This window comes from Panthera tigris, chromosome X (assembly GCF_018350195.1).
Source record: "Panthera tigris isolate Pti1 chromosome X, P.tigris_Pti1_mat1.1, whole genome shotgun sequence".
Classification (NCBI taxonomy): domain Eukaryota; kingdom Metazoa; phylum Chordata; class Mammalia; order Carnivora; family Felidae; genus Panthera; species Panthera tigris.
This window is the reverse complement of record NC_056677.1, coordinates 29,505,251-29,649,429: the sequence shown is the minus strand read 5'-3', so window position 1 is coordinate 29,649,429 and position 144,179 is coordinate 29,505,251. Positions and strand designations below refer to the sequence as shown.

The 144,179-nt window shown below is 36.5% G+C and overlaps 1 protein-coding gene across 2 annotated transcripts; it reads right to left on the bottom strand.

The window, feature by feature from the left end:
• Positions 1 to 32,669: 32,669 nt before the first annotated feature.
• On the bottom strand, positions 32,670 to 141,439 carry LOC102951119 (E3 ubiquitin-protein ligase RLIM-like). Of its 2 annotated transcripts, XM_042975204.1 has the most exons (4): positions 141,312 to 141,439; positions 129,268 to 129,367; positions 37,301 to 37,541; positions 32,670 to 35,770 (listed from the first exon to the last, which is right to left on the bottom strand). In XM_042975204.1, the coding sequence occupies exons 3-4, from the start codon at positions 37,539 to 37,541 to the stop codon at positions 34,119 to 34,121; spliced, it is 1,893 nt and encodes a 630-aa protein (XP_042831138.1). In that variant the 5' UTR covers positions 129,268 to 129,367; positions 141,312 to 141,439; the 3' UTR covers positions 32,670 to 34,118. The 2 variants fall into 2 exon arrangements, with proteins under 2 accessions (XP_042831138.1, XP_007090691.2); XM_007090629.2 differs by lacking the exons at positions 129,268 to 129,367; positions 141,312 to 141,439 and adding an exon at positions 37,642 to 37,693.
• Between the last annotated feature and the right edge of the window lie 2,740 nt (positions 141,440 to 144,179).

The window sequence follows — 144,179 nt, the reverse complement described above, 5'->3', positions numbered from 1 at the left end:
TATTTTTTTAATTTTTAATTTTTTTTATTGTAGACAGAGTGTGTGTAAGTGGGGGATAGGGACAGAGGGAGAAAAAGAGAATCTCAAGGAGGCTCCACATTCAGCATGGAGCCCAACATGGGGCTTGATCCCCTGACCCTGGGATTATGACCAGAGCCAAAACCAAGAGTCAAATGCTTAACTGACTGAGCCATCCAGGTGCCCCAAAATTGTTTTAGCTATGAAAAATGTTGCTGGTATTTTGATAAGGATTGCTTTAAATGTGTAGATTACTTTGGAGAGTATGGACATTTTAACAATATTTGTTTTTCCAATCCATGAGCATGGAATGTCTTTCCATTTCTTTGTGTCATCATCAGTTTCTTTCATCAGTGTTTGATAGTTTTCAAAGTACAGGTCTTTCACCTCTTTGGTTAGGTTTATTCCTAGGTATCTTACAATGTTTGGTGCAACTGTAAATTGAATTGTTTCCTTAATTTCTCTTTCTGCTGCTTCATTATTAGTGTGTAGAAATGCAACTGATTTCTATATATTGATTTTGTATCCTGCAACTTTACTGAATTTGTGTAACAGTTCTAGCAGATTTTTGGAGGAGCCTTTTGAGTTTTCTATAGAGTATCATGTCATCTGTAAATAGTGAAAGTTTTACTTCTTCCTAGTTGACTTGGATGCCTTTTATTTCTGTTTGTTGTCTGATTGCTGTGACTAGGACTTGCAGTACCCTGTTAAATAACAGTGGTGAGAGTGGATGTCCTTGTCTTGTTCCTAACCTTAAAGGAAAAGCTCTCAGTTTTTCCCTATTGAAGATGATATTACTTGTGGGTTTTTCATAGATGACCTTTATTATGTTAAGATATATTCCCTGTAAACCTACTTTGTTGAGGTATTTTATCATGAATGAATGTTATACTTTGTCAAGTGCTTTTTCTGTATCTATTGAGAGGATCATGTTTCTCATCCTTCCTTTTATAAATGTAGTGTATCATGTTGATTGATTTGTGAATAATGAACTACCCTTGCAACCCAGAAATAAATCCCACCTGATTGTGGTGACTGACTTTTTAAAAACAATTTTATTTATTTATATATATAGATCTATATATATAGATAGATATCTATAGATAGATATATAGATCTATATATGGATCTATATATAGATCCATATATAGATCTATATATCTATAGATATCTATAGATCTATAGATATCTAAAGATCTATAGATCTATAGATAGATATATAGATCTATAGATATCTTTCTCTGTCTCTCTCTCTCCATATATATATATATATATATATACATATATATATATATATATACACACACACACACACACACACACACACACACACATAAAATGAGCAGGGGAAGGGCAGAGAGAGACAGAGAGAGAGAATCCCAAGCAGGCTCCATACATTTAGTGCAGAGCCCAACAGGGGGCTTGATCTTATGAGCTGTGGGATCATGACCTCACTTGGTAAAGGTAAATGATCTTCTGTATATGTTGTTGGATTAGGTTTGCTAAAAAAAAAAAAATCTGTAAACACTGGTACATCACTGTTTATGAGGGCTCCTTGGTGACTGTTTTCCTTTACAGTCATTTGACTTTGTTATCAAGGTAATGCTGGCTTCATGGAATGATTTGGGAAGTATCTCATCCTTTCAATTCTCTGGAAGCATTTGTGTATGGATGGTGTTCTTACATGCTTTGTACAGGTCACCTAGACAGTGAAGCTGTCTAGGCTTGGAGTGTTCTTTTTGGGAAGGTTTTTCTAACTACAAATTCAATTTCTTTAATAGATACAGGTATATTCATATTCTCTATTCTTGAATGAACTTGGTTAGTGTCTTGGTTAGTGTTTTATGGAATATATCTATTTCATCTATATTGTCAACATTAAAGTCATAAATCTAAATATAGATTCCTTTTATGTAATCTGTAGCGATGACACCTTTTCTGCAGATTTTAGTAGTAATGTTTGTCTTCTCTCTTTTTGTTCTGATCACAGTGACTCGAGGTTAATACATTTTATTGGTCTTCTTAAAGAATCAGCTTGTATATTCACTGATTGATCTCTATTTTTTTCTGTTTTCTATTTGAGTTCTACCAACTTTGTTCTACTGGTGACATCCATTTTGCTTTTATATATGTTATAAATACTTTAAAAACTTATTTTTACTTAAATCCACATCACCATTGATTTAACATAAAATACGTATTTACCTATGTAGTTATCACATTTTACTATTTATTCCTTTAAAAAGATACTTCTTTCCATCTGGTGTAATTTTATTTCTGCCTGAAGGAAAATCCTTCAGCTGTTTTTTGTTTTTTGTTTTTTGGGTTTTTTGGTCCTTTTTATCTTCTGGTGATGAATTTGTTTATTTTTTGTCAGACTTAACACTGTATTTTCGGGTGCCTGGGTGGCTCAGTCAGTTAAGCATCCCACTCTTGATTTGGCTCAGGTCATGATCTCCTGGTTTGTGAGTTCAAATCCTGTGTTGGGCTCTGTGCTGACAGTACGGAGCCTGCTTGAGATTCTCTGTCTCCATCTCCCTCTACCCCTACCGTGTGCCTGCATGGTCTCTCTCTCAAAATAAATAAATAAGCTTAAGACAGTCTGTATTTTGTTTTGATTTAAGGAGGTGTTTTTGCTGTGCATCGAATTCTAGATTGTCCAATTTTTTTCTTTATGTACTTTAAGGAGGCTGCTCCATTGTTTCCTCAGTTGAATTATTCAGTTAAGAAGTCTGATTTTGCCCTGATTTTTGTTTCTTTATATGTAATATGTCTTTTTTCCCCTCTTGCCCATTTTAAGATTTCCTGTTTATCACTGGTTACAATAACTGATTATGATGTGACTTGTCATTTTTTATATTTATTTTGCTTAGTTGAAGTTTTTGGATCTGTGGACTTATGGTTTCCATCAAATTTGGAAAAAAAGTTGCCATTATTTCTTCAAACATGTTTTCTGTCTTTTTTAAACATGTTGCCTTCTCTCACCTCTTCTTTGGAGATGCGAGTTACATGAATATTAGGTTGCTTGAAGTTTTCTCACACACAGGTTACTGCTGCTATACTCATTTTTTTTTACAATTTCATTTCATTTTCTTTTTTGTTTGTGTTTTATTTTGGATAATACTTCTTGCTCAGTTTTGATATATACTAACCTATGACGTCTAGTATGTCACAGATGCTATTCAATATGTTTTCTTCATCTCCCACTTAAAGTTTTCATTTCTAGAAGGTTGGTTTAGGGTTTTAAAAATATCTTTTATGTTTCTGCTTAAATTTTTGAGCATTTTGAGTATAGTTATAAGAATTGTTTTATGTTCATTTCTGCTAATTCTCACATCTGTGTTGATTATGAGTTGGCTTTGATTGCTTCATTTGTTCATTACAGAGGAGATTACTATCTCTTTCCATCCCTGATAATCTATTACTGGATGCCATCCTTTGTAAATTTTAACTTTTTGTGTAGTGGATAATTTTGTAGCTTTACAATTTTTGTTTCCTTTTCCTGGGATACTGTTAACTTGCTTGGAAATGGTTTGATACTTTTTGGGTTCTTTTTAAGATTTGATAAAAAGGGATGAAGTAGTCTCCTGTTCTATTATATAGCTAGATACGGTTGTTATTAAGTTACATGGTTAAATATTCCCCACTACTGAGGCAATACTCTTCCATGTATATTATCTCTAGCCCTGAGAATCTTGAGGTTTTATAGTCTGGCTGACTATTTTAGGCCCTGTGTATCAGGGTCTGCTATCTGTAATCCATTTAAGTGTTTCCTTTCTTGGCTTCTAGTAATGTATTCCTGCACATATGCTGATCGATAGTAATCAGTTCAATAATTAGTGTAGGGTGCAAAATTCTAGAGTTTCCTCTCTGAGCATCATTTTCCTGTGTGGTTGTCTGTTGGGAGAACTCTACCCACCTTGTTTTGTAGAGTTTCTCAGCTCCATTCCCCAACCCGCGAGACGGCTGGTCTCTGTTTGCATTCTCCCTCCCTGAGCTGTGGCCTGGGAACTCAGGTAATGTGAAGCAATCATAGGCCTCACCTCATTTATTTCCTATCTATCAGGGATCAGTTTCTGATGCTTTATGTCTAGTGTCTTGGAAACTATTGTCTTATTTCTTTCAAAAAAAATTTTTTTTTACGTATTCCAGAGGGTAAATCTGATTCCTGTTATTCTATCTTGATTAGAACAGAAAATCTAATTTATTTTTTCTTGCTTTGTCTCCACTATTTTAAGAATCTGTCTTCTCATATGTCATCATAAGGGCACCTGGCTGGCTCAGTGAATTAAGCATCTAACTTTTGATTTTGGCTCAGGTCATGATCTCACGGTCATGGGATTCAGCCCTGCATTGAACTCCACACTGAGCATGGAGCCTGTTTGAGATTCTCTCTCCCCCTCTGTCTCTGCCCCTCCCTTGCTTGTATACATGCTCTCTCTCTAAATAAATAAATAAACAACAGAAAAAAATTTGAAGTCACCAAAGACTTCTAAACTACCAAGTACCTTGCTATATTCCTACTTATCTCCATCATTAGAAATTATATATCACACTCAACGTTATTGAAACAAAGTCCTCTCTTAAAATCCATATCGTTCTATTTTCTTTTTCTTCTAATACTCATGATATTCATCTAGCTTAAATCCTCAAAATAAATGCCATACTCCTTAGCATACAGAATTAGTTGTTTTATAATTTTGATGCAGCATAGCTTTTCTTTTGTCATAGCAAGAATACTCTCATGCACAAATTACAGATTAGGTGTAATTCTTCATCTATGGCTACAACTTGTATCTTTTTCTTAAAATCTGTTTTTTCATTCATTCATTCATTCATTCATTCATTCATTCATTTATTTAACACATGCTTGTTAAGTTCCCATTTTGTATCAGGCATTGTGCTAGATCCTCAAATTAGCATAGTTAAAAATACCAACACCATGGTTTCTTTATAGTAAAATCCCTATCAGTTCTTTGCCAGATGAATTTTTTTTTTTACTGAAATGATTTTTTTCATATGAGTTATTTAAAATCTTTTGTTCAAACTTAATCCTTGAAGTGCATTCTTTCTGTTTAAGTGTTGAGGGAGGCCCAAAAGGATTGCAAATCAATGAAGTAGAATTAAATGCATCAGTACAACTAAGATGACCAAAGATTAGTGTCAGAGGCTAAAGTATGAAGCAAAAGAATAAAAATCAGATGATCATCATTCAGTGATAACTTGGTCTAGATTAGCAATTATTGCTTGTAACTGTTTTTACTACTGTTATTATTATTCCCTACACTTGGAAGCAAGGCAGAGCATCTCCACTTAAGGTCTAGAACAAAGTGACATTTTCATATAAAGAAAAAATGATAAGCAAGTTGCCTAAAGTTAATGGCGAGTATAGGAAGACATCTGATATTCCAACATCTTTGAAGTTTCCCTATCTTCCCACTTGGTCATATGCCATATACTTTTTCCATAGGAGGAAAGATACACAAAAGAAATCACACAAATCCATTATTACAGTTATCAAGTGACATCTCATGAATAAGCATCATTTATTCCAAGTAATGGTTCCAGAGCTCACTTCACTCTTAAATGAAAGGGATTACATTAGTGTATGAAAATCAATATTTCTATATCTTGGCTATTATAAATAATGCTAAAGTAAACAGAGGGGTGCATATATCCTTGTGAAATAGTGTTTTTATTTTTTTCTGAATAAATACCCAGTGTTCAGTAATCAATGAATAGATAAAGAGGATGTGACACACACACACACACACACACACACACACACACACAATGCAATATTACTCAGCCATAAAAAAGAATGCAATCTTGCCACTCACAGCAGTTTGGATGGATCTAAAGGGTATTATGCTAAGTGAAATAAGCCAGGCAGGGACAGAAAAATACCATATGATTGCATTCATAGGTTGAATCTGACAAACAAAATAAATGAACAAACAACAATAAAGAGAGATGGATTCATAGAGAACAAACTGGTGATTGCCAGAGGGGAAAGGCTTGGAAGATGGGCAAAAAGGGAGGAAGGGGATTAAGAAGTACAAATTTCCAGTAAAATAAGTCATGAGGATAGAAAGTACAGCATAGAGAATATAGTCAACAATATTATAATATGCTTATTGTGGTTAGCATTTTGCAGTGTATGTGATTATTGAATCACTCTGTTGTACACCTGAAAGTAATTTAATATTGTATGTCAACTATACTTCAATAAAAGATAAAAAATTGAAAAACAAAGAAGAAAATCCAGATCTTCCAATTATCCATTCTACTCTGGCCATGAACGTCAGTGTTAGGAGATACGACTTTTGAAAAAGAGCTTACTAAGTTTAACGTCTCCCAAAGCCATTATTTCTGAAAAGAGATTATTGATGTACATTGCCCATCTCTCTGCTCAATTGTCTCATTTTTTGCTTCTTAAAGTAATAGGGAGCCTGATAATGTTGTATCTTAAAGGTAATTGTTACCATAACTTTGGTCCTTTATACGAACACACAATTACAAACGTTTTTGACATCTTGTAATCTAGCAAAAAATTTCAATATCAGATTATTCCACTAGCTTACGCTTTTAGTTTCTTTTCTGTTCTTTTTTTTAAAACCAACATCACATTGTTAATTTTTTGTATTTTTGGCTCCTATGTATCACTTCTCTCTCCTTTGACATCTATCAAATATTCATATATAATTATGCTTCTACTTAGGCATCTGCTTTTCCAGGTTTTCCAAATTTAGTCTCCCTTGTTTAATAATTCTTCATAAATCATTCCAGGCACGCGTCATCTTGTTCATCTTCTCTGAACTTCTATTTCATCTAATTTTGCCCTTAATTTTTACTCCGGAAACACTGCAAAGTTTTTTCTTGCTGAAATCTCAAGGAAGTTCATATCTTATTACTTGAATAATCAAATGAAAAGAACATGGAATTTTAGATTTAGTTTTGGACTTGCAAAAGGAAACACAACCAAAGTGCAGGAGAAAAGGATCAGCAGAATTACAAGCACAATTCAATAATCACCAAAACTTTGTGAATTTTAGAAATTAAATAAAGTTCAGCTTTCAACTATTATGACAGGCACAGATTCTTTTCTGTAATAAAACAATATTTTGCATCAGAGAAATACTGAAATACTAACTTTTCTGATTTCTCAAATGAGAAACATCTTTTGTCTTTTCAAAAATATGCTGTCTTATACGTGTTTACTTTACTTACATTTGCATATATTTTCATTGTGCCACATCAGGAAAATATATACTATTCTTCTGATAGCTTCTCTTCCTTCTAGCATGTCTTCTCCACTTTCTACTTTGATATAGAATGTACTTTTCTTTTTCTAAATAGCATCTTTATTTTGAAATAATTCACATACCATACGGCTAACTCGCTTAAAGTGAATAATTCAATGGCTTTTAGTATATTCACACAGTTGTACAACAATCACCACAATCAATTTGAGAACATTGTCATCATCTCCAGAAGAAACAGCATACTTATTAGTAGCTACTCCCTATTTCCCCAGCTCCCTTAGCCCTTGGCAACCAGAAATCTACTTTTTGTCTATAGATATGCCTATTCTAGACATTTCATATCAATGTAATTATAGAATATGTGGTCTTTTGTGACTGGTTTATTTCAGTTAGCAAAGTGTTTTCAAGGCTCATTCATGTTGTAGCATGTGCCAACCAATATTTCATTTCTTTTTTGCCAAATATTTTTCCATTGCATAGATATACAGTATTTTTTTATACTGTGAATAATACTACTGTAAATATTTACATGAAAATAATTTTTTGTGTGTGACATATATTTTCATTTCTCTTGGTTGTATACCTAGGAATGGAATTTCTGGATCATATGCTAAGTCTGTATTTAATATTTAGAGGAACTGTGAGACTGTTTCAAAGCAGCTGTACCATTTTATATTCTCAGTAGCAGTGAATGAGGGTTCTACTAATTTCTCCACATCCTCACCAGCACTTGCTGTTATCTTTTTGTTGATGGCTATTTCATTGTGTGTGAAGTGATTATCTCATTGTGGTTTCAGTTTGCATTTCCCTTATGGTTACTGACATTAAGCCTTTTCATGTACTTACAGGCCATTTGTATGTCTCCTTTGGACAAATGTTTATTTACACATATTTTGCCCACTTTTAATTGGGTTTTTTGTGTTTTATTGATCTGTAAGTGTTCTTTATATATTCTAGATACAAGCTATATATGATTTGCAAATATTTTTCCCATTGTGTGAGTTGTCTTTTCATTTCTTTGATGGTGTCCTTAAAGCACAGAAGACTTTTATTTGTTTTGAAGTCCAGCTTATCTATTTTTTTCTTTTGTTGCTTGTGCTTTGATTTTGGTGTCATATTTAAGAAACCATTGCCTGGTCCTTGGGGTGTCTAGGTGGTGCAGTCAGTTAGGCATCCGACTCTTGATCTCAGCTCGGGTCATGATCTCACAATTTGTGAGTTCAAGCCCCACACCAGGCTCTGGGCTGATGGCGTGGAGCCTGCTTGAGATTCTGTCTCTCCTCTCTCTCTGCCCCTCCCCAGTTTGTGCACTCTAAATAAACAAACAAACAAACAAACTTTAAAAAAGAAACAATTTCCTAGTCCAAATTCACAAAAATTTATCCCTATGTTTTCTTCTAAGAGTTTAATAGCTTTATTTCTTACATTTTCATTTTATGATGTGAGAGATCAGTCTAAACTTGATCTTTTTGAAAGTGGATATTTAGTCATCTTAGCTCCATTTGTTCAAAAGACTCTTCTTCCTCCATTCAATTGTCTTGGCAGCCCTGTTGAAAATCAATTAACTGTAAATGTGAAGGTTTATTTCTGGACTCTCCGTTATATTCCATTAATCTGTGTGTCTAGCCTTACACTAATACCAAACTCTGAATTATTGTAGCTTTGGGTTTTGAAGTATAGAAGTGTAGGTCTAAGTTTTATACTTCTTTCATTAAATTTATTCCTAAATATTTTATTCTTCTAGATGCTATTGAAAATACAGTTATTTAATAAATTTCATTTTAGAACAGCTTATTGCTAGTATATAAAAATATAATTGATGTTTCTATATTGTTCTTATACCATGCCACCTTAGTGGGCAGATTTATTAGTTCTAACCTTTTTTAGTGGATTCCAAAGGATTTTCAATATACAAGATTGTATCACCTGAACAGATTTAATTCTTTCCTAACTGGGATGTCTTTTATTTTATTATTTTTCTTAAGTAACCTGAAGAGAGCCTCTAGTATAATGTTTATTGGAAGTAGTAAAAGTGGCTGTCCTTGTCTTGCCATTCTCATCTTGGGGACAAAACATTCAGTCTTTCATAATTAAGTATAATGTGATACTTTCTTAGCTATTCTGGATTTCTGGTTTTTAGAATGTTTTTATCATGAAGGAGTATTGAATATCGTCAAATGCTTTCCCTGTATTTCTTGAAATGATCCTGTGGTTTTTGTCTTTTATTCTTTTGATAAAGGTGTATTATATTAGTTGTGTTTTGGATGTTAATCCAGCCTTGCATTCATAAGCTATATCTTCCATGGTCATGATGTATATTACTTTTTATATGTTGTAGAATGTGGTTTGCTAGTATTTTACTGACTTTCGTTTTGACAATTCGCAATTAATTTAGGAACCTTTGCAGGAAACCAACGGAATGGGAAAAGATATTTGCAAATGACATATCAGACAAAGGGCTAGTATCCAAAATCTTTAAAGAGCTCACCAAACTCCACACCTGAAAAACAAATAATCCAGTGAAGAAATGGGCAGAAGACATGAATAGACACTTCTCTAAAGAAGACATCCGGATGGCCAACAGGCACATGAAAAGATGCTCAACGTCGCTCCTCATCAGGGAAATACAAATCAAAACCACACTCAGATATCACCTCATGCCAGTCAGAGTGGCCAAAATGAACAAATCAGGAGACTATAGATGCTGGAGAGGATGTGGAGAAACGGGAACCCTCTCGCACTGTTGGTGGGAATGCAAATTGGTGCAGCCGCTCTGGAAAAACAGTGTGGAGGTTCCTCAAAAAATTAAAAATAGACCTACCCTATGACCCAGCAATAGCACTGCTAGGAATTTACCCAAGGGATACAGGAATACTGATGCATAGGGGCACTTGTACCCCAATGTTTATAGCGGCACTCTCAACAATAGCCAAATGATGGAAAGAGCCTAAATGTCCATCAACTGATGAATGGATAAAGAAATTGTGGTTTATATACACAATGGAGTACTACTTGGCAATGAGAAAGAATGAAATATGGCCCTTTGTAGCAAAAGGACGGAACTGGAGAGTGTTATGCTAAGTGAAATAAGCCATACAGAGAAAGACAGATACCATATGTTTTCACTCTTACGTGGATCCTGAGAAACTTAACAGAAACCCATGGGGGAGGGGAAGGAAAAAAAAAAGAGAGAGGTTAGAGTGGGAGAGAGCCAAAGCATAAGAGACTGTTAAAAACTGAGAACAAACTGAGGGCTGATGGGGGGTGGGAGGGAGGGGAGGGTGGGTGATGGGTATTGAAGAGGGCATCTTTTGGGATGAGCACTGGGTGTTGTATGGGAACCAATTTGACAATAAATTTCATATATTAAAAAAAAAAAAAAAGGAACCTTTGCAGGAGTGGTTTTTGAGGCCAGACCTTGAAGTTTGTTCTGACTTCAGGAGGGCTCTTCTTAATTGTCTTTTCCCCTGTTTTTCTCTAGTAAATTAGTTGGCATATGGCTTAACTTGAAGGTCTTATTTAGTTACCAGCTTCCTCTTATTTGTTTACCACCTAAATCTCCATTGTTGTCAAGGGCACTCATAGGCTTGAACTTTCTCAGTCTCAGTCAGTTCCTTTGGGGAGAGCTTTGAATCTCTCTATTTCTACAGACAGCCTCTTCCCACTGGGCAAAATCTCTGCACCACTGCTCTGGAGCTGGGGACTGGCATGATGGGCTTGATTTACAAGTAAGACCCTGGAAGGATCATTCATCTTTGAGCTTCCCTACTTGTTTCTCCTGGTGTGGAACTTCTACCCAATGATTAAACTGGGGCAAGGACCACTAGGACCCCAGACTTTTTAGCCTGCTCTTCTTAGGATAGAGCCCTCGCCTATGAGTAGGGGAGATCTATCTATCTTTCTATCTATCTATCTATCTATCTATCTATCTATCTATCTATATTTTACACAAACATATGTGATTTTCACCAGTCACGATTGCTTTGCTGGGGTAACAGGTTCACTTTTCATATCACCACACCATAAGTGCTAGTGTGAGAATAATTTTGAGTTTGAATCTGACTATCTCACTTTCTTGAATAATATTGCTTTCTTCTCACTCTATAAAAAAATTGTCATTTTCTAAATAGGGAGATATGCCATCTCCCTTCCAAGCCTTGTTTTCCATTTTGCCCCATGATAATCTGGCCACAGAGAATGACTACATTTTGAAAACACCTGTACCATTTAGTATTTATATCTTTGAAATGAATTATTCTACATTGCTCTGTCTGCCACCTCTGTCAAATAGTTGTCAGTCTTTCATGGATCCCTTAAATATCACCTTCTCCTTCATGGATCATTTTGTAATCTCAAGAGGTAAAAGAAGTGTTTCCATTAGTGCCTATATTAGCAATTAGAAAGTCTTCCATAGCTCTTATCCCATTAAACATTGCTTTAGAGTTATTTGATGTATACTTTGCTAATGTACTATTCCATGAGTTCTTTGTAGGCAAGATTTCTTTTTCAATGATAAATTTCCATAATACTTAGCACAATTTCTTGCATATAACAGGATCTTAAATTTTTGTTGAATCCAAGTGAATAAGTGTTCTGTCTCAAAGTACACATACTTTGAGTTTTTGTGTCCCTTAAAGAATTCTAAAACATAAAACATTCAAAACTGATCATGGGGCATTTTAATTTTTTTTCATTAATTCTTTTACTGGACTATTAAAACACTATATTTTATCTTCTAATTAGGGGTTCTAGCGAAATGAACAAAGCTGGCCTTTCAGTCTTCACTATGACTGTAGAAACATCATGTCTTACAGGGTAGCTTACATCAATTTACTGCTAAGTAAATGAAGACTGTGGACTAGGTTACAATATTGCTTCTATTTCTAACAGATTCACTGAGTTAAGGGGAAAATAAAATATTTTCCCCCCTAGGAGCTTTAAAAGATCATATTTACTTTTATTTTGGTTAAAATTAATACTTAAGAAAGAGTAAAATTTTCAAAGAATAGGTAGCATTATTAAGCACTGATTTGCATTGATTCAATAAGTTAGAGTATGAAATGTGGCCTAAGAAATGTTATGAGTATTCATGGGCATTTAGAGATTTTTGCCAGAACTATTTGGAAATGTGAAATTGAAAACTGATGAGATTTGGACCTTTTGGTAAACAGCCCTTAGATTTGCCATGAGACAGCATAGGATCTATTTTCTTCTTCAATACAGAAGATATGGGCAATTTGAGTATCATTTTTGCACAATATTATAGACCTGTTTTCTGATCTGTGCATCTTGTTTCTGGTGTAAGGCATGATTCATTTCAAATTGATATTCTGCTTTGTGATGGGTTTTAAAAAATTGTTTCATATTGTTTTGGTTTCTTTTGTTTTTTTTTTCCCCATCTACTAGGATATATTGGCATAGAGTTATGACATGGGACTATAAGCACATGCATACGCATAGGCAAACACCCACAGAAGCACAAATTGAACATAAAATAAGAAAAACCCTTAGGGTCTTTCTAATATTACTCTAGAGCCATTTTTCACATTTCAGCCTAAATCTGTGCTTGAACAAATTTGTCAAATACTACTTCTCTATGATGAGATCATATTTTTCTCTGATATACTGTCTTTTGACAAAAATATTGTACTTACATTCCCAAGATTACCTTTCCAGGTAAAATTGGTAATTTTTATTAGTTACATCTAATTGAGTTTTAAAAATGATGAAAATTGTGACTATAAATTGCTAACAACACATGCTATATATGTCATCCATAAATACAAGGCAGCAATAGAATTTTGGAGCTCGTGTAAAGCTCACATTCCTTTTAAAACAATAGTTTATCTTCTAAGAGAATTTATACATATCTTTAGCCTAACTGGCATAGTACTAATAAATTCTTTTGTTCATATTTGTATTCATATATTTATTTACTAATTTTTAACAAGAGAACTAGAAGTGATACAACACTGGTGGAGTTGTTCCTCTTTGAACCACCTAGCATATAATATGTGGGAAATTTTGTTTGTTGCCTGTTACCTCCTGATTTTCTATAGTTACTTGAGTGAACTTCCTGGCTAGATACTGCTGTTTTTTTTTTTTCTTTTTTACTGTCCCACTTGTGTTCTTCTTGAAGCTGAGATCTAATTAGAAGATCTAGCAACATGAACAAAGCTGGACTTTCAGTGTTCACACTTCAAATAATCATTCATTCAATTAAGATAAAATTATCATCTTAAAAGTCCTCATCACAAGAAGAGAAAAATTTGTGACTATGTATAGTGATGGATGTTAATTACACTTATGAGGTGATCGGTTTGTAATATATACAAATATCAAATTGTAACAAAACCCAAGTTCATCTGGCTGATGTATAGTAAAGACAATCACTGAGACATCAAGTATGCAGCAGAAAAAGGGTTTAGTGAAGAGGCAGCAAAATGAGGACATGGGAGGGTGAGCCTCAAATCTGACTCCTCAGAGGAGGTCAGAGAAATTTAAAGGCAAATGAAAAAGGCCCAGTTAAAAAGTTGCAGCTGTGCTTATTGGTCCCATTAACCCTTTGGTTACTAGTTTCAAAATCATTATGTTGTATACCTGAAACTAATATAAAGTTATATATTGATTATACCTCAATAAAAAAAAAGTATACAAAAAAGAAAAACCTGGACATCAGTACCCTGTGACACCAAGTAACTTTTTTAAAAATACTATTTAATTCCCTGGAGCTGCCTTTCAAAGTGGCTGATGTCCCTCACTCTGTATAGGTCTGGGAAACTGCTGGAGACACTCTGGGTTCTGGAAGGAAAAAAGTTGATGAAGTTCAAAATTGGTTAGACTGTGTCACAGTGGTCATGGAATATCCAACTAGCTAAAGAGATGTCAGAAGAAAACATTCCAAATAACCAACACTTTATCTTCTATAGCAAGTTTCCCTCCTTCCTCAATGCTGAAAGTGGATCTGGAGCAGTTGACCTACACTCAGAGGCCTGTTAATTAAGAAGTCAGTGTACACATTCGTGGATGAAAATATGAGTAGTAAGCACTTAAGGAAGAGTTTCAGCAATCCATCAATCTCTTTCTTGATATTTCACTTTGCAACAAATGGCATTGACAAACATTTCTGAGCATATGTGCGTGCACGCGCGCACACACAGAGTGAGAGCCAAATAGAGAGCAAGCATCTATTTTATTGCTTTTATGTCCTTATTCAGAAGACCATAAGAAGACCATGTTTTCTTCAGCCCTCAATCAGTCCAAAGTACCAGGCTTCAGGTTATCTGCTGAAGAACTTAGTACTTAATCACATTTAATCAGCCAATGAATTAATCATAGGTCTATTGAGTGCTCACTAAATGCAAGGGGATTTTGATACACCTTCTGGGCGGAATATTAAATTTTCATATTTAAGTTTTTTTCTTCTTTCTATTATCTTGCATTCATTATTCAAAATTTGATCCTCTTAGTATTACTTATACTTTGAGTTAGCCCTATTTCAAATTTTCTTCACTTTTCTTTCCCACATCTAACCTACTTGTTTGTAATTTTTCTCTTTGTCACTTTCTTTACATAAATCCATTTTGCAAAAGTTTTGTCAGGAAGCCAAGTGGAATTTAGAATTCTAGGGGTCTGTTTCAAAATTATTATAATTAATATATTGATATTTTTACTATAGTTTCTTGAGCTTGTGCCATGTGCCAGATACTAAAAAGTGCTTTCAATATATTAGCTCATATAATCTCCGTAAGAAAAATCTATCATCAAAGCAAGTGGGTGGCTCATTCAGTTAAGCATCTGACTCTTGGTTTCAGCTTAGGTCATGATCTCATAGGTTCATGGGATTGAGCACCAGGTTGGGTTCTATGCTTAAAGCATGGAGTCTGTTTGGGATTCTCTCTCTCCCTCTCTCTCCTCCCCTCCCCTGCTTGATCTCTCTTTTTTCTCTCTCACAAAATAAAAAAAAGCAGAGCTATTTTTATCTTACCATAAATATATTTCTCTGGATCTTTACTCATCAACTTAAATAGTCTGCATGTCATTTTGTGTAAAGCAATGTATAAGTTACTGTTGTTCAACAGTGACTAGCCTCATGATCTTTTTCTTAATAAGGACAACAAATAAGCAAAAAACCCCAATTATAATAGCAGGTAATAAGTACAATGGTAGAGATATGCTTGGCATCTCATACAATAAGGATAGGGATGTCAGGAGAATGTTTTAGAGAAAGTAATATGCATTCTTTCTTGAAAGAAGAATTAACCAGATAGACATGGTTGCTATGGATATGGCCATGGGGAGAGTATTCTAGGTGAATGGAAAAGAATGTTAAAGGTCTTGGAGACATAGAATATATGATAATTTTAGGAAATTCAGAGAAAGTCAAGGAAAGAACAGAAAACACCATATCTTGTGAGCTAGCTAACAGCAATTTCTTTTCCCCTCCTTCTCTAACTTTATTGAGGTATAATTGACAAAAACATTATGTAAATTTAAGGTGTACAATGTGATGATTTATATATATTTTGTGAAATGATCACCACAGTAAGTTAGTTAATGAGTTTCTGAAGTTGTACAGCCTTCGTACAAATCCAAGTTCTATCTATTGTTATCAGTTATTGAATCTTTTTGTGCCTCAAATTTATATCTATATAATTGAGGTGATTATAATACTTCCCTTATAAAGTTTTGTTAAGGATTGAATGAGTTAATAGCTGCAGAGTTTTTTTTGCAATAGCCTCTGTTATGTAGCAAATGCCATATGACTGTTGACTCCTATTATGCTCTACCAAAGAGACTGAAGGGATATGTTCAGATTTTTATTTTACAGGATCTCTGTGGAATAACCAAAAATAATAGACAGTGAGATTCATAACTGCCCTCAATGAGACCAGACCAGTATAGTAGTAGGTTAGGAATGTTGTACATACCAATGAAGATGGTAGATGTGTGTATGGGGAAGAGGGAATGGGTATAGTTTGGGCCTAAGGACACTTATTATATGGAGAAGGAAAATATGTGCTGAAAAACTGGCTGTATTTTGGTTCCTTTTATAGAAATAAGAAAAAAAGAGTAGGAAAATATTTTTCATTTGAACATTTTGATTTTATTTGCCCATGGTTCATAGTGAGAGAGCTATTTGGTAAGCAGTTGAAAATGTATGTCTGAAAATGTATTTGGTAAATGTTTTTTGAAGTATGGTTTACAGAAAAAAAATGGATGAATCATAAAGTGCAGCACAGCTTAATGAATTTTCACAAATGAACTACTCATCACTGTATTGTAATCTGCAGATAACTCAGTTTAATGGATGAAACATATTCTGAAACATTAAAGGTTAGAGAAACATTTATTAAGATGCCATTTTTCCCCTACAGCTTCTCAGCTTATTTTCTTCCAAACTCTTCAATAGAACTCCAACCCCCTTTACAATCCTCTTCTTTTTACTTTTTAAAAAATGTTTATTTATTTTTGAGAGAGAGAAACAGAGTGCAAGTGGGGAGAGGAACAGAGAGAGTGGGGGACACAAAATCTGAAGAAGTCTCCAGGCTTTGAGCTGTCAGCACAGAGTGAGCCCAACACAGGGCTTGAACCCAGGAACTGTGAGATCATGATCTGAGCCGAAGTCGGAGGCTCAACCTACTGAGCCACGCAGACATCCCATTTACAATCCTCTTTTAAAACTCTACCAAAATATCTTATTCTACTTCCTTTTTTTCCTAATTTAATGTCCCACAAAACTTAAAGAACTAGGCTGTGAGTATCCAAACTCTTTCAGAAAATGAATATCATCGAAAACACTAATAAAGAATAATCAGAACCTCTTTAATAGGAAGAGAGAAGAGAAAAGGATGGGATTGCTCACAGAACAGTATTTCTTTTTCAAATTTGCACATATTTAAAAAGCTTTGAGAAGGAATCTCTACAGCAGAAAAAAGATATTTAAGGGACATCTGGAGAGCAGTCACAGACTTCAAGGGAGAAAGAAATTTCAGGGAAATGGAGATGCCCCTCTTCATAGTAGGTTTCAGAGGTAATGTACGATGATCTTCAAAAAGTTTAAATTGGATTTGACAAGTTGGAAGTTTTTGGTGATTTGAGTGATCGCTTTTGTTAGTGGCATGATCATAGAAGAAGCTAAATTCCAGTGGGTTGGGCGATAAATGGGGCTTAAGAAGTAGAGGTATAGAATTTAGGTAACTTTTCAAAAGAAATTAAGGTATGAGGACCTTGAAAGAAATAGTAAGATTGCTGGTGTGGTGATGGTGGTTATGATGGGGGATATGCCGAATAAATAGGGAGTTGCTTTTGAAGATTTGAGTGGTTTAAATGAATATTTTCTTAAATGCTGAGGGGGAAAGAATCAACAGAGGGTGAGAAGATAATGATCTATAAATCATTGCTTGAAGAATTGAGAACATATGGAATCCAGAACACAGAAGGAACGACTGTCATAGTCATGAGAAAGAATACTTTCTTCACTGGGACAGGAAGGAGAAGTGGGTGTGACTGCAGACATATTAGGGAGACACACTAATGACACAGTAGTCATTACAGAGGTGAGCAATGCCTCTAGATGTTTCTTGCTGGAAAACCATCTGTTTGAAATCAAGTATATTGCTTCCATGAGAAATAATTCAAGGCCATTCACTAACCCTTTCCTAATTCCTTATACAACACCTCCAAAAGGAGGAGTACAATTTATGAATTGGTTAGAATGAATAAACCTTGCTTACTTTTAGAAGGTGATGATGGATTAAAATTGTAGTTTATCAGAGCAGTTCTTTCACATTTATTCAGATGGCGAGAACATTAAGCAAACCAATGACCTACTCTGTTACGTAAGGCCTATTTTTTTTCTGCCTTTTCTTGCTACTCAGCTAGAATGTAGAAAGTAAGGAGGCTTGAGTTTGGACATGTGCCATATCACCTACATTTCTGGTTACCTGTTCTCCCCTGGTTGCTTCCTCTTGTTAACTCCTATTGTCAGGACCAGGCAAAAAGAATGTCCCTTCTTCAAAGAGATTTTCTAACCTGGAAACTGAATCATGACTAGTGTTACATTTAGTTGTCTTAAAATAGGCCATTTTTAAATGTCAAATAATTATCAATATTTATGATTGCATGTTGTTAGTATTGTTATTGTTTCAGTGTTGCTTTCCCACAGGCTATAAATTTTGGAAAGATAGGTACAGAGTATATTTTATGTAAGAATACATGTTTAGCTTATAGCATATAATTGGTCACATTTTAAACTTTCAGTAAAATGTGTGGTGAATAAATTAGAGAAGGGTTAAAAAGAGTATGGTCTGCTTTGACATGAAGCTATTTAAGCCTACTTTAGGAAAAATGGAACATGTTTTCATGCGGTCCATTTTAGTTTACCAGACCTCACTGCACTGGTAAATGGGGCCAGGAATTCAAGTTGATAATAAGTTTTACTATAAGTTCCCATGGTTTGTTTTACATTTATCTCTTTAGAGCATGTGTTTCCTCTTGCCTCCCAAAAATATATATGGCTGTGGTCCCACAGCAGGAATAAGATGATTTTGATTCCTCTTTTTGTAATTCTACCAACAAGCACTGCAATATCACTGTACCTTATAAAACATTTGGGAGAAGGGGTAAGTGATCATTAATGATCTGGTTGGCATAAGGTAAAAAACACTCATTAAACTTTAGGAGGACGTTGGCAATGTGTGGGAAGTTTAAATGACTTTGATAAGTTCCTAGGTTTTACTCTGTTCAATTGGATACTCTCAGCATTTCCCAATGTCATTTGTTTTTGTACTCTAACTTGATTTACTGTTTCTTAGTTGAAAAGAATGTGTAAGGGGAACACACTTTATTCAGATGGCCAAAGTGTGTCTCTTTGGCATGTGGATTATTTTAGGATGATTACTTTTAAGAAACAAAAGACTCAAGAAGTTTTTCTTTTTTTGCCTCTCCCATAATTACCTAAAAGGTATTTACATAATTACCTAAAAGGATTTACATAAAGGATCTGCTCCAAGAAGGGAGCTATTACCATAAGTAACTATAGTATAATATAAACTAGCTGTAGTTAAACAGGGAGGAACAGAGCAAGGCCTGTTTGATCAAAGTCTCCTCTGTGTTCCTTGTTTCTGTATGGTCCAACAAACATTTGTTTACCAAAAATTTACTCTTTCCATTCTTCCTGTGAATTGTTTTCCTTCCTTTTGAAGCTCCAGACTTAGTCCAGAATGACCTTATGTACTCCAGAATGACCTTATGTACCTCATTTTTCCTTTATTTGAAATTTCTCGTGTTAATGTAGATTCCCTGTATGCATGTAATTAAATGTGATTTTCTGGGGTGCCTGAGTGGCTCATTTGGTTGAGCTCAGGTCACGATCTCTCCGTTTATGGTTTCAAGCCCCTGTAGGGCTCTGTGCTGACAAATCAGAGCCTGGAGCCTGCTTCAGATTCTGTGTCTCCCTCTCTCTCTCTCTGCCCCTTCCCCACTCATGCTCTGTTTCTCAAAAATAAATAAACATTAAAACAAACAAATAAATAAACTTAAAAAAATTAAATGTGATTTTCTCCTGTTAATCTGTTTCATGTCAGTTTAGTTCTTAAAATCAGCCAAAAGAACCTTGAAGGGTAGAGAAAAATTTTTCCTATGCAACAAATGCAAGCATCTGATTGCAGACCGCCTAGCCAGCTGAACACCAGACCAACAAGAAAAGAAATGAGAAACAGATTAAAATTAATTTTGGATGTCTAGAAACATCGTTAGTGAGTAGGCACAAAGGCAAATGATTTTTTTTTAATTAATTCAGGAGTGCTAGACTGAAGAAAAACACAGAAGACTTTTTTATTTGTTTCTTTTTGTATTCAAAACTTTCATAGCAGTGCAAGTTAACCTCAAAAATAAGTAACTTGGTTTAGAGGCATCAGCCCTGCTAGAGTTAAGTGTAAAGTTACTGCGAATCTTATAATAAAATTATACTGTGTGTGTGTTTTTAAGACCTTCCCCTTTTTGAATAAGGAGTAACTCAGAAGGCAAGGCAAGATTTATTTACATAAAAGAAAAATAATTTCAAGCATACAGTGATTATTTTAGATCTTTGAGTGTCTATACAACAGCAGCTTCTTAAATCCTAATTTACCTCACATGCTGCAAAACCATGGAGATCAGTAAGAAAATAAGATCATATAAAATTTACACCAACAGCATAACTAGAAGTTAAAGAATACTATAACTTGAGTTTACATCATATAGGAAAACCCCTGAAACCAACACAACTGGGCTTTGGAGCCCAGGCTGAAGAGGTGATTCAGATGAGACTACTTGAAAATCATGAGTATGCAGCAGGATAATACTGGTGACAGAACACAGATACATTTCTTTGGAAAATGAGGTCTTCACTGTGAATAGGAAAATACTAAAAATAGGTATTAAACCAAAAGGATCAGAATACTGGCTAATGAGAATCCAAAGGAAGGGACCTAGAAGTGCGGGACCTGCAGTGACAGTCATAGGAAGAAGGTACCGCTTCTGGGGACAAAGGAAGCAACTTGTAAAGGGGTAAGTATCCCCTGGAATTTTAAAAATGAAGGGAAATAATAAAGCAAATAGAGGGGATTAGAGGTCCTACAGGAGCAAAATAATAATGCAGAATCCAAATATGTGATCCTCCCTTAATTGTGTCAATCATTAAAGAAACTACCGTTCACCATAGCAGTTATATTCTACCTCTAGAAAATAATTAGAACAGAAGAGTTATAAATGATCATAGAGTTTTGACATGTTGATAAGCCAGTCTCAAAGAGCATAAATAACACTGAGATCTTGGTTTCTAGAAGTCATTTCTCGCTATATGGCTGATTATAGGAAAGGCCAGAGATAGTACAACTTGAACCAGAAAGGAAGGAAGTGTTCAAATGACCAATGAAACCCTCTGAAGAGTATTCAGGAGCTACCTTGAAGGTGGGTCCAATGGATAAATTTGGTACAATATGACCATTACAGAGAATAATGGCAGTAATGTATTATAATACATTCAATATAATAAATATTTATGAATAAGAGTAAAGAAATATTCATAATTATTTTGAAAAGAGAAGAGATAGAAAAAATAGAAAATGATCTCTTAAAAAGTAGAAAATTAGATTATACCAAATTATTGCAGCAAATTAATATAGAAAGAATTTCATAATTAGAAACTATTTTGTAACCCCTGATGTAGTAATATATTCAGATAGGGATCAATAGCTGAAACCATATGGTAAAAAACTGAAGAGAACAGGATATTCACCATCCCTAAGATTACTTATTAATTACAAATGGAAAATATGCCTTTACAACAAGATTGCTGGTCACATCATAAATCACTAATAGCATTATGACCTGACACTATGTGCCCATTGATGAGATGCAGAGGAAGTTATACATCACCTAAGTGGTATCATTGCCAGAAACATTTTATCTGAATCTAAACATGGCAATATATTCAGATGAATATTGAATGTGTAATATGTTGAAGAACAATTGGCTTTGACTCTGCAAAGGATTTAGTGCCATTAAAAGTAGAGCAGATCAACTCTTTTAGATCATAGTAAACTAAAGGACCATGATAGCAAAATATTTGGTTGAATTGGATTGAATTCTAGGGAAAAAACAACAGCTAAAAAGTGCTCTTAGGGGAAAATAAGGAATAATTTAGTATTGTAGGGGAGGAAAGATAGTTTTTCCTGTACCCTTCCAGGTTCTTGGCTGAGTCCCCCTACTGTGATGAAATACTAACAGGGGAAACACAAAGAGAAGTTTAACAGCATGTATATCTCCTCTATTAAGTGTGGTAATGGTGGTACAGGTTTCCATAATACAGTGAGAGGCATAATGAAGCATTTAGAGGTAAAATATGACATCCTTATGCTAATTTCAGGTTGTTTGATGAAAGAGGTTTGTGTGGGCATGTGTGTCTTTGGAGACAAAGTGATGCAACTGGCATGTGATACATTAATAATTAGTGTATTTATTCATTATACTGGCCTTCCAACTTTTATTTGGGTTTGAAACTTTTCCCAAAAAAATGTGAAAAATAAAATATAAAGACTTGGTTTAAATGCTTATAGACATTGTTGACTGTATGTATATTTACAAAGCATTATAGAGTTTAAAAATTGTATCTCTTTTCCATAAATAATTGTATACTGAAGATCCATGGAGCATCAATTTGAAGGTAACACTGTATTCATGAATTCCAAGAATGTTGTGTATAGTTAGGAATATAGGCTGTTCTCAAGGAAATTTCCATTGACTCAGAGGATATTCTGATATCAGCTGTCAGTTCTTCCCTTGTATCCACAAAATAAGTGTATGGAAATCATAGTTAACTATTTTTGAGGAGGAAAAATTTTCACTTCTTTTAGGTCCTTTGGCTGCTCTAATAATCAAATTAACATAAGACAGATTAACGAACAACAAATTTAATTACATATATATGGGGGCCTCCAGAAGAATATGAGGTCTAAGGACAAGCTGTACGGTTGAGGCTTATATGCCATCTTGAGCTAAGGAATGGGACAGAGGCCTGGGGCTTCAAAGGCAAGGAGAGTGATTCATAGGAAGGTAAGAAGATCAGATGTTTGGTACTTAGATGTTTGCCCTGCAAATAGATCATTCAGATAAAAAAGTTATCTTTTATCTTTTAGTAATAGCTCTCTTTTTTCACCAGGCCCCCTATCTGAGTTCTTTTAGGTAGCTTAGGGGAGAGGTAAATTTTTTTCTTGAGTCTGCTGAGTCTGCTGGGTCTTGAATGCCTTCAGCTCAAAATAGTCCATATGTAAAAGTGACACATTTTGGGGGAGACTTGTTCTGAAACCCTGTACTATGATAGAAAGTTTGGGGGCACCTGGGTGGCTCAGTTGGTTAAGCAACTGACTTTGGCTCAGGTCATGATCTCACGGTTTGTGAGTTTGAGCCCTGCATCAGGGCTCTGTGTGGGCAGCTCAAAACCTGGAGCCTACCTCAGATTGGATAATGTTAGATTTTATTCAATCTGACAGTAACAATGGCTTTAATATTCTGTGTTTATATCTGTGAAATATTGAGGTTTATAAATAAAATGTATTACTTTTAGAAATCACAACCAAATCAGATGTACACAAGAGAATGAAATGAGTATTAAATGATATGGTTAGAATGATTCTAGCAAAACCTAGTAACTGGAAAGAAAAAAAAATTCAATGAAAACTATTATGTTGTAATTTCAATTTCATTGCTAACACATGTATTTCCTGCTTTTCTGTGAAAAAGAAGTTAAAATGACCATTATTCTTTTTTGGCCTTGCACACTAGAAATCTATTTTTCTATCCCATTTAGTCACCTACTTTATAATAGTATCTCAAGTGCAATTCTAATAGAATTTATGCTGTCATAGCAAGTGTACATCTACTTTCATCTCTGTTATAAATTATACTCTTAGATTAATAGATTGCCTTTGCATGCTAGGAACTTACTAGTTTCCCACATAAGTTATATATAATTGTGCACCAGTAAATAGTTACTTTATTCATAAATGCTTTGCTCCTACCAGTGTTGTATGATGGCAGTTTCACTATAGAAGTGTTTATTTGCAAAAATATATCTACAGGATTCATGTATAGGGGAGGAAAAAAGAATTTTCATTCTAACCTTCTAGGTTCTTTGGCTGGTCTAACAATAAAATTGACAAGACACATTAACAGGAGAAAAGCAAACAAAAGTTTAATAACATGTATACCTTTTGTATACATGGGAGAGACCAGGAAAAATAAGTCCCCAAAATGACCAAAACTATAACCTTAAGTACCACCTTCAGCTATAGACAGATGATGTTTGTGGTGGCAAGATACTTGGGAGATTTATAGAAAAGGCACAGTAAACAAGAGTAAGTTTGTTAAGGAGGTTTAAGTCCTTGTATTCTTCATTGATAGGAGTTTCTAGAGATAGAGTCATCCCCTTCCTGGTACAGCAAAGGAGATACCCTTACAAATGGAAACTTCCCTTATATGTGTAAATGTCTCTTACAAGGGTAATTTGTACTCCATTTTTAGAGCTTCTTTTGTGTCTGTAGTTTCTTAAAAATAACAGTTTATAATAATCAATGTGTCAAAGAGGCATATCTTGGGGTGGCAAAATTTGATCCCCTCAAATTTGTGCATATTGTTTTTCCATCTTTTACTTTTGAGGTACTCTGTAGAATATTACAGTTTATAGTGGTTCACTTATTAGAAGGAAAATATGCATTTATGTGAAAAGTTTATAAAATAATGATAATTGCTTTAGGTTGCAAAATACATTCATGTGCATTATACATGTCAACAAATGTTTAATGTGCATTTAACTATGTTCCATATACAAGGTTATATACTAGAGAGAGATTAGAAGAAGGAGGAGGAAGAGAGGAGAAATCATGATCCAAGACTCAAGGAGTTAATAAAGGAGAGATCCATGACAATTTTTTTTTAACTTTTACTAATTACAAATTATTTCAATCTTACAAAAAACAGCAAGGAATCACTAGTCTGTCTGATACCCAGACTCAAGATGTGATTTGAAAACAATTTTTTTAATGTTTATTTATTTTTGAGAGAGAGAGAGAGAGAGAGAGAGAGAGAAAAAACACGAGTGGGGGAGGGGCAGAGAGCAAGGGAGACTGAATCCTAAACAGGCTGCAGGCTCTGAGCTGTCAGCACAGAGCCTGAGGCATGAACTCTGAGATCATTACCTGAGCCAAAGTCAAAGGCTTAACCAACTGAGCCACCCAGGCACCCCAAGATGTGATTTTTTAAAAATATTTGATTGTTATCTTTTTGTTTTAGAAATAAAATACTGGCAGTACACGGGAGAGCCCTAAAATTCCATGGCATTTCCCTTCCAGCTCAGAGTTACACACTGCTTAAAGTTCGACTATACTCTACATCGATATTTTTATGAATCTAGACATTTGTTTCCAGTTAGAAATAATATTCTAGTTTTGTGTATTTTGACTTTGCATAAAATGTGTATTTTTTTAATTTTAATTTTTCATTCAATGTTATATTTTCCCCCTCAAGAGATTTTAAGGTTATATACTCAAACTCTCGATTTTTAATAGTTTAACTTCTAACATTCTTACTTGAATGATCACAGTCTTACATTTAAGATCTTTACCCCTGGGACACCTGGGTGGCTCAGTCAGTTAAGCATCTGACTTCAGCTTGGGTCATGATCTCAGGGCTTGTGAGCTCGAGCCCCACATTAGGCTCTGCACTATCAGTACAGAATTCTTTGGATTCTCTGTCTCCCTCTCTTTCTGCCCCTCTCCCCCTATCTCTTTCTCTCTCTCTCTCAAAATAAATAAACATTAAAAAATAAATATCTCTACCCCTTCCAGAAGAAAATTCAGAAATTTCAAAGCATTTGCCCTGCTCATATATTATATTCCATGTAATGATTGTCTAGATTTTAATTGCACTTCATTTTTGACTCTGCCCCCAAAGTAGTCACATAATTACATGATGTTTAACAGTTAATTTTTCTTGGGTATATCTACATGTATATTAATTTCATTGCCTAGTATTATTCTTTAATCCCACTCCTTCATGTAGGGTTAATTTCCTTCAGTAAGAAAATCTATTCGTTAGAAGTTCTCCCAGTGAGGGTATGTAGGTAGAAATCTCTATCTCTGTCTGAAAATGCCATTTTTTAATTATTTGTTTATATGGTTGGTTGAGTATTGCATTCTAAGTTAAGAGTGATTTCCCCATTAGCACTTTAAGGGTAGTATTTTTCAGTTATCTTTTGGAGTCTATTGTTATGAATGGGAAGATTGCTACCAAAATAATTGTTCCTCTTACTTGGTATTCTTTCTTCCATATTGCTTTTTAGATTTTCCTCTTTGCCGTTAATACAGCTGTTTTTAGCCTTGCTTCCCCAGAAAGCAGAGCCTTAGGCCAGGGGTTTATGTGCTCTTATTTAATTAGAGAGTACAATGCAAGAGAACAGGATTGTAGGGCAAAGGCAGAGAGAGAGAGGGTGATGCAATATGAGAATGCATGATCAAGCTGTAACTTGACCCTTAGAAATGCTATAATCTAGTTATCAAAGTCATAGGGAGGGAAGTGTGAAGAAAGGAGAAAGAATTCATCCATGGGGTCAGTAGGTTGAGGCACTGAGCAGGTTTCTTTGACTGTATCCTCACCTGCTGGAATGAGGAGAGAAGTGTGAAGCAGATTTAGTGGAATCATGAATAGCAAGACTGTCAGGTTGTACATGTATGTGATCTGCCACAGTTGCACATTCTGCAGCTGTGTAAGTTGCAGGTGTAACTGTGTAAGGCTGAGGTGAGGTGTCTGATACAGATGTATAGTTGTATATTTGTTTTCATTTATTTTACTGATGGTTCCTGTACTTCTTCAACCTGAAGTTTTATTTCTAACTTCATCTCTGAAAAATATTCACCAAGTATTTTTTAAATAATTACTACATTTACTCTAGTCTCACCTTCTCTAAATATTATTCGATTTTTCCTATCACTAAAATCATATCAATGATTCATTGCTTAGAGGGTCTAGTTCAACTCTTCAGCAAGATTATAAAGGCCGTTGGTTAGCCCTTTGGCCTCATCTCTTCATATTTTGCTAATGTTTTAGTCTTCTTCCTTTTCTACCCCAGAGTATAGTGATTCAGCCACAGTGTCCTGCTTACTGATCCCTGAACTTTCAGTGCTCTGTTATTCATCTCTACTCTTGGATACAGTGTTTATTTTGCTTAGAATAAAATTAATAATTAACACAATTTAATAATTCATTTCATTGGTTAATTACTACTAGTCCTACCAGCTACAACTAAAATATCACTTAACTTTAGGGAGTTTTGACTTATTAATGTGGACTGCTCCTTCTAGATCATTCCATTATGTCCTGTATCTGAAAAAGATTAGAGCATCCATATAAGAGTACCTATTACACAGAGTGTTAGCATATGTTTATTTATGTGCCTTTTTAAAAATTCAGTGGATTTCTCTTTCTTTCTTTCTTTCTTTCTTTCTTTCTTTCTTTCTTTCTTTCTTCCTTTCTTTCTTTTGAGAGAGAGAAAGGGAGCACAAGCAGGAGAGGGACAGAGGGAGAAGGAGAGAGAGAATCTTAAGCAGGCTCCACACCCAGTGCAGATCCCAACTCAGGCCTCAGTGTCATGAATCATGAGATCATGACCTGAGCTGAAATCAAGAGTCAGATGCTTAACAGACTGAGCCACCCAGATGCCCTCAGTACATGTCTTAGTGATAAATGCTGTGCTTCTTGACTATAATCCAAGCATCCAACATCAGGCCTGGCACATCTGGATAAGTCTATATGTGTTGAATGCATGAAATAATGATTTGGAGAAGGTCTGTCAGATATTATAATTTAACAAGCAAGAAATGTACAAATAGGTTAACTAAGTGAAAGAGGTCTAGGCTGAAATATATCAAATCGAGGGTGCTGTGTAACAATATTAAAATAATTTTTCTCTGAAGAATAAAGGGAAAAAAATAAGTCTGGGATGCTGACATTAGCCAAAAAATCTGAAACTGAGCAACAATTTTCTTTGGTTGAATTGTTCATTTGGCATTCTTTCACTGAGTATATGCTGTATATACCCTCCCCCCCCCCCACACACACACGTACACATACATATTGTTATGGAACTTGGTCTGGATCACCCAGCGGAAGAACCATGTAGCACTCAGAGATCTTGGAAGGCAGGAGGTTTATTTCACACCAGCAAGCTCAGAGGAGATCACTTTCCAGAGGTCTGAGCCCCTAGCATTAAGCAGAGGGAGCAATTTATAGTCTGTTACTTACTCATTCTACATTAGTAGTAATTTGGCACACAAGCAAGCCGGGTAGGAGAAAGAACCTGGAAGGGGAGTCTTCAGCCTGGGACCAGAATTCCCCCATCAGTCCTGTTGGCAATCTTATAACAGATTTTTCCCTATTGATATTGAGTATATATATGTATATACATAGACTCATACCATAACTGTTCTAGTCTCTAGAAATGTAGCAATGTAATAAAGAGAAAGCTCTTGTAGTAATTCTATTTTGGAGTAGGAGTAGGGAAGAAAACAAGTATAAGATAAATAAAAATATATATATTTTAGAGCTAAGTGCAGTAACAACAACAAAAAATATGCTTCCAGTATAGATGACAAGGCCAGGGGTGATAGATAGCTGTGTTGTGATGAGTGATGTCAGAATGGATAACCTAGAACCCAGAGTTGGTTGATAATTAGTGTCCGTCCTATATAAATGGTAGATGAGAGAAAAGGAATTTCCTGAAAATGTTTTTCCAAGCACCCACATTTTTTCAGTGATGTTAAAGATGCTTGTTTAATGACAAAAAATTGAGAGTTTCAACCATCACACAAAGGGGGGTCTTTTATTATTTTACACAGTGAAATAGCCCAAGTAAGATGGGAAAGAATTTTCAAATCTTAAAGTTGCAAAAATTATAGTTCAGATTTTCATTCAAGATTCTCATACAGGAAAACTTCTCACAGACAGATTATACATTTGCCTCCCATATAATGAAAAGATATAAAATGTTTGGTTAAGTATTGCAAAGATACTGAAAATGAGGAGACTGAGATCTCAAAGCAAGTAGATTACAGGTAATATTATTCAACAGAAGCTACATTTCTTTGTGAAATTTTCAGTACATGCAATGTTTCGATGTTCTTATGTGCTCAAAGTTGTTTGAACTTATGGAGAAATTTTTAAGCTTAATTCTTAATGAAGCGTGAGAGCACAACTTATTTTTATGGTTAGCAAAAAAGAAAAAAAAGATATACTTGCTGTTGCTATCAAAGTCCTATCCATAGGCTATAACTGCTTTCAAAAATAATTTATTATTAGGATAAGGTTTACTTTTTTTAGGTAGGCCAGAATAAATAAATAAATATAAAACAATCTAGAAAGAAAATAATGGAAAAATTGTTAAGGAAATATTTATGCTCACACTCATAATTGATGCTATGGATTTAAACTGATAAATTATAATGTAAAAAACAGAGATCAGGTAGAGACTGGAAAATTCAGATGCAAATCTTTCCAACTTCTGATATTTGGCAGGGGAGATATAGAGGAATGTGGTTTGGGAGTGCAGTCTAATACTCAGCAATTGCTTTGAGACAAAAATAAGTGGCTTCATAATTTGAAAGTCAGGGCATTAAATTGGGCATATGATATAAGCAGCATACACTGGTAAAGTGGGATTGGTTGATATGAAGTTAAAGTGTTAAGATATTGATGGTTGTTCAAACAGGAAGGTTATTGTCTTCCTGAAGCTAAATAGCAAGAATTAGTTAGGGATTCCATTCTAGGGAAAAAATGGTGCCAAGAATTGTATTTTTTGCAGGACCAAGAATAAAGTTATAGTAGGCCTAGAAGTAAGACACTGAGCCATTTAAGACTCATAACATTTTTCTGGGCATAGGATGGATCCTAGAGGAGAAGTTTGTTAGTTTTCTGTTGCTGCATAAGAAATCGGCACAGATGTAGTGACTTAAAACATCCCTTTATTAGTTCACAGGTCTCCAAGTTGGAATACTGGCATGAGGTGACTGGGTTCTCTGTTAAAGGTCTTAAATGCCTGAAATCAGTATTAAAAACCTTGTCAGATGATTCAGACATCGAATTCATGTTAGGATTGACATCATTCATCATTTCTCATGCAAGCTGTCATGTATCTTGTTCTTGGTATGAAAGGTGATGTTTTGTCTGTTGAGCATTTTGGCTATTAGGATAATTTGGTTCCTGTTTAAAGTTTGTTTTTTTGTTTGTGTTGTTTAAATTTTAGCAGGTATTTTGTTTAGATTTGGCACACATTGCCTGTTCTACTTTTGTGGACTGTGGTTTCATGACAATCTAATTTTCAGAAACTTTGTGGTACTATTTTGGTCTATTTGATTTTTCTTGTGCAGGTAGGGTAGTACTGGTCTGTTCTTGTGCTGCTTAAGGGGCAGAAAAAGCTTCCCAGGCCAGGGCACTTGGTACTTCTAGATGGGGGAAGGGAATCTCTTGGTCCTCCTGGATGAAGAGTACTTCCCAGGCCAGGCACTTGTAATGTCAGGATCTCCCCTGACTATAAGGGATGGTGAGTATTTACCAAGTTGAGAGTTTTTTGTGGTGGGGTCCCTGTTGCTGGTAGGTACAGGAAAGTTACCTGGTATCTCTGGGTATGGGAGAGGAGTCTCAGTCCCAGCAAAGGAGTAGAGCATTTTCCAGATGGGAGCTTTATATGGTGGGATCACTTTTGCTGGAACCCTTGGTCACCAGTATGTCTGGGTGGGGAAAGGGTACCTCAGGCCCAGTGGAGAAAGGGAGCACTTTTCCAGGTCTCTTATTATCAGCAGGGCTTTTAGTTGTTCTTCCTTACAGCTTCTGCAGAGCTTACCTCGTGTTTTCAGTGGGACTCCTATTTTATCTGGTGGAGAAAGAGCCTGTTTGAGCTACTTTCTGTTACTAAGTTGGGAGTTAGGAAGTACTGAGCCTGAGTCACCTTTTTCTTTTGGGAGGGAGTCATAAGATGCACTGTCATGAAGTTGTTCATCCATTCGGAGGGTCCCTAGTCAATGCACTTTCTCCTTTAGAACTGTCAGAGTTCTCTCTTGGTTGTCACATGTTATTTCTAGGATATATAGTTGTACATATAGAGGGAGAGCAGGGAGAGTGATAGTATAAACCATCTTATGTGGACTGGAAGTCCTCTGACTTTAAGGGCTCATCTGATTAGGTCAGAATATCCCAATTAACTGTGCCATATGTCATAACCTACTAATGGGAATGATATTCTAGCACATTCAAAGGTCTCATATTCCATGGCTACTGTAAAAGTCATTGGGGGTAATTTTAGAATTCTACCACAGAAGGCATATATGAATGTACTAAAGCATTAAGTAGGCAGTTGTTATCCTCTGGAAGGTTGGCACATGTTAGGATATAAGAAGCCAAGCACTGTTATAATTATTCTGCTCACTTTAAATGAAATAGATCTAGTATCAGAAATACTCAGTAACAGGGACACCTGGGTGGCTCAGTCAGTTGAGCAGTTGAGCATTGGACGTCAGCTCAGGTCATGATCTCGAGGTTTGTGAGTTCGAGCCCCTCCCCACCCCCATAGGGCTCACTGCTGTCAGACTGTCAGTGCAGAGCCCGCTTCAGATCCTCTGTCCCAGCTCTGTGCCCCTCCCCAGCGCTCTCCCCAAAATAAATACATATTTTTTTTAAAAAATAGTAACAATCAGAATATTCAAACAACTTTCAGAATTTAATGTGAGTTTCAGAGGTTCATTCAAGACTTCATTTCTGGGGACCCCTGGGTGGCTCAGTCAGTTGAGTATCCGGCTTCAGCTCAAGTCATGATCTTACCATTTGTGAGTTTGAGGCCTGCATGGAGCTTGCTGCTGTCAGCACAGAGCCTGCTTTGGATCCACTGCCCCCCACCACCTCTCAAAAATAAAACATTAAAAAAAAGACTTTGTTTCTAGCCACACAAATATCTTCTGTGTGAAAAATATTCTAGCTCAAAGATATATCAAAAGACATCATCAACACTCCCCATTTATATTTCATGTTTCTGTGTAATTACTGTGGCTGCCAACAATTCACACAGAAAATAAAACTTAGTGATGATACCGACTTTAAATTTTTAGAACAAATTTATACTTAACATTGTCCATATTTACATCGGTTGCACATTCTACAATATTTATGACTATTGCTTTGGTTATAATACGATGTACTCTCACCTAAGCCAGGATTGAAAATTTTAAGCAAAATTTGCTGGTTTGGCCAATATACAAAACAACAACAACAACAACAACAACAACAACAACAACAGAACAACCACCCCAACCCCCCCAAAAAAATCTCCAGAGTTTCCAGGCTGAATTAAGAGAAAAAACCTTCACTATGTTTGGATTGGAAAGGAAGCATGACCTAAAACTGGATTTTAAAGTGTCATAGTTTTGGGATACTTTTATGGGGACAACTAGAATTGAATTAAGTAGGTGTGTTTTTTAACTTGGGTTTTACCTTTTTACCTTAAAGCTTTCAGACTGCAACTTGGGAGGCCGTAAGCAGTAATTGGATGCTTTGGGTCACTCACATAAACATTGAGATATAGAAACTGTAAGACACTTTATAAGAATTAAGGATATGTTTTTATTTTTTTTTATTTTTTTTTTATTTTTTTATTTTTTTATTTTTTTTTTAATTTTTTAATATATGAAATTTACTGTCAAATTGGTTTCCATACAACACCCAGTGCTCATCCCAAAAGGATATGTTTTTAAAATATATATATATGTGAACTAAACTTATAAATAAAAAGAAATTGAAACCTGAATATATTTATATAGCAAAACTTGAAGAAATACCTATACTGGCTTCTTTCCTTAGTAGTTTACAATCACAGCAAACCAAAGTGTGACGTGTTTAAAAGCAATGTAATTAACTTCTATGGGGTTGTCATCTCATCATCTCATCACTTCTAAAGATAAAATGTACTTGTTCTCTCCTTTATGGTGTCAGCTCTGAGTAGGTGAAAGGAAAATTAAAAAAGGATTGTTAAAGAGCGAAGTCAAAGAGCAAAATGGAGGGCAAGAGTTAGAGGCAAGAAAGCATGCAGAGTTTGAAGAGAACTGGGAATGCTGGTTGTGGTAGATGGTCTCTGATCTGCTCTTTGGATCCACTGGCCATCCTTCTCTGCCCTGTTTTGTGATTCCAGGAGGCTGACCTTTATCAGCTTCATCAAACAGTCTCTCTTACTGTTGTCTTCAGGTTGGGTTTCGCTAATGTAAACTACCAACAGTATATTATAAATCAGGAGCAAAGAAAGGGAAGGGTATTTGTATTTATTTCCATGACCCTTTACTCCAAGTTTTAGATTGGCACTGGCTGCCTTTTGTTCATCTAAGGTCACAGCTCTTGTTGGATGGCCTTTTTCTTCAACTACAGGACACTGTGTCTGGGTTGCAGGAACTACTACTTCTCTATGCCCCTTGAAGCCTAGTGGTGATAATACTGGCTTCTCACAGTTGCTAGCCTAGGGTACTTCAACATCTCTTGGTTTCCTTTCATTCTTTATACACTTTTAGTAAATAGTCTCTTCATTAAATGCTATTCCATCACCATTTTCAAGTATGCCATCAATTTTTGCCCAGGACCTTAACTGATACGTTGGTAGTAGAAAATGGGAGAAACTTTAAGGTAGTATTAGCGAGTGATATGAACTGCTAGGAAGAGAGATAGAAGACAAAGTTTTTAAAGCTTTTTACAGCATTCTTTGAATAACATTAATTTTTTATGTGATTCTAATAAATTCTTAACTTCTTAATTATTTTGGTTGCATTCCTGTTTCTTTGTATGCACATCTAAGATGAGACAGGGCTATGAGATGTCTGGGATTTACATGACTAGATAAGACTACTAGGATCCATCTGGGTTGATTATATCATATTAAGACATTTCTCTCATGGAATTGGGAACATTCCACCTGAGTGTACCTGTTAAGTTTCTTTTAAGATGAAGTGATCTAGTATGGTGTAAAATTTGTTTTTGCTGTCGGATAGGATAATATTGTTTGTTTTTTAAAAATATTTTATTCTGGAAGAAAAAGTGGACAAAGTCCAATCATTCCTTCAAGAACCTATAATTCAGTTCTGATTGTTACATTTGGATTAAATTTTAGATTAGTTTCATATTGCCGTATTTAAGCATCACTCCAGAAGTGGACATAAGCAGGTGACTACTGTTTGACCATCACTATAACACTTTATATAGCTGAGAATTCAGATCTCAATTAGAATTTTCTCTCTCAGCAGAACCTGCTACTTCCCTACGACAAATTGGACAAGTGGAGTTCTCTGACAGCCAGCGATCGATACAGTGGACATGAAATTCATGGGTGCAAGGTAGGATGCGAAGTTTGTTGCCTTCTGTGTACTCGGTGATGCAGATGGTACAGGCTTTTAATGCACCACCTTCACCAAAAGATCTTATAGCCAAATTGTCAATCTGTGCTTTGGTAAGTCCTGTATGTTGGTCATGATCATCTTCATTTAAGAGGAAAAAATGGTCCAGATTAAGGGAGGTCCAAGAGTCACTGTCATCAAATATTATTGGGCTCATAGATCTATTTTCTCGCCTGGTTTCTGATGACAAGCCTGGTGGTAAGCTTATGTCATTACTGCCTTCAAACATTACTGAGCTAATTTCTGAATATTCATCCCTGGAGCTGGAACTGGAAATAGGAGTAGAATTGGAACTAGACAGGTAATTGGAGCCTGAACTAGAAATCAATGTACAACTTGAATGGAAATCAGAACTAGGATTTGAATTGCAATCAGAATGAGTCCTACCATCAGAAGCATCTCTTTCATTTCGTGACTCTTCCCTTTCCATGTTTGGACTTAGGAGTGAGACACTGTGTACTAAATCAGTGTCACTGGCCCTGAGATTACCACTTAAGCCACTGGATCCTGTCACTGTCTGCCTTAATGTGCTCTGAATTGCAGGAGGTGGTATATCATTGAAACCAGTAGTTAAAATAATATGAAGAGAAGGAATTCTGGCGTTCCTGACATAAGCTCTTGCATCTGCCTGCTCAGAATGTGGAAACATATCCCTGCGTCCTCCTTGTTCACTTTCTAAAGTGAGAGCGTTGTTTGGCGTCTCAGACGTTAACTGAATTCTGGTAGCTGTGCTGTCTCTTTGAGAGTCCACCCTAGGATGAACTTGTCCTACTTCACAATCGAACTGTATGGTTGGATTTATCTGTCCCAGTCCCTGAGATTCATCATCATTGGTTGTGCCTGGAGAATTTTCTTCTTGAAGTGCACTGCTTGATCCAGAAGTTGCAAGACCCCTATTTTGCAGCTCAAGTCCAGTTATTTGCTGTCTTGATGTTTCTTGGTGCTGAATCCTAGAAAATCTCTCAGTCTCATTTACCAGAGGCTGCTCAAAAGTTGGAGATGTTATACTATAATGAAATCTTCGTAAAAGTTCACTCATTCTGTTTGGAGCCGGACTACTTTCAGTTCTTGCTCTGGTTCTCCGATGGTCAGGGCTACTGCTTCTTGCTCTTCGCCGACCTCTGGTAACTGGGACTTGTATTAATGCTTCAGTTGTACTTTGTTCTGATCCAGGTGATCTTATAAATGTTGATTCAGATTGTGTGTTTTCTGCTTGACTTTGGCTGTTTTCCATGTTGTATGTTCTGGGAGATCTTGTAGATGCTACATATTCATTCTCTGGATTTGGGCTCCCATTATTAGGGTTAGAATTTACTTCTAAACTGAATGTGGAGTCATTACTGTCTGAATTAATCTGGATTATTTCTTCCCAAGATTGGTTTTCTCTTTGCCCACTTGTCACATATTCAGTTTGTCCAAAAGCGTTCAGCCAGTCTAATAGATAATCACCACTATTATCGGAAGACTCTCCTCCACCTGTTAACAAAAAGAAGTGAGGGCATAAAGGAACTACCAAAAGTAGAACCATCATAGAATAGCACTCTGAAACTTTGTTGCAAAAACAAACAAAAAATTAGAACTTTAGTACTCAGATATTTTAAACAGATTTCACATATATAGAGTTAATACTTTGTAAACTACATTTTCTAGATTTACAAGAAGAGGCAGGAAAGTTTGAGTTCCTTCTGAAAAGAATTAATTGTAGATAAATTTACAGAATCTTTTTTATGTTTTCAAAGGGAATCAGGAGCAAGTCTATTTTCAATATTTCACCATATACACGGGCTTGTGTACTACTGTGGGAGGAAAGTCAAGAGACAATTTTTTACTCTATTGTCAAAACACGAATACAATTAAACAAGGTTAAGGTACAGTGCTAGTATTTTAGTCTGATTTACATTACTGCCTAATTCTCATGAGTCAAAATACTACTTTTTCTAGGCTGTTAAGTTGTTTTAAAATATAAGACGATTGTAGCCATTGCCCAAATTTAAATAAAGTCTATAGGTTTAAAAGTATTTGAATACTTCTTTTAAAAAGGGTGGGGGGAGGGCACCTCGGTGGCTCAGTCGGTTCAGACTTTGGCTCATGTCATGATCTCACAGTTAGTGAGTTCGAGCCCCACATTAGGCTCTGTGCTGACAGCTCAGAGCCTAGAGCCTGCTTCAGATTCTGTGTCTCCCTCTCTCTCTGCTCCTTCCCTGCACTCACACTGTCTCAGTCTCTCAAAAATAAATATATTTTAGAAAATTTAAAAAAATAAAAATATTTGAATACTTCTTAATGTGACAGCATTTTGAATTGACATGAAATTGAAGGTCAGATCAAATGAATAACCTGAATCTAGCATAGTACATTTGAGGCCATATTTAAGAACTAAACTGTTATATATCCTCTTCATTAGACAGTAAAATTCTTTACTTCACACTAGGAGAAAAGCACCAGACCTGGGGTTAGAGCAGGATTTCTCAACCTTGGCACTGTTGACATTTTGGTGCTGGGCAACTCTTTGTTTTGGGGAGCTATCTTATACATTGTAAGATCCTTGGCGTCTGCCCAATATTTGCCAATAACACCCACTCATCAGTTTTGACAACCAAAAATATCCCAAGACATTGTCAAACATTTCCTGGGGGATGGGGGCAAAATTACCACCAGTTGAATAACATATATAGTATTTTTTTGCTGGTGAAGAAGGCCATATAACAAAAATAACTCCGGAAGTGGGAGGAACTTTCAGTTGAGGTGGAAAACCAAGAAAATATCAATAGGCTATTTCACACTGTTTCCCAATTAAAGTAATCCAAATATGAACTGGGGAGGAAAAAAAAAAAAACACCTATCTTTACATTTTCACTGAAAATCAAGTAAATACCAGTTCTCTTTGATGAGAAATTACTTAGCACCAAATTAACATGTGCCACTTCTGATTCCTCTTTGGCTAACACAATTATGAAGTTCCTTACCCATCCCGTTCTAGTCTCCCTCCCTAAAAGTGAAATATACCTGTATTTTCCTCCGAGTTTTCCGGTGGGTTTTCTTTAATTTGTTGAAGTCTCTTCAGCAACTCTTCTAATGTACTTTCACCAGGGATGCCTAATAAATCGTTATCCCTCATAAGCTTGTAATCTTCTTCACTCAGGTTATTTACAAATTCATAGAAGTTTTCTTCCCGGACCAATCGGTCCATCTGACTTCTGCTCCGGGCCACGGATCCATCTTCTTCGTCAGAATCTGAATTTTCCATCTAGACGAACAAGTGGAAAAATATTTTTTATGACATGCTGTTGAAATACAATAACCAGATTTTAATTTATATTTGAATATAACATATAAAATAAAATAACTGGATTATCTTTCTCTTTCCGTTGGAACAGCTTTCTCGTCGGCGCTCCTCCCTCACCGTAGTCCACCGGTGTCTTAGGAGTCAGTAGCCAGCAACCACCAAATACCAGAATTTGCTAGGCCGCGTTGCCTAGGCAGCCATTATATTCGCCATTATTACCAACTAGGGACTGTAGCAACTTACTGTAGGGTAGGTTTCTTTTCATTTCGTTCAAACCCAGCACTATCCTACCTCCCTTTAGTCACACGAGCGTCTTCTCAGGCGTTCAGGAGGCTTTTCCAGGCTCTGATGTGCTCTAGTTATTTGTATGTTACATTAAAGAACCCAAATGTAACTAGTTATGTTACATATAACTGACTACTGCAAAATGTCGCGCACGCGCGCATGCGCGCGCAAGTCATTCCAGTTAAATGAAGCAAGTCTCATTTTAAGTTGCCCATGGAAGTCTTTTTTATCCTCATGAAATCCTCAAATCATAGACACTAAGAAAGCCTACAATTTTTGATAATTTACCAGGGCCATGCCTGAATTTCATTAGTTGGGTCTTTTCCTTTTCACTCTTTTTTTTTAAAGTTATGTTTATTATTTTATTTTTTATCATTTTTAATTATTTTTAAATATATTTTTTATCATATTTCACTCTTAATAGCCTCCTCTTGAATTATCCACTCCCTCAGGCTTTTGTCAAAACAAACAAAAAGGGGCATCTGGGTGGCTCAGTCTGTTAAGCCATCAACTCTTAATTTCAGTTCAGGTCATGATCTCACCATTCATGAGTTAGAGCCCTACATTGGGCTCTGAGCTGACAGCATGGAGCCTACTTGGGATTCTCTGTCTCCCTCTCTCTCTGCCCCTCCTGTGCTCCCCCCCCCCTCAAAAATAAATAAATGAACTTAAAAACAAACAAACAAGCAAAAACATTGACAGGTTTTCTGGTCAATTCCTTAAGGAATTCTCCACAAAAGCATAGTTTCATTTTTGTTCTCCTTTCTCATAATATTATAAATATTTACTTAAATCTATCCAGAGACAGCACAGGCACTTTTAAAACAGATCTAGAACAATTATTTGACCTACTGTAATTGTGTACTGATACCGCTGATTTTGTTCTCTATATGTTAGTGCAGTTAGGATGGCATGGTGAGAATAATGCTCATTTGCAATGCTATCTGAAGGAGACCTCCAAGAGTTTTTGGACTCATGAATACTATCAGCCCACTTAATTGTTTTGGAATCCTTCATTCAAGTTGTTCCTGTAAAGAAAAGATTTGGCTATGGAATTTTAAACATTATTCAGTTGGACTTATTTAACAATTAATCTGTCCAACATAAACTGAATCAGTTAATGTCCACTAGAGATATGTCAAATATTGCAAAATAAAGTACTCCTGAATAATTTATACTCCAGGTAGTGGAAAATCACATAGAAACTGTGAAAATACAGTATATTATATGCTATAAGAGATTTATATCTGCACTATTGTGTAAGTACAAGAAACTGTGTGTTGATTATTTAATCAGAGTTGGGAAATATTTCAGAGATACTACATTTAAATATGTATCTTTAGATATAATTATAAGTTTCTACTGGTAGAAAGTGGCAGTTGGGCATATATTGGTGAAGAATCTATGTCAGACTGAGGGAATAGACTTGAAAGACCTTGGCTTCTTTGGGGAACTGTGGCCACAATTTTGGAGTTGGGGGGGGAAATGATCTGAAATTAATCACCGAAGGAATAATTCACATAGACTATAAATTGAATTTTGATTTTTTCCTATCACAAATAGGGCACATGAGGTGCCTGGATGGCTCAGTCAGGTGAGTGACTAACTGTGGCACAGGTCATAATCTCATGGTTTGTGAGTTCACGTCCCACATCTGGACTCTCTGCTGTCAGCACAGAGCCCACTTGGGATCCTCTGTCCTGTTCTCTCTGCCCCTCCCCTGCTTGTGCACTATCTCTGTCTCAAATAAACATTTAAAAAAATGAAAGAGGGCACAGATTAAGATGTTCTTTTTTTTTTTTTTTTTTGGAGAACAGGTGATGGGTTTTGGTTTTGCCTGCTTAGTTTCCACTTAATGTACTTTTGATAATAGCACCTTGATTTTCTTGAGGGAAAAACCCATTCTTCAATCTTAGTCCAATTGGTGTAGGTTTAGCTGAAATCACTGCCATAGATAAAGGAAAAGACATGTGATGCAGCCATGTCTAATCAGCATATCTCAAATTGCTGGTTATTGGTACCTGGTTTAAGCATGGGCATGTGACCAAAAGTGTATTTAAAAGTAAAATCTGTGGGGTGCCTGGGTGGCTCAGTCGGTTAAGCATCTGACTTCAGTTCAGGTCATGATCTCACAGTTTGTGAGTTTGAGCCCAGCGTCGGGCCCTGTGCTGACAACTCAGCCTGGAGCCTGCTTTGGATTCTGTGTCTCCCTCTTTCTCTGCCCCTCCCCTGCTCATGCTCTGTTTCTCTCTCAAAAATAAATAAACATTAAAAAAAATTAAATAAAAGTAAAATCTGAGATGTTACCTGTAACTATTGAAAATGAAAAAATATTTTCTGCTGTGGTTGCTAAGCTGGTAGGATATAAACCTAAAGATGCTTGTGCTATTTTGTGTACCTGAGAATGAGGAAAATCACCATAAAGAGACAGAGGAAAACACAGATGGAAAAGGGGCTAGATACTTAAGAAAAAATTTGAGAAATTTGAGAAATAAGAAAAATTTGAGAAGCTAGGATTTTTAGATCTGTAAACCAATGTATTTCTTCTTCTTTTTTTAATGTAAAGCTTGCATAGAATTTTTGTCACAATTGGAAGGTTCCTAATAGTTATAGCAAGAGAGCAATACGATCAGTGATCTAATCAGATGTCTAAAAGTAATTTTTAATAAATTTGCCACATAAAACTTATTTGCTATTGTCTAGTTTATAAAGTTAATATGTTTATATAGGTTTAATTGGGTTTAGTCTTTTATGAAAAAATAATACAGATTTTTTCTGTCATTTATTTAGTAAGTATTTATTGGGTTATGAAATTGTATATAATTAAGTTGAAATAAATGAGCATTCATTTTCATTTGATTATGATTTAAATCTGATTAGGCATATATGTTAATTGTGTTAAATTTCCTACTTCAGTGTTTAAAATGTTGATCCTTTTAAAATGTTCCTAATTTTCATATGTGTTTCATATATTATACAATGTATTCTGATACATTGGCCCAATAATGTTCATTTAATTGTCAAATGAAGAGAAAATACCCTGAAGTAAATTACCACTGAGCATTTCGTTTATATTAAGAAACAGAATGGTTCTGTGAAATTAGTCAGAGAGACAAATATCATATGACTTCACTCATATGAGGACTTTAAGAGACAAAACAGATGAACATAAGGGAAGGGAAACAAAAATAATATAAAAACAGGGAGGGGGACAAAATGTAAGAGACTCATAAATATGGAGAACAAACAGAGGGTTACTGGAGGTGGTGTGGGAGGGGGGATGGGCTAAATGGGTAAGGGACATAAGGAATCTACTCCTAAAATCATTGTTGCACTATATGCTAACTAATTTGGATGTAAATTAAAAAAATAAATAAAATTATAAAATTTTAAAAAAGAAACAGAATGGTTCTGGTGGGAATTAAAATATCTTTCACTGATACCTTAATAAAGAGTGAGATAATGTTGTTTGTGAGCAATTAGCTCCTTGATGGGATTTTTAGGACACTTAAATTTAGCAAAATCTTACTTAGTGTGAGTAGGTTTGTGCTTGTGTGTGTACATATGCATATAAGTGTGGTGTGATTAAAAACTTTAAACATGTTTGGTTAGGCTAATAACAATTGGCTCAGGTATAGTTTCAGGGTACTAGTAACAGCTCTATTTTACTTAAGTTTTGAAATTTCCTTTGCAATGTGAATGTACCTCATCTCAAACATTGAGATATTCCTACAACATTACCATTAAAGTCTTGTTTTTAATATTTGTTATCAGACATCACAATTGGTTCCCCAAACATTATTTGAATTCAGTGTTTAAAAGCAATATACTTGAGGCAATTCAATATATAGGAAAGAGTATTGGATTGAGTATTTAGAGACCCTGGTTGACGACTAATCATTAATTCATTATTTGCCCAATCATTTAAACTCTCTAGACTCCAATTTCTGAAACTCTAATATGAGAAGGTTGAATCTATTTTTTCAAAGTTTGATTTATTCAGTTGCTTAGACAGAGAATTGGGCAGTGGGAATTGAAAAGAACACCTAAACCATAGTGCTGGATTGGCAAGCATGAAGTAAAGAGGAAAGGGCAAGTGGGGATTTTAAGTTAGTGCAGCAATGCTGAGCTAACAGAGAAGCAAGGGAATCAGACCAGGTCCAAATTCCAATGTCAAGCCAGAAATAACTGTCTCCCAGAACATTAATTCAAAGCCAATAAGTTGAAATGGAGTATTGAGCCATAGAAGGTAATTCCAGATGATTCCCAGCAGAACCAGGGCAAGGTCATGACAAGCTTGGGGATCAAAGCCTTGAGGTAATAGTGTATGTGTATGACTTTGATTTTAGCTTGCTAAGTTAAAACATCTATGCCTTGGATCTCTGAAGGTTGATACTCCGTTGTCTTAACATTTTTGTTTAAAGACACTTGAGATGGATAACCTTAATATTTTTTTGTTCCACAATTTTATGAATGAGAATATAATCACAACAAATCTTAATTTTTAAACCACCAGGAAAAGTGTTTTAATTAAATTTTTGCACAGTAGTTACAGTACAGCATAAGCATAAGCAAAAAGGTAAAGCAAGCTATTATTACCAAATTATAAATTATTTTCTTCTTAAAATTTTTCATATTTAAATTCATAAATGAAGATGATCAGATTTACCATTTTGGAGGTGAGAGGAAAAATAAAGGCATATTTATCATCTTCTAGATATGCTCACTGTATGCTCTGTTTTATATATATATGTATATATATATTATATGTATATATATGGCCTGAGTGACTGGAATTATAATTGTCAGACTTTTTAATAAACTGGATAGCCATTTGTTTCTTTGCAGCACATCATCCTTACATAGGAACCAACAGGAAAAAACAGGGAATAGCTAAGCATTCTATACTAGAAAATAAATTTTTTTTTAACGTTTATTTATTTTTGAGACAGAGAGAGACAGAGCATGAACAGGGGAGGGGCAGAGAGAGAGGGAGACACAGAATCTGAAACAGGCTCCAGGCTCTGAGCTGTCAGCACAGAGCCCGACGCGGGGCTCGAACTCACGGACCGTGAGATCATGACCTGAGCCGAAGTCGGACGCTTAACCGACCAAGCCACCCAGGCACCCCTAGAAAATACCACTTTAACAGCTAACCAGCATTATTCAGCTGCTATACAACTGTGTCTAATGCACAAAAATACCTAAAAAATTAGAGCTGTGTTTGATAACCCATTAAAAAAATCACTTGTTTACACCTGAAATGTTTTTAAACAAATGCAGGTGCAGATTACCATTTAGATCCAAAGGTAAATAGCACATGTACATAAATTACAACAACTTTAGTAGGTCTTTCTTTTAAAAGGATGATGGCAATGATGAGTTGATCCCTAGGCAGTTTTTAACTATTCAACAAGAATAGTTAAATTAGATCAACATTCTGTTTACTCTCAAGACCAAAGTCAGCAGTATTTAAAGAAATATCCAAATCAATAACTTCAAGTTGCTCACCCCAACATAGAAGATATTGAAATAACAGCAACGGCATGCCATATAAAAAGTTTACCACTTGAGGCAAAACTTAAAACAAGAAAGTTAGGTACCATGTTGAAGAATGAACTTTTCAAGCGCTAGTGGCTTGTTCCATGGACTCTTCCATCCAACGAATATGTCGCTCCCTTCCCCTTCCCCACTCCTGCCATTTCCCTTTCCTTTTCTGAGTGCTAGTTAGGTTGCTTGCAGACTCAGCCTTAAGAGGGCACCACTCCTTCCTCTTCAGGAAACTTGAGATTCTTAGATTACAGTCTGGACTTGGATTTCCTTTCTGGTGGAAGGCTTCCAGATCTAGACCTGGGCCTGGTTGGGAAGAACTGGACACCAAGGAGGACTTAGACTTGGATCGTTAGATAGATCTGGATACAGAGGTTGATGATGATCTGCCTTAAGAGCGAGATCGAGGCTTTGCATGGTGAAGCCAGATCTGCCCTGAAATCAGGATCAATTTCTACTAATTGGAATGGCATTGATGCTTTGGGCTTTGACTCTGACATTTCTACCTGTGGGGAGGATTTCTCCAGCAGTGGTGGCCACGATGGGTATCTAGCAGGTGAACACCATCTGCACTTGCTGTTCATGGCCATCCAGCACCATCCTGTGTAGGGTGTCCATGGCAACCTTGGTGTGGCACTTGTTATGCAAGCAGATGAAAGCAAAACCACGGACTCTAGAGAGGCAGTCCTGCAGGATGTACACATTGCTCATGCTCTCATACTTGTCAAAGACTTGTCACGGCGTATTGGCTGAGGTGCATTAAATCAGGTTGCTTACTTTAAGAGAAAGCAAGCCCTCTGCATTGGAAGAAGGGTGACGATAAACTCATGGCCTTTGAGAGCTCAGCCTGAGCACTGCAAACTGAGCGCCAGAAATTGAAAACCTGGGAAGACTGCAAGTTGTCCCAGGCAGCTGCAGTGGTTTTCTCAAGTTCGTTCTGCTTAAAGCTCCTTTCTTGTGTGTGTGTGTCATCTTACTTCTGCGTGTGGGTGCTTAGAGACACTAGAATATATGACACAGAGCTATCTCTATCTATCTCCTATCTATATCCTATCTCCAGAGCTGAGACTGCCTGAGAAACACCTCCTTACCAACTTTTTTTTAATGAATGTCCATGACTATGTAGCATATCTTTTTGTGAAATTTTCAGTATATTTCTAAATACAGTTGTAATTACAGATAAAAGTATATACATACACGTATAATTTTGTGATGTGAAATACTTTGCTGCAATGCTGATTCATGTAGACTAGAAACATTTGTCTACTTAGAGACAAAAAAGAAACAAAATACCTAAACAAGTCATGAACAGATGAGATGATTCAGTTGTAATAACAGGCAAAGAGAAATTGAGAACTACTTTCAGGGTATGAATTGCAATCAGAAACTCAATATGGGCCTTCTTTTCTGCTTAAAAAAATATAATTAAATGAGTCAAAGGCGTTATGATCTGTGATTCCAAATTATATAATTGAATATAACACAGCTTATTACAATTTACTGCTTCCTCATTAATTGACCCAGTATACTGTCTGATGGAGTAAGTTCCTTTCATTTTAAAAATTGTTTTTAGGGGCGCCTGGGTTGCTCAGTCAGGTAAGTGTCTGACTCTTGATTTTGGCTCAGGTCATGATCTCATCTTTTGTGGGATCGAGCCCTGCATGGGGCTCTGCACTGACAGTGTGGAGCCTGCTTGGGATTCTCTTTTTCTCTTTCTGCACCTCCCCTGCTCATTCTGTCTTTCTCTCTCTCTCAAAATAAATAAACATTTAAAAAATTGTTTTTAGGATTAATAATTATATTTCATCAAATTATTGACATTTTTCTCATGAATCATGTCTACTGCACTCCAATAAATGAGCTTCATAACCATAGGGAGTAGAAAATAATATTTTATTAAGTATTTCTCATCTTCAATGAATATTATGTGCTCTTTGCAAGCCACAACATATTCTGCTCATTATTTAATCCGCAGCTATGTGCTCTGGTTATCCATTGTTGCATAATAACCTACATCAAAACTTAGTGGCTGAAACTAATGATTTATCATTATTTTATCACTCAATTCTAAGGCACTGGAATTTGACACAGGACAGTAGGGCTTGTTTCTCTTCCCCTGTATTAGCTGAATTAGCTAGGGTGACTGGGATAGCTTGTCTGGAACTACTGGGTGTCGGCTGGTTCCCAACCCCCACCTCCTGACCTCAGCTCCTTTTCTAGAGCCACTCCATGTAGTTAGCCTGGCAGATTTCTAGTCTTATTAGATTTCTTACATAGCAACTCCAGTTTATAAGAAACCATAGTTCTCTTAAAGTCTAGGTCGAGGGCAGTATATAGTATCAGTTTTGCATTACTTCTAGGATTTTCCATTGGTCAAAGCAACTATAGGCCAAACTAGGTTCAAAGGAGGAGAAAAAGAATATCTCATTGAAAGAAATGTGAAGGATTTGCAGCCATCTTTAATTTATCATAGTCCTCTGGACAGATAATATTTACATTCTTCTCACATGAAAAAATACATTCACCCCCTTTTAAGACCACCAAAGTATGAATATCCAGGACCTGTTATCTTAATTAGGTCTAGGGCAGAAGAGACTCTTCAGGTGCAATTTCTTGAATTTTATTACTCTTAATCAGACCTGTGAAATAAAGGAGCACATTATCTTCCCTTCTGTCATGTAACATACACTCTTGAGCTAGACATAAGATAGCCTTAACAGACAGTTCTGTTCAGTAGGAGGACTAGTCCACAGTAATTCTAAAATTCAACTAGGCATATGTTTCCAGGTCCTTGGTTAGACCCTAGTCCCATTTCTAAGTCACCAGTTGGTCATTTGGACCATTCAAATAAATGGTCCATGTCAATGTTTGTAGCAGAGTAGCTTTCTTAGTGCGCTTCCTGTGTGTACAAGGTTGAGAGTACCAAGAATTTTTCTCATTCTGAACTGTTTCTGTCCTTTTTAGTCTAAGCTCACAGCGCTTCTAAAAGCACAGATCCTCTATCAGATTGCTTTTGATTCTTATTGGGTGTTCACTCCATTAAACAAAATCCACACCCACATTTCTTTCTGAGACAAGTCCTTATCTACCTTTGGTCACTGTGAGGCTGATGTGACTTGCCTAGCAAAGAGTTAGTAAGGAATGTTTTGAAATCTTTCTGAGATCTTTAAAAAGGGATTGGATACCAACACCCTTTTCTTCTTTACTCTGAAATTGATTTTTACTGTCTAGGTTGTGTTCTTTGTTCTGAGGCCATTGTTTACCTTTGGATCTTTTCTTAGCTGAAAAGGCTGTCCTGGGAGCCTTTTTTGCATACACTTTTGTTCTAAAACGGAACAATTTCTCCTTTAGTTCATCTTCTGTCTTCTCATATATTATCAGAGGCATTTAAAGAAGTCACTTAAATTTTCTTTTTACTCTTTCTAGCCATCTCCTTAGCCAGATTTATGAGTTTATTAGGTACACTTGATATTTTCCACAATACTCCAGGTGATAGTTTTCGCTAGTCATTTTGCAATAGGTAATTCAGGTGTCCAGTTCTCCAGGTACTCCTTTACTTTCTTTCAATTCTTTCACATTTTAACAATTACATCATGGCCTGCTAAGGGACATGCAATAAGCAATTTTTTTAGTTGTTCAAGCCCTTTTATCACTCTCTCAATAAAAATATTTTAGCTCTTAATTACATGAGTTCCCTTAAGAGAAACCATTCCAAGGTAAAGGTGAACTGATGGACATTTTGTCCCAATTAGCAAAACTAACAGTATACAGGTCAGTAATGTTAAAAATTATATGGGCTTGGGGTGCCTGGGTGGGTCAGTCGGTTAAGCATCCGACTTTGGCTCAGGTCATGATCTCATGTCTCATGAGTTTGAGCCCCACGTCGGGCTCTGTGCTGACAGCTCAGAGCCTGTAGCCTGCGTCGGATTCTGTGTCTCCCTCTCTCTCTGCCCCTCCCCTGCTTGCACACTCTGTCTCTGTCTCTGTCTCTCTCAAAAATAAAGATTAAAAAAAAATTATAGGGGCTCTTATTCATTTAAAGGACTCTACCTTTGTGTCAATTAATTTTATGAAAACAAGTCATATATTCTTCATGAAAATCAGGTCTGATTTATAGCAGAGAGGAGACAGCACTGAACCAGCATTTGGGGACTTAGATTCCTATCCTGGATTCACAACAAATAAGCCACAATACCCAAGAGAGTCAAATCCTGGGTTCGGGTTTTAATCTCTTTCAAATGAGGGAGTTAGAACAGGTTATTTTTGTGTTTTATCCAACCTGTAAAACATCACTTACCTTAAATTGTTGAAATGTTCCTTTTTAAAAGTTTGATAAAAATTCAAACAAATTTATTGAAACTAATATTACAATTAAAATACTAAAAGTTCTTTTCAAAATGATAGTTTGCACGCTGTGCTGGATTCCATTCTCTGGCAACAATTTCCTCATTTAAAATGATCATCACTTTATGATTTGGATCCAGTAAAGAATAACTTCAGAAACTTTAGATGTTTGTTATCTAAGGCATATATCCCTGATTTGAAAGTCAGGGAACATATATTTCTATTTTACTCTCTCCTTTCATTGTCTATAATTTGGGAAAATAATTCTTTTTTTCTTTTTTTTCTTTTTTTTTCTTTTTGTTAAAAATAATTTATTGTCAAATTGGCTCACATACAATGTGTAAAGTGTGCTTTTGGTTTTTGGGATAGATTCCCATGGTTCATCGCTTTATATACTACACCCAGTGCTTATCCCAACAAATGCCCTCCTCAATGTGGGTCAATAATTCTTAACTAATTATAACACCTGTTGTAGTAAACAGGATCATGTATTTTGTGAGGTGACTTGAGAATTTCTGAATTCAGCATCAACTTTGTCCTTGCAACCTTGAAGTCTAATGGAAACTTTTCTCCATGGAGTTTATTCTCCTTGCTCAATATTCTTTCCTTATTGTCCACAAATACTTCTAGACTTACTACTACAGACCTGGTCTAGATGCCATATGCTTCTCAGTTTATTTATCTATTACATGAAGCATTAAAATAAATTGGGTAAATATACTCAGTGGCTGCTCTAAACCTCTCTACTTGATTTAAAGGATTGGAAACCTGAGCAATCAGAAGAAAGTTGTACTGGAACGCTGTACTCGCTTCCCAAGTTGATAGATCTCCTGGGATAAAATGTGCTAATTAAAATGTATAAGTAACTGAAATTAATTTTGAGGCAATATTTGTAAATAAAACTCAATAAATTAATTTTTTTAGTTTCATTCCCAAATTTCTTGATTTTACAGTTGTGAACCCGAATTCTAAAACCAATAATCTATGAGTTTAGTAGCTATTAAGTAATATAGCCTAAAAACCCTATATATAATCATGGAGCATAGTGACCCAATCAAGGTCTTTTCACTTTCTAGTCCTGTGTGATAGAGGCTGATTAGCCTTTTCCAATCAAAGCTCCCTTTTTGTCTTGTTGCCATCCTGAAACTGCAATATTTAGCATAAACTGGGTGGAAGATAGTATCTTAAGGCAGGGCTGTCATGTGCTTGAGTCAAGGCCCTGAAAAAAATTGTATGTCTCACAATGGAATATTATTCAGCCTTAAAAAGGAAATCCTGTCATTTGCAACACTCTGTATGACTCTGGAGGATATTATGTTAAGTCAAATAAGCTAGTCACAGAGGGACAAATATTGCGACCCATTTATATGAGCTACCTAAAATAGTCAAACTCATAGGGATAAAAAATAGAATGATAGTTGCTAAGGGCTGGGTCAGGGAAGGGGGAAAAGGGGAGCTCAACAGGTATAAAGCTTCATTTGTACAAGATGAATAAATTCTAGAGATCTGTTGTACAACACAGTGCATATAGTTAACAGTACTGTATTGTGTACTTAAAAATATGTTAAGTGGGTAGATCTCATGTTAAGTTTTCTTATCATAAAACAAGATTAAACAAAACAACAAACCCCAAAGAGACTCAAGGAAACATTTGGAAGTGAGGGATGTGTTTATTACCTTGATTGTTATAAAATGATTTCATGGCTGTATGCATATGTACAAACTCACCAAATTGTATACATTCAATGTGTATTAAATATATATTACGTTATATACATTAAAGGTATGTGATTTTAATGTATGCATGAAGTATGTGCAGTTGTATATAAATATAAATGTAAGTATATATATGTTAAACATAAATGGTATACATTAAATATGTACAATTAAACCTTAATGATGCTGTTCAAAAAAATAACAAAAAATGATGGTTGGTATTCAGAGGAGCAACAGCGTGAAGCTTTTACCACCTCTAGAGCTGAAAGGCAAGAGTTGGAAAAACTGTTGCCAAAATTTGTGAGAACTTGGAAATGGGCCTGCCCAAAAGAGAGCTAGTTAGTCATCCAGATACTCAGAAAGTATCCAAGATGTGGCCCTGGAGCAAGGAAGGGATGGAGGAGATATCCCCAACCTTTCTCCTCTTCACTTATATCCAGTTAATGTTTCTCTTTGAACTCATAATGAATCCAAGAAAGCCTGGGCAATGCAGTGTGAATGGGGCAACCTCATAAGATAGAATGATTAAAGAACAGAAAAGGAAGCAGAATGTGTGAACAAACAGAATGACTAGCATATCCTGCCTTCCTAGGATCATGAATACCTTAGGTCAGGCACATAGCTGTTTTACACTAACGTATCCACAAAATGAGGCCATAAGTAACCTCCTGTGTTTCCCTGCTTGATAAATTATAGAAAGTGCTTAATTTTGCAAGAGATCTTTTGGAATATTTTTATTTTTGCTTTTGCCTTTGCTTTGTCTTGTTTTCCTTCTTGAAGTCCCATGTTCCTTTTTAAAAAATTTTTTTTAATGTTTATTTTTTTGAGATAGAGAACAGCATGAGCAGGGGAGGCACAGAGAGAGAGGGAGACACAGAATCTGAATCAGGTTCCAGGCTCTGAGCTGTCAGCACAGAGCCGGACATGGGGCTCAAACCCACAAACCATGAGATAATGACCCAAGCCAAAGTTGAATGTTCAACCGACTGAGCCACCCAGGAGTCCCTGAAGTCCCATGTTCTTAATTAATTAACTGTCTACCTGTAAGTCAACTGTGTTTGTGATTTTATTTTATTTATTTTATTTTATTTTATTTTATTTTATTTTATTATTTTATTTTATTTTATTTTATTTTATTTTATTTTATTATTTTCTCCTTTCAAAATTTTATTTAAATTTTAGTTAACATGCAGTACAATATTGGTTTCAGGAGTAGAATTCAGTGATTCATCAATTACATACAACACCCAGTGTTCATCATCACAAGTGCCCTCCCTCCTCAATACCCGGCACCCATCTAGCCCATCCCCCACCCACCTCCCTCTGTCAATGCTCAGTTTGTTCTATATTATTTAAAGAGTCTCTTAAGTTTTTTTTCCCTCTCTCTTTTTTCTTTTTCTTATTTTTTCTCCCTCTCCCATATGTTCATGTGTTTTGTTTCTTAAATTCCATGTATAAGTGAAATCATATGGTATTTGTCTTTCTCTGACTTACGTCGCTTAGCATAACACACTCTAGCTGCATCCATGTTGTTGCAAATGTGTGATTTTATTTTAAAGAGTTATTGAGTGAAGAAAATTTTCAGATTTAATCTGATGATTGGCATTGTAATAATGCAAACTTGAGGGTACTTCTCAGTCTTTTCTGAATCCTTCTTATTTTGTTCATGTTCGTACTTTCTATGTTAATGCTCATGCTGAAATGAAAATTTAGTCCTTGCCTTACTGACTCCTATTGGTCAATAAGATGAATTTGTCCTTTTATCAGGGTCAGCTTTATGGCCAGAGTTGATTTTGGTTTCATGTATCTTAATTTTGAACTGAAGTTTATGACTTATTCTGTTTGTCATTATCTCTCAAGAGCTTTATCAGAAAAAAAATATAAATCTCATCCACTAAGGCAGAAAAATGGGTTGGATTTTCCCATTTGATGTTTTATGCATTGATGTTCCTTATGTTGCCCCATTTTTCTCTTCATGAGAAACTAGATATAAAGCAAATACTTGAGTCCCAATTTAGCTCATAGTTTGATCAAAATAGCATGGAGCTGACATCTGTGTTCTCAGGTCTGATTCAACAATCAGTGGTGTGATAATGGGAGAGGTACTTGACTCTTCTATGTCTCAGATGCTGCATCAATAAAACATGAGAAATGAACTGTTTTATATTTAATATTACACTCAGCTTCTAATATTCTTAATGAGGAAGTGAATTGAAGGTTATGGGAGGCTTTTTCTTCCAGTCAATACCCTAAATATAAATATAACTCAATGAACAATTGTTCACATGAACAATGAAAAAAGAAAGAAGGTGACATTGTATTAGAAAATGATTTTTACTTCCAGATAAAAACTTGTTTACTCATTCTTTTTAAACACTGTTCTCTTAGTTGATTTTTAAAATAAATAAATAAAGCATGCTGAGCATAGGTCATTGAACTTGTGATTACTCCTTTTCCTCTGAGAAAAATAGTTTGTTAAAATTTCTTCATCCTCCCTGGTCAGCTGAGCCAAATCAATTTATTATCTCTTTGAGCTAAACAACATTTTATTGCAGTGACTATGATGATCACAGTGTTATAAGTTTGACTGATGCCCTCATCTTAAATGATGGTGTAAATATCCACCAAGAGTTCAGGAATGATGAAAAGAAACTCTTTGTGCCACTTGGCACTCAAAGATCTTAAAAGCAGATAAAGTAGTGCTGTCTGGTGACAAATGGCAGGAAGAAAGGGAAGAGAATGGAGAGTAAGACAGAGAAGAGATCCTCAGGAAAGCAGTAGGATTCTTGCTTTTAAAAATCACTTAATATGAAACAGAAAAGAATTCCTAGCTCATTATACTTAACTGTTTTTCCATTTTCCTGATTACTTAGAACTATTAAGGTATTAAATTTGTTTTAAGTGATATGCTTTTCAGTAAAATCTCTCATTGAAAGGATCTTATTTGGTCATTAAATATTTTATGCATTTCACAAAGAAACATAAATCATAGCCAGACATGGCTATTTGGAACTGACCCTAATCAACTGTCAGGAGAATTTAGTCTGGAGGCTGATGTTCCACATCACTTTTGCTTTCTTTGGCTCCTCATTTTCCTCAAGAAAATTCCCAAGAGCTGTGAGGCAAGTCTTCCTAGAATCTATTCACTTTTTCCAAAATTTCAATTTATTTCTTTATATTCTTGGAGTTTATTATTAGAACCAAGCTCTCCCATGGGAGTGGAGGGTAGTACATTAATTATAATGGAAGTGCTAGGACCAGTAGCCCTTTCTGATTATATGAAATTGATAATTCTCAAATGCCTTGGGCTTTCCTTTTCTCAGTCTCTGGAGGGATGAATGAGAAATTAAGCAATATTGGAGGATCTTGGCATCTACAACCTAATTTCATTTGTGGAAAAGTTTTCCTTTTTCCCTTCTAGGTTCTTTGGCTGGTGTAATAATTAAATTGATATAAAATAGGTTAACAGAAGAAAAACAAACAAGTGTAATAACATGTATACCTCCTGTATACATTTGAGAGACTCAAGATAACTGAGTAACTCCCCAAAATGGCCAAAGCCATCATCTTAAATACCATCTTCAGCTAAAGAGAAGACGTTGTTGGTAGGGAATCAATTATGGGAGATGACCAGGAAAAGCACAGTAAAGGAGGGTAAGATGGTTATGCCGATTAGGTCCTGCCTGGCCTTCTCTATTGATATGAGTTCCTAAAGATTTAGTGTTCTTTTCTTACTGGTACAGAGAGGGACACACCCTTTTAAATGGAGATTTTCCTTATACATGTAAATGTATCTTACAGAAGGGTAACTTCTACTCAGTTTTCACAGTTTCACCTGTGTCTGCTGCTTCTTAAAAATAACCAGCTTAAAATAATCCCCATGACAAAGATACACATTTTGAGGTGGCAAATTCCGCTCCTCTTCAAACCTGCCTATGACCTAAGAAACTTTAAATAAGAGTTTTCATAATCAAGAAGCTGAGTTGCTTTATATGTCATTGAACCAGTCTGTTAGTTCTGACAATTGGTCAGTTCATTGAACAATTATGTCTCATTTCAGGAGGTGGTCTTGCAGGTGGGCTCCCAAAATTAGGCCTATATTTTACAAGCAATCAGGTAATTAATAAGAGGCATTTCTAGGGGCGCCTGGCTGGCTCAGTTGGGAAGAGCATGCAACTCTTGATCTTGAGGTTGTGAGTTTGAGCCACACATTGGGTGTACAGATTACTTAAAAATAAAACCTTTTTTAAAAAAAAACAGGCATTTGTATGGAAACAAAAGAAAAACAAAAGTTAATGGTTGGAGTAAATTACAAATCAAGTGTCAGTCTTGAGAGCTGCCAGTTGAGAAGATTTCTAGATGTCAGGCTCAAAGCATTTCAGATGGAGTGAGGGCAGGCAATGGCAATCAGATTTTCCTACATTGCAGTTTGAATGCCTCTGATGATGTCATTGGGTATATCAGTAAACTTTCCTAGTGGCTCTTAAGAGGAATGAGGTAGATTGTCTAAACATGAGCTATTGTGATTTCTCTGAAGTTTAAATCAAATCATTTTGCTTCATTTCACAGGGCTTCAGGAAAAAGGGTAGTTTTAGTTGCCAAAGAAGGGGAGAAAATTGGAAACATTAGTTTGGAGATTTGCAGCCAGATGAGAAAACTATAAGAATGTAGGATATAGTCCAGTTCACAGAAAAATAACCAAACCTCAAAGACAGTTAACACGTTAACTGACTGAGCCACCCAGGGTTCCCTAGAATTTGCTTTTTTATAGTGGAGTCTTTTAATGTGACATAAAACATGTTTACTAATTGGCCCAAATTTATCTTTAGTTTCTCTGCAATAAGCCAAAAGTAGACAAACCTGTGTTTAGTAGTTAATGTTTTATTTTATCTTATTTGGAAATGATCTAGATACTCAATAAATTTCCATCATTTAACTTAACTTAGCAAAACTCTAAATTTCAAGTTACTGAAAAGATTTTGGAAGCTATATTTTTTTTTAATTTTTTTTTAACGTTTATTTATTTTTGAGACAGAGAGAGACAGAGCATGAACGGGGGAGGGGCAGAGAGAGAGGGAGACACAGAATCGGAAGCAGGCTCCAGGCTCTGAGCCATCAGCCCAGAGCCCGACGCGGGGCTCGAACTCACGGACCGCGAGATCGTGACCTGAGCTGAAGTCGGACGCTTAACCCACTGAGCCACTCAGGCGCCCCTGGAAGCTATTTTTAAGTATGCATACTATAAAAATAATTATTGCTAAATAGCTGACGTAAAAACTATTATCTCACTTATATCTATCCAAACCACTTTTTCCTAACTATAATGTTTAGACTACACTCAAAAACTCTATGAGATATTAGACAAAGTCAGCCATTATTTCAAGCTATTTTTCTTGTTGGCAAATTTTGTAAGAGATATTAAGATGTATGTATTTGACTAGTGAACTCGGGCAGAATAAAAGTTGTAAGTCTACATTATATTCAGTGTTGATAGCCCTAAAGATCTGTCTGTTTTAATTAAACCAGCAAACTTACACTAGCTTTAATACTGAGTATTTTTCCAGATCACATGAAACTAAAACACATTTGAGTTAGTTTCTATTATATTTCTGAGAACTTTAGGAATACTTAATTAATAAGCATTTAATTTTAAGCCAATTAGAATTCTTTACAAATTAATTTTGACAATACCATGTGGAAGTAGAAAAATGTCACCTATTTATAAAATACACATATAGATACACATAAACTTACAGACACAAACAGATCTTATAGTTCAATTTAAAATTTTTTGCCAGAAAAAATAAATAAATAAAATAAAATTTTAGCCAGAAGATGAGTATAATAATACAAAACTCATTAGTTTATAAAAGAGCAGTTGGATCCAAACTGTGTTTCTGGCAGATGGAATAAATTAATGTTATCTGCTTAGATATCTAAAGTTTATTCTACTAATATTTGTGGAAAAGACATTTAGATTCTTCATTACCCCAATTTCCAAATATCCACCCCTTCTTTTTTTTTCTGATGATAAACGTGTCCCTAAAGTTTGCATTTCAAAGAATGGCTCTTAGGTCCTGGAGAAGATGGGGGTAAATATACTAGAGAGGCACAGAGAAAGTATTCAACGTTTCCCCTCAGAGTTTTGGGGTGTATTTGTTTATTATTAAAGGTATGGAATGATTAATACTAAAATTCTTCTTTTCCTAAGTACAAGAATATTGTTTCCAATGTCCTCATCTTTTACAATATCTATAAAGCATTTTGATATAAATCGGGAAGGTTTTGGGATTGGTAAGGAAAGGTGAGCTTTGAACTGCTTTTGGGGACAGATTTCTGGTTCTGTAGAGATTTCCAAAACAAAGACAGTTTTTTACAATTCCCCCAAGAACTGGATTGCAGTCTTAATATCAAGGGACTGACCCGCCCATCCAATTAAATTATCTTCAGTTGCTTCTTTAGATCAGGGAGAAGACTTCCATTCCAACCAAAATAGGAATTAAAAGATTTCTGTGCTTTAGAACTTCAGGATTTAATGGATTATGTCTTCAAGAAGTCTATACAAGGCATTTAGCAAAGGCTTTCAGTTGTTCTCCTTCTTTATGAGTGCATAGTTAACCCTTATACCTATTCACTTCAGGGGTAATGTCTCTAATATTGCTCCTATCAAGCCCCTGAATATCAGCCACTTTCTGGCCATTTGTATCATGGCCTGAGAGAGATTCTGGTCATCTGTTTGTTTACCCTATGTGGGGAATTTTCTCCAGGAGTCTATGTGGCTTGTCTGATAGCTATAGGATAATCATGGGAGGAAAGAACACCTCTTATCAGCCAGTTGAGGTCCCTGTGAGTGGGTTTGCGAATCGCCACTAATCTTTCCTACTCTTGTCTAAATTTGGTAGGATATTTTGAATGTAGAGGTAAAAGGGCTTTCTAACTCAGATTTGTTGCTGTCCATGGGACGTGAATTCTTTGTGCTGCAGGCCCAGGATACTTCCGTAAACAACATTGTATAGGAAGGCCTGAAGCTGGAATAGCCCGATTACAGGGTCCTAGAAAGTAAGAGGAATTATAAGGGACAGTGAAGCAAGCCCTACTGCCCATCTTGGATGCTTCTGCTAAATTCACTTCCTGCATTTTAGTATTTACATGAGTAACCTCTGTACCCTGGGCCTGTGGACCAGGCTGGAGCACTCTCTATAAATCTTGTAAAGAAAGGGAGGTCAAAACAGGCAGCTGGGTGTTTAAGAGATTTTCTGGGGAGTTGGAGGAGTTTTGGAATGTAAGAGAATTTGCTGGGGTTATGGGGCTGGATTTTGAGAGGGAGGTTTAGACTAGGGGCTCTGAGAAGCAAAATATCTTCTGGAAGGCCAGGGACAGGGAGTTGGCAATAACGCAGTGTATAAGGGTGTAAGAGGGGAATTTACATTAAATATGGACTCTGATTTTTGCTCTAAGTCTAATTTCCATTCTTTCATTGCATTAAGGTAGCCCCTAATGTTAGCCGTTATACTTCTTTGTATCCACTTTTCAATTTGCTTTTTCCATAGGTATCAATAAAACAATTTAGGATGAGCGCTCTCAAAAATATTTTTAATGTCGAAGTTTGTCCAATTCAAAGGATCTATATCATCTGGCCGTTGGCAAGTAGGGTCTTATTTTAATCTTAATAGTGAGTCAACCAACAAGCCTTTTTATGCCTTAACCATGGATGCAAGAGGCGTCCTTAAAGGAGAATGCAAAAGATGCAGCCCTCACAAGATCCAGAAAGTTTACTCCCAGAGTTAGCCTCAGAAAGAAAAGGCTTTGTTGTCACTGGTGGTAAGAATGGTGTAGTGCAAATGGTGTCCTCTGTTTCTTATAAGAAACTGAGACTCCTCCAGTCACAGACATGTTAATCTGTGACACTTAGGCAGGCACTACTGGAATGGGTCTTTTCTAGCACTAACAGGACAGTGAAGGTTGAGACCATCTTGTGGACTAGGACTGCTATGACAAACTCTGAGAGCTCGCAGTTGGACAAAGAGAATGCTGATACTAGTTATAAGTCTAGGTTGTTACATGTACATTTGACTGGCTGGCCAGAAATCAGAGTTCCCATGATACCCTCTCTTTTTTGGATCCGCAGCCTATTCAGCTGTCTGCCAGATATATGCTCCTACATGTATCCTCTCGTTGGTGGTGTCTAGAGAGAATTTTCCCACTAGTCTCAAAGCCAAGGTCCCAAGACATAGAACAAAAGGAAAACCTCATCTGGTTGCACATTATACTCACCCATCCATGTGCATATTAACAGCTTTAGCTAATCCTTAGATCTCTCAGAGGCAAACTGAGACCTAAGAGGGATGTGCTCCTTGGTTGGGGATTGTGTGGTGTTTTACCGAGTACTTGGTTACATGGAAATTTCTTGAGGTTGGTGGGTAACTGGTGTCAAAGTAACCTATTCTGTGACCAACTTTTCCTAACACAGCAGTCTTTGAGTTAGTTTAGGTGGTGAGTGCTCTAACAGCTCTTAAGTGCTCCAGCTATGCCCACCAATTTTGTGGTGTTGGTTTCTGTGATGTTCCTTTGCAAAAGAATTTACCTCATGTGCACATTAACCTACAGCGAAGTTTGTCTAAACAGGTGCCAGTCTGGTGAGAACTGTGAACTCAGTAGTTTGTGATGCTAGCTCCAAAAGCAGGCTTATAGGGCCTGTGTCTGTGTTCTATACTGTGGTCTTCCTCCTGGTTACAATACAACAGAGACAAAGAAACACAGTTACCATCTCCAGAGAAAAAGGATCACCAGTCACTATACCAAAGAATAAGTTCCACAAATATTTCCTCCCGCTAATCTAACTTTAGAAAAGGATGGAAAAAAAAAAAAAAGAAAAAAAGAACTGTCACCACCAAACCCTGAAGACAGAGATTCAGGAGACTGACATGATAACAATTCTTTTCTTCTGCCAGCTTTTTGTCAGAGGTGCTAGGATCTCTCACCTAATAGCCCTAGAACAAGCAGTATCCAGCCACTGAAGGTCCAATCTGAGTCACCAAAACTAGGGGCAGAAAAGTTTTCCCTTCTTCCCTTCTGCTGAGGTTTTGGGGTGATGGTGGAGAGTTTGTAGGGTCTGGAGCCAATGGCCAAGAAAGAATTCTTGAATATGTCTTTGGTGCAAAAAGGTGATTTTAATAAAGCATGGGGACAGGACCCACGGACAGGAAGAGCTGCACTGGGGTTGTGATGGTTAACTCATTATATACCCTCAAGTTGGGAGGGGGTCAGGGATAGAGTAAGTCTCTAAGGTATTTTGGAAGCAAGGTTTCCAGGCCCTTGAGGGGCTAGCTGTTGCTAGGGAAACACCATTTATTACCATTTAATAAAACCTCAGTCGTTAGACCCTTCAGGTGTATATCAGGAGAACATAAGCTTGAAGTACTGAGAAGGAAAGCTGGTAAGAGCAGATTTAAAAAAAAAAAAAAAGGGCCAGCCAGATGTCCAAGGCCAGATACTCCCCTTGCATGCTTTTGGCTTCTGTAATCTTGCTTGCCCCTTATATCAACCAGCATCCAGGAACCAGAAGCTTGACTGTACTAGTCCCACCCAACCTGGAAGCAGCTATGTATAAAAGATCAGTAAAACCCGAGTCAGATGCTCAGTTTTTGGAGGTGACTCCACTGGGCTGGTACCAGTGCAGAATTAACAGTCTTTTCTGATTCCCCGAATGTGTGTTGCTTGTCTCTTCCTGGGTGCCGAGTATTTGCTGTAACAGTATGATTGTCAGCATATATCTTGGGGCAGTTGAGATAAAGGGAGTAGACTCACATGATCCTTGAGTTTGGGACAATGTTAAGCTAAGATTCTCTTTTGCCCCTAGCAAAGTGTTGTCATCAAGGCAGCTGAGGTCCTAGAAGAAGGGTCATTCTGCTCGTTTCAAGGACTTATCTATGGGCTGTAGGCAATAAGAGAATTTAATTTTTCATTTGCTTTAGTTTCCCATATTACCACAGCAAGCACTTAAACCCCTTTCCTTTGTTCTTGGGCACTCAGGAGTGTCTGAGGAATATCACACATATTCCACCTGGGCCGGGGTTCTGTTAGCCTGTATTTTGCCCTCATCTTGCCACATGCTCCCTCATCACCTTCTGGGTTCTTTGGCTGGTCTAATAATTAAATTGACATAATTGAGATTAAAAGGAGAAAAACGGGCACTTGAGTGGCTCAGTTGGTTGGGTGTATGACTTCGGCTCAGGTCATGATCTCACAGTTGGTGGGTTTGAGCCCCACATTGGGCTCTGTGCTGATAGCTTGGTGCCTGGAGCCTGCTTAGGGTTTTGTGTCTCCCTCTCTCTGCCTCTCCCCCACTCACACTCAGTCTCTCAAAAATGAATGAATGATTAAAAAAAATTAAAAAAAGAGAAAAACAAATGTAAGTTTAATAATATTTATAACTCCTGTATTCATGGGAGATACCAAAGAAAACTGAGTAACTCCCTGAAATGACCCAAGCCACTGCCTTAAATACAATCTCCAGGTAAAGACCAAAGAAGATGGGGATGGGAAGTTGGGAGGCCAGTTAAGGGAGGTGACCAGGAAAACACAGTAAACAAGGGTAAGGTTGTTATGCAGATTTAGGTCTTTGTCTCAATGACAGTTTCTAGAGATTTTGTCATCATCCATGTCTTCATGGTACAGTGAGGGAGGCTTTACAAATGGAGCCTCTTATAAATTTGAATGTCTCTTACAAAAGGGTAACTTCTACTAATTTTTCAGAGCTTCTCGCTGTCTGCTGTTTCTTAAAAATAATCAACTTAAAATAATCCTTATGCCTAAGAGACATATTTTGGGATGGCAATTTCTGCTCTCCTTCATCAGTATTCCAGTGATTTAAGACATAGAAGAGATAGAGATTGGTGAGGAATGGGGAAGGGGAGAAAAGAAGAATGAAGCAATTTTCATTTACCCATTATTGTTTGTTTGTTTGTTTGTTTTTTTGAAGAGTTTATTTTGTCTTCTGAGACAGTCAAGTGCAACTTTAAGCCCCTGGAAAACAAGGGCTCCTCCTTATCACAGTTTCTATAGATAATAACTCATAGAGTGTTATGTAAAGAAGAACTTCCTGAATATTTTATTATTATGAATAGTGGTGGCATGCTAGTCACATATTACCAAAAGTTTCATGTTCTAACTAAATTTTATTTTTTTTAATGTTTTTATTTATTTTTGAGACAGAGAGAGACAGAGCATGAGCAGGGGAAGGGCAAAGTGAGAGGGAGACACAGAATCGGAAGCAGGCTCTAGGCTCTGAGCTGTCAGCACAGAGCCTGACACAGGGCTCGAACTCACGGACTGTGAGATCATGACCTGAGCCAAAGTCGGACGCTTAACTGAGGCACCCAGGCGCCCCTAAATTTTAAAACAAATATGGTGATACACAGGTATTGCTCTAAATTTAAGAATCATATTTTGGGCCTAATATGATATTTGAGCTACCAGTTAGTTTATATCTCTTGGATTACTAAATTTAAAAGAAAATGTTTGGGGCGCCTGGGTGGCTCAGTCAGTTGAGCGTCCGACTTTGGCTCAGGTCATGCTCTCACAGTTCGTGGGTTCGAGCCCCGCATCGGGCTCTGTGCTGATAGCTCAGAGCCCGGAGCCTGCTTCCCATTCTGTGTCTCCCTCTCTCTCTACCCCTCCCCCACTCACACTCTGTGTCTCTCTCCAAAAATAAATAAACATTAAAAAAAAAATTTTAAAAATAAATAAAAGAAAATGTTTGTTTATTTTTGAGAGAGAGCAAGCAGCAACAGAGAGGGAAAGAGAGAATCCCAAGCAGGCTATGCACCGTCAATGTAGAGCTCAGTGCATGGCTCAAACCCATGAACTGTGACATGAGATCATGACCTGAACTGAAACCAAGAGTTGGATGCTCCACTGACTGAACCACTCAGGTGCCCCTAGGATTACTAAATTTAATAACATATTTATCTCTGAACTCTATAAGAGGACACTTCAGACATTTATAACGATGTTTCTGAAACTTTATTGTGCTTAAAAATCATCCATTGTACTTGTTTGTTTATTTATTCATTCATTCTTGTGATGAGAGCTTCTAAGATGTACTCTTTTAGCAACTTTCTAGTATGCAATTTAGTATTATTAACTATAGTCACCATGCTATATATTTTCATCATTTATTTTATAACTGAAAGTTTGTATCTTTTGACTCCTTTTAACCATTGATTGGCAACTACCAATTTATTCTCCGTGTCTATGAACTTTTTTTTTTTAAAGATTCCACATATAAGTGAGATCATACAATATCTGTCTTTCTCTGATTTATTTCCCTTAGCATGTTTTCAAGTGCATCTGTGGTGTTGCAGATGGCAAGATTTCATTCTTTTTTGTGGCTGAGTAATATTGCATTATACATATATGCTGCATTTTCTTTATCCATTCATCCTTCACTGGACACCTAGATTGTTTTCATATCTTGACTATTGTAAATAATGCTGCAATGAACATGGAGATGAATACATCTTTTTTGTTAGTGTTTTTTTTTATCTTCAGATAAATATCTCATAGTAGAATTACTGAATCGTATGGCAATTCTATTTTCAATTTTCTGAGGAACCTCTATACTGTTTTCCATAGTGGCTATCTAACAACCAATGTGAGTTAGCTCCTTGGTGAGTCACAGATAACACCAGATGAAGTTGTTGTACAAAGTAAACTTTATTTGAAGCAAATTAAGAGATCATGGGAAATAACTGCCAAAGCTGTGACTCCCCGAGCAAGGCTAAAGGGGTTACTTTATTTGGGGTTAGGATAAATATTTAGATGGAGAAGCCTGGTCATCATATGTAGAGGCAGGCATAAGGCTGTGTAGGTGCCTCAAGGAAACCTGCCTGTACATGCATTGTATGTTATGTAAATGAAGCTTGTGCAGAGCTTGGGCAGAGATTTTTAGTATTGTAATGAGGTAAAGGTAGTTTTCTGTCATTCTAGAAGTTACTTCAGGGTCCATTTGTTCAAGCACGAGTCAGGGGTTACACTCAAACTGGTCTGGGTGGTCTGGGCTGTCTGGAGGTCTTGTCAGGGCAGTTGCTATTCCTTAAGGGGTTGTTTTGCTTTCTGTTTGCCTGAGTTAGAAGATACGCTGGAAAGAAAGCTTAAGGAAAAATGTGAGACAAGGGTGGGTGAATGTAAGCAGGTGGACAATAAAGGTAAGGTTTTGCGGTCTAGTTGGTGATATCTGCACCCATGTACATTCCCACCAACAGTGCATGAAGATTTCTTTTCCTTCACATCTTCACCAACATTTTGATAAAAGACATTCTAACAGGTATGAGGTGATATCTCATTGTTCCTTTGATTTACATTTCCCTGGTGATTAATGATGTTGAGCATCTTTTCATGTAACTATTGGCCATCTGGATGTCTTCTTTGGAAAAACTTCTGTTCATGTCTTCTCCCCATTTTTTAAATTGGATTGTTTATTTATTTTCTTGCTGTTGAGTTATGCCAGGAGACTTGTTAAAATGCAGATTCTGCTTCAGTAGGTTTTGAGTGGGGCCAGACACCCTTTATGTCTAACATGTTCCCAGGTAAGGTTGATTAGGCTAAACCTAGAAACATACTACTACTAATAGAAGGTTGTTGCTTTGGGTTTGGAGTCAGGCAGATCAGGAGTTTGAATCAAGGCTTATTTATTTAGTGACATTTGATTTTGACAAATTTAAGTTCCTAAATTTTAGTTTCCTAATCTGTAAAACTGAAAGATAAATACCTCTCTGAATAGCAATTTTGTGGCTACTAAATATTATAGGCACTAAATAAAATACCTAGATCATTTATGTGTATCTTGATTATTGTGACTAATACATGGTAAGTTCTTTTTAAACGGTTGTTACTCTTATTTTTAGGTAAAATTCTGCTTCTATTTAACATAGCTTTCTGTCTACATCTTAGGATGCTAGAAAGTATGAAGTTAATGTTTTTTTTTCCCTCCTGACAGGATTTCAGACCTTATAATGTATTCATTTTTGTTCTGTTATCTAAAGCAAAGAAGATAGAAGTACTAGAAAGGGATAGAAATTCCTCACAAAATGGATGAGTGCCCTTGAAGCACTCAGCTCTCAGAAAGTGGTCTGCTTTCATCCTATCAAATGACATTAAGCTTGTCAGATCAAAACAAGTGCAGGGCATAGCAAAGATGGAAAAAAATGCTGATGCCAAGAAGGTAGAATTGGGTTGTTTTTAATTTTAAAGAATACCACTACAAAAACCTGGAATCTTAATTGTGAATAAAATAGTACTGTATCACAGGATGGAAAATTAGAAGAGCACTCATTATTTCCTAAAACAATATGCCCTAACAGCCACATTGCTTTTTTTTTTTTTCTTCTACGGTTTGCTTTATCTTTTCAAATCCCATAGCTCCCTCCTGTGTTTATAGTGGGAGTAGTTTTCTCATCTGCCTGTGGTGTATCTCCCCATTAACTCCACAGACTCTGTACATGAGGGACCTTTATTATATGCATTTCCCAGTTATCAAGCTAAAATTAAAATATTTTATAGTCCTTGACAGGTGGCAGGAGAGCATTAGGAAGGAATTTTCAGGAGTAAAGTCCTGGTATTTATTGAAAATCAAGTGTACATTCATTTACTTCTCTCTCTTTTTAAATCTGGTGTTTTCACTTATAAAACTACTCGTGTCAAGGAATACAATTTTTATTAACCTTTTTGGAAGCTAATGACATAGAGTCTGTAGTCTATATCTCTAAAATTAATTTACCACACATTTCTCAAGTGGTTATGGGTAACTTATTATGCAAAATACCACTGGGTGGGTGGTGGGTGGAAACAAAGACCCAGATACTCTCTCAAAGGCTTATAATTCTGGATTGGATATTTATACCATGGAAAGAGCACATTACCTTACTTGGCCCCGAGTTTGACTCTGCCTCTAACTACCCATATGATCTCTGGGCATGGTGTTTATCTTTAGGCAGGGGATTACACTTACCTCATCTGTTGAATGAGGGGAATAGATTGAGCCAATGTTTTCCAAATTTGGGTGCTTATAAATTCACCTGGGACATTGTTAAAAATACAGATGCCCATGCTCTCAAGGTTCTGATTAAGCACATTTGGAGCAGCTTCCAGGCTTGCTTTCTCTTTCTTTCTTTCTTTCTTTCTTTCTTTCTTTCTTTCTTTCTTTCTTTCTTTCTTTCTTTCTTTCTATCATCTATCTGTCTATATCAGTAATCTCTATACCCAATGTAGGGCTCAAACTCAAGACCCCAAGATCAAGAGTTGCATGCTTTACTGACTGAGCCAGCCAGGTGTCCCCTGGTGATTCTTTTTATCAGGCAAGCTATGGATATATGGAGACATAGGTTTCCTAATTTTGTTCTATCTAGAATATTCCATGCTTTATGTTTTTTTTTAAAAAAACTACAATGAAATGTATCAAATGAATTATAAGCATATACTACTGGAATTTATTAAAGATGGTACTAGTTTTGTCTTCAATGATCAGGGAAGGATATAAACTTTAAAACATATACATGGTTTGAATATATAGAAAAGGAAGAAAAGTATAACAGTTGGGGATACAAAGCAAAAACGATATAGAGTAATAAAAAGAAATACAAAGATATAGAGTAATAAAAAGAAATACAAAGTAAGCTTGGCAGTACATCCACTATTTCTTTAGAACAATTGGATTATTTAATGGACTAATACAAGGTAAAACTGAAAGTATAGATTAGTTTATGTTAAGAAGTAGCTTGATTTGTGGCTGTGAAGTCTGGTGTGTGTGTGTGTGTGTGTGTGTGTGTGTGTGTGTGTATTCACTCCATTAAAAGTTTTTGATTAGATAGATTTTTATATTGGATGAGGAATATATTAGATATAGGAGAAATGAAGACAGAACAGAGATACCACTAGTAAGAGTTTTAATTGTTAAGAAGAGAAATGAGTCACTAATATGTACACTAAAAGTAAAAACCATGATTATGGTCAAGGGGAAGGAGAAGACAGGGTTGGGGGTGGAGAGGAGTTTACTGAGTAGAGAAAACTGTGACATAGGTGGAATTTTTCCTTTACCTCTTAAAATTTCAGGAGGTGGCAGATTTTATTTTAAACATTTTTGAATCACATATCCCTTTCAAATATTAAAAATATATTTGTAGGAGAAATGCATTTATATTTCTAACACTGACCTATCTTTCAGTATCGCACTGTTCTTGATATTATACAGTCCTGTCAGCATCCTTTTATCTAGTTTTGCATGGACAGGGATTGTTTAGAAGTCCTGTTTTTAAAAGACTGCCAAATAAGACCAAGATGTTCCATTTTCTCCTTCTTTCCTGACTTAGTCTACAATATCTATGGCCTAAGTATAGTAAAAGTCTTTCACGGTAGTTTTTATCCCTTCCCTACAACCTTGCTCTGACTAGGAATTGTCCCTCTTGTGTCTGCTTCTTCCCACATGTTTTGGGCTATTATATCTTTTAGGAAGTGTTTGGATATAGAGACTACAATCATTGCCAACTCTTCCTATAACTCTTGGCTCTCACTTTAGTCCTGAAACATCTGAATAGGCAGGCATGAATAGGACCATTTACAAGCTGTCATTAAGTAGCACCAGGCATGAGTTACTGCAATCCCAAAGCATCAGGAAATACTAGAAGGAAAGCCAAAGGAATCTATGGCATATTCATTTTGGAATCCTCTTCAATGAGGATGATATTTACTTGTTCTGTCTGTTGCAGGTTTTAGGATTTTGTAAAATGTAATGGAGTCCACTTAAGAGTTTTTGTACTCAGTTTGTGAGATGAATTTGAAGTCAAATTGTTCTTGGTATCTGTATTAATTTCCTAAATCATCACAAACTTGGTGGTTTGAAGCAATAAAAATTTCTCCTTCACAATTCAGAAGACCAGAAGTCTAAAATCAAGGTATTAGCAGTGTTGGTTCCTTCTGGAAGTTCTGAGAAAAAATCCAATGACCCTCTCTTAGCTTCTCATGGTTGCCTGAAATACTTAATGTCCTTTGGTTTGTGGCAGCAAAGGTTGGTGAATCTCACCTTTCATCTTCTTTTTTTTTCCTCTCCCTCTTTTTAAACTGATGCAATTATACAGTTGATAGAAATAGGACATTGGTATTTATTTATTAATGTTTATTTATTTTTGAGAGAGAGAGACAGAGACAGAGCATGAGTGGGGGAGGGACACAGAGAGAGGGAGACATGAATGTGAAGCAGGCTCCAGGCTCTGAGCTGTCAGCACAGAGCTCAACGTGGGGCTTGAACCTATGAACCCTGAGATCATGACCTCAGTCATGAGCCAAAGTCCAGCACTTAACCTACTGAGCCACCCAGGTGCCCCTCACCCTTCATCTTCACATGGCCTTTTTCTCTGTGTGTCTCTCTCTGTCCTCTTTGTGTCCAAATTTACTTCTTTATCTTAAAAAGACATTAGTCACTGAATTTATTAACTACCCTAAATCTGGCATGCTTTCATTTAAAAACCTTTAATTAATTACATCTGCAAAGACTATTTTGACATTCTCAGGTTCTGGGTGGACATGAATTTTGGGGGGGTGACAGTATTTAAGTCATTACAGACAGAATCTGTAACTGTTGTTTTCAAAACTTATTTTAATTTTGTAAAATCTTACACAGCATTCCACTACATAAAACTTGTAAATACAGAGTTGAAATTAGTCCTGGAAACTTCAAAAGCTGGGCCTTATCCTCACTTTCTGTTAAAAAGAAAACCACATGCCCAAAATGGTGTCACTTAGGTTAGGCCAAGTCATCAAAACATGTCTTAGTACCTAACCTTGCTACAGTTTCAACCTCCCCCAGAAATGTAGTCTTAACTGGTTCAGAAACTTTCTGATGAGCACCACTAAGGTAATCTGTCACATTGGTTCTTTCCATTCCCCCAGAGAAAGGTGATAATCCACCTGCTAAGACATTTTTGTCCTCAAATGAAGGTGACCTCACCCAAAATCCTTTATTCTGTTTATGACTTCCTTGTCCTGCTTTTAACAACCTTCGCCTTTCTCTAGCCCTTCGGAGCACCTCCTTGTTGGCTCCATGGGATGCTGCCCAATTCATGAATAGATTTATAAAGCCAATTAGATCTTGAAAATTTACTGGGTTGAATTTTTGTTACCTAATACTTTTCATATTTCTTTTTGGGGTACCAAGATACAATTTAAAGACAACATGGTGACACATTTGAAAATCAATGAATAGCAACAATGTCTGGAAGGATTCTTTCTCTCAAGGGTGACTGAGCCTACGTTTTTGATGAAAATTGCAATAAAAAGCAAGATATAGAGATTCAGTATGGATTCAAAATAGAGGTTTCTACTGTTAGGCATTTCCTAGTTGCACAGGGTAAGACCTCGGTATATTTGAAAATAATACATTAGGATCCCCTTTGGTATAATTTGTTGGGGGTGGAGGGCTCCACATCTATAGCTAGTATAAGTGTTTTGAGGATGAGAAGGGTAACAGTGGGGGTGGAAAAGTAATTTTCCATCTATGTTCTAGGTTCTTGGCTCAGACCTCCCTGAAATAAAAGATAGGAGAAAAACAAAGAGAAATTTAATAACATGTATGCCTCTTGCTACATGGGAGAGACCCAGGAAAACTGAATACCTATCTGAAAAGTCCAAAGCCATCACCTTAAATCCTGTTGTTACAGCAAATACTTGGCGCCCAGGAAGGGACAAGAGACATGCACTCGGGGAATCAGAAAAGACTATTTATTTTGCAAATGTTGCTGGCCCAGTGGAGTCACCTCCAAAGGCTGAGCATCCGACTTAGGTTTTATGGGTGTTTTTATACATATGTGCTTCCGGGTCGGGTGGGGCTAATACAGTCAAGCTTCTGGTTTCTGGCTGCAGGTTAATATAAGAGGCAAGCAAGATTGCCGAAGCCAAAAACATGTAAGGGGAGTATCTGGCCTCAGACATGTGTCTTCCCCTTTTTATCTGCTTTTTACCAGCTTTCCTTCTGTCTTCAGCCAAAGACAAATGAAGATTTTGGTTGTGTGGGGGATGGGGGTGGGAGATTGGGGGGGGCGAGGTGGAGGCAAAACACAGTAAACATGGCTAGTTATTATGCAGATTTAAGTCCTTGCCTTCTTCATTGAATAAGTTTCCAGAGATTTAGAGTCACCCCCCTCTTCTTGGTACTGAGAGGGAGACACCCTTACAAATGGACATTTTCATTATACATGTAACAGTCCCTTACAAAAAGGTTAACTTGTACTATGTTATCAGAGCTTTTCATGTGTGTGCTGTTTATTAAAAAATAACCAGCTCAAGATAATCCTTACGCCAAAGAGGCATGTTTTAGGGTGGCAAATTCTGCTCCCCTTCACATTCATGTAACTGTCTTAATTGTGGGTCTGTCTCCAATGTCTGATGTAATATAGTGCTTGATTTAAGAGATCAATAAATATAAATGCACTACAGAAAGGAGGAATTTTATACGGTGAATTAAAATATTAAATTCCATATTTTCACAGTAGCAGTTAGTGAAACACCTTAGCCACGTCTTAGCCACATATAGCTATGCTATTCTTTCTTTTATAATCCATCATATGTCCTGCTGCTTTTGATATTCTTCCATGTACTATGCAGTGATCTTGCTCTCACATTGTCTACGCTGGGATTGCAGCTTTCTTAAGGAAGTTAATAATAGAAAATATAACATCTTTTTTACTGCTTTTTTAATTGCTTAAAACTCAGGCATTAAACAAAGCCCCAGGGCTGAGATTGTATTCCTCCAGTGACCTCTCTCCAGTTCACGTTAGCTTTCTAGGCCTGTTCTGATTGATTTCACTGTGTCCTGTCCCTTTCTTAATCATCAATTTTTCTTTCCTGAAATGATGGGAAGGGTCTTGTAAACCTAGTCCTTTGACTGCACAAATTCCAGTTTTCAGTGTGAACTGAAAATGCATCCTACTCCCTCCCCTTTGAGCAGAAATATGGATTCCATGTAGCACTATATTTTTTAAAACTTTTTGTTTTTAAATTTTTATTTTTTGAGAGAGAAAGAGAGAGCACGAGCCTGGGAGGGGTGGGAGAGAGAGGGAGACACAGAATCCGAAGCAGGCTCTAGGCTCTGAGCTGTCAGCACAGAGCCCGATGTGGGGCTCGACCTCATGAACTGTGATACCATGACCTGAGCTGAAGTCAGAGGCTTTACTGACTCAACCACCCAAGGTGCCCCTGGGTAGCCCTACTAAATACACTAGTAGTAGTAGTTTAGTTCAGGGATTTTATAAATTAGCCATTTTATTCCCAGATCTGTGTGGGCTATCCCAGTAAAACTAACACCCTAGAGACACGACCTTTAGTTATATTTCTATTACTACTCACCTAGTTCTTTTTGTATATGTGAGATTGGAACCCTTACCTCTTCAACATGAATGGTACTAAACCTCAAATGTAATAGTGTAGGAGCACAAAAATTTTCCCTTCTTCCCTTCTAGATTCTTTGGCTGGTCTAATGATTAAATTGATATAAGACAGATTAGCAGGAGAAAAACAAACAGAAGTTTAATAACATATATACTTCCTGTATACATGGGAGACACATGTATACATGTAAACTCAGGAAAACTAAGTAATTCCCCAAAATGGCCCAAGACACACCCTTAAATATCATCTTGAGCCAAAGAGAAAAAATGTTGGAGGTGGGGAGTCAGTTATGGAGGATGACGGGAAAAGCACAGTAAACAAAGGTAGGGTTATTATGCAGATTTAAGTCCCAGCCTTCTCCATTGATTGGAGTTTCTGGAGATTTAGATTCATCCTTCTCTTCCTGGTATAGAGAGGTAGACACCCTTACAAATGGAGATTTTCCTTGTACATGTAAATGTCTCTTACTTGGGGCACCTGGGTGGGTCAGCCATTTAAACTTCAGACTCTTGATTTCAGTTCAGGTTCTGATCTCACAGTTGTGAGATTGAGCCCCACGTAGGGCTCTGTGCTGGGCTCCTGGAGCCTGCTTGCGATTCTCTTTCTCTCTCTCTCTCTCTCTCTCTCTCTGTCTCTCTTTCTCTGCCCTTCCCCTGCTCATGCTCTCTCTTTCTCTCTCTCTCAAAAAAAAAATACATCAAAAGGCTAACTTTTAGTTGATTTTTATAGCTTTTCCTGTGTTTGCAGTTTGTTTAAAATAATCAGCCTAAAATAGTATTTATGCCAAAGAGATATTTTGAGGTGGCAAATTCAGCTCCCCTATAATAGCTAGTATTATACTCAGGTGTCTTTTTCTGCTTATATTAACAGCTCCCAACCCCATCCAACCAGCCCTTTCTAAAAAGTTGTTAAATACTCTATGGTTTCTAGATAAATTTTGGCCTTTGGTATAGTATGAAATCACTTAAACATGGAATATACATTGTGTGCTCTGAGCCCCACCTAGTGGCAACAGCATATATCAGAAATGGTGTTTGTGTTCTTTCCAGGTGGGCCGTCCGGAGGAGGAAGAAGGGTGGTGCTGAGATCCAGCTGGTATTAATTTGGGGCTCAAATTGTCACAAAGTACTTGAAAACAAGCTCTCAAGATCTATATTCTTAAGTTCCATCAGTGAAGCAGAACTTTAACAGAGATGGGCAAAAAAAATAAGATAAAATGAGGAAGAAAATTAAAAAAAAAAGTAAAACATGTGTAAGGTGCCTTAAGTGAGGTAAAGGCAGAACAAGAACAAAAAAAGAGAAAAGAAAAGAAATTAGATACAAGCTTAATGGATCTAGAGTCACAGGTGGTGGTATAAATATATGGAGAGGAGAAAAATAACTAGATTTTTAATAACTTACTGTTTCAAATACCTTATTCTTAATTTAAGCCTCACAAACACCAAATGGGGCATGCATCACCATCCTTCAAAGACAAAGAAAGAACTATGTAGGAATTAAGGGAAGATGCTTATGATGCCTAACTCAGTTTGATCTCTTTCTAAAACTCAATCTCACTCTTTAGCCTGTGCCAGAAACTCACTAAAGGAAACCTGATTTCTGTACTAAAACCCTGGTTCTCAAACTTAGCTGCACATTGGAAGTTCTAAAACATACTCATGCCTGAGTTTCACTGTAACTCCTCAGTGGTCTGAGGAGTACGGCCTGGTAATATAGATTTTTAAAGCTCTCTGGTTGATCCTAATGTGTACTAAAGTTTGAGGATGGCTCTACTCAAGACTTGACTTTGTTGACCGTTACATAGTTCAGTAGGTTCCTAAGAATTTTTAATAATGTTATCAACATTGGATCTTTTAATATTTCAAATGCAAGTCATTTAATACCTTTAGGAAAGAAGTTTTGTTCCAGATCATTCATGTCAGAAAGTTTGTACTTTTGAGAATTAGCAAGAATGAACACAAATGTCTGTTCTCTCTCCTTTTCTCCTATCCCAAGGCCATTCCTGTTCTAAATTTGCTCTGGTAAAGGGACCTGTCACTCTGTCATCACAAGGGGCAGAAGACACCACCTATGCCTCTCTTAGGACAGTCTTCTGTCCAGTGACATGGCATATATACAAAGCTGCCACTCCAATAGCAGTTTGCTCTTCTTCAAGTGTCCAGGCTTTTCACATATCCTTGGCAGTCTATCAGAGAGTACCATTGCCCCCTTCTGTTGAAATGTAAGGTGAAAAAAAAATTCTTCAACCATTCCCTATACACAGCTATTTTGTATCAAATCAATTTTGTCCTCAGAAGACTTATTAATTGAGATAAAAAATAGAGTGGGATTATTTAGAAATTGTGGTCTACCGAGTGTCATCCTCTGATGAGCTATTTAATGTCAAACACATGTATGTGTTTTGAGGATCAAATTTGGTCAAGCTGTTTGCTGAGCACACATCTGTACTTAGTTATATTTGGGGTTTTTTTTTGTCTCTTAAACAAACTGATTCATGTCCTAGGCCTCAGCAGTTTACTTTGCATACACGCAAGACTTTATGTGCTGTGCCTTCTTGCCACTTATTCTCTGCTAATTCCCACAGAGATTACTGCATATGACATACAAAAACATTATTGCATATAACAAGAAAATACTATTTCAAAATTTCAAGAACAGGAGTCAAAGACTTTCTATACAGCCTTCAAATGTTATATGAGCATAAGTATTCCTACGAGTTACATTATCAAAGCAATAATGAAAAGGTTATAAAGCTATATTTAGAATATTTCACTTTTATTTATTTATTTAAATGTTTATTTATTTATTTTGAGAGAGAGAGAGAGAGAGAGAGAGAGAGCTCAATGGCACAAGCAGGGGAGGGACAGAGAGAGAGGGAGAGAGACAATCCCAAGCAGGCTCTGCACTGTCAGCACAGAGACTGATGCAGGGCTCGATTCCATGAACTGTGAGATCATGACCTGAGGTGAATCAAGAGTCGATGCTTAACTGACTGAGCCACCCTGGCACCCCTAGAATATTTCACATTTTGTAGTATCTTCAAAAGAGTTTTGGTAATGGTATGGTCAAGCAGTAAGTAAAAGTAAATCCTTTTATAAAATAACAACTGAATCCCCCCCCCCATCTCATTTTCTAGTAATCACTATTGCAAAAGCAATGTTTACATTTTTATTTCAAAATGATAATCAAATATTCAAGATATATGTGTTACATATTCTTGTATTTCTTTTACTCCTGTTAGGTGCAAATTGGGTACTATATACAAATTAGTGTGTATGTGTTTTGGTACCATCATAGCTATTATGGGAAAACATACGCGCCCGCACACACACACACACACAAGAAAGCCAGCAAAATAGCTATTAACGACTGTATATATACATGAGAGAGGCCATGCTATCATGATACTGTCTTTAAAGTGTCTAATAGCTAGCATTTATGAGCACATTCTAGGCATCAAATTATTACTTATTTTACCCTAAGTGGAAGTCTAGCTTTTCTCTTAATATTGGAATCATTTTCTGGTACTTAACCAATGACATTATATTAACCAGTTACTTCATTCCTTCATTCATTACATATTTATTGTTAATTTTCAGCCCTACTCTTTGATTTATTTATGCCCCTCCTCCTTCAATAAAGAGTTTGACATGAATGTACATTATTAGAGAAATTGAGATGCATGTGTGTTTTTAAAGGGTAATTAGGAAAGCAGTATTGATTTGGAACGGTAAAGAAGAAGGATGGGTAGTAACTCAAAGCTCTTAAAAGAAATAAGTTGAAGATGAGAAAACAAATGCCTTTTATTTAGTAAAATAAGACTAATGAAAGTAAAAACTGCCAGTACCCACATTTCAATTGCACAGTGGTTTGTGGGATGCAATATTGTATTGTGAGTTCCTAAATTAGGTTTTAATTCTAATCCTGCTACCATATTATGCCTTAATTTTGGGAAAGCCACTATACCTTTCTTTTCCTCTTTTCCCCTTAGATATAATATGTTTACATTAGATAAGTAATTTTGAAATTGAAGAAGTAACATTCTCCAAATAGGTAAGAAGATAGATGCTGGAGTCCAAGGGTCTAGATTTGAATCTCATCCCTGAAATTTGCTAGTTGTATGATCTTGTGCTTCTATTTTTCTTTTATAAAATGCAGGCAGTAATAGGACTTTCCTCATGCATTTTGGAAAGAGATTGAATGTGTTAACATACGTTAGGTTCTTAGGGTAGTGTCTAGAACCTAATAATGGCCTCATTAGCTACTATCATTGTTATCTTTTCAAGCTGTACTTGGCTGAGCCAAATGCCTCCTTGGAGCTCCCTCAGGGGCTCCACTGGGTAAGCAGGGGGGGAAAAAGGTGCTTTTAAGAATATGGCTATTCAAAATTAAAGTTTTAAAATAATATAATGTGATTATATTAGCATATAGTATATTCTAAAAATCTATGAGTTTCATTGATTCTCACATTTTGAGTATAAGGACCATTTTTCAATGCCTTGAATTTTAAAATGGCATCTTCTACAAGAGAGTAGTTAAATTTTTAGCATAAATTCATTGAAACAGTACAATGGTTTCAGTAAAACCTTTCAATAAATTTGCATGCATTTGGATAACTGGTAGGAATTTGTTCTTTTTTTTCCCCCCAAGACAAGCATTGGTTGAAAGGATTTAAAATATTTTGGAGAGGGTATGACAGATTGTCTTATGATTAGAAGACTTCTTGAAGGGAAAGATCTGAGATCCCAAACCTTTCTTTTCCATAAGATTCAAAGTTAAAAAAATCTTGTTGTCGTGAGCATGGTTATCCCTGCCCAATATCCTTAAAGTAACATCTCCACTGGCTTATGTATTAGTTAAAATATCAATAGATGTGTAACAGATAAATACCAAAATCTCAATAGTTTAAAACAATACAATCTATTCATTCACAGAATAAAGAATGTGGATGTTTCTGATTAGATAGTCTCCTATAACTGGTGGTTCAGGATCAGGCCTCCTGCAATTATACAGCTTCTTTATATTTAAAATGTGAATTCCAAGTTCACCTTGGGTACCAATATCCAGACAGCACAAAGGGAATGAGAGAAGGTGTACAACCTCATAGAACAATTGGCATATATCATGTCTTCTGATAGTCCATTGGCCAAAAACCATTTACATGGCCAAACATATTTACAGGAGTCAGGGAAATGTAATCTTACTGTGCCTGCAGGAGAAAAGGAATTGGGCTTGGTAAACAGCTGTCTAGTGTCCACCAGAAGATAAAGGTTTTATTTGACATGATTTGAGTGGTAAAACAGGAAGAGTGGGAATTATGGTTTAGTGAAGTGATAGAAAATATCCCATCCTAGATCTTCTAGGGGAAATGATTGCACTCTGGTGAAAGGGTTGTGTGAATTCATTTAAAGAGCTGAAACTTTGAATCCTTACGTCACTTTTGCTGTGGAATACCCTCCCCATGGCTGAGCTTATTCTCAATGACACTGGGTTTGAAGAAACTTGCAAAGCCCAGTCAATAATGATAGGTAAAACAGCCTTAAGGCAGAGAACCTCTTTGGATCTCCCAGATGTTCACTGGAATATAAATCCTCTCTCTGGCCAACCAGCTGCCAGTGGTGGTCACAGAGTGTTTCTGTCACATCTGAGTTTTCACTCCAGTAATGGGTGAGAGCCACCAGTATTTACCATTTGAAATGAATCAAAGCTCTCTGGCTACTTTTTGGCTTTAACATGGTACTTAGGGGGAAGCAGAAATATTCTTATGATAATGAGAAGAGATGTTGAGTTGTTTACTGAGAATTTAAATGATTATGTGCTTTTATTTTTTCCCCACTGTGGGCAAAGTGGAACATGTCAGATACAGTTATTTTATTAATCACAAAATCATCTGCAGATATTTGAACAATATGTTCATTTTTATAGACATAGAATTTATCAGTATAATGATAGGAGCAGGTACGGGCTAACATTCTCATTACACTAATTCCAAAGCACTCATGGATTTCTTGGGATCAGAATGGAGATTGCTGGGATGGTGAAATCATATTAAATTATGTCCTGGTTCCTCTGTGTAAGAATTTTTCTCATAAGACAGAAAAGCCTAAAGCTATGATGAAAAGAGGTAAGAAAACAGGAATGTGATTCTAATGGCTTTTCTAATTTTCACATATGAAAGGCTAGCTCACATGAAGTCAGATTCCAAGAATGTGAGTAGATTGTAAGGATTCCAATTTGAACAGTTTTAAGTGGTTTACTGAGGTCTTTTTGGCACACTGGATTCCAAGGAGAAAGTGGCAATATTTTAGGTCCTTCTAGAAGGTTAGATAACTTTGTAATTGTATCAGGTTGTTTTAGCCCCAACTGCTTCTTTGGTTCCTGAGATGGCCTCAACTCTACAGAATCTTTAAATTTATGGATAACCTAAAAGTACTCTTGTGTCATAAGATGACCATGTAGTTGATCACCAAGCTATGCAACTTTTGAGAACAAAAAAAGAGACATTATTAATAACTATCTAGAACAATAGTACAATAAGAATAAAACAGGTGTAGGGGCACTTGGGTGGCTCAGTCGGTTGAGCATCCGACTTTGGCTCAGGTCATGATCTCGTGGTTCGTGGGTTCGAGCCCCAATCGGGCTCTGTGCTGACAGCTCAGAGCCTGGAGCCTGCTTTGGATTCTGTGTCCCCCTCTCTTTCTTCCCCATCCCTGCTTGTGCTCTGTCTCTCTCTCTGTCTTTCAAAAATGAATGAACATAAAAAAATAAAAAGAATAAAACAGGTGTATTCTATGCAAACCAGAATACAAAAATTTTCCTACTTAAGGAAGTTTCTCAAAGTGTTATGTGAGTAATTATTGCATCAGAATCTTCAATGGAGTTTATAAAAAGCAAATTCCTGGGTTTTAACCTGTACCAACTAATTAAGAATCTCTGGAGATAGGGGCCAGGAATATGCACTTTAAGAAGCTTCCCAATTCCCAATTTATGTGTTTTTTAATGAATGCTTTTTCAGTCTTATCTAACAAAATCAATGGTAACAATGTTGAAATGAGTCTATCTCATCCAGTTGAAATGCACAATAGGATTTATAAATGGGTTTTAACCAGAATAATAGAAAGTTTGTTGTGTTTGTTAAAAAGTTTTGTCCTCTCATTTCTTTGCATATTTCAATCTTAAATTATGTACAATAGACTGTTACCTTCACTGATATAGAGGTAGAATAAAGATTTCATGTAAAGACAAATACCATATGATCTCACTTATATGTGGAAAATAAAGAGTCAATCTCATATAAGCAGAACAGAATGGTGGCTACCAAGGACTGGGTGGGGGTGGGGAGGAGGAAATGGTTAGGTGATGGTAATGGGTACAAAGTTTTAGTTATGTAAGATAAATAGGTTCTGGAGATCTATACAGCAGAGTGCTCATAGCTACCAATACTGTATTGTATATTTAAAATTTGTGAAGAGGGTACGTTTGATGTTAAGTGTTCTTACCACACACAAAAATTTATAATAAAGGAGGCAAAGGGAAACTTTGGGTGGTAATGGATATGTTTATGTTTGTGGCTTTGATGGTGGTTATGGTTTCATCAGTTGATACCTAGCCCCATACTCATTGGTTGTATACATTATGTATGTGCATTTTTTATATGTCAATTATACCTTAATAAAGTGGGGTTTATTTTTATTTTTTAAGACTAGTCAAGTGTAGTAGTGAGAAGGGGGAAAGAGCAGAACAAGGAGTTTGATCTATAACTGTGAACAATCAATTAAGATAATTCACTGCCTTTGGACCAGTCAATAAAGTGGGTTTTTTGTTTGTTTGTTTCTTTGTTTTATAGATTTCATATGTCTTGGGACACCTGAGCAGCTCAGTCTGTTAAGGGTCTGAAACTTGGTTTCTGCTCAGGTCATGATCTCACAGTTTTGTGAGTTTGAGCCCTGCGTCAGGCTCTGTGCTGGCAGTGTGGAGCCTCCTTGGTATTCTCTGTCTCCCTCTCACTCTGCCCCTTCCCCACTTGTGCTGTATCTCTCTATCTCACAAATGAAAAGAAAATTCACGTCTTTTGAATTTTGTGCCATATTTTGCATTTTTACCTCTGAAGTCCTAGAAGTTTAGTGTGTAGTAATACTGTGTATCCTTCTAACTTTACAAAGTTACGTTAATACTATAAGTCTTTCTATCTAATATCATTCTTAAATTTTTTTTTTTAACGTTTATTTATTTTTGAGACAGAGAGAGACAGAGCATGAACGGGGAGGGTCAGAGAGAGGGAGACACAGAATCTGAAACAGGCTCCAGGCTCTGAGCTGTCAGCACAGAGCCCGACGCAGGGCTCGAACTCACGGACCGTGAGATTATGACCTGAGCCAAAGTTGGACGCTTAACCAACTGAGCCACCCAGGCGCCCCACTAATATCATTCTTAATAATAAAATGTTAATATTTAAACATCTTTCAAGAATAAGATATTGCATTTAAATTCTAGGATAAAAAACATTACTTCTCTTAAAAAATAAAACTATAACCAATGAAAAAATCCTCTGTCTACATATGTCTTTTTAATCATGGGGTATAAATTCACTTTTAGTGCACAGTTTGAAAGCTTAATAAATCATTTAAGTTTACAGTTGCTGTTTTGTTCAGGGTCTACAGCAGGCTTTCTTGCATTTGTTTTAAAGGAGATGGAAGGATGGTAGCTTTATTAGTGTGACAGTGAAGAATCTAAGTTTATGTCATGCTTTTGACATTTGTTCGATGCTTCGCTTCACGTAAGCTGGGAAATCAATCCTCCCCCTCAGAATTGAATCTCAGCAAGTCTTTGAATGAGAGCAGAATCACTAGACCACCCCATCTTCTTTATAGACTTCTGAGTGTATTTTGTATTTGCTCTCTTTTACTGCATTTATTTTCTTCACTGAAGGAAGTCTCTTAGAAACTTGATGGTCCCCATTCCTCAATCAAAACTACAAGTGTTATGAAAATTCAGCAAGGATTTGTATTCTTGGTACAGGAAACTCTAACAATTATTAGTGTTCTTGAGAGTAGTCAATTCAATTCAATCCAGTCAGTCAATTCAACTTTAGTGTCAATTAAAGTGTTTAGTGTTAAATGTCAGGCATATTTATAGATGATGAAGATACAAAATGAATATATTTTAGACAATCTATGTGTCATTAGAGTGCAGCAAACAACTGAGCTAAACAGAGATAATTTGTGTGGTTACAGTTTTTAGGAGAAACTCATTCAATTTGAATGGGAGAAAAAATAGGTTTTAGGGATGAGATCATTTGTGCATTTGGGTTTCAAAGGGTGAATAGGAGTTTTCCAAATGAATGAAAGGGGAAAATATTTTCAATAGAATAGAAACTACTAACAGTTTTCAAACAGTGAAGATAGAAGTTTTTTTAAGTTTATTTATTTTGAGAGAGAGATTGAAAATGCACATGTCTTTGTGAGCTGGGAGGAACAGAGAGAGAGGGAGAGAGAGAATCTGAAGAAGGCTCTGCACTGTCAGCACACAGCCCAATGAGGTGCTTGATCCCATGAACCATTGGATCATAACCTGAGCAGAAATCAAGAGCCCAACCAAATGAGCCACCCAGGTGCCTCCAAAAATATATTTTAATTATTGGTTTATAGAGTGAAGAAGAGATTAACTAAATTGACAAACCAAGGCCAGAAAATGGAGATCATTTATAACATGTTCAGGATTTGGACTTTATCTTCAGGGCAATGGAAAGACATTGAAATTTTTAGGCAGATAATTGATGATGTAATTTGCAATTTAGAAATAACATTGGTAGCGTTGATAAATATGAGCGGCAAAGGTTGAGATGGGAGGGGCAGACATGAATGGAGGGCAGCCTAGGTTAATGATGACAAGGATTTGAATCAAGAAAATGAAATTGATTAAAATGAAGGACTTCAGGAGGAGGCTTCTGGGAAGATGGCGGCATAGGAGGACGCTGGGCTCACCCCGTCCTGCTGATCACTTAGATTCCACCCACACCTGCCTAAATAACCCAGAAAACCACCAGAAGACTAGCAGAACGGATTCTCTGGAGCCAAGCTTAGAGGAGAGGTCCACGTAAGAGGGCAGAGAGGCGTTGCACACTACACGGACTGGCGGGAGGGAGCCAGGGTGGAGGGTGGCCCGCCGGCCAAGCAGAGGCCGTGAGTCTGGCTGGCAAAAGCGGAGGGGACTGACGGAGTGTGTTCGGACAGCAAGCGGGACTTAACATCTGGAAGGTTAGAAGTTAACAGTTCTGCTCAGAGAGCGGGAGGGCTGGAGGACAATGGGAGGGAGAGTTGTTGAGCCCCGGACGACAGAGCTCAGCTTGGCAGGGAACAAAGGTGCTCACCAACGCCATCTCCCTCGCCCATCCCCCAGCCAAAATCCCAAAGGGAACCAGTTCCCATCACGGAACTTGCTTGCACTGCGCAAACACCAAACTCTGTGCTTCTGCGGATCCATCCCTCCGGCGACGGGTCTGACTCCCTCCTGGTGCCACAGGGCCCCTCCCGAAGCGGATCATAGAAGGATAAGAGAGCTGAGCCTGCCCCTCCCGCCCCTGTGCACCTTGCAGATCCACCCCAGGTAATACCCCAGATCCCCAGCACCACAAGCCTGGCAGTGTGCAAGTAGCCCAGAGGGGCCACGCCACCCCACAGTGAATCCCGCCCCTAGGAGAGGGGAAGAGAAGGTCCACACCAGTCTGACTGTGGCCCCAGCGGTGGGCTGGGGGCAGACATCAGGTCTCACTGCGGCTCTGCCCACCAAACGAAGTTATACAAGACAGCACAGGGGAAGCCCCTGCAGTTCCACACCACTCCAGGGACTATCCAAAATGACGAAAGAGAAGAATTCCCCTCAAAAAAACCTCCAGGAAATAACAGCAGCTAACGAGCTGATCAAAAATGATTTAAACAATATAACAGAAAGTGAATTTAGAATAATAGTCATAAAATTAATCTATGGACTTGAAAACAGTATAGAGGACAGCAGAGAATCTCTTGCTACAGAGATCAAGGGACTAAGGAACAGCCAGGAGGAGGTAAAAAATGCTATCAATGAGCTGCAAAATAAAAAGGAGACGACCACAGCTCGGATTGAAGAGGCAGAGGAGAGAATAGGTGAACTAAGATATATAATTATGGAAAAAGAAGAAGCTGAGAAAAAGAGAGATAAAAAAATCCAGGAGTATGAGGGGAAAATTAGAGAACTAAGTGATGCACTAAAGAGAAATAATCTACGCATAATTGGTATTTCAGAGGAGGAAGAGAGAGGGAAAAGTGCTGAAGGTATACTTGAAGAAATAATAGCTAAAAACTTCCCTGATCTGGGGAAGGAAAAAGGCATTGAAATCCAAGAGACACAGAGAACTCCCTTCAGACGTAACTTCAATCGATCTTCTACACGACATATCATAGTGAAACTGGCAAAATACAAGGATAAAGAGAAAATTCTGAAAGCAGCTAGGGATAAATAGGCTCTAACTTACAAAGGGAGACCCATAAGACTAGTTGCAGACCTATCTACTGAAACTTGGCAGGCCAGAAAGGAATGGCAGGAAATCTTCAATGTGATGAACAGAAAACATATGCAGCTGAGAATCCTTTATCCAGCAAGTCTGTCATTCAGAATAGAAGGAGAGATAAAGGTCTTCCCAAACAAACAAAAACTGAAGGAATTCGTCACCACTTAACCAGCCCTACAAGAGATCCTAAGCAGGATCCTGTGAGACAAAGTACCAGAGACATCACTACAAGCATGAAACCTACAGACATCACAATGACTCTGAACCCATATCTTTCAATAATAACACTGAATGTAAATGGACTAAATGTGCCAACCAAAAGACATAGGGTATCAGAATGGATAAAAAAACAAGACCCATCTATCTGCTGTCTACAAGAGACTCATTTTAGACCTGAGGACACCTTCAGATTGAAAGTGAGGGGATGGAGAACTATCTGTCATGCTACTGGAAGTCAAAACAAAGCTGGAGTAGCCATACTTATATCAGACAAACTAGATGTTAAATTAAAGGCTGTAACAAGAGATGAAAAAAGGCATTATTTAATAATTACAGGGTCTATCCATCAAGAAGAACTAACAATTATAAATGTCTATGCGCCAAATACGTGAGCTCCCAAATATATAAAACAATTACTCACAAACATAAGCAACCTTATTGACAAGAATGTGATGACTGCAGTGGACTTGAATACCCCACTTACAACAATGGATAGATCATCTAGACACATGGTCAATAAAGAAACAAGGGCCCTGAATGATACATTGGATCAGATGGACTTGACAGATATATTTAGAACTCTGCATCCCAAAGCAACAGAATACACTTTCTTCTCGAGTGCACATGGAACATTCTCCAACATAGACCGCATACTGGGTCACAAAACAGCCCTTCATAAGTATACAAGAATTGAGATCATACCATGCATACTTTCAGACCACAATGCTATGAAGCTTGAAATCAACCACAGGAAAAAGTCTGGAAAACCTCCAAAAGCATGGAGGTTAAAGAACACCCTACTAAAGAATGAATGGGTCAACCAGGCAATTAGAGAAGAAATTAAAAAAATATATAGAAACAAACAAAAATGAAAATACAACAATCCAAATGCTTTGGGATGCAGCAAAGGCAGTCCTGAGAGGAAAATACATTGCAATCCAGCTTATCTCAAGAAACAAGAAAAATCCCAAATATAAAATCTAACAGCACACTTAAAGGAAATAGAAGCAGAGCAGCAAAGATACCCTAAACCCAGCAGAAGAAGAGAAATAATAAAGATCAGAGCAGAAATAAACAATATAGAATCTAAAAAAACTGTAGAGCAGATCAACGAAACCAAGAGTTGGTTTTTTGAAAAAATAAACAAAATTGATAAACCTCTAGCCAGGCTTCTCAAAAAGAAAAGGGAGATGACCCAAATAGATAAAATCATGAATGAAAATGGAATTATTACAACCAATCCATAAGAAATACAAGCAATTATCAGGGAATACTATGAAATAGTATATGCCAACAAACTGGACAACCTGGAAGAAATGGACAAATTCCTAAACACCCACACACGTCCGAAACTCAAACTGGAGGAAATAGAAAGCTTGAACAGACCCATAACCAGCGAAGAAATTGAATCAGTTATCAAAAATCTCCCAACAAATAAGAGTCCAGGAGGAGATGGCTTCCCTGGGGAATTCTACCAGACATTTAAAGCAGAGATAATACCTATCCTTCTCAAGCTATTCCAAAAAATAGAAAGGGAAGGAATACTTCCAGACTCATTCTATGAAGCCAGTATTACTTTGATTCCTAAACCAGAGACCCAGTAAAAAAAAAGAGACCTACAGGCCAATATCCCTGATGAATATGGATGCAAAAATTCTCAATAAGATACTAGCAAATTGAATTCAACAGCATATAAAAAGAATTATTCACCATGATCAAGTGGGATTCATTCCTGGGATGCAGGGCTGGTTCAACATTCACAAATCAATCAATGTGATACATCACATGAATAAAAGAAAAGATAAGAACCATATGATCCTGTCAATTGATGCAGAAAAAGCATTTGACAAAATTCAGCATCCTTTTAATAAAAACCCTGGAGAAAGTCGGGATGGAAGGAACATACTTAAACATTATAAAAGCCATTTATGAAAAGCCCACAGCTAATATCATCCTCAATGGGGAAAAACTGAGAGCTTTCCCCCTGAGACCAGGAACATGACAGGGATGTCCACTCTCACAGCTGTTGTTTAACATAGTGTTGGAAGTGCTAGCATCAGCCATCAGACAACAAAAGAAAATCAAAGGCATCAAAATTGGCAAAGATGAAGTTAAGCTTTCACTTTTTGCAGAGGACATGATATTATACATGGAAAATCCGATAGACTCCACTAGAAGTCTGCTAGAAGTGATACATCAATTTAGCAAAGTTGCAGGATACAAAATCAATGTACAGAAATCAGTTGCATTCTTATACACTAATAATGAAGCAACAGAAAGACAAATAAACTGATCCCATTCACAATTGCACCAAGAAGCATAAAATACCTAGGAATAAATCTAACCAAAGATGTACAAGATCTGTATGCTGAAAACTATAGAAAGCTTATGAAGGAAATTGAAGAAGATATAAAGAAATGGAAAAACATTCCATGCTCATGGACTGGAAGAATAAATCTTGTTAAAACGTCAATACTACCCAAAGCTATCTACACATTCAATGCAATCCCAATCAAAATTGCACCAGCATTCTTCTCGAAACTAGAACAAGCAATCCTAAAATTCATATGGAACCACAAAAGGCCCCGAATAGCCAAAGTAATTTTGAAGAAGAAAACCAAAGCAGGAGGCATCACAATCCCAGACTTTAGCCTCTACTACAAAGCTGTAATCATCAAGACAGCATGGTATTGGCACAAAAACAGACACATAGACCAATGGAATAGAATGGAAACCCAGAACTAGACCCACAAAAGTATGGGCAACTAATCTTTGACAAAGCAGGAAAGAATATCCAATGGAAAAAAGACAGTCTCTTTAACAAATGGTGCTGGAAGAACTGGACAGCAACACGCAGAAGGTTGAAACTAGACCACTTTCTCACACCATTCACAAAAATAAACTCAAAATGGATAAAGGACCCGAATGTGAGACAGGAAACCATCAAAACCCTAGAGGAGAAAGTAGGTAAAGACCTCTCTGACCTCATCCGCAGCAATTTCTTACTTGACACATCCCCAAAGGCAAGGGAATTAAAGCAAAAATGAACTATTGGGACCTCATGAAGATAAAAAGCTTCTGCACAGCAAAGGAAACCATCAACAAAACTAAAAGGCAACCAACCGAGTGGGAAAAGATATTTGCAAATGACATATCAGACAAAGGGCTAGTATCCCAAATCTATAAAGAGCTCACCAAACTCCACACCCAAAAAACAAATAAACCAGTGAAGAAATGGGCATAAAACATGAATAGACACTTTTCTAAAGAAGATATCCGGATGGCCAACAGGCACATGAAAGGTGCTCAACGTTGCTCCTCATCAGGGAAATACAAATCAAAACCTCACTCAGATATCACCTCACGCCAGTCAGAGTGGCCAAAATGAAGAAATCAGGAGACTATAGATGCTGGAGAGGATGTGGAGAAACGGAACCCTCTTGCACTTTGGTGGGAATGCAAATTGGTGCAGCCGCTCTGGAAAGCAGTGTGGAGGTTCCTCAAAAAATTAAAAATAGACCTATCCTATGACACCGCAGTAGCACTGCTAGGAATTTACCCAAGGGATACAGGAGTACTGATGCATAGGGGTACTTGCACCCCACTGTTGATAGCAGCACTGTCAACAATCGCCAAATTGTGCAAAGAGCCTAAATGTCCATCAACTGATGAATGGATACAGAAATTGTGGTTTATATACACAATGGAGTACTACGTGGCAATGCGAAAGAATGAAATATGGCCCTTTGTAGCAACGTGGATGGAACTGGAGAGTGTGATGCTAAGTGAAATAAGCCATACAGAGAAAGACAGATACCATATGTTTTCACTCTTATGTGGATCCTGAGAAATTTAACAGAAACCCATGGGGGAGGGGAAGGAAAAAAAAAGAGGTTAGGGAGAGAGCCAAAGCATAAGAGACTCTTAAAAAGTGAGAACAAACTGATGGTTGATGGGGGGGGGGAGGTGGGAGGGAGGGAAGGCTAGGTGATGGGCATTGAAGAGGGCATCTTTTGGGATGAGGACTGGGTGTTGTATGGAAACCAATTTGACAATAAATTTCATATTTTAAAAAATAAAATAAAATGAAGGACTTGAAGACATATCTAAGAAGCAGAATTGACTAACCTGGTGATATATACTGGATAGAGGGAGAAGTGGGAAGAGGGGAGGGATGTGAGGTAAAGGCAGGAGTCAGGATTGCTCCTGTATTTTTGTCTTTGCTTACTGGACAGAGGCACCAACAATAAATAGCACCTGACTTTGAGGCCATATGCTTTAGCCGAAGAGGCAGCAAGACTGCTTATGATTGGAACATTAGGCAAGTTATTTGAGGATTCAGATAGTCTTGTATAGTCTTTGTAACTTTACGTATAGAAATGCATGAACTAATAGCCCCAGAAATTTGGTGTTCCCTGACCTGGGCTCATGTTCAATGACTCTGGCTTCATGGACTATTTCAGTCTTGTTTATATACCAACTCTGGTGTAGCTAACATGATACAGGTCTCATCATTACATAAACCTATTTATCAACCTTAATTGTTCAAATAGGAGTCATCAATATAACTACTTTACACTTAGTTCTTTCACATTTTGGCTTTCCTTCTGAATGCTACAGTGTAGGCCCATTAGTTTGTTCTCTGGATAATAATCTTGCTGCTTTGGTCTTTGATCACTTATTTGGTTAATATCTGAAGTCTTCTGAGGTGTTTCTCTTCACTTTTCATTTAGGAGATAGGAAGTACATCAGAAAGTTTGGAAGTTAACTAGAGTATTACTGTAAGTTGAGTTGGAGGGGAAGGAGTTGAAGATGAAAAGTTGCCTACTTTTAATCAGTTAGATTCAAGCACTTGAAAATTTGGTCCATCTGTTGTTTATGACTTGGTGAAAAAATGGGGTATGTCTGAACATATTTAGCTGTTCAAGAGTTTCTTTTACTGAGTCAGTCTAAGGACGTTTCTGAACAGATTCTATGATTCAAAGGGAGAATCTAAATAAACAAGGAATTGCATTCCCCATGAATATGAGTAGAAGGGAGTTCTGTGGCTTTAGAACTATAAGAAATGATCCAGGCATATGCTTCAGTTATCTATTGCAATATAACAAACCACTCTAAAACTCAGTGGTAGATATAACAGAAACCATGTTGTTATAGTCAGGACTTTGTGAGTTAAGAATAAAAATAAAGCATCCTGGGGAAGGCTCATCTCTGCTCCATCATGACTGGGACCTTGTCTGTCCTGGCTTGAATGGCTGGGGATTAGATGACTTGATGAGGTGATATGTATGGGGGCCATGATTCTGGCTCAGGTTTTCTTTATGTCACATCTTTTGCAGCTGGCATGTCCAAGATGGCATCTTCATTCACGTATCTGGTGCCTGAGCTGGGCTGGACTGGATGGAAAAGCTGGGGCTGGTTCTCTCTTTCTCTCTCTATGAAACTTCTCCATGTATCTTAGGATTGTTCATAACCTAGAAATCTCAAAATAGTTGAAATTCTTACGTAATGAGTGGCTTCACCTGCAGTGAACATTCCAAAAGGCTTGGGTGAAACTATCTAAGGCTTCCTATGACTCAGCTTCAGAAGTGTAAAAACTTTTCTGTTGTATTCTGTTGATCAAATAAGTCACTAGGTCAGCCTAAATTCAATAAGAGGGATATCACAGTCTACTTTTCATTGGGAGGAGGGGGAAAGATTTTATGGTTATAGTTAATGTGCTATATAGCACATGATGAAAAGTCTCATGATGATGACATTTTAATTGAAGTGGAAATTAATCTCTCCTGTTGTCTTAGGTGCAATACTCTCTGGCTGAGAATAAAAAAGGGAGGGCATACAAGTTGAAGTCCTTTACATTCAACCTGATTTTTAGGGTAATGGATTAAGGATTTTTTTTTTTAATTTTTTTTAACGTTTATTTATTTTTGAGACAGAGAGAGACAGAGCATGAACGGGGGAGGGTCAGAGAGAGGGAGACACAGAATACGAAACAGGCTCCAGGCTCCGAGCTGTCAGCACAGAGCCCAACGCGGGGCTTGAACTCACGGACCGTGAGATCATGACCTGAGCCGAAGTCGGCCGCTCAACCGACTAAGCCACCCAGGTGCCCCAAGGATTTTTTTAAGTTATGTAATAGCTTTCCCACAGCAGAGACTAATAGTATCATTAATAGCTATTTACTGATAATATATGCATGTCTCATGGAATCCACTAGAATTGGTTCTTTGATACAAATACTTGTTTTGAATCTAAATGTGAAACTGATCAACTGAAATCAAAATCTTTCCATTTACCTTGGCTTGACAGGAATTATTTTCCTCCCTTCCTTATTCTTACTTCTAATTATGGAAATAAAAATGTGTTTCTTTAGCAAGATCTCATCTTTCTGACTTCCTTTATTCCTGGTTCTGCCCAGATTTAGACCTTTCATAGCTTTTTTTATTACTACTGCATTAGTGGATAATTTGCTTCTAGGCTTTTTCTAATTTTGAGTAATCTCACACTGCTGTCTGAGCCATGGTCTAGCTCTATTATCCAAAAGCATGTTACTTCATATCTGTTAAAATTAATCTATTTATTTATAAAATCTCACCTTCTAGTATTGTTGTAAGAAATAAATAAAATTACATACATAAGTAACTTTCTGCTTGTTGCCTATATAAATATAATTAAAGATGAATTTTGTGGCTCCAATGATAAAACTAATATCAGATTTATTTCTCAAAATGAATGAACATGGAGAACATAAAATGAATGAGCAACACAAAGGCTTACAATATATAAATAAAACCAAATCAAACAGGACTGCCAAATACAGATCCATAGGTTGTGTACTCACTATAAAACCCCAGGGGGGCACCATTTATGGAAATAATAAAGTGAATGACACTCCTAGATATATGCAGTACATAGCCTGTACAACTGTACATGTAGGCTCTGAAAGCAAGCTTCAATGTGATCTTCTCCTTTCCTTAGACCCATTAAAGAGAACACCAGAGGATAATGAGCTCAAGGGAGAGTAAATGTTACTTATTTGTTCTTTTCCAGGCCTAGTAAATTACATGTTCACACTGAGGGAAGGTTGTGATTTTGTTCAGCAGCCTGCAATCACAGGGAGGTGTGTTGCCTCTTTGACCAAGGTGAGGAACAGTATTGACACCAGTAGGTATAACAACACTGACAGTTTCTGATATGGGTAATTGTTCACCTCTCTTCTCTCCCTTTTCTGGTGCTAATTGGGTGTTGCAATTAGTCTTCTGGAGAGTCACTGAATATTCAGAGTCTGGGCTTACCTATCCAAAGCAACCTCCTCAATTTTTAAATTATATTACAAAAAGGTCTCTACATTTCAAATATACCATTTGGTTTAAATTTTGTTGAATTTTGTTGAATTTTGTTTAAAGCAAACTACTATAATCAAGTTGCATCTCTTGTTTAGGTCTTAATGCCCACAGTCCTCAGCCAATGTAGTGGACAGCAGGTTGACCAAGTGAAGATAGTCTTTTAAAAAGTGGCCTTTGGTGCACCTGGGTGCCTCAGTTGGTTAAGCGTCTGACTCTTGATTTCAGCTCAGGTCATGATCTCACTGTTCATGGGATTGGGCCCTACACTGGGCTCTGCACTGACAGTGCTAAGCCTGCTGAGGAGTCTCTCTCCCTCTCTCTCTGCCCCTCCACTCTCCAAAATAAATAAATAATCATTTTCTAAAACGTGGCATTTGTAGACAGCCTTCCTCAGAGCCACTGCTAGGCTGCTGTTTCCAGTGAACTCTTGTGTCCTTGGAAGAGGGATAAGATGGGGATCTGCCAAGTAAAGTATTGGCAGGAGGCAAGATAGAGTGAGAAACTTTTAAAGGGGATCTGAACAAAGGACCTTCCCGGATGGTAACAAACCTACAGAGAGGGAGAAACCCTCAGGGACCATCTGGGTGGGAAGGGCCTTGAGTTCGGGGCAAACCCCCCATACTGCGCTGATAAGAGCCTGAGACCCAGAGAGACCATGGTCACACAGGACATTTGTAGCAAGTCCTGAACATTTTGTTGTGTCCTTAGTGGTTCTTGGCCCTTCTAGAATCCCTGCCTTGATCTTGCCACAATACAAAAACTGCCAGAACCTGCTGGGATCTAGGACTGCAGAGACCCAACTAGAGGATGCTCATGAACCAGGATAATTGGGGAGTGTTGTGGTCTTCTGACAACCTCTCTGGCATTGGTAAGGGACCACATCAGCAGCTGATTTTCTGTATGATCACAGGTAGTGCCATCCATCTTTGGGCCTGTTTCTAAGTCAGTGAAGGACTTGGGCACCATGATCTGGGATACTTTTGGGTCTCAGTGTATCTTCAGGAACTACCCAAAGGAGCAGGGCCAGAGAGGGGGAAGAAAGGCCCTCCTCCATTCTATGTTCTGAGGGCTCCAGGAACTGCCTCTACCTACACTCAGCTCCCAGGAGCCTGAGGGCAGAGCAGTGGGCAGGGATTTACAGAAAATGACATCTTGAGACACTTTGCTGAGGTTCTATACCACGTCATTAGCTTTCTAATAGGAATGGTTCCTTTGAAATGCTCAAGATAGCATCCCTGGCTGACACTGGTTGCTTGAGCTACAGAGCATGCAGCAGCAGGTATCGGTGTCCTGTGGGGTGTACTGAGTCTCTGTGTATGTAGAGTACATTGTGTGTGTCTGTCTGTGACTATGATTGTATATATCTATGGGAGGGTCTGTGGAAGAAAGGTTTGGGGGGGTTCCCTGTGTATGATTCTGTGCATGTTTTCATCCTCATTCCTTAGAGGACTGACCCTGAACATCTCTTACTTTATTGGTCATTTTTATATCTTTTAAATTTTGGTTTTTTTGAAGTTTTTTTAATGTTTATTTTTTTTTAATTTTTTTTTCAATATCTGAAATTTATTGTCAAAATGGTTTCCATACAACACCCAGTGCTCATCCCAAAAGGTGCCCTCCTCAATAATGTTTATTTTTAAGAGAGAGAGACAGAGACAGAGACAGAGCATGAGTGGGGGAGGGGCAGAGAGAGAGACATAGAATCTGAAGCAGGCTCTAAGCTCTGAGCTGTCAGTACAGAGCCCGAGGTGGGGCTTGAACTCACAAGCTGTGAGATCATGACCTGAGCCAAAGTCGGACACTTAACCAACTGAGCCACCCAGGCACCCCAATTATTTTTTTGAGGGAGAGAGAGAGTGCATGCATGCATGTGCAAGAGCGGGGGAGAGGCAGAGAGAGAAGGAGAGAGAGAATCTTAAGCAGGGTCCATGCCCAGTGCAAAGCCCAATATGGGGCTGGATCTGACAACTGAGATTATGACCTGTGCTGAAATCATGAGTCAAACACTCAGCTGACTGAGCCACACAGTATCCCTGTCATTTTTATATCTTTTAAAAAATTGCCTGCTAGTGTCATTTTCTGGGTTTTATTAGATTGCTTATTTTTTCTTAATTGCAAGACCTCTTTATATATTAGATATTAAACTTTTATGTCATAAATGAAAATAATAAGTGTCATTTGTATTGGGAGGAGAGCTTGGGCTTCATAATGGTGAGATTTCTTGGAGCCTCTTTAATATTCAGGCTAAACACAAGTTCCTATCTACTAGAATGTAATCTCTCTCTTCAAACACCTTTGACAGCTTATTTAATATAGAATAAAATAAAATCTGTAAGTCCTTATGAAAATCACTCTAAATTTGCCAACATTACTGAATTTTTCTCTTTTAAGCTTCAGTTTAAATGTCACTTCCATGGAAAGGCCTTCCTGACTAGCTTATCTAAAATAAAATTGTGCACATTTTGCTCTATCACAGAGCCTTATCTTCTTCTTCAGTAAACTTATACTGTAAGAATAGTGTTTTTTATAGCTCAGTCTCTGTTTTCTGTCTGTTTGGTTTCTGAATGTATGTATTAAACGATCATGTGCTAGAGAAATAAAATGAATGGAGAAGGAAAAGAAAGAGAGAAGAAAAGCGGGAGACAGGAGGGAAAGCCGGAAGGAGAGAGAGAGGGTGGACCTTTGGCAAAGGCGCTTTTTGTCTATGTTTATTCTGGCTACTTTAACAAAATACCACGGACTGGGTACCTTGTAAACATCAGAACTTTATTTTGCAAAGTTCTGGAGGCTGGGAAGTCCAAGATCAAGATGCCAGTGCAGTCGCGTTCTGGCAAGGGCCCACTTACTGGTTTGTAACTGGTGCCTTCTTGCTGTGTCTTTATATGGTGGAAAGGAGTCTGCAAGCTCTATGGGGCCTTGTTTAAGAGGCATTAATCCCCAGAGAAAGACAAATAGCATATGATTCTGTTCATATATGGAATTTAAGAAACAAAATAAATGATCAAAGAAAAAAAGAGACAGAAACAGACTCTTAAATGCAGAGAACAAACTGGAGGCTGCTTGAGGAGAGGTGGGTGGGGGGATGGGTGAAGTTAAGGGGATCAAGAGTACCCTTGATCAGTACTGAGTAATACATAAAATTTTTGAATCATTATGTTATATACCTGAAACTAATATAATACTCTATGTTAATTAAACTTCAATTAAAAAAAGGCACTAATCCCATGCATGAGGGCTCAACCTTCATGACACAATTGCCTCTCAAAGGTCCTGCCTCCTAATGCCATCAACTTTAGGGGGTTAGGATTTCACCATTTCAATTTTGATGGAAAATAAACATTCAGACCATAGTACTCTCCTTTGAACAAACTTGAGTCAGGCTCGCCTGAATCCTCTTTATAACTAGTCCCTGACCTTGGGCTCTGTCCTTGGCCCATAGACCAGTTTTAGCCAAAATCCTCCTTGGTCAGTTTATCAGAAAACCTCCACCCTTGATTACTGATCAATTTCTTTATCTTTCACCCTCCATATCTTACTATCCTCTGCCCGACCTCAGCAAAACTACTGTCAAGTTGGTTTAGCCAGAATTCCCCTTACCCCTATGTTTCCTCTTAGTAATTTTCTATCCACTAACTCACACTCTACTCCTTGGCTATTAATCTCCACTTGTTCTTACTGTATTCAAGATTGAATCCAGTCTGTCTCTCCTACTACAATACCCCATTGTGGTAGTCTCCCTGGATAAAGTCTTCCTTATGTTAACAAATTTTGCTTGTTTGCAGTGACATGACCTCCCTTAACCCCAGTAATATCAGACGTGCACATCCTCTCCTGTGACATTTTGCAAGCTTTCCAAAATGTCTACATATGATTCTGAAATTTTACCCAATGCATTTGAAATATAACTCAAGATTTTTCCTACCATTGTGGTTATTATAAAAGTTATCTTGAGTGGGATATGTAAATAAGTTTTATTCCTGTATAATCATTGGCTGAAGAACATTTGATTGAGAAATAACCATATAGTGTAGGTATTAAAACAAAGAACTCCTCTATCAGGGAAACAGTGTAAATAGAAGATATTTTGTGGGATGTATCTTATTATAGGTGTTGCTAAACACTGTAGGTCATAATGTTATTTTCTAACTTCCATTCTCAAAGTAATTTTAAATAAAAAAATAAATTTAATCTTAATTCCTTTTTTTAAAGTTCAAAAATGTGTATTTATTTATATTGAGAGAGAGAGAGAGAGAGAGCGAGCACGAGTGAGGGAGGGACAGAGAGAGAGGGAGAGAAATAATCCCAAGCAGGCTCCGCACTGTCAGAGCTGAGCTCAACATGGGGCTCAGTGTCACAAACCTCTAGATCATGACCTGTGCTGAAATCAAGAGTTCGATGCTCAACGAACTGAGTCACCCAGGCACCCCTTAAACTTCATTTCTTAAATTCAGTTAAAACATTTCTGTTTGTTATTGTTTAAGAATTTAGTTCAGTTATGCAAAAATATATCTACAGCTTATACTGAATATGACATCCACTCCAGCCCACCTTTCTCACTTGTATTTCTATATATCCTGAGTGAGTCAGTCTGCTTTTAGGGTTTTCCAAAAAATCTGGATGTTTCCTAGTTAATAGTCATCTTCATATGCACATGTGAACCGTTTCCATGGTTTCTAAGTTTATTATTAGAGGAGTTTAAAATAAGTTCATAGCAACATAGAAAGTGGTTGTAGACAACCTTATTCCAATTATAGACCCTCTCCTCCCTAATACTCATAGAGTAAGAGGTCATCAGAGATGATGAGTAGATAAGCAGAAAACTGAGAAAGGAAGGAAATCATAGAACGAATTCAGCTGGGGATGAAGGAGTAACTGCCCTTTGCTTGGAGAAAATGTAAATTTCTTACTAGAGGAGAAATCTCTTTAAAATGTTTAACTGTGGGGTGCCTGGCTGGCTCAGTCAGTAGATCATGTGACTCTTATCTCATGGTTGTAAGTTCAAGTCCTACATTGGGTGTAAAGATTACTTTAAAATAAAATCTTAAAAAAATGTTTAGCTGTGCTGGTGATTATTAACTCTTTATTGCAAATTTAGTTGCATTAGGTCAGGAACTGTAAGAAACAACTAGTGTTTGCATCTTCCTAAGTAAAAAGATTATGGTAGACAGAGTATTCCATTTATCTAGTTATAGAATAGCTTAAAGATAATCAGATTGTAATTGTAATTTGTGTGTTTGCCTGTGTGTGTGTGTGTGTGTGTGTGTGTGTGTGCGCGCACACACGCGCATGCACGCGCTCATGCATGCGAGCAAAGGCAAAGGTGTTTTTAACACTAACATTCATGTTCTCTGACTCAAAGACAATAGTTTCATAGAGAAGTGTGGTTGAAAGAATTGATTGGTACCTGGCAGGAAGTTCTCCTCAGATTGATTACATTTAAAAACCCCTAGGAGTAGATGGGGCTGAGAGTAACCATCCGTAAATTTCAGAACTCAAATGAGAGTCTTCCTGACAGCAGGGTGTTCAGTATAGAAAATAGTTTCTGCACTGACACTGTCTCCTAAGGTTCAGTTTATACCAAATATTTGTGCCAAGACAGTGTAATGTGATGGAATGAAAACTGAACTTGTAATCAGGACATGTGCATTAGGTTCCTGTTGAGTTCTTATTACCAGTACTGTTTTAGAAAGTTACAGCTCTGGGACTAAAATTCTGTCTTTAAATGATCTCTAAATATCTTTTGGGCTTGAAATTTCTGTGATACTCTGATCCTATTTTATCATTGTAGGGATACTGTATACAGGGAGACAGCTAGATAGATTAATGTATGTATCTATGGGTGGGTAGAAAGACGAATGTGGGTATATATATATATATATATACACACACAGGCATCTATAATTATACACATGTATATATATGGATATATGTATATGTGTGTATGTATATACATACATGCAGTTACTTTTATGCATATGTATATATGTAGAGTGACATCTAAAAATTCTTCTGATCACAATCTGTTACTGAAGAAGTAAGGCATCTCAACAGCAAATAAGACTTGAAAGATACCTTTAGGTTATGAAAAATACTATTAAATTAATCCATAAATATTGATATGTGTGTATTGTAAAAAAATGCTTCTTAGTGGATACAAACATACACAGTGAATAATAAAAATATCATGAATATATCTACAAAGAATTCTAATATTGAAAGTCTACCCAGCACTGCTATCAGGAATCTTACTTTTACAAAATAATAACTTTCACTTTTGATATATAGTATACATACTATCTGCAGAAATATTTTCTTGGCAGTGATCTTAATAAGGTTCCTGTAAATAACAAGCAGATAGTGAAATCCACATTTTATTCCTTTAACCAACATTTTTGGGTTTATGGGACACTAAAGACCTCAGTCATCAATCTTACAGAGCATTTTACTAAGTATATATATCATTGCACAGTGAATGAATACATATTTTGAATTGTCTTCTACACAGGTTGAGTATATTTCTGTGAAGTACTCGGCTGTGTTTGAATGGAATAGGCCCATCAGTGAGAGGTCACAAGTAATCGGCCCTCTCTATATGCTTGCAAGTTTACAAATAACTAAGAATTTAGATGGGGAGTCTTAAAAAGCTGAAACTAAAAATTACTGTAAAAACATAGAACTTTAAAGTTGTAAAAAGCTTCATTCTTTTTCAAATGTCAGAAACAATAGCTGACTAGTTAAATGAGTTTTCAAAAAAAAAGCCTCATGGCAAAACAGCGACAGAAATACGACTTCAAACTTATGTTTCTGGAACTAATGTTCTTTCCATCATACTCTGTTTCTCCCCCACATTTGTCACATTGAACCACTTACAAAGATCCAGGTTTAACTCTTCAAAAGAAGAGAAACCATGTGAAAAATATGATTGAATCTTTCAGATAACTTTTCAGAGCAAGTGATGCAAACACTGTTTCTCTCACCTTGTTCCAGGATTTGTTTAGTCTTCTCTAACTCAGTATTACTATTCATTAGGGACTTCATCTGTTGTTCACACTCAGTTGGCCATGCTATGGACTCCAATGTTTTGAGAGGAAGCCTTACATGGTGAAGCATTTGAGTAGGTGAGAGGAACACAAGTAGAGGAAACTAGAGGAAAGGTATTGGAGATGATGTGGTGAGTTGTTACTTTTCTACCTCAGTTATTCTTGAATGATGATTTTTACTAACATGATCTTACTACACACTTGATGTATGATATATACAGACTCCCTTACCTTAGAGCATAACTGTGGCAAATGTATCTCCAGCTACAAATTTAGGTACCGAAGAGTCTAAGAAGCCCTGAAAAGCCATATACCTTTATGTTTTCTTTTTCTTTTTGATTTTGGAGTTATTTTGTGTGTGTGAGAATTGAATAGAACTAAAAGATTAAAAATCTCCCTTATTTATGTAGTAATTTCTGTTCATCTGCTTTTTCTCAGATAATATCCCTTTAGGAATCCTTCCTTGAATATCCAGCCCTTCCCTCTCCAGGAAGAGATAAGTTCCCCCACTCTTTATAGTGAAAACTCCTGGGCATGCTTTCTCATACCTCTTTTAGCAAGACGTTGAATTGTGGATTTACTTGTCTAAATCTTTTTGGTCTGTGAGAAAATTGAGCGCAGGGTTTGAATCCTCTAATACTTTATCTTCCAGTACGAAGCACAAACGGACCAACTAACACATAGCTTTAAAACATAGTATCTTGTGTATATTGTCGGTGCTAAATACGTTTGTACTTCCAAAATATTAAATAATTAAGGTTAGGAAATATGCTAGGAAAAATTAACAGGTACAAGTGGGAGAGGAAGTTGGTGCAATAGTAGGAGGACCCCTGGCTTGTCTTGTCCCATAAACACAACTAGATAACTATCAAATTGTCTTGAATACCTCTGAAATCAACTTGAAGACTAACAGAACAAACTCCATAATTAACGAGAGAGAAGAAACCACATTGGAGAAGGTAGGAAGTGTGGAGATGTGGTTTAGGGGAGAAATGGAAAGGTGCTGCAGAGGAGAGGGACCTGTTGTCAGGTAGAAGGGCTAGAGAGAGAGGAACACACAGGGGAATGCACAAGGAGTACATTTCCCCATAGCCATTGTCTTGGAAAATGACAGGGGCTGAATTTTGTTAGTTCTTATGACCAGCTGGGCTTAGAATCTGGAGTTTTAAAGGTCAGTGGACTTAGCTGGGATAGAGTGCACTGCTCCTGGAGGGAGGCCAGACAACCTGGGGGCAGATAGCATGGAAATAGTGATCTGAAAAGTGCCTGAGGCTCACAAGGAAGGTTATTTGCTATTCTCTGAGTGTTTCCCTAAAAGGCAGCATTCACAGGGAAGCCTTTCCCTGAACAAAGGAGCTAACTGGCACCATTTCCCTTGCCTGCTTCTCAGTACAAACACAGAGATACTTGTAGGAAGCAGCACAGTGCCCACATTGGCTGCCTAACATGCTTACATCAAGCCCCATTTCCCTGTGCACATGCAAGAATGCCATTCTCAGTCAAGCTTGCCTCAGTCCCAGCACAGCCAGCCCCTCCCCCAGAAGATCAGCATAAATCGCTGCCCACACTATGTCTCCTGACAAGAAAGTTCTGCAGGGCCTCAGTTTTAGTGGAGTTGGTGTCAGATCTCATTTCACAAGGAGACCAGAGCACACCTAGTAAAGACTCATCAAATTCAGGTCAAAGACCAACACTTCCCATAGCAGGCACGGAGAGCCTCTGCAGACTGGCCTGAAGCCAAAACACAACAGCAGAGCACGCACAGCACACACGGAAGACACTCCCCATAGTGTCAGGCCCTGGACACTACATGACCTCTTCTTCATAAGGCGAAAGGAACATAACTGGAACAGGAACAGGAAACATAACTGGCTTTTCTAACATGGAGAAGACATACAAAATGCTAAGATGGAGGAATTTATCCTGAATGAAAAAAGAAAATAAGGCCACAACCAGAGACCTAAGCAAAACATATACAAGTAACATCCCTGAGGGAGAATTTAAAGGAATAATCATAAGGATACTCCCTGGGCTTGAGAAAAGAATAGAAGACATCTGTGAGACCCTTACAACAGAGATAATAGAGTTAAAAAAGAATTGATCAGGGATGAAGAGTGCAATAAACAAGATTAGAAATACACTTGATGCAATGAACAGTAGGCTGGAAGAAGCAGAGGAATGAATTAGTGCCCTAGAAGACAAAATAATGGAAAATAATGAGGCTGAACAAAAGAGAGAAAGAAGAATTATGGAACACAAGAATAGATTGGGGGAACTCAGTGACTCCATCATATGTAATAATATTCATATTCTAGGAATCCCAGAAGAAGAGAGAGAAAAGGGGGCAGAACACTTTTTTGCAGGTAATAATAGCTGGAAACATCCCTAATCTAGGGAAAGAAACAGACATTCAGATATAGGAGGCACAGAGAACTCCCATCAAAATCAACAAAAGCAAGCTGACATCAAGACATATTATAGTTAAATTTGCAAAGTATAGTGATAAAGAAAAAAACTAAAGCAGCAAGACAAAAGATGTCCTTAAATTATAAGGGAAGACCAATAGGGCTAGCTGGAGATTTCTCAATGGAAGGTTGTCAAGCCAGAAGGGAGTGGCATGATATATTCAAAGTGCTGAATGAGAAGAATCTGCAGCCAAGAATATCCAGCAAGTCTATTAATCAGAATAGAAAGAGAGGAAAAGAGATTCCCAGACAAACAAAAACAAAAGGAGTCCCTGATCACTAAACCAGCCCTGCAGGAAATATTAAGGGGGACTCTGAGTGGAAAGGAGAGACCAAAAGTGACAAAGACAAGAAAGAATCAGATAACATCTCCAGAAACAACAACAAAACAAGTAATAAAATGGCACTAAATACATATCTATCAATAATTTCTTTGAATGTACGTGGACTAAATGCTCCAATCAAAAGAAATAGAGTGTCAGAATGGATAAAAAAACAAGAACCAACTATATGCTGCCTATAAGAGACTCATTGTAGACCTAAAGATACATGTAGATTGAAAGTGAGTGGATGGAGAAACATTTATCGCACAAATGAATGTGAAAAGAAAAACAGGAGTAGCAGTATATGTATGAAAAACCAGACTGTAAAACAAAGACTAACAAGAGATAAAGAAGGGCACCAAATCATAATAAAGGGGACAGTCCAACAAGAAAATCTAACAATTGTAAATATTTATGCACCACCCTATGAGCACTCTAATATATAAAACAATTAATACTAAACATAAAGGAACTCATTTATAATAATACAATAATAGTAAGAGAGGGAGATACAGGTGAGTAGAAAGAGGATATTGGGGAAAAATCATGATTTATGATTATTAAAGTGTTTTTTTAATCTAGTAGAAAGGGCTGTTAAATACTTTGAAAATTTGCAAAATTCATTTTCGTTAGTTCATCAGGTGAAATATGGTGATATCCTCATAGCTGCTCATCTTTCAAATTTTTCTTAAGTAACAGCTTCTTGCTGTTTCTGAAGCTGACTTTTTCCTTATCTTTTAGATTCTATTGAAATCAGTTATGGTGATTTACCACTAAGCACTTCAAGATGTATTAAGTTATTTAGGCCTCCATAATAAATTGGAGAGGGAATGTAGCTTAGTCTTAGCATCGAGATGCCTTTTAAAAAGTACAGTGTCCAAATCATTTTAGAAAAAAAATCCTGACTTTAACCATTTCTCATGAAAAAACATAAAAGGGAGCTTAATTCCCTTAAAAAGGAACATTATTCAAATCTCTATCCTCCTACCCAATTTTCTTACATTCCATAATATTGCAGAATTTCTTACACAGAAATTCCCAATTATATCCAGCACTATTACCCATCTGGCTTTTTCCTTTATTCTTTGCTACAAATCTTCCAGTATTTTCTTATTAAGATAGTTTTCATGTCTTTCCTCCCAAGCATTTCATTTATATTTTAGATAGAAAGAGATGATAAACTGGATCAGAAATGATACAATTTGGGGGGCAAATTTGGGAAGTGGAAACACTTGCCATATTAGTTTTTTTGTTATGTCCTGTGAACTACTATGATGATTTTATGCTATATTTTGGCCTCATCTACTTCATTTTAACTTCATTAAGGAGAAAGATTATGAATTTTGTAACTTTGTAGCTGCCACCTCATATAGTCATGGAGGAAATGGCCAATTATTTAGACATGACAAAGTCTTGAGATCCTTCCAGGCCTTTCCATCCCTAAGAACAGATGTTTTTGACAAACTAAGATCAATAGCATGGCCATCTATTTTGTAAATTAAGTGTTACTGGAACGTAGCCAAGCCCAGTGATTTAGTGCATGGCTGCCTTCAAGGGCAAAGTTGATTAGTTGCCATAGAGACCAGAAGGCTGGCAAGCCTAAACTACTTATTATTTGGCCTTTAAGAAAGTTTGCCAACCACTGCCTTAGAAAACAAATCCAAACTCCTCAACTTGTTTAAAAAAATTGTTAAATTTGCCTGTCCAGTACTTCTTTCCTCTTAACTATTTTGAGGATAATCTCTACTTTTGTGTGGTTGTTCCATTGAAAAGACCCTAGCTCATGCTTTATCAAAGCTTCTCGCCTAGAAGATTGAATATGGAGCAAAATGCTGCAATGATGAGAGATGGCTCAGATTATTTCACATCAGTTATGTTGGTAGTATCCTGCCTCTTGGTCAGTAACATTCTGGCCAAACTGTTTCTTTTAAAGGAAGGCTCTCTAACTTTCTGTTCTGTCATCTGCCGAAATGTTCTGGTTTTCCTCTAGCTCCACAACAGTACTATGAACCTCTGGTGTTTATCCCCAAGTCCCCTTGAGGCCAAAGACAGACAGATTTGGTTTTCATAATTTGCTACCAGAACATCCTAACATATATACTTGGTATAAAAATATACTACTAATTTGGTACCTGCTCAGAGCTATTGGTCAGGGCTGTACACATCTCCAGAAAATGCCATTCACTTGACATCATTATGAATGGCACTGTTTGGAGTTGTGCAGTGCCTAGGCTTCATAGCTGTAAAAGACTGTCTTGCATCTGCTTATCTTTACAGCTCTCATTCAGTTGTCTTACATCCATACTGTATGCTCTACAATTGAGTCAGTTACAGCAACTTTTACTATCCAGACAGGCCGTGGCATTACTTGGTCTTCTTGTGATCACCTTCTTCTCACTGCCAAATACAGACTCTTCATAGTTTATTCATCTGCCAAAGTCCTATTCATCCTTTAATGCTCTTCTCCAGATATCATCTCTACTGTAAAACTTTTTCTGTTACATTATTTTCCTGCCACCCACCATAAGCATTCATAGTAAATGACTTAATCAAATGTATGCATAATACTTGGTATATATTTCTTTTTTTTTTTTTTAATTTTTCAACGTTTTTTATTCTTTTTTTTTTTTTTTGGGACAGAGAGAGACAGAGCATGAACGGGGGAGGGGCAGAGAGAGAGGGAGACACAGAATCGGAAACAGGCTCCAGGCTCCGAGCCATCAGCCCAGAGCCCGACGCGGGGCTCGAACTCACGGACCGCGAGATCGTGACCTGGCCGAAGTCAGACGCTTAACCGACTGCGCCACCCAGGCGCCCCGGTATATATTTCTATCAACTCATCTCATGATGGTTTTATGTTAGTCTTCTGTACTAACCTGTGTGCACTTTGAGCAAACAAATTTGTCTAATTGTGGCCAACTAGAGGAGACCCTAGCATATAGCAGGTGCTTAAATGGCTATCTTTTTGTGAACCCTTTATTGTATTCTTTAACACTCATAATTCACTGAGTGAGTCAAATTATTTAATACTTTGAGTTTTCAATTCCCCATTATAACTTATATCCAAATGCAGTAATATTTACTTCTTTCTACCACTTATCAGTGTCAAGTAAAAAACAAATCCTAAGTTAGTAAGGAGAGACTTTATTTGAAAATGTAATTGCAAGGAGGGGTCTCTTGCAATAGAGGGAGAGGACTGTTGCAAAAGAGAGTACATGTGACCATAAGATCTGCAAGTCTTTCAAAGGTTAGGCAAAAGGGATTTTATTTTATTGGGAGGGGTAAAGAAGGTTAGGAAGAAGAGGGTGTGGGGAAGTGGGACAAATGAGTAGCTTAACTGGATAGTAGATCAGAATATTTTACCCAGCCTGTTCTCAGGAGAGATTGTATGTTGACTCAGGCTGACACTGAATCAGAGTTCTGGAGCTTGGAGCAAGGAGTGAAATTTTGATTTCACTCCTAAAGTTTGATTAACTCCTAAAGTTTGATTAACAAAGATTTTGTCACAATTGATTAGTAGGAACAGCATTTCAGCTAATGATTTATGAGGCCAAACAATAGAAATTTGGAGGATCATTGGAGGATCATTGGTCTTGCCATAGAAATACAAGAGGAGGCATCTGTGAGTCTTATTTATGTCAAATGGGGAAGGATGGATCTTTGCAATAAGCTGTTTTCCACAGCACAAAGGACAGGGGATATTTTTACTTTTGCTATTTTCTGGGATTACAGGGTTCAGGTAAAATTCAACATTGTCAACAATGGTAAAGTTTTCAGTATCATAGGACAAAATTAGATCCAAACAAAACTTCATTTTCTTTTCCAGTGGTCATCACAAAGCCAATAATGTGTCCACTTGCTAAATTTAGTTACCTTTTGTCTTAGAAAGTTCCCCAAATTAAATAAATCAAGGATATTTTTAATGAAAAAGAAACTATTGCGTTCCCGTGTAAATCAGTGTGGACTGAGTATCAGAAACTTCTCTAATTCCTTTCAAGCTAAAGTCCCCTTCATTCACTTGATAAGACTGTAGAGGGCACAATTATACTGGAACAAAGCATGAATGAAAGACTGAGAACTTTATTAATAAAACACACCTAGCTAATCACCTAAATGTGGGCTGTCAGTGATTCTTATCTACCTTTCAGACCAAAGTTGTTGTTTTTTTTAATCTTTTTAAAAGAAGGTTTTCTTATTTGTCCCTCTGCTTGCTTTTTACTTAATCCTAATCGCATTACATGTGGGAAATGTGTTTGAAGAAGTGGAATTATAAATGAGCCCGGCATTATTGTTATATTCACCTGCATTAAAATGTTATTGTAAGTCTGAGGCAAGGAAGTAAAAGATAATAGATTAAGAGAAAACTCGTGGGAAAATGAGCAAGCCGTGTTAAAAACAAGTGACAAGTTTTTGTTACTATCTTGGAAGTAGCATATATTAGTTGAAAGACTAGGAATTAGTTGGGATATCCATTAGCTATTTGAAACACAGCTTTTACAAAGCTAAGTAAAGTTTTCTCTAATCATCAGCTCATTTGTGGTTTCAAGATCCTTTATTGTTGTTGATGCCATTACTACCAAAGTGAAGGCTGGCCTTCTTCCTAATAGTTTGCTCCTTCCCTTGTACTATGATATGTGTAAAACAAATGGCATATATGCACTATTGTTTAAAGAATATATTTGTTCATTTACTTTGAAAGAGAGACAGAGGGACAGAGAGAGCAGGGGAGAGGCAGAGAGATGGAGGGAGAGAGTATCCCAAGCAGTCTCCACACTGTCAGTGCAGAGCCCAATGCAGGGCTTGAACCCATGAACCAAACCATGAAATCATGACCTGAGCTGAAACCAAAAGTCAGACGCTTAACTGTCTGAGCCACCCAGGTGCCCCTATATGCACTATTTACATTTTTTCCTCACCCTGCTTTCATTTCACATTCTACCAAGATTTTTATCTTCATCAGTAATGACTTTGTAATTCCCCAATTCACAGGGGTTTTTTTTGTCTCATTTACTTTAAAATCTCAATTGCCTTTGATAATTTGCTGTCCATAGTTGCCTGTCTTTTCCCTTGAATTATGACTGTATACTACCTTGCTATTCTTCTTAAACATTTAAGAAATGAGTTTGTTACCTTGAGTGCTTCTTTTTGACTCTTCCCATTATATCATTTTGGGAGTTCTGCAAACTTCGATATTTTGCCTGCTGCTTCTCCTTCTCCATCAGAGTATTTATTCAATTTTATGGTTCCAACTAAAACTTGTCATTGGATTGGATATTGCCTCGATGACAAATGGCTCTGGTATTTTTATGGTTTACTACATATTTATATAGCTTCAGCTTTATTTTGCTCACTGACGTGTAAATATTTACAAATGGGTGTTTTGCTTTTCCTTTAGAGACAGCTATTGAAAATCATTTTTTATCCAAAACTTGTCCCCTTTTCTGATTTTTCATTGTTGTACCTGTGCTTAAACTTATTTGAATATTTTTTAACTTATTCTTTACTCTGCAGGCTCATTGCTACCCTCCTATGCCATGCCCTTATCCAGGTAACTGGTCTGAGTTCATTAGAGTTCAAGGTGGCAGACTTTATTTTATATTTAAGTATAATTAACATACTGTGTTATAATAGTTTCAAGTGTATAGTATAATTATTCAATGATTGTATATATAACTTAGTTCTGATCACAATAAGTATATTCTTACCCCTTTACCTATTTCATATTTCACCCTTCTCCCCACCAACCTTCCCTCTGGTAACAGTTTGTTCTCTATATTTAAGGCCTTGTTTTTTGTCTGTTTGTTTGTATTTGTTTTTTCTGTTCATATGTTTTATTTCTTAAATTCCACATATGAGTGAAAGATATATGGTATTTGTTTTTCTCTGACTGACTTATTTCACTTAGTATTATATCCTCTGGGTCCATCGATGTTGCAAATGGCAAGATTTCACTCTTTTTTATGGCTGAATAGTATTTCATTATAGATACCATATATACGTATCTATACACACACACACACGCACACACACACACACACACCATATCCTCTTGATATTCGTCTATGGGTAGACACAGAATTTGACTTTTGTAAATCATGGTGCATATATATCTTTTTGAATTGGTGTTTCTATTTTCTTTGGGAAAATACCTAGTAGTAGAATTACTGGCTTGTATGGTAATAGTATTTTTAATTTGGGGGGAACCTCTGTATTGTTTTCACAGTGGCTGCATCAGTTTGTATCCCCATCAATAGGGCATGAGAATTCCTTTTTCTCCACATCTTCACCAACATTTGTTATTTCTTGTCTTTTTTGTTTTACAGGTTTGTGGTGGTATCTAAGTGTTGTTTTGATTTGCATTTTCCAGCTGATGAGTAATGTTGAGCATCTTTTTATGTGTCTGTTGACCATCTGTATGTCTTTGGAAAAATGTCTTCATGTCTTCTGACCATTCGTAAATTGGATTATTATTTTTTGTGTGTTTTGAGTTGTATAGCTTCTTTATATAATTTGAATATTAACACTTTATCATATATATCATTTGCAAATACATCCTCCCATTCAGTAGGTTGCCTTTTTATTTTGTTGATGGTTTCCTTTGCTGTACAAAGATTTTTTGGTGTACTCCCAACAGTTTATTTTTGCTTTTGTTTCCCTTGCTAGAGGAGACAAATCTAGGAAAATGTTTCTATGGCTTATGTCAAAAGAACTGCTTCCTATGTTTTCTTCTAGGAATGTTATAGTTTCAAGTCTCAAATTTAGGTCTTTAATCTATTCTGTATTTGTGTATGGTGTAAGAAAGTGGTCCAGTGTCATTCCTTTGATGGAGCTGTCCTGTTTCCCCAGCATCATTTGTTGAAGAGACTGTCTTTTTCTCACTGTATATTCTTGTCCCCTTTGTTGTAGATTAACTGACCTTAAAGCATGGGTTTATTTCTGGACTTTCTATTCTGTTCCATGATGTATGTATCTACTTTTGTGCCAGTAGCATATTGTTTTGATTACTACAGCTTTGTAGTATATCTTGGAATCTTGGATTGTGAAACCTCCAGCTTTGTTCTTCTTTTTCAAGTTTTCCATGGCTATTCAGGGTCTTTTGTGGTTCCATACAAATTTTAGGATTATTATTTTTTTTTTAATTCTGTAGAAAATGCTGTTGTTATTTTGATAGAAATTGCATTAAAGCTGCAGATTGCTTTGGGTAGTATGGATATTTTAACAGTATCCTCAAATCCATGAGCATGAGATATATTTCTGTTTATGTCATCTTCAATTTCTTTCATTGACGTTTTATAGTTTTCAAAGTCTAAATTTTTCATCTCCTCAGTTAAGCTTATTCCTAGGTATTTTATTAATGTTTTTGGTGCAGTTGTAAATGGGATTGCTTTTTTTTTAAATTTCTCTTTATGCCACTTCATTATTAGTGCATAGAAATGCAACAGATTTCTGTGCATTGGTTTTGTACCCTATGACTTTCCTGAATCCATTTATCAGTTCTAGTGGTTTTCTGGTAGTGTATTTAGGGTTTTCTATATGTACTATCACGTTATCTGCAAATACTGAAAATTTTACTTCTTCGTTACTAATTTGGATGCCTTTTATTTCTTTTTCTTGTCTTATTTCTGTGGTTAGAACTTCTAGTACTATGTTGAATAAAAATGCTGAGAGTGGACATCCTTGTCTCATTCTTGATCTTACAGGAAAAGCCCTCAGTTTTTTTTACCACTGAGAATGATGTTAGTTGTGGGTTTTTCATATATGGCCTTTATTATGTTGAGATAAGTTCCCTCTAAACATACTTCGTTGAGTGTTTTTTATCATGAATGGATGTTGTACCTTGTCAAATACTTTTTCTGCATCTATTGAGATGATCATAGAATTTTTAACCTTTCTCTTATTAATGTGATGTATCATGTTAATTGATTCGCAAATATTGAACCACCCTTGCATCCCAGGAGTAAATCCCACTTGATCCCACTTGAATGATTGTCTTAAAAAATTTTTTTAAACGTTTATTCATTTTTGAGAGAGAGAGAGAGAGAGAGAGAGAGAGAGAGACAGGGCATGAGTGGGGGAGGGGCAGAGAGAGAGGGAGGGAGACAGAATCTGAAGCAGGCTCCAGGCTCTGAGCTGTGAGCACAGAGCTTGACACGGGGCTCAAACCCATGAACCCTGAGATCATGACCTGAGCCGAAGTCAGATGCTTACCTGACTGAGCCACCCAGGCACCCCTTGAATGATTCTTTTACTGTATAGTTGGATTCAGTTTGCTAATATTTTGTTAAGGTTTTTTACACCTATGTTCATCAGAGATATTGGCCTGTAGTTTTCTTTATTTGTAGTATCTTTATCTAGTTTTGGTAAGAGAGTAATTCTGGCTTCACAGAATGCATTTGGAATCATTCCTTCAAGAGGGCAGACTTTTCTATATGCTTTGTACATTAATGTAGTCCGAGCTTACAAGATGGTGACTAGCTCAATGAGTATTTGTTAAATGAATGAGCCCAAATATTCAAACCTAAGCTCTGCTATTATTTAATATAATTTACATTCATTACCAGGTGAATATTTTTTCTAACGTTTATTTATTTATTTATTTACAGAGCAGTGAAGGGGCATAGGGAGAGGGAAAGAGAGAGAATCCCAAGCAGGCTCCTTGATGTCAGTGCATAGCCCAATGTGGGGCTTGAACTCATGAACCGTGAGATCATGACCTGAGCCTAAATCAACAGCTGGACACTTAACCGACTGAGCCACCTTGGTGCCTCCCAGATGAATATTTTTAATGCCAGTTTTGAATCACTGCTTTTCTTATCAGAAGCTCCATTTAATCTACTTTGTCTCTTTTGTCTAGCGTCCAAGAGTGCCCATTATCCTATCCTAAGGAGGTCCTAAGAAAGTGAATTAATGTTTTGTATAAGAGTGAGCACCCTGGAGTTAAATAGTCTGAGTTTGATTATAGTTTCTTAATTGACTAATTGGGACAGTTATTTTTGTTTTTCTGTGCCTTGATTTCTACATTCCTAAAATAAAGGTAATGATAATTAGATTGATGTTAGGATGAAATGAGTTACTGCATCTTAAGCACTCAAACAGTACCCAGTATTTAGTACATGTTCAGTATGCATTAGTTATTATTACCTTGTTAACCTCTACATTTAAAATATTTTTATGCATAAGTTTGATATCCAAATGTTTAAAACAACATATCCCATCTTTTTAAAAAAAAATTATGTCTTGTTGCAATAAAATTACAAAATAAAAAATCAGTGGTGCTTTGACAATTTGTACACTCCCCTCTTTCATATGCCCATAAGGCTCCTTGACAAAATTCCAAGTACTTTAATTTAAAACCATTGGTCTGGGGTGCCTGGGTGGCTCAGTTTGTTTGGCGTCCAACTCTTGCTTTCAGCTCAGGTCATCATCTCATGGCTCATGAGTTTGAGCCCCACAGTGGGCTCTGTTCTGAAAGTTCAGAGCCTGCCTGGGATCCTCTCTCTCCCTCTCTTTCTGTCCCTACTCATGTACTCTCTCTGTCTCTCTTTCTCTGTCAAAATAAATAAACTTAAAAAAATTTTTAAAAATGTTTTAAAAAATGAAACCATTGGTCTAAGTAACTTTTGACAGATTGACTAAATAATGTCTAAAACCACCAGATTGTAGAAACAGCAGGCATTTTAATAATTCATCTACTTATTTGCCTGTCTCCAGTGAGGGCATTCTAGCACAAGGGAGTTATATTTTAAAAGATTATCTAGCACAGAGAATTTACACGTCTTTTGGTAAATTAATTTAGATCAAAGGAATAAACCTATGTTTTTAATATTTTTTTGGAGAGAACGAGGGAGAAGTTTGAATTGGAAATCATATTTAAGCAATCAAAATATTGTGTTATCATAGCTCATACACAGAATAATTTGTTTGCCCTTTGAATATTTGTAGATGATTTAAAACATTATTATTTTCTGAACTGAAACTGTGAGATATAAAATGTATTTTCTAAATAATAATGTTGGCATTAATATTTGCTTTTCAACTCTAAGACTAGTGAAATTTTTCATTTTACTGATATCACCATTCTAGCAAAAATATATCTTTCTAATCCTTTACTGGAATTTTTAAAGAAAACGTTCATTTGAATCATTAAAAAAAAAGGTGTTACTGTGGCATCTTGGTGGCTCAGTAGGTTAAGCATTTGATTTTGGCTTAGGTCATGATCTCATGGTTTGTGAATTTGAGCCCTGCATCAGGCTCTCTGCTGTCATCACAGAGCCCACTTTGGATCCTCTGGCTCCCTTTCTCTTGCTGCCCCTCCCCAGCTCGCTCGCTCGCTCTCTCTCTCTCTCTCTCTCAAAAGTAAACATTAAAGAAAGAAAAGTGTTATCTAAAACTATCCTGTCTCAGTCTTTTTAAAAAAAATTAATATATTTAAATACAAGTTAGTTAACATACAGTGTCGTATTGGTTTCAGGAGTAGAACCCAGTGATTCATCACTTACATACGTACAACACCCGGTGCTCTTTGCAAGCGCCCCCCTTAATGCTCATCGCACATTTAGCCCTGTCTTATTCTTAGAAAGATTTTCCTGAATCATCAAATGACCATCTGACTAAGAGTCATATACTCTTAAAAGTGTGGAGGTGAACAAATTCATGAAATATTTTAGTGCTTTCATTTTACAAATGAGAAAAATATGAGCCTGCTGAGCTAAACAATTTATCAATGATAATTGGTTAAATATTAGATATTAATAAGTATTAAAATTTCTGTTCCCAATTTAATTCTCTTTCCACCATTTGGCCAATTAATTATATAGTTCCAGATATCAAAACATTTTTTCCTGTGTCCCAAAGAGAACAGAATGTCATGTTTTGGAATCCGGATGACATTTCAACTTAAAAACAACATAAAAGACAATTTTAAATTAAAATTTTAGGTTAAGCACATGATGACCAATTGATTGGCAGTGGCTAATACTGGAATAGAAAATAAATGGATAAAGCAGAAATACTGTACTCATTTGCTTTTCTGAATTTTAATTAACAGAATTGCTATAGTAGGATTGAGAAATAGATAAAAGGTTCTCTTTCTGGAGTCTGTGGTTGTCTTTATTGAACTCATTTTCCTTTGTCTTTATTCTTTTAGGTGCCTCTTGCCTCTGTTCTATCCTTCTCCCTACCAAAATTACTTCTAGGACACTTATCTGAAAGTCACTCATACTGAAACACAAATGGTTCAGAAGTCTTAAGGTGCTGCTTCTTTGAGGGAAATGGGAGGAGTAAGATTCAAGAGGGGGAAAGAAAAAGTAAAGCTACAGAATAAATACCTAAATGTGGGATGAATTTCAGGTATCAGTTAGGAATAGAATAGCAAACATAAATTGTAGGAGGAAAAATTTCCTAGTGCTTCTAAAACCATTGTCAGTTTGCACAAAGAAATAAAAAACAAATAAGCAAACAAACACAGAAAAAATATAACAGCCAAACGCAAATACAAACACAGAAAGAAACTAATGTGCCTTGCTTGCTTTGAAACTAAGATCGATTTATGGAGTATTATCTTCTTCAATAAGTTGAGTCCCTCAGTGCATGAATATGGTATACCTCTTATTTTATTTAGATATTCTTTAATTTTTCTCAATAACATTTCACAGGTTTATATATACAGTTCTTCATATCTCTTTGTAGATTTATTCTGATGTATTTCATTTTTTAGATGTTACTGTCAAGAGCATCATATCCTGAATTTCATTTTCTATTTGCTCTTGGTCTATACAAATACAACTGATTTTTAGAAAATAGTCAGCAATCTTGTTAAATTATCTTATTAATTCAAATAGCTTACCTATAGAATTTGTTCATATTCCATGATGACTAAAAGATCAATTTTCCAAAACAGTGTAATATAAGTCTGTATAAATCATGTCTCTAAAAATTTGTTTAGCAAAAAGTATGTAAATCCATAATTATAGTGTGAAATTTTAATATAACTTTTTCAGCAGTAGGTAGAACAATCAGCCAAAAGCCTGTAGAAGATTTAAACAGAAACATCAAACTTGATCAAATTGAAATACAGGTTTCTCCCACTATCCCAAAGTAGCATATTCTTGTGAAATCTTTCCTAAGCCAAAATGGCATAAAGTAAAGAAACAATTAATATGGAAGAATATTGGGGCATTCCCAGACCCAAAAGAAACCTCTCTTAGGCTTTTCTGATACCTTAGGACACATCTTGCTAATGGATGCACAAAATAAATTGAGATAAAGCAGAGATGCTCACAGACACAGTTCAAAGGTATGGCAGCCTAATGCTGAGAAGGTGAGTGTAGTTTGGGCAGCGGGTGGGGTAGGAGCTGGGCAGTGCCACTCTCGCTGCTTGGGTGCACACTGCCTCTATGGTAGCTCAATGCAAAACAATTGCCGAGTGCTCTTTTTGCATTTTTTTTTTCTGTAGAAGTGAAAATCCTTTTCGGATTTCTTTCACTTAGTGAAAACAGATACTATGTAGGTCTTTTGTAAAACTGAGGTGTTATAGCACAAACTTCTGAAAAGCATGAGGAGGAAGATACCTGTGTACAAACATTCTGCTCAGTAATGACAGAATCACACTTTTTCATGTACATATAGATTATATTACAAAAATTCACGTGTGGTTGTACTTAAAATAAGTCTCAACCTATTTCGTAGGTTGAAATACAATAAAATATGTTTTTGACCATTGAGATATTGAATTAGAAATCAATTAACAAATATGATTTAAAAATGTATCCGGGGGCATCTGGGTGGCTCAGTCGGTTAAGCATCTGACTTTGGCTTAGGTGCTGGTCTCACAGTTTACGAGTTCAAGCCCTGTATTGGGCTCTGTGCTGACAGCTTGGAGCCTGGGGCTTGCTTTGGATTCTATGTCCCCCTTTCTCTCTGCCCCTCCTTTGCTCTCTCTCTCTCTCTCTCTCTGTCTCTCAAAAATAAATAATAAAAACATTAAAAAATATATCCAAATGTTCAGGAATTAAGCATTTTACTTAAATCCACAAACTAAAGAAGAAATCACAGTGAGTTTAAGAAAATAATTTTTAGCTGTACTCTTATAGCTTCTTGCACATGTATGTACTGTGACACTCATCACATTTTCCCTCAAAAGCGCATGCACTAACAAAGTCTGTGTCTATATTTATCTAGCTTCCTCTAGGGTCTGATAAGGTCAAATGAATATGCCCATGAAATAACTGAGTATATCAGATAGTTCTCTTAGTTTTAAGGAACTTAATTTGACTTTGACACCTTGAAGAAGAAAATAAATTTATCATAATGATAGAGTAGTTTACAGAATTTCTTGGAGAATCAGAGAACCATGGGCCTGAACTTCCAGCCAGGAGAAATGTCAAAATTCATTTAGCAGTCTCACCTGCTAAAAATATGAGTGCTGTTACTGTTGGATTACCTGATTACTCTGTAGATTGTAATGCTGAACTCACAACCACAGAACATTAGATACTGCTGCTTCTGGAAAATGGATGTTGCTTCCACTACTCTTCTTTTATGTGACCAGAATAGAATCTGCAATTGCTGTTTTTCACTCACTGGCAGTGTCTAATTCTAAATGTGGGCTATGTGCACAAGACTGATAGAATTTGGTTCCTGTGCTACTGCCCTAGTTTCAGAGGAAGCTGAGAAAACATGTAGTTGGGATCTTTAGCTTCTATAGTGGGAGGTGGATTTGCCTCATACAGTGGGAGATTCCTAAAACATAGGGAGTGGACTTGGCTCATGCACTTTATCTCTGACTTTCTGGCACACATGGGTTTTGCCAAGATACTTAGGGTAAAGTCTATTTACTGATCTCTAGTTTCTCTGAGCACAATATCATCAAAATAGAAGATGAATGTGATTTTAGAAGTTCAAGGTGTCTATGAGCTAAGCTGTATCAGAGTGAAAAAGTTGAGGCAAGACAGTGAAGTAATACTGTCGCCTTATGAGTTGCAAGCAAATTGTTCTGATGTTCTCAGCTTTTTAGAGTAAAAGAATAAAAGCATGTGTCTAATCAATAGCTATTGATTCTTTAGAAAGCAAGGCAGGTTTCCTAGAACCTTATTGATTTGTTCTAGTGAAAAAACCACATATAGAACAATGACTTTGATTTGCTGTCTTTAGGTGATCAAATTTGTAACAATCCTCTGTTATACTCCTGAATACCTTGACTTGTGCACTAGACAAACTGAAATTAGTTAAAAAGGAATATGATAGAAATCGCCAACCCTGAATCTGTCACATCTTCATTGGTGAAACTAATCACTGTGATTCTCTCAGAGATGTAGTCGTGCCTTTGATACATTGTTATAGTAGATAGAGGAAGCTCTAGGGGCTTCTATAGGGCTCTTCCTCATAATGAACATTATTCCCTAAGGCATGTAGCCAAGATGGGTGATTCTGCTTGTGGCTGAGTGTTCCTCTTTAATGACTGATATACTATGAAACTAATGAAATATCCATGGAATTTTGGGATCCTATTAATATGACTGTGAGGCAGACTTAAGCCAAAATGCCATTTATTATCTATCTCATCTTCATAAGTCTCCACCCTGACCAGTGGGCAATAGTGGCGTTGGAGGTACCAAGAGTTAATACACTGAAGGATGAAGAGGTTGGGATGGGAAAATTGGCTACCACTTTCTAGGTAACTCTTCTTGGCATAGTTATTACATATCTCCAACTACAGTGAAAAATATTTACAACATATACTGTAAAATGTACTTCTTACAAAAGTAGCTAAGTGTAGGTTGGAGATTCACCTATTCGTTATTAGAATCTACTACTGTATGCCTTTCCCACTATAAAGAATTTCTAATTCTTTTTCCATCAGTGCCCTGTTCCATAATTCCAGTTAACTCTTAAAATGAGGCAGTCCTCAAAATTAAATGTTGAGTGTTTTTCTACCTCAAGGTGTGAGTGTGAGAAATAGCATTTTTTCCACATTCACAGAAAGTCAATAATATTTTGGCATTGCCTTGTGACAGGAAAATTGAACATGAAATCTACTTTCTTAAAAATTTAAATGTATAGGGATGCCTGGGTGGCTTAGTCAGTTAAGCATCTGACTTTGGCTCAGGTCATGATCTCGTGGTTCATGAGCTTGAGCCCTGCATCGGTCTCCGTGCTGACACATTGGAGCCTGGAGCCTGCTTTGGATTCTTTGTCTCCCTCTCTCTGTTCCTCCCTCATTCTCACTCTGTCTCTGTCTCTTTCAAAAATAAATTTAAAAAATAATTTAAGTGTATAATACAATAGTGTTAGAGAGACGTCCTATATTATACACAGACCTCTAAAACTTAATCATCTTACAAAACTGAAACTATATACTCATTGAACAGCTCTCCATTTCCTCCTCCTACCAGTCGCTGGCAACTGTCATTCTAGTCTCTGTTTCTGTGTGTTCATTTGTTTTAGATATCTTATAAGTGTAATCATGTAGAATTTGTCCTTCTATGATTGACTTATTGCACTTAGCATAAAATCTTCCAGGCACATCTATCTATGTTGTTGCATATGGCCAGATTTCCTTCTTTTTTGAAGGCCAAATATTGTATGTACATACCACATTTTTTAAACCATTTATCTGTCAGTGGAAATTTAGGTTGTTTCCATATAAGGCTACTGTGAATAATGCTTCAATGAACATGTAAGTGCAGATATCTCTTTGAGATCTTGATTTCAAATCTTCAGGATTTGAGGATATCCAGAAGTGGGATGGCTGGATCATGTGATAATTCTATTCTTAATTTTTTGAAGATACTCCATACTGTTCCCATAGCAGCTGTGCCATTGTGCATTACCACCAACAATTTATAAGAGTTTCAGTTTCTTGACATCCTTATCAACATGTCTTATCTTTTTGTAAAATAATAACCATCCTAACATGTTTGGGATGACATCCCATAGTAGTTCAGATCTACAATTCCCTGATGATTTGTGAGCTTGAGCACTTTTCCATATATCTATTGGCCTTTTTTTTTTTTTGGAGAAATGTCTATTAAAGTCCTTTGCCCATTTTTAAATCAAGATATTTATTTTTTTGCTATTAGGTCATGGGAGTTCTTTATATATTTTAGATATTAACCTCTTATCAGATATATGATTTGCATAGGTTGCATTTCCATTTTGTTGTTTGCTTTGCTGTGTGGAAGCTTTTCAGTTTGATATAGTTCCACTTGCCTTTTTTTAATTAAAAATTTTTTTAAATAAATTTTTAAAGTTATTTTATTTATTTATTTTGAGAAAGAGAGAGAAAGAGAGAAGGGGAGGGGCAGAGTGAGGGGAGGAGAGAGAATCCAAGGAAGCTCCATGCTGTCAGCATAGAGCCTGATGTGGGGCTCCAATCCACAAACCGTGATATCGTGACCTGAGCTGAAATCAAGAGTTGGACACTTAACTGACTGAGCCACCCAGGCACTCCTACACGTGCCTTTTTTTGTTGGCAAAGTTCCACTTTGTTGCCTGTCCATTTGGTGTCATATCCAAGAAATCATTGCCAAGATGAATGCCAAGGAGCTTTTTGCCTACGTTTTCTTCTAGGAATTTTACAGTTTCAGGTCTTATGTTTAAGTCTTTAATTCACTTTGAGTTTATTTCTGTGTATGATGTGAGGAAGGGTCCAATTTTATTTTTTCACATGTAGATATCCAATTTTCTCAGCACCATTTGTGAATTTTGAGAAAGAAGAACAAAGCTGAAGACATCCACTTTCTGATTCCAAAATATATTACAAAGCTGCAGTACTCAAAACGGTATGGTAGTGGCAAAAAGTAAATTATCCTTAAAGTCTCCTGTGATTTATTGTCCATTAGCAAACCTGACTAGGGAAAATCATACAGACCTGACAGAATAGAGAATACAGAAATAAATCCACACATACGTAATCATTTGATCTTTGACAAAAGGGCCAAGAATATACAATGGAGAGAGGATAATCTCCCAGTGCCTCTAGAAGCAACCATGCCACCCTACGAATTTGGAGTACTCTTGACCTTCATACTTTTTTAAGTGAGTTAATACTTGACTTTCCTTCTCAGGTCATTAATGGGCACTAAATCCTCAGAGACTCCAAGCATAATTTTTTTAAATTACTTTCTCATTCTGTGCTATGGGATACCAGAGTCTTGTTCCTTACTGCCAAATGGAGATTTATTGCTTTCAGTGCCAACCAGGCTAGATACATGGTAGCAATTTTCCTTATTTCTTCAATGATCTGTTGTCTCTGATCTCTCCTGGTGTTAATTAAAAATTTTTTTTTAATGTTTATTTATTTTTGAGAGAGAGAGACAGAGACAGAATGCTAGTGGGGGAGGGGCAGAGAGAGAGCAAGACACAGAATCTGAAGCAGGCCCCAGGCTCTGAGCTGTCAGCATGTGGCCTGATGGGGGCTTGAACTCATGAGCTGTGAGATCACGACCTGAGATCTGACCTGAGCTGAAGTCAAGACACTCAACTGACTGAGCCTCCCAGGCACCCCATCTCTTGGTATTAATTTTTACATTAGAGCAACTATGACTTATTCTGGCTTAAGAAGAAAATAAACTATTAGAGAGATATTGGGAAGTTTATGTAATCTCTGGAAGGTTCAAGAACCATGATTACAGTTTAAAAGCTGAACATTATGCCCAGGATTCACACTGTACAATTGGTCTAGGAAACAACCTACTGTAAGACACTGCAGCTGGAACTACAAGTATCAGTGATATGGGATGCTAAATATCGTCCTGTGAATCTCTATTAAGCTTCTTCTGGATGCTGAAAGTAGTTTCTGCTTCCCATTTCTAGAATATATTCTAACCAGTCTTTCCTTTTTGTAAAGAGCTTCCAGTCCAATCTCCACAGTGGATGTAACTGGTGGAGGCAAGGTCATATGCTAGCCCATAGCTTTAAGGAATACTCAGAGATCAAGTAGCTGGCATTTTCATTCTCTATAATGAGGACATGTTCTTCCTCATAAGATGGAGATTTACGTAACTTATGTACAGTGTTCACATGCTGGGTGACAAAAACAAGGAGTGAGAACTATCTATTAGAACTTACTCATGAATAAGTACCACATAAGTCATTGTTTTCTCTGTAATAATATTTTACAAACAACAGTAGGGAAGTTATATATGTATACTATGAATGTGTGTTGTTTTACAGTTTCTGGCTTCATATGAAGTGCGCCTTTGTTTTTTACTGTTACTGTTTTGAATACAGATTGGGGATTCTTCTAGTTACAAAGAGGAAAATAAAAACATTTCTTTCTGAATTAAACTAAATGAAATGTGAACATGAAAATTAGCATAATCTCTGAGGCAGGAGCTTTAAAATTACACTTCTTGATCAGTGGTGTAGTCAGTTCTTGGCTTTATTAATTATTAATGGATAATATGTATTCTAGACATTACTGCAAATAAATATTTTAGAATATGTCTGGCTATTCCTGGTAGAGTGAAAATTTTTTTATAATGTAATATATAAGAATGGATTTTTTTCAACATAACTTTTGTGTATTCTTACATATGATAACCAATCTTTAGTTAGTGTTAAGTGAAAACCCTGGGTTAAAGTAGTAAGTTTATTAGAGTTAGTGGTAAGAAAATTATTTTTTTTGTTTCAGTACAGTATTTTAATTTTACATGTAAGATATTTTTGAGGGACTGTTCATCTGGCTAATAAGTGAGTTAATTAAAACAGGAAATTTGGAGCACTTGGCTGGCTTAGTTGGTAGAGCATGGGACACTTGATCTTGGGGTCATGAGTGCAAGCCCCATATTGGATGTGGAGACTAAACTTAAAAAAAAACAGAGGAAATTCATGAAGAGTGGCACCATGGTATGTTTAGAATCAGAGGGATGTGAATCAAATCATTAGTGATAATTTTTGAGGACCTGTTCACATCCAGGTATATGGCTTTTACATTTTCTCTGGGAAGTCAATTTTCATCATCTAAAAAATAGATATAAAAAAACACTCAATGAAGTTTTTAAGAGCAAAACAAAATTTAAAGACAAGACCTAAAAAGATGAAAACCTTTCTAAGTAACTTAACTGTGTTCCAAAACAAAACTCACTAATCTTTAAAGAAATACAAAAATATTCATCACCACCACAAGGTAAAATTAATAATTTATGGCATCTAATCAAAGATTACCAGGAATACAAAGAGACAGGAAAAGATGAGAACAACCAATTGAAAGTGACCCAGGACTGACCCAAATGTTAGAATTAGAAGACAAAGAAATCAAAATAGCTATTATAATTTTACCTCATGTTCAAAAAGTTCCACAGAAATATGGAAAATAGAAAAAAAATGAACTTCTAGAGATGAAAGCTACAGTGCTTGAGATTAAAATAAACAGATCACTGGGTGGGATTAACAGAAATTTAGATCTGGCAGAATAAACAGTGTTTCTGGAGAAGAGATGGTAGAAGTCCCAACCCTTCAGTGTCACTGTCACTCTCACCTTAAAAGAGGACTCAGTGTGGGGTGCCTGGGTGGCTCTGTTGGTTAAGTGTCTGACTCTTGATATTGGCTCTGGTTTTGATCTCTCAGGGTGGGATTGAGCCCCCTGTTGGGCTCTGTGCTGAGCCTGGAGCCTGCTTGAGAGTCTCTCTCTCCCTCTGTCTCTGCCCCTCCCCCCTCAAAATTAAAAAAAAAAAAAAAGAGGACTCAGTGTTATAGAACAGATACCAGAAAAGAGTTGGAAGGGGTTTTTGCTAACAGTGGCTAAAGTAAGATATGGCTTCCACTTTGGGGGTCTTCTGGGGTCAATGAGGCAAGAATGAGGATGAACCATAAATTCTTCCCATGGTGAAGCCACAGAACAAACACATCCTGTGTTATTAGAGACCACTGATATCAAGGGACAAGATGAGGATCATATCTTGACTACCAATGAGCAACCAATTATGCCTGTAATGAAAAGAGTAGGGTCTCTGCTTTGTCTTTTTTTAATTTTAAATTTAGGTTTAAAATCAAATAGAATAGGGACTTAGAGGAGAGCATGTATGGTTACCTTGAATAAGTAGTTCCCAAATAGTAATAACAGCATAATAATTATAGTACATGAAGTGTCTGTATATTTACTTAAATGAATTGTTTAAAATTAGAAGTAATTGAAATGTTTTTGGTAGAGACTAGAATGGAATTAAATTCCCTTATAGTAGTTACTGAAAAAATTAAATATTTTAATTTTTTTAAATTTATCAAGTTTGAATTTCTCAGTCATACCACATATAATAACCTGGTCCTTCGGTGTTTATTTACTAACAGACATATAATCTGATAGTAAACATGGCATTGTGGTTATCTAAATTATTTTTATGACATATATGTTATAACATGAGAGGATCTTGGCCCAATTAGCACTCCCCCATGCTTTCATTTTAATGGAACATATAGTTTATGTGGAAGATACAGCATTGTGGACTTTAAAAAAGTATCTTTGGAAATGAATACTAATGGAACTCAAGGAATGTTTAAAGTTTAGAGACTATAGTGCCTTGATTTATTTGAAACACAGTCTTTAAGTTGTGCTTAATAACTGGTTAATAAATTGGAAAAAGGTCTATATTTTCTACAATCTGTTTCAAGAACACCAAGAAGACAGTTCCTGAATGGCTTTAGGTGCCCAAATTTAAGACACAAGAGAAGTCAGGTCACCACAATGATGGTAAATGACCTCTGTTAAATTTTTTTTGTTTCCACTTGTCTCATTAGAATACTACAGGGTTTTTCATCACCTCCTCAAGAAAAAGTGTCATGTGGTTTTCTTCTATCTTTTCAGTTTTATGTAATGAGACAAGATTTGCTTCCTCCTTAAACTTTTCTCTTTCTTATTTCCTCTTTCTAAAAGAGACCCTTAAATAATTGAGAAAAGAGAAAATTTCTATTATCATAACATCAAATAAAGGCTGTTAACATTTGCAGGAAAATTTTGGTTGTAGATATTAACTGAGAGATCTAAAGACATTTCTAGAGGACCTTTAAGATACCTGACTTTTCCCACAGTCAGCCTATCTACATACCTAGCTTCATGAGAAGAAAGATGAAAGGAACCTACTGGCTGATAGTCAAAACCTTGGAGAATGGGAAGGGGATTAAAGAAACCAAGATCATGGTGGAAGAAGAGGAAAGTTAGGGAGAACCTATAGAGATGCACATTTAAGCTAAAACCTGAATCAACTTTAAATGGAAAAGAGGAAAGAATGTTATCTGTGCCATCCACTCTTCTCTACTGTTTTATATTGAGAAGTAGGGTTTTCTTCTAGTAACACACTTTCAAACTCGTGTAAACATTGAAATCTATGTAAATGAGGATTTACATACTTGTGGGTTTGTCTGATATTGTTGTGCTATGACATAACATATGGATGTACTACCATCTAAGAATAACATAAAAATCAACCAGGAAACACTCCACCATTCATCTAAATTATTTACCAGATTGTTGCTGAGGAAGGGGAGTGCTCAAAGCTTCTGCAAATGATGCAATCAGTACTTTTCTTTAGCAGGAGGGTTTCATGAGGAAAGTAGTAATCTTGGCATGGAAGCACTTGGCTGAGTGTCAAGTTTGCGAATGCATGGTTTAACATGAATGCCTAGGATAATGGTTTCTTGTGAGTTTATTAGTTTCCCATAGGAAATTTTGAGTAGCTGTTATTAGGCAAAGTTTGAAACAGAGGGAAGGAGTTTAGAGAAGACAAAAGGGAAATTAGATTGTTTACAAAAAGGGGAAGGATCCCTGAAAGAGGGAAAAATTGGTAGGGACATTGCAGTTGATATAATATTTGGTTGCAGGTACATTTGAAACCTGTCTTGAAACTAGACAGTGAAAAGACAGATGTAGGTATCTGAGGAGAAGGAGAATGCATAGGAATTCATGATTCTTTGCCATTCTCAAGTAATTCATTGAATAATTAATAGAGAGGATGGGCAAAGGAGATTAAAGAAGCTTTAGAGAAACTGATAAAAGTTATATAGTGGACACTGTATGTTATGATTTAAGAAGTTTTTGAGGGTAATTTTAACTTATTCACTTAAATATTTTCCACTGATTTTAATACCTAATCACATATCAAGGTAAAATTGGACTCCACCTTGTGGGCAGCTTTGAATTTACAAAATCTCAAGTAATCTAGGAAGGGTAGGGAAGTTTAAAGAGAAGTTACATATTATAAGTAAAAATATTATTTTTCCTGCACGCAGGGTAGGAGCTGTGCAAAAGGAGAATGATACGTATAGAACCCTAGAGTTTATGGAGATTTTCAGTATGACTGAAGCATCAGTTTATGGTTCCATAGTGGGAAATCTGGCATCATGTTAACATAATATCCAAGTTAGTAGGCTTATTCAATTGATATGTTTTAAAACATTGAGAAAATTAGGCTATGTATACTTATGTATTGTATTATAGGACATTTAAGAAGAAACTATTATTTATTAACTAATCATGTCCCAAAATGTAGGATTCAGAAGCTGGCAGGGCATAGAGTCAGGGATTTTTTTGTGTTAGATTTAAGGAAGAAGTGAATATTATTTGATACCCTTAGGAATACTAAACCTAAGAATACAAACTCTTTTTTTAATGTTTATTTATTTATTTTGAGAGAGTGTGAGTGGGTAGGGGCAGAGAGAGAGGGAGAGAGAGAGAGGATCCTAAGCAGGCTCCACACTGTCAGCACAGATCCCAACATGGGACTTGATCTTATGAACCATGAGATCATGGCCTGAGCCTAAATCAAGAGTCAGATGCCTAACCAACTGAGCCACCCAAGTGCCTCACAATACAAATTCTTTTTTCCAGTGAGAGTGTGTGTGTGTGTGTGTGTGTGTTTTTCCTTTGAGTAAATGTCTCAGAACACCTCTTACAGGTGCTTAATGGGGAGACTGGCTACTGATAGGAGTATTGGGAATTATGGGTATATATAAATAATAAAATTGGGTCTAGGACTTAAGGGCTCTGAAAAAAGCAAGAAAAATCATTGCTTTAAGGGCAAGATCACCTTAAATGAAGTCAGTTTGAAAATAACATTTAACAGGTGGCAGTTTGACACACTTAAGTGTGTCACCATAATGCTTATTCACAAGGGGAAAGACGATTAGTTATCTCATCAACAAACCCATTTCTTACCAATCGTAAAGGACTAAAGATGTCTGGAGAGTTCAGATGGTATTGTAATTGATTCATCCAAGATCACTCCTAGAGTGGAATAAGTGGGTTGGCATTCACTATCTATTTGGTCTACTTTCTAGTGTGCTTTCTTAAACTGCAGGCCAGAAAGTTTAAAAACAGTCTCAGATACTCTCTCATCTTGGGATCTTGATGTGAAATAAGTTCCACATGTCAATGCATTTATGTGAGTTTCGGAAGTTGGAAATTTGGAAAGGCAGTCATCCTAGTGACTTAGCTATTGCAGCTAATAAGTGTCACTGTGGAGACATAAGAATTCTTCTGTAGCAGGATTCTTGTGTACTTTAGATCCTAGGCAGTAGGTACAATAGTTGATTAGTTTGGTGAGTTTACACAGAAGATGAATAAAATATATGTGCATTTAATGAATAATTATTCGGGTGCCTGGGTGGCTCACTTGGTTAAGTCCGACTTCGACTCAGGTCATGATCTCACGATTTGTGGGTTTGAGCCCTGTATTGGGCTCTGTGCTGACAGCTCAGAGCCAGGAGCCTGCTTCAGATTTTGTGTCTCCCTCTCTCTCTGCCCCTCCCCCACTCGTGCTCTGTTTCTGTCTTAAAAATAGACAAAATAGAAATATTAGAAATAGAAAATAGAAAAATTAATGAATAATTATGAAGCAAAAATGAATGATAATATCACAAAGGTCAAGAAATAGAATATTGCCAACAACCAAAAATTCCCTCTATGCCTTGTATCATTACAGAATTATCTCTTAGCACAAGCAATAACAACTCACATAACTTTTATGTTAATCCATTCATTCTTTTACTTTGTAGATTTACTACTTATGTGTGCATTTCTATAATGCTGATGGATGTTTGTGTTATTTTCTTTTTTTTCAAGTTTTTATTTAAATTCCATTTAGTTAAAATATAGTGTAATAATAGTTTCAGGCGTAGAATGTAGTAACTGATTCATTGCTTACATAAAACACCCAGTGCTCATCACAAGTGCCCTCCTTAATTCCCATTACGTATTTAATTCGTCCACCCACTGACCCCCATAGTTTGTTCTCTATACTTAAGGGTCTGTTTCCTGGTTTGTCTCTCTTTTTTTCCTCACTATATTCATCTGTTTTGTTTCTTAAATTCCACATATGCATGAAATCATATGGTATTTGTCTTTCTCTGATTATTTCGCTTAGCATGATATTCTCTAGCTCCATAGGTGTTGTTGCAAATGGCAATATTTCATTATTTTTTATGGCTGAGTAATATTCCAGTGTGTGTGTCTGTACCACTTCTTCTTTATCCGTTCATTGATGGACACTTGGAGTCTTTCCATAATTTGGCTTTTGTTGGTAATGCTTATATAAACATTGGAGTGTGTATATCCATTTGCATCAGTATTTTTGTATCCTTTTGGTAAATACCTAGTAGTGCAATTGATGGAATCATAGGGTAGTTTTATTTTTAATTTTTTGAGGAACCTCCATACTGTTTTCCACAGTGACTACACCAGTTTACATTCCCACTAATAGTGTAAGAAGGTTCCCCTTTCTCCACATTCTCACCAACACCTGTTGTTTCCTGAGTTGTTAATTTTAGCCATTCTGACAGGTGTGGAGTGATAGCTCATTGTAATTTTGATTTGTATTTCCCTGATGATGAGTGATATTGAGCATCTTTTCATGTTTCCGTTAGCCATCTGGATGTCTTCTTTGGAAAATGTCTAATCATATCTTCTGCCCATTTTAAAACTGAAATACTCATTTTTTGGGTGTTGAGTTTGACAAATTCTTTATATATTTTAGATACTAACTCTTTATCCAATATGTCATTTGCAAATCTCTTCTCCCATGTCATCGGTTGCCTTTTAGTTTTGTTGACTATTTCCTTCACTGTGCAGAGTGTGTTATTTTCAATATGTGTTCTTTTCAAGTTGTGGCTGTCATGAATAATGCCGCCATATATATAGATATAGATATAGATATAGATATAGATATAGATATAGATATAGATATATAGATAGATAGATATATACATACACACACACACACACACACACACACACACACATACACACATACGTATATATACACACATACACATCCTGGTGCAGAGAACACATTTCTCTAGGCAATGGAATGCTGGGTTACAGGGAAGTTTCAGGAATGAAATGATGGGTCACAGGGAAAATATATCTTTAAACCACAAGATAATAAAAGTGGTCAAATCAGTTCATACTTCCAACAGTAGTGGTAAGTCTCGCATATTTAAATTCCTTGACATTAGTTATTATCACTTATTTTAATATTTCTTATCTAATGGGTGTGTCGTAGTAACTCATTATGGTATGAATTTTAGTTTTCATTATTACTGGTGAGGTTGCAATCTTAAATATAGTTATTGATTTGGGGGATTTGCTGTTTTTCCAAGGGTATGTTGAAATTTTTTGCCATTTTTCTATCAGGTTGTCTGTTTTTCTCTTCTTTATAAGAGTTCTTTTCATTTTTTGTTTTTGTTTTTATTTAATATGTGATGAAAATTTTATTTTTTTCTTTTTTTATATTTCTTTTTTTTTCAATATATGAAATTTATTGTCAAATTGGTTTCCATACAACACCCAGTGCTCATCCCAAAAGATGCCCTCCTCAATACCCATCGCCCACCCTCCCCTCCCTCCCACCCCCCATCAACCCTCAGTTTGTTATCAGTTTTTAAGAGTCTCTTATGCTTTGGCTCTCTCCCACTCTAACCTCTTTTTTTTTTTCCTTCCCCTCCCCCATGGGTTTCTGTTAAGTTTCTCAGGATCCACATAAGAGTGAAAACATATGGTATCTGTCTTTCTCTGTATGGCTTATTTCACTTAGCATCACACTCTCCAGTTCCATCCACGTTGCTACAAAGGGCCCTATTTCGTTCTTTCTCATTGCCATGTAGTACTCCATTGTGTATATAAACCACAATTTCTTTATCCATTCATCAGTTGATGGACATTTAGGCCACTCTGGAAAACAGTGTGGAGGTTCCTCAGAAAATTAAAAATAGACCTACCCTATGACCCAGCAATAGCACTGCTAAGAATTTACCCAAGGGATACAGGAGTACTGATGCATAGGGGCACTTGTACCCCCAATGTTTATAGCAGCACTCTCAACAATACCCAAATGATGGAAAGATCCTAAATGTCTTTTCATTTTTTGAATGGCAGTTCTTTATTGGTTTTATATGTTGCAACAGTATTTTAAAACTCTGTGGCATGGCTTATCTTTATGATCTTTATGCTTTCTTTTGGTGTAAAATATTTCTTAATTTAATATGAGCAAATACATCAATCTTTTCCTTTAAAGCTTGTACTTTCTTCATCCTAAAAATACCTTTCTACTTTGTGGCATAAAGATATCCTCCTATATTGTCTCTTAAAATATATTTGAACATTTCACATTTAGGTCATTAATCCATTTGGAAATAATTTTGTTGATGGTATGATCTAATTTTAATTATTATTTTCCTTATGGATAACCTACTGCTCACCATTTTTTAATTCAAAAGTTTGTTATTTCTTTGTCGATTTGTTGCGATACCTCTGAGATACAGAGTGTGGCAAGTGTGTGTGTGTGTATGTGTGTGTGTGTGTTATATGCTTTTATTTTAATATATGTTTTGGTCTGTGTTTTGCATCTCTATACTCTTCTCTTCGTCCATTTGTTGATCTCCATGTTAATACTGCACCATCTTACTTACTCTAGCTTAATAAGGTTTATAAGAAATCTAAATATTCAGTAGAATGAGTCTTCCCACATTTATCTTATTCTTCAAATGTGTGGTGGTTATTCTTGGGCTTTTGTAATTCTGTAGAAATTTTTGGAGAAGATCTTCAGGTCCAAAACAAAATCTTTGGTATTTTACTTAGGTTTTGCTTACTCTGTAAATTAAACTTTAGAGAATTAATATCTTTTCAATAATAAGACATCCAATTTATAAACATGGAATATATCTCTATTCATTTTTTATTTCTTGAAGGTCTTTGAAAAAGTATAATATTGTCTGTAGAGACTTGGCACATGTTGGATTTATTTCTACTTCAGCTTTTTGGTGCTATCTGAAAGGGTTTATCTCTTTTAATATCATTTTCTGTTTGCTGCTATTATATAAAAATGCAATTTATTTTTATTTTTATCTAGAAATCCTATTAAACTCTCTTACAAATTCTAGCAATTTCCTGTATATTATTTAGTATTTTTCTCTGTACACAACATCGTATATAAATAGCAGAAGCTCTGTTGTTGTTGTTTTTTTTTCTTTCTAATCCTGAGGCATTTTGATAGTTCACCTTCTTGGTTTCTGCATTGGCTAAGATCTCTAGTGCAATAATCAAAAGAAATGGTGACAAAGGGTATCCTTGTCTTGTGCCTAATTTTAAATTAAATCTTTAGTTATCTCAATAATAACTATGATGTTACTGTATGATAGATATCTACATTTCAACTAATAGTTTCTATGTCTACTTTGGTAAGATTTGCTGAAGGTTTTTTTATTTTTAAAATTTTTAGAATTAATTAATTTATTTATTTATAAATGTGTATCTCTATTTGAGAGAACAAGAGAGCTAGTGAGTGGGGAAAGGACAGAGAGAGGGAGAGGGAGCATCCCAAGCAGGCTCTTGACTCCCAGCACAGAGCCCAGTGTGGGGTTTGATCCCACAAACTGTGAGATCATGATCTGAGTTGAAATCAAAAGTCAGATGCCTAACCTACTGAGCCACCCAGGTGCCCCGAGTATTTATTTTAATTCCATTTAATTAGCATACAGTGTAATATTAGTTTCAGGTGTACGATATAGTGATTCAACACTTCCGTATATCACCTGGTGCTCATCACACCTTCTTAATCCTCATCACCAGTTTGACCCATCTCTCCACCCACCTCCCTTCTGGTAACCATAAGTTTGTTCTCTATAATTAAGAGTCTTCAGGATTTCTCTCTCTCTCTCTCTCTCTCTCTCTCTCTCTCTCTCTCTCTCTCTCTCTTATTCTTTTCCCTTTGCTTGCTTGTTTTGTTTCTTAAATTTCATATATGAGTAGACATCAACATGCAAAAGAATAAAACTGGACCATTTTCTTATACTATACACAAAAATAAATTCAAAATGGATTAAAGACCTAAATGTGACACCTGAAACAATAAATATCCTAGAACAGAACACAGGCAGTAACTTCTTTGACATAGGCCATAGAAACTTCTGTCTAGATATGACTCCTGAAGCAAGGGAAACAAAAGCAAAAATAAACTATTGGGATTATATTAAAATAAAAAGCTTCTGCACAGCGAAGAAAACAGTCAACAAAATTAAGAGTCAACCTACTGAAGGTTCTTTAAACTCATGAATGACCGTTGAAATTATAAGAGACCGTTTATTTAATTTTTTTGCAAGATTAATTTTATTAATTTTGTTGTACAAAATAACTTTGACATAAACTTAGCTTTTTATGCTGGATTCATTTTGCTTATATTATGTTTATCATCTATTTTCCATGGTAAGAATGCCTCTAATTATACTGTTCTTTCCTGTCTTGAAATGAGGAAGATTAAAAAAATAACAATTGACTAGTGTTTCCTCTTTTTCTGTTTCCTGAAGAGTTTATATAGGATTGAAATTATTTTTTTCTAGAATGTTTATCAGAACACCTGTTGAAATTCTTTTGGATTTCAACTTTCTTCATGGTAAGAGTAGTGAGCATTGTCAATTTTTATAATGTAAAAATGTTTGTATACATTTCTATTTTTTCTTTGAATCTATTTTGATGTTATATTTTTCTAGAGGATTGTGATTTTCTAAAATTTAAAATTTGTTTATTAAAAATTTTTGAAGTTTTATTCATTTTTGAGAGACAGAGACAGACAGATCATGAGTGGGGGAGGGGCACAGAGAGAGAGACACATACACACAGAATCTGAAGCAGGCTCCAGGCTCCAAGCTATCAGCCCAGAGCCCTACACGGTGCTTGAACTCATGAGCTAGCTGTGAGATCATGACCTGAGCCAAAGTTGGGCGCTTAACAGACTGAGCTACCCAGGTGCCCCTAAAATTTAAAATTTATTTAAAAACATTTTCTGTATTTTTTCCTTTGTAAAATCTGTAACACACATGTACTATATTACCCACTTACATTCCTGATATTCCTTCTTTGTACTTTAATTTTTTTGACTTCAGAAGACTCTCAAGTAGATTGTCATTTTCATGAATATCTCAAAAGAACCAAATGTTGGCTTTGTGATCTATGTTGTTTATTTTCTGTTAGTAATTTCAGCTCTTGTGTTTATTATTTGCTTCTGCTTTCTTTGGGTATGTCTTTGAAGGTAGTGCATAGTTACATGTAATTTTATAGTCTGACCCTTCTTTTCTCATTATTTGGAGCAGCTGATCTATGTACATTTTTTTAAGTTTATTTTTTATTTATTTTGAGAGAGAGAGAGAGAGACAGCACATGAGAGGGGCAGACAGAGAAGGAGAGAGAAAGAACCCCAAGCAGGCTCAGCACTGTCAGTGTAGAGCCCGATGTGGAGCTCGAACCCATGAGCCTTGAGATCATGACCTAAGCTGAAATCAGGACTCGGATACTTAATGGACTGAGCCACCTAGTGCCCCTAATCTATGTACATTTAATGTAGTTACTGATAACTTTTGGTTTAAATCTTCTCCCTTTTTTTCTATTTGTCTTTTCTACATCCTTTCATATTTTTCTTTTCCTTCCTTTGGATTCATGAAATATTTATAGTAGTCTATTTTTACTTTATTAATTTTGAAGCTGTAAACTCTCTTTTCATTATTTAATGAAAAATTCAGAATTTACTAAATATTGAGAACTGAAAAAAAAACCCACCTTGCTGGAAACCTGTAAATCAATACCTGCAGTCTAGATCTATATATGTATACTTGAAAGGAAACTTATTAAAAATTAATGAGCTAATTTTGCAACACAAGAATTAAATAAATTGGGTCGTGGTAGAAGGAATAATTAATAAAAAAAATAGGATAAACAGTAGGGAATATTAACAATCTCCAACTTGCAAGAAGCTTCACACTTACCTATTTAAAAACTTAGTAGAAGAGAATCATCAAGGCAATATGGTGCTGATAAAGGTTAGTCTCAGAGATCAATAAAATAGGGTTGAAAGTCCAGAAAGAAAACCACATATCTATGGCCGACTGATTTTTTTATATTTACACATAGAAAGAGATTTATTATGAGGAATTGACTTACATGACTATGGAGGTGGGCAATACACAAGATCTGCAAGGTGAGTAGGAAAGCTGGAGATCCAAGAGAACTGACAGTGTAAGTCCAAGTCTAGTCCAAAGGCCTGAGAACCAGGAGAGATAATGGTGTAGTTTTAGTCCAAAGGCTGGCAGGCTCGAGACCCAGGAAGAGCCAATGTTTCAGTTCAAGCCTGAAGTCAGGAAAAAAGGTGATGTACCAGTTCAAAGGCAGCCAGGGAGGAAGAACTCTCTCTTACTCAGGGGAGGATCAGCTTTTTCATTCTGGCCAGGCCATTAACTGATTAGATGGGGCCCACCAGTATTAGGGGGAACAATTTGCTTTCGTCAGTCTACCAACTTAAATGTTAATCTTATCCAAAAACACCCTTACAGAAACACCTTGAATAATGTTTGACCAAATATCTGGACACCTCATGGCCCAGCAAAGGTGATGCAAAATTAGCCATCACAGTCATTCTCTGCTATGCATGGCATGACTTTGCTTCTAAATCCCTGAGGCCTAGTGTTGTGATTTTTTGTTTGTTTTTTAAATTCAAGTTAGTTAATATACAGTGTAGTCTTGGTTTCAAGAGTAGAACCCAGTAATTCATGTCTTACATATGACACCCAGTACTCATCTGGAAAAGTGCCCTCCTTAATGCCCATCACCCATTTAACCCATCTCCCCACCCACCCCCCTCCAGCAACCCTCAGTTTGTTCTCTGTATTTAAGAGGCTCTTATGGTTTGCCTCCCTTTCTGTTTTTATCTTGTTTTTCCTTCCTTTCCCCTCTGTTCATCTTTTGTATTTCTTACATTCCACATATGAATGAAATCATATGATATTTGTCTTACTCTGACTTATTTCGCTTAGCATAATACCCTCTAGGTCCACCCACATTGTTGCAAATGGCAAGATTTCATTCCCTTTAATTGCCAAGTATATATATATACACACACACACACACACACACACACACACACACACACACCATATCTTCTTTATCAATTCGTCACTTGATGGACATTTGGGCTCTTTGCATAATTTGGTTGTTATTAATAGTGCTGCTATAAACATCAGGGTACATGTGCCCCTTAGAATCAGCATTTTTATACCCTTTGGATAAATACCTAGTAGTGTAATTGCTGAGTTGTAGGGCAATTCTATTTTTAATTTTTTTGAGGAACCTCCATACTGTTTTCCAGAGTGGCTGCACCAGTTTGCATTCCCACCAGCAGTGCAAAAGGGTTCCTCTTTTTCTGCATCCTCGCCAACATCTGTTGTTTCCTGAGTTGTTAATTTTAGCCATTCTGACAAGTGTGAAGTGGTATCTCATTACAGTTTTGATTTGTATTTTCCTGGTGATGAGTGACATTGAGCATCTTTTCATGTGTCTGTTAGCCATCTGGATGTCTTCTTTGGAAAAGTAGCCAACTGATTTTTTGATAAGGGTGCCAACACCATTCAGTGGTAGAAAGAAAAATCTTTTCAGTAAATAGTACTGGGACAACTATATAACCACATGCAAAATAATGACATTATATCCTTATTCTACACCATACACAAAAATTAACTGAAAATGTATTACAGAACTAAATGTTAGAGCTAACATATAAAGCTCTTAGAATAAAACATAGGATTCGATTCCAGGTTTCAGCACCAAAAAACAAAAACAAAAACAAAACAACAATAACAACAAAACCCCAAAACCAAAAATAAAACAAAAAACAAACAGATAAACAAGGATAAAACATAGGAGTAAATCTTCATGACTTTAGATTTGGGAAAGGATTTTTAGATATGATACAGCATGAGCAACAAAAAAAATCAATAATATGAACTTCTTCAATATTAAAAATGTTTTTCTAAAGGACAACATGAAAAGACAACCCCCATAATGGGAGAAAATATTTGCAAATCACATATTTGGTAAGAGAATTGTATCCAAATTTATAAAGATCTTTTATAATAAAAAGATGAGTAGCACATTAAAAATGGGCAAAGGATCTGAATAGATGATTCTCCAAGGAAGATATGGAAATGGAAAATAAGCACATGAAAAGTTACTCCATATCATTTGTCATCAGGGAAATGCTTATTAAAAATCAAAACCACAATGAAATCCTGTTTACATGTTCTAAGGTGGCTAGAATAAAAAAGTCAGATAACAAAAAGTGTTGGTGAGGATGTGGAAAAACTTAGAAGTCTCATACTCCTTGTGGGAATATAAACTAGTATAGCTAGCTGCTTTGAAAACCATCTAGCAGTTTTTCCAACAATTAAACATAAAATTACCATATGACCCAGCAATTGCACTCATAGAGAAATAAAAACACATGTCCACACAACAACTTGCACAAGAATGCTGATAGCATCATTTTCATAATAGTCAACAGATGAAAACAACCCAAATGCCCATCAACCGATGAATGGGTAAACAAATGTGATATGCCATATAATGAAATATTACTTGATCATAAAAGGAAATGAAGTACTGATACATCCTACAACATAGATATGCCTGCAAAACATTATGCTAAATGAAAGTCCTTTACAAAAGACCTCTTGAGGCCCCATCTCCTAATAATACCACATTGAAGGTTAGGATATCAACGTATGAATTTGGAGGGGACACATTCATTCCGTCCATAACAATTTTATTCTCAGTTTGTGCAACTTTCCTCCCATTTACTCTATTCTAGCCACACTGATTTTCTGTCAGTTCTTAGAACATGAATATCCCAACCTTATTCTTACTTCAGGAACTTTGTGGTTGCTCTTTCCCCTGCCTGGATCTTTTTCATGTAGATCTCCATATGGCTGGATCCTACTTATTTAGTAGTTTCAGTCCAAAGATACATTCTTTGGAGAGATCTTTTCTGATCATATTATCTGTAGTATAACTATACCCTTATCCTGATGTATGCCATTCTATCATGCATATTCTATTTTCTTAGATTTATGAGTCATCAGTATCTGTAACTTATGTTTAATTTACTCATTTATTCTCCCTTTATCCAATCTAGACAATATATAGTAAATTCCATGAGAACAGGGATCTTGTCTGTATTGTTCATTATTCTTTCCTTACTACTCAGCAAGGCCACCATGCATGGCTGTATATTTGTGTACTGCATAACTCAAAGGTCACCACTGACATAGATGATGATATTATGAATGCCAAATGAACTTGGCAATGACTCAAACAAATGCTCACTTATTTCTTGAGTGCTTAAAACAATGCTTGACAGGGGCACTTGGACATATCAGTCGGTTAAGTGTCCAATTCTTGGTTTTGGCTCAGGTTATGATCTCATGGGTCTTGAGTTCAGCCCCATGTTGGGCTCTGTGCTGACATTGCGAAGCCTGCTTGGGATTCTCTCTCTCTCCCTCTCTCTCTGACCCTCCTGCATGTCCCCCTATCTTAAAATAAATAAATAAACTTAAAAAAAAATAAAAAAGCACAATGCTTGACATACAGTTATTAACTGGTAAACACTTCTGAATGCTTTAATTCATTCTAGTGGTCTAGTTACCTGCCAGTTACCTCTTTCTTTTTTATCCTATTTTACAGTATAAATACTTTCCTTTTCTTTTTTTTTTTTTAAGTCTATTTTATTCATTTAGAGAGACAGCATGGGAGGGTCACGGATAGAGGGAGAGTGGTACCTGATGTGGTGCTTGAACTCACGAACCATGAGACCATGACTCAAGCCGAAATCAAGAGTTGGATGCTCAACCAACTGAGCCCCCAGGCACCCCTATATACTCTCTATAAAGACTTTACATAACAGGAATTTTTAATCAAAATAAAGATTCTCAGAATTTTATTGGTGTGATAAACTCTATACCTAACATTGAAGAAAAACTGGCAGAATTAATTTTTTCCAGTTGGACTCTTAGGTCTCAGACCACATGTTGCCTCTTTATGAATTCCTTTTTCCCAGCAAGACTTTCCTTGAGGTTTATTTTAACTTTCACCCATATGAATATGGACTCAAGAGCCAGGCAGGTCAGCAGTCTCAGCATCAAATAGCTATGTACAAGCACCAGGTATTGGCACTATACATAACCACAATGATCTCACAACAGGAAATGTATTTCTTTTTCCATGGGGCTTTCTAAACTACTGATTTGCAGCTCTGTTGGAAATATCACTCTTCTTGCAATGGGTTAGCAACAGCATCACTAACATAATAGAAAAGTTTTACAGGTCATGGTAGATTACTTTTCTGTAAAACAGCCTCAACTATGGATGAAAAATCAAAACAACTGTCTTTTATTCTCTTATAGAGGCCACTGATCTGACTCTGGCCATATACAGTCTCATTCTAGAAATCTATTCTTTCTTCTTCTGGTTCATTTAATTCATCTCTCCAATTTATATTTTTCCCTGGTTCTACTTTACACTGTTTGGTTCTTTCTCTGTCTTTTCTTATTTCCTTTTATGAGAATTTGGTTGAACTACAACATTCAGTAAACTTTGAAAATACTAAGTTTCAACATAAACATAAAAACCTATTGCTCACGGATCCAATCTTGCTGACTTTTGTTTCCATTTCTGAAGAGGGAAAGTTTGATAAGAAAAACATTTACCCTTTTAAAGCCCTACTCTTATAGGCTTTAAATCTAGTAAGACAGTGTTAATTTCTTTGAAAACAAGGATGTATTTATATATTTCTCTCTATTAAAAATTTATCTTATTTTGCTCTACAGAGAAAAAGATACAGGCTTTGTAGGAATGTCATCTCCATGTCTGACCCTTGCCATGGAATTCTTCCTAAGGAGGAGGACAGGTAGATGATTTCCTTTTAATATGATTTAATATGATTGATTTAAAGGTAAACCATTGGCCAAAATCTCTTCCAGAGTCATTTCAAGGGTGAGAAAATGTATAACAGACTGTCAGATTTTACCAAGTAGAGGTCAGGGTAGCATCTGTTCTGTCTGCAGATACTGAAGAAGGTGCTTATTACAGGTTTTGGAAATTCTAGAAGCCACTTACCCATTTTTTAAAAAGAATACAATGACAATATCCTGTTGCTTCAAATTTAGATTGATAAAGTACAGCTTGCAAACTAATTATGTGCATTTTACAAAAAGCTATTTTTCCAATAATTTATTATGAGAAATTTAAAACATAATTTTTGAAATAATTTTTTGTGGACATTTATATATCCACTATATACATGCTACTATTAACATTTTTCTGTACTTTATTACATATTTTCTCATCTACACATCTCTTTCCTCTTCCATCTATCCCTGTTATGTTTTTGATGTATTTCAAAGTTACTGATGTCAGTATACTTTCCCCCAAATACCACTTCGTTATTGAGTTCTGAGAGTATCTTATATATTCTGAATACCAGTCTTTGTTAGATATACATGTCTCATCAATATTTTCTTTAATCTGTGGCTTGCCTTTTTATTTTTAATTGTCTTTAAAAGTGCAAAAATTTTAAATTTTGATGCAATTTGTCATTTTTAATAGTTATCAAAATATTTTAAAACCCTGTTATCAGATAGGGTTTTAATTATAAATTAAAAAGCAGATAGTATGGTTATGTGATTTGGCATGTCATGTTGAATATGGTACTCTGGTAGCTTGTGAATATTTTCAATTTCTACCATTATTGCATATATGAATTCATTATAAGATGTACTAATGTGATATATAGACAGTACTTAAACTGACAAGATTTGCTATTTACCTACAACCTTTTCCCTTTCAGTATTTTGAGATGTAGAGATATTTTCTTTCTTAGCTAGCACAAGGCCTTTGTTGGAGGGTGGGATTGGTAGGAGAGAGAGGCTGGTATAAAGAATGAGAAAGGGCAAAGAAGGGCAGATGCGTAAGAAGGATAGGAAACCACCAAGGAAGGGTGAGGACACGAGAGAAGAGTTAAAAGGAAAGAGCACTAATTATCAGGAGTGAGATTTAGGAAAAGGGATGTACACGAAATCTTTTGGAAGCCTAGCAGTGTGCTGTGTAATGCCCCTGCCTTTAAGACAACTCCACATGATCTTCAGTGCTTTCTGAAGATTGGTTTCTGTTTGCTTGCATTATCATTCTAAGTCTGTGATGTGTTGGACACCCTAAATTTTTGTGGAGTTTATTTCCTACCCTTTGACATCTGTGAATGTTACTGACATAGCTAGAGCATTTCCTACCTTTTTCTCATCACATCCAATCACCATAAGCTCATCTATATAATGGACTATCATGTTTTTGTGGTACCTAGATGATTAATCTTCTTATGCACTATAATGTGATACACACCAGTAGACTTGGCCTAGCACTTGACTGAGACAAAGTTTAAGTGTACTTCTTTTTCTGTCAGGTAAAAGTGAACTGCCTCATCATCCTTATTTACTGTTTACTGTGCAGTCATAAAAGCATTTGCCATATGAATATCTATCTGTCAGGAGATATTTTGGTTGGCTCCAGGAGAAAAAGCAAAAACATAAAACCCAGAAGCTTTGTTAGAATTACCACCTCTTTATTTTATGATAATCAACAGTCGTTGTCCATGATCCAGTTGCCTTTTTCACAAGCCAAACAAATTTCTTAAATGGGGAAGGTAATGGAGAATATCCTCTGCAAATTCCTCAGATACCGGTTATTGCAACTTTTTGGTATTTTTCATTTGGAGGGCAGATTCCAGCAGCTTCTATTTGGCCCTTCCTATATATTTTTTCAATTGTGGTAAATATGCATGGCATAAAATTTACCATTTTTAGGTGTACCACTCAATGACATTAAGTATATTCACATTGTTGCACACCATTCGTCTCCACAACTTTTTCTTCTTCCCAAACTGAAACTCTACCCATTAAAGCAACTCTCCATGCATCACTCCTCCCAGCCCCTAGCAACCACCATTTTGTTTTTGATCTCTATAAATGCGACTGCTCATGTAAGTGGAATTACAGTATTTGTCCTTTTGGTTCTGGTTTATTTCACTTACCATAATATTTTCAAGGTTTATCCATATTGGAGCATGTGCCAGAATGTCTTACCCTTTTAAGAGTGATTTTATTCTATTGTATATATAGACGACATTTTATTTATCTGTTCCTCTATTGATGGACATTTGGGTTGTTTCCAACTTCTGGCTTTTCTGAATAATGCTGCTGAGAACATGAGTATAAAAACATCTGTTACAGCCCTTGCTTTCAATTGTTTTGGATATATACCTTGAGGTGGAATAGCTGGATCATATGATAGTGTATGTTTAATATTTTTGGAGGAACTGCCATATTTTTCCACAGTGGCTATACCATTTTATATTCCCACAAGCAATACATAAGGGTTCAAATTTCTACAAATCCATGCCAACACTTATTACTTATTATTATTATTAATAGCCATCTTAATGGGTATGAAGTGGTGGCCCTTCTTATCTTACTTAATAGCTTTTACCTCGGTTCAGAATTCTGTCATTTTGCAAGTATGTCTACTCCAAAAATGCATTCAGATATAGGGAAGTAAATATAGTGTAGGTTGTTGATCCCACAGAGGTCCTAGTGAGGTGAACTTGTGCCAAGACTATCACATAACCTCCATAAGCAGTATTATGACCTGAAGACCACTTGGATCTTCAGGTGTGTAAATTTAGCTTAATAATCTCTGAAAAATTCTGAGTTTTTTCTTTTTCTGTGTAAACATTTTCTCTGGAAAATTATAAGTCCCTTGGAGGTAGACCTGGGGAAAAACTCACACTGTGTACTCTTGAGCATTATGAGAATCATTCTTTCTTTTTAAATTTTTTTAAATGTTTATTTATATTTGAGAGAGAGAGAGACAGAGCACAAGTGGGGAAGGGGCAGAGAGAGAGAGGGAGACAGAATCCAAATCAGGCTCCAGGCTCTGAACTAGCAGTACAGAGCATCATGCAGGTCTCAAACTCACCAGCCATGAGATCATGACCCGAGCCTAAGTTGGATGCTTAATCAACTGAGCCACACAGACGCCCCTATGAGAATCTTTCTGAAGGTGTTGTAGCCACCTGATCTCTGGATTAGGTCTGGGTGAGACCATAATTTTCTTTCCTGCCAAATTGATGCAGGTTTCTGCTTATTGTGCTTGAATTTTATTTTCATTTATGTAGTTCAAGCCTGCTCACCAATTTGATTCCCAGTATAAATGTGATTGATCATTTACTGCTAGAAATCACTTTGGGTAAAAACACTCTGCCGTTCTCCCCTGCTGACTTTTATGGTAATTGCACTTACCTTGTTTTTCATGTTAAATGCTGTTACCTAACCTCTGCTACTTCATAATCCCATCATTCCTATTAAAAATGGGGGAACCGTTTCAGTGGTGGCATCCCCCATTGTCATCTTTAGCCCACTGAAGACAGGTACCACAGAGGTTTTCAAGGATGCTTGTAATTCTTTCATCAAAGGATATCTTAATGTCTTGAAGAATAATGTCATCTGGGACCTCTACAGGGGCATAACTATGAAACAGTTGAGTGTGTTGTACATAATTAATCCACTCCCACATCCTCATTTTGAGTACATGGATTCCTTCCTCCACATTCTGTCAGATAAGTTATGGCATCTTGCCTTCATTGAATGTTGATGACTATTGAATCCATATTTTAGTCAGCCAAACAAGCCAATGATTAGAGCCAATTTCATCAGCTAGAGCTAATATTTTAAATCTGAAATCTCAGGTGAGTTCTCTGTAATAAATTCAACCCCTTCCAAATTTATATTTCATCTTCTTCAGTCTAACAGTCATAAAATATATGCCACACACATATTCTACTGGGTTCTGCTGATACAAATTAGCAAGATATTGCATTTCTTTTGGTGCATATGCAAACTCTTAACAGGGTGGACATTGTATTTTCCTCCTGAGACCTGCAAGAATCTGACTATAGTTACTGGTTGGGATGTAATAATGCTGATGTGTATGGGTCTTGAGAAAAGTAGAAATTGCCTGGAAAATTAACCACTTCAGATGAGGTCTTTAGAGAGGTGTGAAGCAGGAGAAAGTTAGCTTCCTCAAATTGGGAGGAAGAAGGGTAGTTTCTGCTGGCAAGGAAACTACAAGAAGGTTTGGTTTAAAAATGTTTATATTAATTTGAATATCCAATGGAAAAAAGAATGTCTCTTCAACAAATGGTGCTGGGAAAACTGGACAGCAGCAGGCAACATAATGAAGCTGGACCACTTTCTTACACCACACACAAAAATAAATTCAAAATTGGTGTGCCTGGGCAGCTCAGTCGGTTAAGTGTCCAACTCTTGGTTTTGGCTCAGGTCATGATCTCATCGTTTCATGAATTTGAGCCCTGTATCGGGCTCTGCTTAGGATTCTCTCTCCCTTTCTCTCTCTCTCTTTTTCTCTCTCTCTCCCTCTCTAAACAAATAAATTTAAAAAATGGATTAAAGTCCTAAATGTGAGACCTGAAGCCATAAAAATTCTAAAAGAGAGGGGTGCCTGGGTGGCTGTGTCATTTAAGCGTTCGACTTTAGCTCAGGTCATGATCTCATGGTTTGTGGGCTCAAGCCCCGCGTTGGGCTCTGTGCTGATAGCTCAGAGCCTGGAGCCTGCTTTTCAGATTCTGTGTATCTGTCTCTGCCTCTACCCCACTTGTATGCTCTCTCTCTCTCTCTTAAAAATAAATAGACATGTTAAATTTTTTTTAAAAAAAATCCTAAAAGAGAACACAGGGAGTAACTTCTGTGACATAGGCCGTAATGACTTCTTTTAAGATTTGTCTCCTGAGGTAAGGGAAACAATGGCAAAAATAAACTATTGATACCACATCAAAATTAAAAGCTTCTGCACAGCAAAGGAAACAATCAACAAAACTAAAAGGCAACCTATGTAATGGGAGAACATATTGCAAATGACATATGTGATACAGGGTTAGTGTCCAAAATATATAAAGAATTTTTCAAACTCAACACCCAAACAATAATTCAATTAAAAAATGCAGAAGACACAAATGGACATTTTTCCAAAGAAGGTATACAGATGGCCAACAGATACATTAGAAGATGATCATCATCACCGACCATTAGGGAAATGTAAATCAAAATACAGTGAGGTATCACCTCATACCTGTCAGAATGGCTAAAATCAATAACACAAGAAACAACAGGTGTTGGCGAGGATGTGGAGAAAGGGGAACACTCGTGTACTGTTGGTAGAAATGGAAAACTTTTGCAGCCACTGTGGAAAACAGTAAGGAGTTTCCTGAAAAAGTTAAAAATATAGTTCCCCTCTAATTAAGCAATCACAATACTGGGTATTTACCCAAAGAATAGAAAAACACGAATTCAAAGAGATGCATGCACCCCTGTGTTTATAGCAGTATTATTTATAATAGGCAAGATATGGAAGGAGTCCAAGTGTCCATCAATAGATGAATGGATAAATAAAGGGTGATGTGTGTGTGTGTGTGTGTGTGTGTATAATGAAATACTGCCCATAAAAAATAATGAAATTTTGCCATTTGCAATGACATGGATAGAGCTAGAGAGTATAATGCTAAGTGAAATAAGTTAGAGAAAAACAAATATTGTATGATTTCACTCCTGTGTGAATTTAAGAAGCAAAACAAATGAATAGAGGGGGAAAAAAGAGAGAGACAAACCAAGAAACAGACTCTTAAGTATAGAGAACAAGGTGATGGTTACCAGAGTGGAGGTGGGGGAGATGGGTTAAATAGGTGATGGGAATTAAGGAGTTCACTTGTGATTACCACTGGCTGTCCTATGGAAGTGTTGAATCATTATATTGTACACTTGAAACTAACATTACACTGTATGTTAAAACAAAAAGGTTTTATATTAATTTGAGTCTGCCTACCTGTACTTTTCCCAAACACTCAATTTATCATTATCTTAAATATCAAATTCTTCCTGATTAATGTCCTGATATTAATATGTAATACTAAGCACAGATGTGCACTAAATTTGAATTTTAATTCTGCAACACCTTTTTAGATTTGAGCTGATCCTTAGTCGTGTCTGCTTTGTGCCTATAATATATGAGAAACTTTTATGGCCCTTAGAATGGCTCCCTTTATCTTCCCATGCCTTAATCTGAGAATTTAAACACCTGACATCATTTTCATTTTGTAAGCTCTCTGGTGCTATCAGAAGCAGCTAATGGTCCCCATAGTGCTTTGTAGTTATTACTACCATAATAGATAAAAGCAGCAGCCATTTGACCTCTAAAAGTATTGTCTTCAATTAGCAATTTATCCAATGCAAACCCTGCTGGTAATTTAAATAATTATGTTGCCACTGCTTGGAAGAAGCACTTGTCTTTTTTACATTGGCAATGAGGTCACTACCATATTCAAGCTCAAACAGATGAACAGCCTAATTCCAGACTTCTATGTTAAAGGCCTTTTTCCTGGGGCTGCTCGCTCAGAGTTCAGACAGAACAGAAAATCTGCCTCAGGAGGTTTAAAAAGTGGATTTTAATATATGTTTCAAAAGTTAGAAAAGCTAGTGTCACACGGGATAGGGAGGCAATCTAGTTTGGCAAGAGAGAATCTCCTAAGCAGAACTAGAATGAATGTAGTGTCTGCTAGTGGGTACTGGGAACATGGAGGGAGAAGATCTTAAGCAGCAACTGGACACATGATGGAGACAAAACCTCAGTTGCATATACCACTCAAAGAGGACATTCTGGGTTCTTCCCTGTTACCATCTTCCAGTATGTCATCAGTCGTTCCTCTGCTGACAATTAATGGGAAGCTAGTTGTCAGCAGATAATAGGAAATATAGTTTCTAGAAGTCAGTCCTCTACAATAAAAATCAGAGTAGGAAAAAAGATGGAGAAATGGTCTTTAAAAAACTGATGGCATATTCCACTTCCAAAATTATTAACAAGCATGCTATCCCTCTAACTTCTCACTTTCTAATGCAATTGTTCAAATATTCCTGCACCTTAGCTGTACTTGGAAACAGATCTATTTATTCCTTTGCCTTTTACTATATTGCATTTGCATCCCTACTTATTCTCTTATATTCCAATGCTCATAATGTAATAAATAGTATATTTTTCCATACCTCAAATTCCTTTGCTCCAATGTCTTTTAGTTGTATCTAGTCCTGATGAATCCAAACCGCTGCTTTCTCTTTTCTTGATCTCCAACTTTCTTTTCTTTTCTTTTCTTTTTTGTTTCAAGGTTTTATTTAAATTCTAGTTGGTCTCCAGCTTACAAAGGCTCCCTAAGAAAAGTACATAATAGTTCAAATTGTTTCCTTTATGAATTCATGGTTATAACCTAAAAGTTCCTTCAATATTGTCTTGTAATTCTGCTACATTAATCTGGACCTATCATTTTTCCACTCTCTACAATGTTTTTCTGTTCTTCTGTATTATCCTTAGATGGTCATGTCCTTGCCATTTGCTGAAATATCAGGAGATAATTTCTTCTAATTCACAGTAAAGAAAATAAAAGACATTAGAGTAGAACTTTCCTGTTAATGAGCATAATAGAATTACTACATCTGCTTCTATCTTTATCTCCTTTGGTAATTTAACAGAACAGAAGCTCTACTCCTACTAAAGACAATTTCCTTACTCCTAATTTGGATTGCATCAACTTCCATCCTCTCATGGTTCTTATATTGATCAGTATCTTCCTTTATCTGGATCTTTTCCATTAGCTTTTAAACATTCTAGCATCTTCCAAATTGGGAAAAAATAATAAAGAAGAGTAAAACAAAAAAGAAAAGGAAAACAAAGCTCACCATTTCTCTACCCATTTCTCAACCTTTCTCACTAATTATAACCCTGTTTTCCTCTTCAAAGCTGTTGTTTTTAAGATAATTCTTTTAAAAAAATTTTAAATGTTTATTTATTTTTGAGAGAGAGGGAGACAGAGCATGAGCCAGGGGATGGGTAGAGAGAGAGGAGACACAGAATCTGAAGCAGGCTCCAGGCTGTGAGCTGTCAGCACAGAGCCTGACACAGGGCTTGAACTTATAAACCATGAGATCATGACCTGAGCCAAAGTCAGATGCTTAACCGAGTGAGCCACCTAGAGCCCCTTTAAAATAATTCTTAAAAATGTTTTTTTCTATCTCTTGGCAATTGTGAATACTACTTCAACGAAGATGGGAATACAGTCTCTTTGGCATCTTGATTTCAATTTATTTGGATGTATATACCCAGAAGTGGGGTTTTGGGATTATTTTATAATTCTGTTTTTAATATTTTGAGGAACTTTCATACTGTTTTCCATAGTGACTGTCCCATTTTACATTCCCGCCAATAGTATACAAGAGTTCCAATTTCTCCATAGTCTCACTAACATTGGTTACTTTTTTTTTTTGTAATATCCACCTTAACAGGTGGGAGGTGATACTTCATTGTGATAATGATTTGTATTTCCTGGTGATTAGTGATTTTGAGCACCTCTTCATATACTTGTTGTCTATTTGTACATCTTTTTTGGAGAAATGTCTGTTGATGTCCTTGGTCCATTTTTTTTTTTTTACCAAGTAACTTGTTAATTTGCTATCAAGTTGCATGAATTCCTTTTGGGAAATTAACCTTTTATCAGATATATGATCTGCAAATATTTTCTATCATTCTAATGGTTGACTTTCCATTCTATTGGTTATTTCCTTTCCTGTGCAGAAGCTTTTTGGTTTGATGTGGTTCAATTTGTTTATTTTTTATTTTGTGGCTTGTGCTTTTGGTGTTACATTAAGAAATTATTGCCAGTGAGGTGCCTGGGTGGCTCAGTTGGTTAACCGTCCGACTTTAGCTCAGATCATGATCTCATGTCTTTTGAGTTGGAGCCCCGCATCTGGCTGTGTGCTGACAGCTCAGAGCCTGGAGGCTGCTTGAGATTCTGTGTGCCCCCCAACCCCTCCCCGACTCACACTCTGTCTCCCTCTGTCTCAAAACTAAAATACACGTTAAAAGGAAAGAAATTATTGCCAAGATCAGTGTCAAGAAGATTTTCCCCAAATGTCCATTGACAGATGAATGGATAAAAGAATGTGGTATTTATAATGGAATATTATTCAGCCTTTAAAAATAAGGTAATACTGCCATTTGTGGCAACATATATGAAAGTGGAAGACAAATACACGAAGTGAAATAAGCCAGTCACAGAAGGACAAATATTGCATAATTCTACTTATATGAGGTTTCTAAAATAATCAGACTTAGAAACAGAATGATGGTTCTAGTGGCTAGGGGAAGGAAGAAATAGGGAACTGTGGTTAAACAGGTATAAATTTAAAATTATGTAAGATAAATTGTAGAGATCTGCTGTATAACATAGTGCCTGTAGTTAATACTGTACTGTGCAGTTAAAAATTAAGAGAGTAGATTTCATGTTAAATGTTCTTAACACACGTACAAGGGACACAAGAAAGCTCTTGGAGATGATGGATATGGCTATTGCTTTGATTGTTTTGATGGTTTTGTGGGTGTATGCATATGTCCAAACTCATCAAATTGTATACATTAAATATGTGCAATTTTCTGTTTATCAGTTATACCTCAATAAAGCTCAATAAAAATTACTTTATAAGTTATTTCTAAATTTATAGATGCATTGGGAAGGTTTAATCTCTTAATTACTTGACCCCTAGGTAGAAGTTGTTTCCATCTTTGAAACTTGATTTCCCTTGACCCAAAATTCCTTTCATTTTCTTCTAATCTCGGTGGCAGCTCATTGTCTATCTTCCTTGCATGTACATCTTCTCCTCAGACATTAATTGTTGAAATTCTTCAAAGTTCAATTCTAAGCCATTATGTACTCTCACTCCAGAACTCAGAATATGATTTCATGGAAACACAATTACTAACTCCATGAAGTTTGGATACGTGTGTATTTGAGACCTCTAATCTGATTCTGGAAATTTAGTTGCCTATGTAATGTCTAGATTTGTTCATTTAGAATATACAGAAAA

Excerpts from the sequence above, each read along its gene's own strand:
- LOC102951119 (XM_042975204.1), bottom strand. The coding sequence starts at position 37,541 with ATGGAAAATTCAGATTCTGACGAAGAAGATGGATCCGTGGCCCGGAGC. Across the intron at positions 35,771-37,300 it reads AAACTCGGAGGAAAATACAG|GTGGAGGAGAGTCTTCCGAT; the intron begins GTATATTTCACT and ends TTTTGTTAACAG.